The 111,143-nt window shown below is 31.7% G+C and overlaps 16 protein-coding genes, 1 long non-coding RNA gene and 1 other non-coding gene across 25 annotated transcripts; 6 read left to right on the top strand and 12 right to left on the bottom strand.

Annotated features, from left to right (window-relative positions):
- Positions 1-253: 253 nt before the first annotated feature.
- On the bottom strand, positions 254-2,345 carry LOC128667420 (cytochrome P450 6k1-like). Its single transcript, XM_053737164.1, has 3 exons — positions 1,401-2,345; positions 1,106-1,327; positions 254-1,023 (listed from the first exon to the last, which is right to left on the bottom strand). Exons 1-3 carry the CDS (start codon positions 2,260-2,262, stop codon positions 611-613), a joined length of 1,497 nt encoding a protein of 498 aa, XP_053593139.1. The 5' UTR covers positions 2,263-2,345; the 3' UTR covers positions 254-610.
- Positions 2,346-2,559: 214 nt separating this feature from the next.
- On the bottom strand, positions 2,560-4,825 carry LOC103576233 (probable cytochrome P450 6a13). The gene is made up of 3 exons (XM_008556377.3): positions 3,740-4,825; positions 3,443-3,664; positions 2,560-3,367 (listed from the first exon to the last, which is right to left on the bottom strand). Exons 1-3 carry the CDS (start codon positions 4,596-4,598, stop codon positions 2,955-2,957), a joined length of 1,494 nt encoding a protein of 497 aa, XP_008554599.3. The 5' UTR covers positions 4,599-4,825; the 3' UTR covers positions 2,560-2,954.
- Positions 4,826-4,917: 92 nt separating this feature from the next.
- On the bottom strand, positions 4,918-7,423 carry LOC103576232 (cytochrome P450 6a2). The gene is given in 4 exon segments (XM_053737165.1): positions 4,918-5,513; positions 5,601-5,822; positions 5,905-7,040; positions 7,410-7,423. Coding segments are annotated over 3 exon segments (1,497 nt in total). The 5' UTR covers positions 6,767-7,040; positions 7,410-7,423; the 3' UTR covers positions 4,918-5,100.
- A 47-nt stretch (positions 7,424-7,470) lies between these two features.
- LOC103576256 (uncharacterized) lies at positions 7,471-12,145 on the bottom strand. Its single transcript, XM_053737764.1, has 6 exons — positions 11,015-12,145; positions 10,728-10,949; positions 10,250-10,648; positions 8,465-9,349; positions 8,161-8,382; positions 7,471-8,023 (listed from the first exon to the last, which is right to left on the bottom strand). Exons 1-6 carry the CDS (start codon positions 11,871-11,873, stop codon positions 7,611-7,613), a joined length of 3,000 nt encoding a protein of 999 aa, XP_053593739.1. The 5' UTR covers positions 11,874-12,145; the 3' UTR covers positions 7,471-7,610.
- Positions 12,146-12,376: 231 nt separating this feature from the next.
- LOC103576235 (microsomal glutathione S-transferase 1) lies at positions 12,377-13,727 on the bottom strand. The gene is made up of 2 exons (XM_008556379.3): positions 13,431-13,727; positions 12,377-13,006 (listed from the first exon to the last, which is right to left on the bottom strand). Exons 1-2 carry the CDS (start codon positions 13,542-13,544, stop codon positions 12,686-12,688), a joined length of 435 nt encoding a protein of 144 aa, XP_008554601.1. The 5' UTR covers positions 13,545-13,727; the 3' UTR covers positions 12,377-12,685.
- A 125-nt stretch (positions 13,728-13,852) lies between these two features.
- Positions 13,853-17,270, top strand: LOC103576236 (Golgi to ER traffic protein 4 homolog). Of its 2 annotated transcripts, XM_008556381.3 has the most exons (7): positions 13,853-14,268; positions 14,737-14,815; positions 14,893-15,127; positions 15,190-15,328; positions 15,665-15,805; positions 15,886-16,172; positions 16,878-17,270. In XM_008556381.3, the coding sequence occupies exons 1-6, from the start codon at positions 14,156-14,158 to the stop codon at positions 16,151-16,153; spliced, it is 975 nt and encodes a 324-aa protein (XP_008554603.1). In that variant the 5' UTR covers positions 13,853-14,155; the 3' UTR covers positions 16,154-16,172; positions 16,878-17,270. The 2 variants fall into 2 exon arrangements, with proteins under 2 accessions (XP_008554603.1, XP_008554602.1); XM_008556380.2 differs by having other exon boundaries at positions 13,854-14,268; positions 15,886-17,270.
- A 147-nt stretch (positions 17,271-17,417) lies between these two features.
- On the bottom strand, positions 17,418-20,501 carry LOC103576237 (serine hydroxymethyltransferase). Of its 2 annotated transcripts, XM_008556382.3 has the most exons (6): positions 20,431-20,501; positions 20,162-20,333; positions 19,756-19,926; positions 19,274-19,467; positions 18,646-18,857; positions 17,418-18,586 (listed from the first exon to the last, which is right to left on the bottom strand). In XM_008556382.3, exons 3-6 carry the CDS (start codon positions 19,918-19,920, stop codon positions 17,595-17,597), a joined length of 1,563 nt encoding a protein of 520 aa, XP_008554604.1. In that variant the 5' UTR covers positions 19,921-19,926; positions 20,162-20,333; positions 20,431-20,501; the 3' UTR covers positions 17,418-17,594. The 2 variants fall into 2 exon arrangements, with proteins under 2 accessions (XP_008554604.1, XP_008554605.1); XM_008556383.3 differs by lacking the exons at positions 20,162-20,333; positions 20,431-20,501 and adding an exon at positions 19,996-20,067.
- Positions 20,502-21,408: 907 nt separating this feature from the next.
- Positions 21,409-31,957, bottom strand: LOC103576238 (ubiquitin carboxyl-terminal hydrolase 7). 3 transcript variants are annotated; one of them, XM_014444099.2, is made up of 16 exons: positions 31,497-31,682; positions 30,514-30,639; positions 30,106-30,381; positions 29,913-30,031; positions 29,612-29,746; positions 29,303-29,497; positions 29,042-29,213; positions 28,356-28,702; positions 28,073-28,267; positions 25,676-25,897; positions 25,251-25,545; positions 24,940-25,162; positions 24,169-24,841; positions 23,948-24,019; positions 23,789-23,882; positions 21,409-23,594 (listed from the first exon to the last, which is right to left on the bottom strand). In XM_014444099.2, the coding sequence occupies exons 1-16, from the start codon at positions 31,591-31,593 to the stop codon at positions 23,497-23,499; spliced, it is 3,339 nt and encodes a 1,112-aa protein (XP_014299585.1). In that variant the 5' UTR covers positions 31,594-31,682; the 3' UTR covers positions 21,409-23,496. The 3 variants fall into 3 exon arrangements, with proteins under 3 accessions (XP_014299585.1, XP_014299586.1, XP_008554607.1); XM_014444100.2 differs by having other exon boundaries at positions 21,410-23,594; positions 23,789-23,888; positions 31,497-31,957; XM_008556385.3 differs by lacking the exon at positions 31,497-31,682 and adding an exon at positions 31,252-31,308 and having other exon boundaries at positions 21,410-23,594; positions 23,789-23,888.
- A 1,568-nt stretch (positions 31,958-33,525) lies between these two features.
- LOC103576239 (uncharacterized) lies at positions 33,526-36,249 on the bottom strand. 3 transcript variants are annotated; one of them, XM_008556386.3, is made up of 11 exons: positions 36,179-36,249; positions 36,007-36,098; positions 35,648-35,923; positions 35,303-35,421; positions 35,194-35,233; positions 34,837-35,109; positions 34,641-34,759; positions 34,503-34,536; positions 34,151-34,426; positions 33,931-34,052; positions 33,526-33,856 (listed from the first exon to the last, which is right to left on the bottom strand). In XM_008556386.3, exons 2-11 carry the CDS (start codon positions 36,014-36,016, stop codon positions 33,806-33,808), a joined length of 1,320 nt encoding a protein of 439 aa, XP_008554608.1. In that variant the 5' UTR covers positions 36,017-36,098; positions 36,179-36,249; the 3' UTR covers positions 33,526-33,805. The 3 variants fall into 3 exon arrangements, with proteins under 3 accessions (XP_008554608.1, XP_008554609.1, XP_053593606.1); XM_008556387.3 differs by having other exon boundaries at positions 34,837-35,106; positions 36,007-36,236; XM_053737631.1 differs by having other exon boundaries at positions 36,007-36,236.
- A 568-nt stretch (positions 36,250-36,817) lies between these two features.
- LOC103576240 (uncharacterized) lies at positions 36,818-39,414 on the bottom strand. The gene is made up of 9 exons (XM_008556388.3): positions 39,146-39,414; positions 38,797-39,069; positions 38,540-38,701; positions 37,939-38,214; positions 37,743-37,861; positions 37,612-37,645; positions 37,280-37,546; positions 37,087-37,208; positions 36,818-36,990 (listed from the first exon to the last, which is right to left on the bottom strand). Exons 1-9 carry the CDS (start codon positions 39,153-39,155, stop codon positions 36,967-36,969), a joined length of 1,287 nt encoding a protein of 428 aa, XP_008554610.1. The 5' UTR covers positions 39,156-39,414; the 3' UTR covers positions 36,818-36,966.
- A 679-nt stretch (positions 39,415-40,093) lies between these two features.
- LOC103576241 (alkaline ceramidase) lies at positions 40,094-42,208 on the bottom strand. The gene is made up of 4 exons (XM_008556389.3): positions 41,808-42,208; positions 41,366-41,522; positions 40,840-41,077; positions 40,094-40,767 (listed from the first exon to the last, which is right to left on the bottom strand). The coding sequence occupies exons 1-4, from the start codon at positions 41,898-41,900 to the stop codon at positions 40,446-40,448; spliced, it is 810 nt and encodes a 269-aa protein (XP_008554611.1). The 5' UTR covers positions 41,901-42,208; the 3' UTR covers positions 40,094-40,445.
- A 561-nt stretch (positions 42,209-42,769) lies between these two features.
- LOC103576242 (WD repeat and HMG-box DNA-binding protein 1) lies at positions 42,770-52,866 on the top strand. Its single transcript, XM_008556390.2, has 10 exons — positions 42,770-42,993; positions 43,057-45,719; positions 49,466-49,755; positions 50,043-50,146; positions 50,354-50,508; positions 50,598-50,766; positions 51,027-51,370; positions 51,536-51,843; positions 51,928-52,067; positions 52,540-52,866. Exons 1-10 carry the CDS (start codon positions 42,917-42,919, stop codon positions 52,574-52,576), a joined length of 4,287 nt encoding a protein of 1,428 aa, XP_008554612.1. The 5' UTR covers positions 42,770-42,916; the 3' UTR covers positions 52,577-52,866.
- A 2,577-nt stretch (positions 52,867-55,443) lies between these two features.
- On the top strand, positions 55,444-56,635 carry LOC103576243 (uncharacterized). The gene is made up of 4 exons (XR_001345357.2): positions 55,444-55,491; positions 55,561-55,690; positions 56,273-56,410; positions 56,510-56,635. It is a non-coding gene; the product is annotated as an uncharacterized LOC103576243 (long non-coding RNA).
- A 123-nt stretch (positions 56,636-56,758) lies between these two features.
- On the top strand, positions 56,759-61,010 carry LOC103576245 (organic cation transporter protein). The gene is made up of 8 exons (XM_014444112.2): positions 56,759-57,003; positions 58,160-58,449; positions 58,919-59,022; positions 59,151-59,305; positions 59,389-59,901; positions 60,088-60,395; positions 60,485-60,624; positions 60,899-61,010. The coding sequence occupies exons 1-8, from the start codon at positions 56,982-56,984 to the stop codon at positions 60,924-60,926; spliced, it is 1,560 nt and encodes a 519-aa protein (XP_014299598.2). The 5' UTR covers positions 56,759-56,981; the 3' UTR covers positions 60,927-61,010.
- A 335-nt stretch (positions 61,011-61,345) lies between these two features.
- LOC103576246 (organic cation transporter protein) lies at positions 61,346-65,111 on the top strand. Its single transcript, XM_053737385.1, has 8 exons — positions 61,346-61,879; positions 62,440-62,729; positions 63,152-63,255; positions 63,464-63,618; positions 63,702-64,214; positions 64,374-64,681; positions 64,771-64,910; positions 65,012-65,111. The coding sequence occupies exons 1-8, from the start codon at positions 61,858-61,860 to the stop codon at positions 65,046-65,048; spliced, it is 1,569 nt and encodes a 522-aa protein (XP_053593360.1). The 5' UTR covers positions 61,346-61,857; the 3' UTR covers positions 65,049-65,111.
- Positions 65,112-65,198: 87 nt separating this feature from the next.
- On the bottom strand, positions 65,199-68,403 carry LOC103576247 (epoxide hydrolase 4). Of its 2 annotated transcripts, none has more exons than XM_008556394.2 (6): positions 67,826-68,403; positions 66,812-66,936; positions 66,200-66,472; positions 65,971-66,125; positions 65,640-65,885; positions 65,199-65,422 (listed from the first exon to the last, which is right to left on the bottom strand). In XM_008556394.2, exons 1-6 carry the CDS (start codon positions 68,033-68,035, stop codon positions 65,241-65,243), a joined length of 1,191 nt encoding a protein of 396 aa, XP_008554616.1. In that variant the 5' UTR covers positions 68,036-68,403; the 3' UTR covers positions 65,199-65,240. The 2 variants fall into 2 exon arrangements, with proteins under 2 accessions (XP_008554616.1, XP_008554615.1); XM_008556393.2 differs by having other exon boundaries at positions 65,640-65,888.
- Positions 68,404-69,481: 1,078 nt separating this feature from the next.
- Trnal-aag (transfer RNA leucine (anticodon AAG)) lies at positions 69,482-69,563 on the bottom strand. Its single transcript has one exon. It is a non-coding gene; the product is annotated as a tRNA-Leu (tRNA).
- A 2,303-nt stretch (positions 69,564-71,866) lies between these two features.
- On the top strand, positions 71,867-74,755 carry LOC128667485 (uncharacterized). The gene has a single exon (XM_053737766.1). It carries the CDS (start codon positions 71,867-71,869, stop codon positions 74,753-74,755), a length of 2,889 nt encoding a protein of 962 aa, XP_053593741.1.
- The last annotated feature ends 36,388 nt before the right edge of the window (positions 74,756-111,143 follow it).

Consider the following 111,143-nt stretch of genomic DNA (forward strand, 5'->3'; position numbering starts at 1 on the left):
AAATTAGTGTCATAGCTTTATTTAAATTTGTTACTTGAATGGCACTAGTGGTAAATTATCCGAGGTGAGACTAAAGGTAGAATTATGCACCATGCACCTTGCGCGAACGCGTCGCGAGGTCTGAAACATTCCCGCGCCTACGTTGAAGCTCAATGGTTTTCCGTCAACGTTGTCAGGGTAACTATGCATATATACCTTCGATTTAAACGCGCAGCCGCTTAAATAGTTATACTATAAACATAGTTGATGATGAGCCCACTAGTGGGTTCTAGTAGGGTTTGGGTACTGGGTTAATCCTGAAGGTAAATGATTGCTTGACCTGCTTGGAACTCTTGGTAGAATTTACCTGTGTATGCTTTGCATTTTAATTATTCATGTGACATGATTTACTTTTAATGACAACATTATGTACAATATTTGATATATTTAGTGAGTAAATACGGCGTAAAAATTTTGGAGTAAATGCGGATCAAAACCGGAGAGGATTTTTTATTCATTTAATTTTCTCTGGAGTGAAATTAACTCCAGGTCGGAGTAGATGTGGAACTTCTTTTTTTTTTTAAATAATTTTATAATAATACAGGGTTTGATAATTAATATTTGAATTTAATTAAATAAGAGGTTCAAATTTAAGATTTATTCCGCCGGCAGCTGATAAGATGATGGCGGTCTTGTCAATTTTGTATGGTACTTTTGTTGACTTTGAAGGGGTCACATTGAAGTTTCTTATAATTGTCACAAGTCCTAATTTTGACTGATAGGCAGCAAATCTTGCGCCGATGCAATTTTTGGGCCCGTCCCCGAATGGCAAATAAATTTGGGGAGGTTTCGTTTCGTTTTTATTAAATCTTTCTGGGTCAAAAACTGACGGTTTTGGATAGTACTGTTCATCGTAATGTAAACTGTACACTGGAATCTGTACTGATGTACCAGCAGGCAAAATTATGTTACTTCCAGGTAATTTGTAAGGCTGTACTGATTTTCTTCTCAACACAGAAACTGGTGGGTTTTTTCTCAGTGTCTCTAAAATTTAAATCATTATAAAATAATAATAATATGTAAGAGTAATTGGAAATATGACTAATTAATATTTGTGATAATGTACCTTGCACTACAATATGTAGATATTTCATCTCATTGATAACTTCGTATGATAACTGACCGTCATGTTGTTTTAGTGTTTCAATGATTTCAGTTCGCAATTTTTTTTGAATGTCAGGTGACGTTGCCAGCTCATACAGAGCAAAAGAAATTGTAGTTGAAGAAGTTTCGAAGCCAGCGAGAAAGAAAACAAAAGCTTGAGATGTCAAAAGTCCTTCGGTTACTTCTAAAAAATTATTAATTAATTAATTAGCATTAATTATTTGTGAGTATGATGACAAAGATAAATAATTTCTTGCCAAAATCGATTGAATGTTGATTTTTTTTTATGTCCATCAAGAGGTCAACTAAATCATGACGAACAATTTTTTCTTTTTCACGAAATTCCATCGTCTCCCGGATAGAATTTACGAAGAAATCAGTGTGATTTTTCCGTGACTTTATGAGGTTGAGAAGCTTCAATAGTCTAGGCGAGAAATCAAACAGCAATCGCCTAATCATATTATAAACAGACGATTCAAATATTTTTCTTCCTACTATTCTAAATGCACTGTCTTCATTTTCAAGTGCATTCATATTTATACCGAATGCGCAAGAGCCAATGACATCTGTAGTAAATTTAGCTGTTATCTCACGGCACTCGAGTACTTTACCTTTGCCAATCTGATTCTGAAGATACTTTTCAAAGTGATCCGCGCACTCGATCATCAAGTCAACCATAAGCTTCAGTTTACCCGTAGTAAATATTGGTGTTAATTTAGCCCTCATAACTTTCCACTTATGACCTTCCAGGCTGACCAAATGCTGTCCTAAAGGGTCGTCATCATTAACCTTGGTCCCGCGTCCAGGAAAAACGTTAAAGTCTTTTATCAAAACATGACGTACTAACTCAGGATCAGTGATCATGAGAACTGGCGATCGCGCATTGTAAATTCCAAAGAATTTTTCTTTTTTCCACTTTTCGTACAGTTCATTTATCAACTCATTTATAGATTTTTTACCAAAAAAAAACGGGCCCATGTTTCCGACCAGTGGCGCGGGTTTTGGTCCTGGAATTCCCAAGCGCTTCCAGTGACTGTAAGTTGAAGTTGACCAGTAATAAAAAACAAGTAGAGCTCCAGCAAAAATTATCAATATTTCTTGCAGACTACGGTCTTCCATTTTTTATTTTTTGAATTGCGATCACACTCTCACTACTCTCGATACTCAAGTAATGCGACGCGCAATAACGGAGATATCAATGTCACTGATATTAAATTGGTATCATCTGTGTCAAGCCCGAGCGCGCATGTAGACTTGATGACTAGCAAAAATAAAATTACAGATAAGATTACGTAATATATATAGTATAAATTATTGTAATTATTTTTCACTTTCCAAAACTCTTAAGTCAGTTTTTCAAACTGTTTATTTTTAATCCGGGATTAAATAATTATTGCTGGTATATCTATATATTGTTGATATATATGACAGCTTTTTATTTTATTTACAAATAAAATATAAATTTTCATGCCTAATAAATTAGTAAAATAATTACAAGTCATCACTTGATATTTGCAATTCAGTGATAACGATAATTTCTTACGAACATGACTATCAAGATTTAATTATTCATTTTTTCCCACCGACGTACGTAAGCGCGCGCAAAAAAATTAACATGCAATTAAATTATCCAGTTAAATTTATAAAATATTTACAAACCATTTTTATTATGACTGACATAATTATATGTTAATGAAGACATTATAAAACTCTTAAGTATAATTAGTAATTATAAAAATCAAGGTGGGAAAAAATTATCAAAACGACAGTAAATTTTTCTAGAGATAGTTTGTAATTTTTCAAAGTTGCTGTTAATTGAGAGGATCGAACTGAAGATGTGTTCCGCCATCAGCTGCAAGAACGATCGCTGTGATGTCAATTTTGTACGGAACTTGAGTAGATTTTGATGGTGAGACTTTGAAGTTTTTGAGAACTGAAATAAGACCTAATTTCGATTGATAAATTGCGAATCTTGCGCCAATGCAATTCTTTGGGCCATCGCCAAAAGGTAAATGTACCATTGGATGTCTTTTTTCATTTTCGTTGAATCTCTCTGGATCAAAAGTCTCAGGACTTGGATAATATCGGTCGTCGTGATGAAAACTATATATTGGAATCTGTACTATCGTACCTGCTGGCAAAGTTATATTGGTACCAGGTAATTTATACGATTGTATTGATTTTCTTCTCAATAAACCTGCAGGTGAATCTTTTCTCAACGTTTCTAAAAATGGTAAATAAAGCGCTTAGTAATCAGGAATTAGTAAAATATGATAATTATTGGTAAATTAATACAAACCTTGTATTACCATATGGAGATACTTCATTTCATTGACGATATCGTAAGACAATTGACCATTGTGTCGTTTAAGAGTCTCAAGAATTTCAGTTCTTAATTTTTCTTGAACCTCAGGAGCTATTGCGAGCTCATACAGAGCAAATGAAATAGTTGTTGAAGAAGTTTCAAATCCCGCAGCAAAAAATACCATCGCCTGGGCTGCCAGAAGATTCTCAGTTATCTCTTCAAATAAATTATTAAACAAATTTAGTTCATATTGTAAATAAAGAAATAATTTATTAACGAAAATCTTCTTACCAAAATCGATTTCCTGTTGATTTTTCTTTATATCCCTCAAGATATCAACTAGATCATGTCGAACAAAGTTTTTGCTCTCCCGAAATTCCATCGTCTCTCGAATGGTGTTTATAAAGAAGTCCGCGGAAGTTTTTGGCATTCCTGTGATCCCGATAAGTTTTGAAAATCTAGGTGCGAACTCGCGGATCAATCGCTTTAACATTTTGTAATAAGATGTCTCGAACATTTTCCTTCCTATTATCCTGAACTGACTATCTTCTCTGTCAAGAGCATTCATGTTGATACCAAATGCACAAGAGCCAATAACATCCGTAGTAAATTTAGCTGCTACTTCACGGCAGTCAACTACTCCACCAATGCCGACATGATTCTTAAGATATTTTTCAAAATGTTGGACACACTCGAGCATTAAATCAACCATGAGTTTTAATTTTCCTGTAGTAAATATCGGTGTCAATTTAGTTCGCAGTACTTTCCATTTGTGACCGTCAATGCTGACTAGATGTTCTGCAAGAGGATCTTCTTTATTGACGTGAATCCCACGACCAGGAAAGATATTGAAGTCTTTTATCAAAATATTTCGCACCAAGTCGGGGTCCGTGATCATCAAAGCGGGAGTCCGCGCATTGTAGATTCCAAAAAATGGTTCATGCTTCCACTTATTATATAATTCATCCAATAGTTCATTTACAGAAATTTTTCCAAAAAAAAACGGCCCCAAATTTCCAACTAAAGGTGTTGGTTTCGGTCCGGGAACTCCCAAACGTTTCCAGTGACTGTAAGTTGACGTCGACCAATAATAAAAAGCAAGTAATATTCCTGCGATAATTACTAAGATTTCTTGAGCTCCAAATTCCATTTTTTATTATAATTAATTTATTTGGTCACAGTCAACAGTTTACTGTCGGTAATAATTTAAGCGGTACGACTTATAAGAGCTGAGACGTGATAACAACTGATACAGAATTATCTACAATATTTATAGAGAAAAGTACACGATGTTTACTCGATGAATCACAAATAATTACGCAATGTAAGACCACGTGGTATGAATTCAATTACTGTATTAACAATTTTAATAACCTTTTTTATTATTCTTCAATGAGTTGGCGTAAATTATTAAGCTTATTAACTATTTTACTTATATATTTTTTACATACATTTTTATACTAGTATAGAATTTAATACAAAATTCATTATATTTTGTTTAGAACTTTAATACTGTTATGTTCAAATTTTGATTATGTTGATATAATTTAATAATCAAACTTTTTGTATACTAGCCCTGTATAATTATACAAACAATTTTTATGTTATACAATTAATAAATGAGAATATTCATAAAATAGATTCAATGTAAATTAATTAAGCGGTTCAAATTTGAGATTTACTCCACCGGCTGCTGCTAAAACTACAGTTGCTTTGTCAATCTTGTAAGGAACTTGAGTTGATTTTGATGGCGAGACTTTAAAGTTTTTGATAACTGAAATGAGTCCTAGTTTGGATTGATAGGCAGCGAATCTGAGGCCAATACAATTTTTAGGGCCGTCTCCGAATGGTAGATAAACCATGGGATGTCTTTTTTCGTTTTCATCGAATCTTTCAGGGTCGAAAACTTCGGGGTTTGGATAATATCGCTCGTCATGATGGATACTGTAGGCTGGAATCTGAACCAACGTACCTGCTGGCAACGTTACATTACTTCCGGGTATTTTGTACGGCTCAGCAGATTTTCTAACTAATGAAAACACCGGTGTATTTTTTCTCAATGTTTCTAAAAAATTCAATTGACATAAGTTTAAAAAAAATTAAATACAACTAAATATTTTATTTTAGTAAGAAGATATATAAATATACTAACCTTGCATGACCATGTTGAGGTACTTCATTTCATTGATAATTTCGTACGACAATTTACCATCGTGTTTTTTAAGTGTCTCAAGAATTTCAGCTCTCAATTTTTCTTGAGTCTCTGGAACAGTCGCCAGCTCGTACAACGCAAATGAAATTGTCGTCGATGAAGTTTCGAATCCGGCGATAAAGAAGACGAAGGCTTGAGATGCCAAGAGATTTTCAGTCACCTCTTAAATGCAATTATAAAAAATATAATTAGTATTTATGATAAAGAACAAACGTGTATCAGTTATTAATAAATTCATAATTACCGAAGTCAATATCATGCTGATTTTTTTTAATGTCTCTCAAGAGATCAACCAGATCATGACGGACAAAATTTTCTTTCTCCCGAAATTCCATCGTCTCTCGTAGAGAGTCAATGAAAAAATCAGTGTGCGCTTTAGGGACCAATGTAAGGCCTAGCAACTTAAAAACTCTGGGTGCAAAAATCCTCAGCATCCGCTAAATTGCATTAAATGCAGTCGGTTCAAACAATTTTCTACCTATGATCCTGAACTGACTGTCTTCTCTGTCAAGTGCATTCATGTTGATACCAAATGCACAAGACCCAATAACATCCGTAGTAAATTTAGCAGCTACTTCACGACACTCGATGACTTTACCTTTGCCAACTTGATTCTGAAGATACTTTTCAAAGTGATCTGCACACTCGATCATTAAGTCAACCATATGTTTTAGTTTTCCCGTAGTAAATACTGGAGTTAATTTAGCTCTCATTACCTTCCATTTGTGTCCGTCAATATTAAAAAGATGATGTACCAGAGGCTCATCATTCTTGAAGCTAAACCCACGACCAGGGAAGACATGGAAGTCTTTTATTAAGACATGACGGATAAAATCAGGATCCGTTACCATCAGAACTGGCATCCGTGCGTTGTAAAAACCAAAGTATGGTTCATCTCTACATGCTCTATACAAGTCATATACTGTTTCAGCCATTGACTTTTTTCGGAAAAAAAACGGACCGGTGTTTCCCACCAGTGGGGCTGGTTTTGGGCCCGGGACTCCCAAAGATTTCCAATGATTGTACGTAGAAGTAGACCAATAATAAATAGCAATCACTATAACTGCGATTATCACTAAAATTTCTTGCATTCCGTACTCCATCATCTTGCTCGATGGATCAAGTAAATTTCAGTCCATAAAACACACACTCGTTACAAAGATTATTTACGTTCTGCTTATCACTATGAGAGTATTAGAATGCATTGTCTTAAGTCATTTATCATATCAGTTAGAATCAAATCATACAGCGCGTATTTACTAAGTGACTTGCAGAACTTACTGCATATTCCACGAATATTAATTATCAATCATCAACGTGATAATATAAATTACATGACATCCCATTTTTTCTCGTAGTTATTTCGCGTATCAGCAACTGCTGCGATTAAAAAATACAACGTAATATTAGTATTATTATAGAAATATCTGTGAAAAATTTATTACCTCGCTACCATTCTTACATTATCGTTAAATCATGAGTGAGCTCCGTATTTTAATTTCATAATTAGAATTATTAATTTATATTAAATATTTATAAACAAACATTAACTGAATTCAGCCGTTAATTTGCGACTTAAAAGAGCGGAGGCGTCGACAAAACTGTTAGGAAATATATACATATATATTTCATGCATGAAATGCAAATGTTTACGTATTATATCAGCTTCTGACTGAGATTACGTCATCAAACTAAATATTACGTAAATACTAGTACCAGCTATTAAAACTTCTTTGTCCTTCAACTTACGTTGTGTATTTTTCTCATTATTGTCAATGTTGATATGAAATAATTTTTTTCTCAATTTGGATATTTACTTTACTTATATATTTTTAACATACAATATTTTTTAATCTACGAGTATAAAATTTAGTAATCAAACCTTTTGTATACTAGCTCTGTATATAAAATTAATAAATGAAAATATTTATAAAATAGTTTCAATATAAATTAATTAAGCGGTTCAAATTTAAGATTTATTCCGCCAGCTGCTGATAAAATTATAGCTGTTTTATCAATTTTGTAGGGAACTTGAGTTGATTTTGATGGCGAGACTTTGAAGTTTTTGAGAACTGAAATAAGACCTAATTTCGATTGATAGACGGCGAATCTGAGGCCAATACAATTTTTAGGGCCGTCTCCGAATGGTAGATGAACCATGGGATGTCTTTTTTCGTTTTCATCAAATCTTTCAGGGTCAAAAACTTCGGGGTTTGGATAATATCGCTCGTCATGATGAATACTGTAGACTGGAATCTGAACCAGCGTACCTGCTGGCAACGTTACATTACTTCCGGGTATTTTGTACGGCTCAACAGATTTTCTTCTTAACAAAAATGCCGGCGAATCTTTTCTCAATGTTTCTAAAAAGTTTAAATTAAAATAAGTTTAAAAACATAAATACAAATCAATATTCTATTTTAGTAGAAAGATATCGAGAATTCGAATTATTCAATTCGATTCACACACCCTTAATATGGATGTATATGAATATACTAACCTTGCATGACCATGTTAAGGTACTTCATTTCATTGATAATTTCGTACGACAATTTACCATTATGTTTTTTGAGTGTGTCAAGAATTTCAGCTCTTAATTTATCTTGAGTCTCTGGTACAGTGGCCAACTCGTACAGAGCAAATGAAATTGTCGTCGATGAAGTTTCAAATCCAGCGGCAAAGAAGACGAAGGCCTGAGATGCCAAGAGATTTTCAGTCACATCTTAAATGCAATTATAAAAAATATAATTAGTATTTATGATAAAGAACAAATGTTTATCAGTTATTAATAAATTCATAATTACCGAAGTCAATATCATGCTGATTTTTTTTAATGTCTCTCAAGAGATCAACCAGATCATGACGAACAAAATTTTCTTTCTCCCGAAACTCCATCGTCTCTCGTATAGAGTCAATGAAAAAATCAGTGTGTGCTTTAGGGACCAATGTAAGACCAAGCAGCTTAAAAACTTTCGGTGCCAAATCCCTCAGCAATCGCTTAATTATACTAAATACAGACGGTTCAAACATTTTCCTTCCTATTATCCTGAACTGACTGTCTTCTCTGTCAAGTGCATTCATGTTGATACCAAATGCACAAGAGCCAATAACATCCGTAGTAAATTTAGCAGCTACTTCACGACACTCGATGACTTGACCTTTGCCTACTTGATTCTGAAGATACTTTTCAAAGTGATCTGCACACTCGATCATCAAGTCAATCATGTGTTTTAGTTTTCCCGTAGTAAATACTGGAGTTAATTTAGCTCTCATTACCTTCCATTTGTGTCCGTCAATATTAAAAAGATGATGTACCAGAGGCTCGTCGTCCCGGATGTTAAACCCACGACCAGGAAAGACATGGAAGTCTTTTATTAAGATCTGACGGATAAAATCAGGATCTGTTACCATCAGAACTGGTACCCGCGCATTGTAAAAACCAAAATATGGCTCATCTCTGAATGTTCTATACATGTCTTCTTGTGTTTCGGCTATTGACTTTTTCCCGAAGAAAAACGGACCCATGTTTCCCACCAGTGGGGCTGGTTTTGGGCCCGGAACTCCTGAAGATTTCCAATGATTGTATGTAGAAGTAGACCAATAATAAATGGCAATCACTATAACTGCGATTATCACTAGAATTTCTTGCATTCCGTACTCCATCATCTTGCTCGATGGATCAAGTAAATTTCAGTCCACAAAACACACACTCGTTACAAATATTATTTGAGTCCTGCTTATCACCACTCAAGTATAAGAATGATTTGTCTGCAGTCATTTATCATATCAGTTAGAAGCAAAACATACAACGTATATTTACTAAGTGACTTGCAGAACTTACTGCATATTCCACGAATAATAATCATCAATCATCAACGTGATAATATAATTAACTTGTCCTTCTATTTTTTCTCGTAATTATTTCGCGTATCGGTAATTGCTACGATTAAAAAATACAACTTAATATATTGTATAAATTTATATTGATATCAATATATAAATTTTTCTAAGAAATTTCTTTTTTTTACCTTGATACCATTCTGGCATTATCGTTAGATTACGAACTTTTAATTCCTGTGTATATATAATTGTACTTAATAATTATTGAGTTTAATAACCTGGTGATGATAACGAGAATTATCGAAACTACTGATCACTAAAATTCAATCAATTGATCTTTATCAATTTATTGATTGGAAAATGGATCAGTTTTTTAAATTCTTACACAAAAATTTTTTGTGTTAAGAAATCATTTTTTTCTGTATACATTTAAAAAGATTATGATAATTGAACATGACACGCATTATGTACATGACTAAGCATTAAGATTACAATTAAATAGTCATTAATTTAACATATGAAAAAAATGTATACTTTGCTCATAAATTAAATCAATTATTTTGCTATTAAATATATCAAAATTTACATAAATTTGAAAAAATCAATTATTTAATATGGCAGGTATAAGATTCTCTTGTTTTATTTTTATAAAGTAATTAAATTTACATAGACATTGAAGTCAATGCATTGATAAAAAATTAGCCAATAGAATTTATCAAATAAACTAACGTGTAGTAATTAATTGAGAGGTTCGAACTTGAGATTTATCCCGCCATCGACTGATAAAATAATACCGACTTTGTCAATCTTGTAAGGAACTTGAGTCGACTCTGATGGCGAGACTTTGAAGTGTTTGAGAACAGAAATAAGTCCTAGTTTGGATTGATAAATAGCAAATCTTGCGCCAATACAATTTTTCGGTCCATCGCCAAATGGCAAGTGAACCATTGAATGTTTCCTTTCGTCTTCGAATCGTTCAGGATCAAATACTTCTGGGTTCGGATAATACTGCTCGTCATGATGAATACTGTATACTGGTATATATACTATTGTACCTGCTGGCAAAGTTGTATTACTTCCAGGTAATTTGTAAGGTTGCTCAGACTTTCTTTTTAGTAAAACCGCTGGTGGATTTTTTCTCAGTGTTTCTATAAATTAATAAAAACAATTAAATATAATTATCAGTAGTAAACTAAATTAATAATTTAAAAAATCATGTATACGGACCTTGCATGACCATATTAAGGTACTTCATTTCATTGATAACTTCGTAGGACAATTTACCATCGTGTTTTTTGAGTGTCTCAAGAATTTCAGCTCTCAATTTTTCTTGAGTCTCTGGAACAGTCGCCAACTCGTACAGAGCAAATGAAATTGTCGTCGATGAAGTTTCAAATCCGGCGGCAAAGAAGACGAAGGCCTGAGATGCAAGAAGTGCTTCAGTCAACTCTATACATATTTATTAATATTAAATACTAGTGAGCAAGTAGACTTGCAAATGAATAATTTTTTACCGAAATCAATGTCATGCTGATTTTTTTTAATATCCCTCAGTATATCAACAAGATCATGACGGATAACTTTTTCTCGTTCTCGAAATTCCATAGTCTCCTTGATGGAGTTGATAAAAAAATTAGAATGGGCCTCGGACATTATTTGCAAGCCCAGAATCTTAAATAATCTAGGCGACAAGACACTAAGCAGCTGCTTAATCATATTTGCAAGAGTCGGTTCAAATATTTTCCTTCCTATCACCCGGAACTCACTGTCCTCTTGGCCAATTGCATTCATATTGATACCGAATGCACACGAGCCGATAACGTCCGTCGTAAATTTAGCGGCCAGGTCACGACACTCGAGCACTTTGCCGCTGCCAATCTGGTCATGAAGATATTTTTCAAAGTGATCCGCACAATCGATCATCAAATCAATCATGAGTTTAAGTTTTCCTGTGGTGAATGCCGGTGTTAATTTAGACCGGAGTACCTTCCACTTGTGCCCGTCAATATTGAAAAGATGATGCGCCAATGGGTCATTGTCATTGATACTGATGCCACGGCCAGGGAAGACATGGAAGTCTTTTATCAAGACATGACGTATTAACTCTGGATCCGTTAGCATGAGAATCGGCAGTCGTGCATTGAAGGTCCCGAAAAATGGCTCTTGTTTCCACTCATTATACAATTCCTGATGTCTTTCAGCAAAAGATACGTTTCCAAAATAAAATCGACCCATGTTACCAACCAGCAGTGATGGTTCTGGTCCAGGGATTCCCAAACGTTTCCAATGACCATACCTTGAAGTTGCCCAATAATAGAACGCAAAAATAACTCCTGCGATTATTGTTAAGACTTCAATGGCACCGTACTCCATTTTGTACTTTTCTTTCGTAATAATAAATTTAAATATCGACTGTATAGACTAACAGTCAAAGTTATTGCGACGGACGTTTGAAGATGACTGATTTAAAATTGTTTATACTACAGCATTTCAATGACGAGCAAAATACATCATGCATGTGACGAATAATAATAATAACCAGTCAATTTATTCTTTTATAACCGCAAGCTAGTTATATCATTTTTTATATACTTAACATCTACCAGGTAATTTCATCTCGATAAAATAATTAAGAGTGTAAATTTTTTACAACTCTCGAACTTTGTACTCAACTATTAAAATATTATATTTTAATGAAGGACAGGTTTCTTGATATCCTTGAAATCAAATCAGTTTTTTTCTCAATAAACTTTTGTGAAAATAATATTTCAATTGTTTGAAAAAAAGTTTATTAGACTGATTATTAATTAATTGATAATAATAAACGAAAACAATATTTCTTTATCATTTTTATTTTATCGCAAGATATTATTAGATGTTTACATTACTAAGTATAAAAATTAATCAATATTTTTTAAGTGTATAAAAATATTGACTTTATCTAAAAATATAAATTTGATTGGAATTACGATTTAATATAACTTTAATATATTTTAATAATGAATCAACATTTATAAATTTGTAATCTATATATATATATATGTTCTCTTTGATTGAAAAAAAATAGCTGCTACCTTAAGCAAAAAAATAAGTTAATAGAATATTATTTTATTTAAGAATTAATATTATTGCTGATCACTAAAATTTATTTTTCTGCTCAATGTAGACCAATAAAATGTAAAAATTTAAAAGTAATAAATCATTGCGGAGATGGTTTGATAAATAGTGATGCCGTAGCCAACAAACCATGCAATCGCTCTGTATGGTTGGGCAGCAAAGATAGCGTAGGCTATGGTATGAATAATTCTGGAGATAGTGAAGGTTCTGATAAGAACCATGGCGAGGAAATGTGAGGGTCCAGTTGACAGCCAAACTAGTGTGATAACGAACCAAGGAAGAATATTCTCCAGGTCGTTCAAATGTGCCCGACGTACTCGTTCAACATCGGGATCAGCAGTAGATATTTTTGCTGATTTGTCTGGAAGATCTTCTGCATTAGCAAACGCCTGAAAGTTTAGGAAAATAAATAAATATATTATTTAAATATTATGGGCGATTAATCGGAAAAATGAATAGTTGTATAAATTAATCAATTAATTGTCTTTAATACCCGTGATAAACTTGGATATTTATATATTTTGGATCTTATCAAGATGAAAAATATCAATAAATGATCTTGAAGTTAGCAGACAATTAACAATTTTTTAATTTTTTTTTCAACGATTTAATTTAAAAAAAGAAAAACTAAAAATATGCACATTTATAAAATTCAAAAAGCTATAGCTGCAATTTATTTAAATATTTTTTTTTTATAATATATTGTTTCTAAAAAAAATTCAAAAATTATTATACGGTTACTTCTAATATCATATAAATATTCAAGGAAAATAATTTATATTTAATAATAATTATTATTATTACTTTCTGTACCTTTTTAGAAAATCGTTGACGTGCAGTAAGAACAGCCATCATCAGTATTTTTAAAACAAGAACCGCACTCCAGAATCCAAATTCTTTCAATAAATCATCGCGAATAACAGCCATTTTTTGAAAATTATTTTATATAAACTTGATTAATTAATTACCTAGTTAAATAATTAACAAACGATGACAACAAAAGCTACCGATAAATTGCGCACTCTCTTAGTGGCACAATAATTTATATAAATAAATAACCAGACTCAGTACCGGATACTCTGGAAACTGAACCTGGACTCTGACGATGACATGACGTATTCCTCATCAGCGATCAGCGCTGCATGTCACTTCCAATGTCGTATAAAAAAAAATAAGTAATAAATATAAAAAAAAAAAATATTGACACGCGCTGCCTGCCATTGAGTGATAATATTTCGAAATAAATATTTTGGTCATTATCAATTAAACATTGTAGATAAATCGCGCGTGGTAATAAAATTTTCGTGGTCATACAATACATGCATACGTATATATTATTATTATTATTATCATCAAAATTATTATTCCATTAGTATTTGTAAATGTAAAAAAATTAGTGTATGAAAATTGATGAAGCATAAGCACATCTTAAAAAGGAATAATCGGAGAACATTCAAGAAACGTTACCAAGGACATCAATCGTGACATAGAAAACTATCGCACGTATTAGATTTCATTTACAGATATTTTTCAAAAATATGGCCTCAAGATCTAATCAAGGAATCCAAAGGGTTTTAGGAAAATTAGAGGCTTCTGTTAACTCTGGTAATTATTATGAAGCCCATCAAATGTACAGAACACTTTATTTTAGGTAAGTAAATATGTTGATAATTTATCAAAACATCATACTTAAGTTAGCCGAGGTTTGATAATTTTTTGATTTTTTAGAAACGATAAATTCAAAAAAGTTGCAGCTACAAAATTTTAAATTTTCTACATGTCCATATTTTTAGTCTTTTTTTACAAGTGTGAATGTAGCAGACATCAGACAAATTTAAAAGTATAAATAAATAGAGTAAACACAATTTAAAAAAAATATTTATAAAAAATGCACTTATTAATTTTTAAATTTTTCAAATGCGCATTTTTTTTGAATTTTATTTTATTAATTATTTGCTCTATTTATTTAAAATTTTAAATTCGTCTGATGTCTGCTACATTTACACTCATATTTTTTGTAATTGATTTTTGTTGGTGAAAAGAAAATCCAATTGTTAATTGTCTTCTAATTAATTATGTCTGGATATTAATAAATAATCAATAGTAACCTTTTTTACAGGTATCTTGCTAAAAAAAAGTACACAGATCTATTGGAATTACTTTACAATGGTGCCATTCTTTTACTCCAACGTGATCAGGTATTTATTTAAATTATAATTGCATACATTAATTAATTAAACATTGATAATAATTATAAATATAATTTAATTATTAGCATGCAAGTGGTGCTGATTTGGGAATATTATTTGTTGACGTATTAAATAGATCAGAAACACCAGAGCCAGGAATATATTTTGAAAAAATAACAAATTTATTCAGTATTATGAAACCAGGTACACCTGAAAGAGAATCATTTCTTCATAATGCACTTAGATGGAGTTTAAAACACACTAATTGTAAGTGGGGACACCCTGACTTACATAAAATGATAGCTCAAGTTTTTTGGCAAGGTATTTATTATATTTATTACTGCACTTATCAGTTTGTAAATTATCATTTGTTTATTTGATAGAAAAAAATTATACAATGGCGAGACAGCACTTTGTATACAGTGATGATGGCGCAGGTTGTGCAGCGATGCTTGTAGAATTGCATCAGCAACGTGGTTACTCCAATGAAGTTGATCTTTTTATCGCTCAAGTTGTTCTGCAGTGAGTTATTTTATCCATACACTCTATTAGACAATATTAATTATTAATGCTTCGTCATCACTAAGTTTGAAATATTATTTTATTTTTATACTATCGGGTTTCATTTTAAACATGACTAATCTAATAATAGTAATAGTAGTGATGATAATAATCACCTGCTGAGTATAACATGATGGTTAAGGAAGAGCATAATTAACAGATATCAGTATCTCCTGTTTAAAATTAGTAAACTTTACCCTGGCCATCGTGTCAAATTTTTTCGTACTCATTGTTCGCGCTCTTGGAAGAATGAAACAGTCTTTTGTATTAATATGAATGTATATATATTTTTTTTAGATATCTATGTCTACACAATGCGGCAACAGCACAAGAGGCCTTTGATTCTTACACGTCGCAACACCCTAAAATAAATAGCGAGCCTCCATATCTGTTACCTCTATTAAACTTTTTATTTTTTCTTCTCAAAACCATTCAACTGTAAGAAATAATTACTATTATACTTGACAATTTATTGCTGTCAAATGAACACTCAGAGTAACAAGATTTATATTTTGTAGCTCATCACTCGCAGGATTTACGGTCTTGTGTGAACAATATCAGTTGAGTTTAAATAGAGATCCTAGTTACCGTACATACCTCGATAAAATAGCCCAGTTATTTTTCGACGTTCCTGCACCACGTCCACGACGACAGGGACTGTTTGGCAGCATTCTTCAGTCGCTTTTTAATGGGCTTGAGGATGATGAGTCAGATGCCGAGGAACAGACTTCAAGGCAAGCTAGCAATAATGCCTCGACATCACACGCCATACAAGAGCTTGACTGATTCTCCCATCAGCGACAGTGTAATATAGTTGATTAACAACTTAATCATAAACATAAATATCGTGTTACTAATTCCAAAAAGTCATATTTTTGTATGCCCTTTTGGCTTTAGGAAACTCTAAAGCCAAGGGCTTATTTTTTTTATCAATCGTTTTGTAGATTTATTTTAAAGCCAAAAATTTTGAAAGTTAAAAGGACGCATAATTTTTTCCACAAATCAATTTTTAAAAAAATGCACACTTAGAAAATTAAAAAAACTACACGTGCAATTTTTTCAAATATTTTTTTTTATTTATTTATTGTTTTAAAAAAAAATTCAAAAGTTATTAGACGTCGGCTAACTTCAGTATCATGTGTAATTTAAATTGAACGTCTTTTTGGTTTTCATTTTTTTGGCTTCAAAATAAATCTACAGAACGATTTATATATATATAAATATATGTCCTTGAGGAATTAGTAATGCGATATATTATACTTGGTTTGTATAAACAAAAATTTATAAACTCATATGAGTTATTTATGATAACGTGCACTTTGTTTTAATGCATAGACACAAAAAATAAAAATTTTAAAAGTAATAAAGGATTATATCCTGCTGGTCTGACCGAGAGTAAGATAATTCTCGGGTGCTATTGATAATTACTAATTTAATTAATTAATTCATTAATATTTTTTTTCTTATATTAAATTAATTAACTCTTTTTCCTCTTCTACGTTTGTTACAGACTGTTTTGATTTAAGCGTAAACTTTATTTATGAAAGTAAGAGTTGACTTGGATGTATTTTTTTTTTTTTTCTATTGGTAATTATTATTTAAAGACTTAGATCATGAGTCGTGGAGGATTAATGCAATGTACAAATAAATATGTGGATTTAGTAACTTGTAATTACATATATCAGTTAACGTAAATACTTATTAGTTAAAAAAAAAATCAACAGTGAAGATGATGATAAAAATTTTTTTTTTGTAATTTAGCCGCGAAAAAAATATTTGTTTAAATTTAGGGAAAATAAAATTTTTCTATCTATCACATATATTTAAAAAAAAAATATGTAAGTACACAAAAATAAAATAGGAGTATCAGATTTAATAAAATCTTCCTTATGTAAGAACGAGATATTTAATTAATTTTTTTCTTTATATATTATAAATGTATATAATATAACTGGTTATTATTTGATAATTTGTATTTAATTTTGAATGCAATAATTTTAAATTTTAACTTTTAAAAAAAATAAATGAGAATTTATTTTGTTTCCTGATATAAAAACCAAACTTTTTATTTAATTATTGAAAATTTATTATTTCTATGTACAAAAATAGAAACATTATCAAAATTATTTATGATATTTTTAAAAAATCGTATGTATATGAAAGCAACAAATGGGAATGATGAGCGAAATAAATTTAAAAATACAAATGTTTTTTAAAAGTAATTATTTTAGTACTCGTCCAATCCCGGCAGGGGAAATTTGCTCGCGTATTCCTCAACTTCGTGACGAAGAGCCGCAACCTTGGCCTTTATTTCCGAGTCATTATCCAATACTGATTTAAAATCAACGAGCTTGGGTCCTGATTTAGCTGTCACAGCTTTGGATAATTCCAGCCCACGATGAATAAATTCAGCGACGGCTTTGAAATTTTCTTGTTTGAATCCACGAGTGGTGAGTGCTGGTGTACCCAATCTTATTCCACTCGGATTCAAAGCACTCTTGTCACCAGGAACAGTGTTTTTATTGCAAGCAATGGATATGTCTTCTAAAATACGTTCAGCTTTAGATCCAGTTACTCCCGTGTTTCGTAGATCGACAAGCAGCAAATGGACATCAGTACCATCAGTACTTATTTTATATCCCAGAGATTTGAGACTTTTGCATAATTCCTGTGCATTAGCAACAACTTGCTTTTGATAGCTGATGAATTCTGGAGTCTGCGCCTGTTTCATAGCCGTCGCAATGGCAGCGATTGCATGATTATGCGGACCACCCTGCAATCCTGGGAACACGGCTTGATTTATTCTACTCTCAAAGTCATACATCGTCTTCTCGCCATTTTTACCGACGCTTCTTACACCCTTGCGGAAAAATATAACACCAGCACGTGGACCTCGGAGTGTCTTGTGGGTCGTCGTCGAGACGACGTCGCTGTACTCAAAAGGACTTGGTATCACTCCAGCTGCAACTAGACCAGAAATGTGAGCCATGTCGCTGAACAAATAGGCGCCGTTTTCATCAGCAATCTCGCGGAATTTTTTGTAATCTAAACAACGGCTGTAGCACGACACCCCGGCAATTATTATTTTAGGTTTAAAAAGCTTAGCTTCCTCCGCTAGCTTATCGTAGTTTATTAATCCTGTTGATGGATCCACTTTGTAAGGCATCGACTCGAAGAAGATTGACGTGGCGGATATTTTTTTAGTTGCAGTAAAAAATCCTGAAGGAATAAATTGTAAATAAAACTTGGAATGAAAAAATGAAAATTAAAATACTTACCGTGGGTAAGATGACCACCGTCTGGGAGATCAAGACCCATTATTCTGCCATGGGGTTCAATTAATCCGGTGTAAACAGCGAAATTAGCAGGACTACCAGAGTAAGGCTGAACATTGCAACCCCATTTCTCGGGGTCTAGATTAAATGCTTCGAGAGCGCGTTTTTGTGCCAGCAATTCAATTTGATCAATGAATTCATTGCCTCCATAATACCTAAATTCAAGTAATTAAATGTTTTAAATAAAATAAATAATTATTATAATATTAAGAGCAGATCTGAAAACTAGAAACTTGAAGCTACAATTTGCTTTTTTGCTTTTGTTGGCAAGTAAAAGACCCAGTTACCGATCAGGGAACTAGTACTCGATCACTCATATATTTGTATGCCTATATTTAATAAATATAGACATACAAGTACATGAAGTGGTCTTTTACTTTACGACCATTTTCCTTTAAGTTACAGTCTATAGAAAATCACTTAAAAATTTGAAATTTTTTAAATATCCCTCATATTTTATGACAAGTATTATTTAAAAATTTTAAACTGTCACAATTAAATTTCCCTCATAATTTCCGGTTTCCCGGCTTATAGCCAGCCTGTTGTTAAAATAAATAGATAAATAATTTACCGTTGACCAGGAAGTCCTTCACTATATTTGTTATGCAAACATGAGCTCAGACATTGGAGTACACTTAGTGATGTGAAATTTTCGCTGGCAATCAATTCCAACCCACGTTTCTGTCGCTGCTTTTCCTTTTTCATTATTTTGAATAACTCAGCATCGCACTCCCACAAATTTTGCTGCAGAACTCCGGCCATTTTCTATGTGAATATTTTGTAATAAATAAAAAATTAATAAATAGCTACTGGGTGGTGCTGAAGAATGATGAGTGGAAACTGAACAATGTAACCATGTGTTATAATATATATGTAGGATGTTTAAAACATAGATAAATATATGATGCGATGACCTTTGCGAAATATTAATCCAATATATTAAAGATAACAGACAATAAAATGTTAACATGTATGTAAATGTTTTCTATGACTTATGAAATAGTAATGACGTAAAATATTATTAAATAATATATAAAAAAAATATATACGTACATTGCTGTTAAAACACGTGCTCGATGAACCAATTGATCTACGAAAGAGCGTTGATTTTATCAAACGACCTTGGAGAGCTCGTTCGACCGGCTCTTGTTGATTCATTAAAAAATTTTCAACCAATCGAATGCCATAAAAATTCAAACACTTCCATCTGGCCACCATTTTTTCCTGTAAAAAAATACAAAAACCACCATAAATATGAGTAAAAAAAATTTTTCTTAATATTTTTTTTATTACCAAAATTTTATGTCCGAAAAATTTTAAACTTATAAAAAGTTTAAAAAAAAAATTATACTCTGATATTGTTATTATTGATACAATATTTATTTAAGATAACCTTAATTTAATTACCGCGAAAAAAAAAATATTTAAATTAAATATTGAATTAATATTTATGACTTACCTGATTTGAAATACTAATCGCTGTTCTGTAAATACATTGAAGAAATTAATACTTTATTTATTGGAAAAAACTAACCAGGAAAACATGAAGAACAACATTCTCTTTAATTTATCCCCTTGTGAGTTCTAAGTTGATCTAGTTCTAGAGTTCACCTTTCTCTTATTATTTTTACCTGTAATTTTTAAATCAATAACTAATATGACAAATAAATTAAAAAATACTAATTATTAATACTGTAAAATGTATGTAAGATATTCAAATTTATTTACATATATATAATACTGATAATTGATAAAGTTTTTCACTCCAATGTACTGAATATTGACATATTTTCAGAGTTGACTTTTCTCTTTATTTTGCCTGTAATTCTTAAATTAATAATTAATATGACAGGTAAATTAAAAAATACTAATTATCGACACTGTAAAAAGTATATAAGATATTCAAATTTATTTATATATATGTAATACTGATAATTGATAAATTTTTTTACTCAATTGTACTGAAAGTAACAGGTCATATTTTCAGTTCAAAATGTTTAAATACTTTAAGTAAACAATTAAATAAAATTAGTGTTGATAATTAGTACTCTGTTAATTAGTAGGTATTTTATCTTAATTTAAATAAAAAAATTAATAAATATAAACGATCATTTTTTTGTCACTTATAAGCAAAAAGAATTTTTGATTTAAAAAAAAAATCTGGTGCGTAATATTTAAATAATTATCAATCGGAATAAATAAAATATATGTATATAAGTATGTATATATATATGATGTAATAATAAAGTCATCATAAAATTACCCCCTATGATGATTTAAAAGTGGGATTAAAAGTTCAGAGATTATCTTCAATTTTATTTATATTAAAACTTGAATTTATTTCACTTGATGGAAATTCACAAATAAATTATAATTATAAATTTTATTTAATAAGAAATAATCATCAATTCATATATAATTGAGTTGATAAAAAATATGTAAAAATAAAATTAAAAAAAATTAAAGCAAATTTGATGCATGCAAATAAGAGAAAAAATTTAATGCGCATGCACGTATCGATCACATAAATTTTCAAAGTAACATACATGTAGAAATGTATGTTTTGTATTATATATATCTATATAAATATATATAATACAAGTAAAATAATAAAAAATCACTGAATGTTATCTATTTATTGTTAATATGATACAATAACTTAAACAATTTAAAAATGTTTATATTTATGCGATTTGTTTCGAAAAAAATACAATAATAATATATATTTAATAATTAAAATTTATTTAAATCAAAAACAAATTATATAAAATTTGTCTTCAATTAAATTAATTAATATTACTTATTAAACATCAATCACCCTTTTGTTTTATTACTTTTAATTAGTTTAACTTGTGAGTTAATTTAAAAAATTTCTTGTCACGATGGTCAAACGCAATATCGACAACAAAATATCTATTCAATATATAAATAACGTAACATGATTTATGAATACAATATATAATAATAAGTGACAGTATTCCTCACTCGTGAATGTAATAGAGTCTTTAAATATTTTAAATAAAATATTATTACTTCCTTCCATTATTTTTATTCCATTTTATTGTTTATTATTATTATTAATCATTAATTATTAATTATTATATCAAGACTCTAAAACCCCGAGTTACCTGTTATCCTTTTTTTTAAACGCTGACAGCGATATAAAAACGCGCCATTGAAATAAAAATTTTATTTATCTTAATTAATTATTGATTATTTATTAATTATTATTAATCCTCTCTTGATTTATTTATGTCCTATTGTCTAGTTTATTTTATAACAGAGTATATTGTATGTAATAATAAAAGAAAGAAAAAGAAATAATTAAAAAAAAATTTACGACAGTGCATTTGTTTAACATATACAAGGATTATATATATATACATATTTAAATGTTTGTTTTCTAATTATTATTTTTTTTCTTAATCTTCATATATATAAAATCCTTAGAATGCTTACGTTGTGATCATATTTTTTAATTATATAATAAAACATTGTCATGATCCTGAACGTAGACCTTTTGCTTATAGAAAATTCAAAACTATTGTGATATTGTTTTAAAAATAAAGATTTTTTATTGTATAAACAATTGATTCGTTAACGTGTCCGGCATTAATTAATTTATTAATTAATTGAATTATTTCATTTTAAATCCATTGGGTAGAATTCATTATTCGCTTTGAATTATCGGCTGACCGGAAATTGCGCAATGCCTAATGACTTCCCCTAATCAATCACTAGTTTATCGATCATTTTTTATCAACTACAGTAATTCGTTACATATTTTTTGTTTTAATTGCCGGATCAACGAAACGAGCCATCAAATTTGCAATATCATGCTTTTTATATTTATTTATATATATATTTATATTTGTTTTTTTTTTTTTTAATTATTTGTTTGGTTTTTTTTCACTCAGGCCAGTTTATCTATGGTTTAAAAATACTAGAATTATCTTATTTATTTAAATAAGTTTTTTCTTCATAATTTAGATTCAATTTAATGATTCAATTAATTCGTAACACGACAATACTTTCTCCAAAGCGACTTATTATTTTTTTTAAATAAAGTTTTTTAAGTTAAAAGCTTTACATACACGTGATGTCCTGTTTTTTTTTTTATTTTTTTTTTTGACGCTGTGTCGTGAAGCAAACGCTGAAAATTTTTTTTTTTTTATGAAAAATATATTGAAGACTTGATATTATGATGATGAAGATGATGATGATGATGATGATGATGGTAATGATTCTGCGGTGCATTTAATCTTGAGATTTATCGTGAGAGAAACTGGATTTTTTTTACAATCACGAAAAAAAAAAATAAAAAAATAATTAACAAAAATAGAAAAAGAAGGTTTGCATTAATCGCGTCGCTTTGATGTCGTGTAAAAAATTATATCGGCTATTTAATATTTATATTTATTAATTCATTATCTTTATTTAAATTTTTTTAATATTTTCATACCATTAATTAGTAGTTCGGAAAAATTGCGAATATTACTTTACTTATTAATCAAAAGCGACAGTAATTTAAAATAAACTTTAACTTTAACTTGTGTATTTAGACGAAAAATTTATTGTATAATTATCAATTTTAAATATATAATTCTCGCACGCTTTTTTATTCTCGCTCACTAGTCTCTCCCATGCTCTATTTTTATTATTTTTTGTTTTCTTTATTTTTAATATTTTTTTTTATCATTCACGACATCTATACCGCGCCCACTATACAATTAATCGTATAAATAACAAGGGTTAGCTGCCTGGACCAATCGTACGTTCATACAGGCAAGCTATTTAATTGTATATTTTAATGGCCTTTTCGAGGTAGTTGATTCGTGGACGCTTCGGTGCTTTGTTAACGTGGTCCAGACCGAGCCAAGGCCTCTGCAATGCTGTAACATTAAATTATTATTGTGTTATTAATCCAATTAATAGATCACGTCATTGATTCTAAAAGTACTTTTGGATTATGTACAAAGTTTAGACCAAAAGCGCGTATAATTTTTTTTTATGCTTATCATATCAATTAATTAATGTAACGAGACCGGATCCCACCTCCATTTTAAAAAATTAGTAAGTACTTTACCTTGACTGGAATTAGTTCGGAATTCGGCAAGATTGATGTAGTAATCCGCTTCCTCGGTGATGAATTGTGGTTTCCCCATCGACACGATCGCGAACTTAAACTTTAAAGTTTTTATGAACTCTCATAAAATATTATCATCAAACAAATGTTCACGCTTACCTTTTCGAATTCTTTTTCCTGTACACCTAGTTTTTTTAATAACCTGTCCTTGACTTTTGTAAAAGGTTCACCCTTAAAAAAATAATTTAACATAAAGTTATATGAAGATGCGTTTAGTTGGACATCGTAAAAAAATTGCAGAGTGAACTGGATTTAAATAAAATCCAGATCACTTCTGATTTTTGAGAGTGTAAATAATAAATAAATAATTAAAGTCTTACATGTTTTATTTTAAACATAAATGGAATACCAAATGGTGAAAACACATCCTTGTGAAAGTGAGCAACGGGCACGAGCATTTCGTCGTCAGCAAGAGTAACTTCATCTTTAGGTATTTCTTCTATCCTGTACGCTTTGGTACCGATTGTCGTAAGACTCTCCAGCGGTGTGTCTTCCTTTGGACCCGGTAGTAATCTGTTACAATTTATTTCTAATAGCCTCAGCTTTCCCGAGCCATTCTCCGATAGCTCAACTTGTTTTTTAGCCTCCTCCAGAAGCGTCGCAACAGTGCCATTTTTGTTTGGATAAAGTATTATTTCTTTTTCTTCCTTGAGTGAGGGTCCAACCCAAATGCATTTAAACTGTTTTTTATTTTCGAGTTCATTAACCCGAATACTCAGTTGTTGGTAAAATATTTTCTTGGTCTTGGGTTTGCAGTACGCGACTAAATCTTTCAGTGTACCCTCGAATGTACATTTTAAAGGATGTCCTGGTAGGTCTTTGTAATTTTGACATCTGAAAAATTGTAGTAGATACGGATCTGTGCCGACCCTCTGTGCTACTGCTTTAGCCATTTGATCGTACGTCATTCTCAGTGACAGCTCCATCGTGAAACCCGGGTCATTTGGAATAGATTTATCGCAAAAAGTTACTTCTACCCTATAGAATAAGTCCCTGTAATTAAAAAAAAATATTTACATATTAATTTCTCGTTCTCTTTACATACAAAAAAGGGAGGGAGGAGTATTTTAATTTAAAAAAATATTTCATACTTAAAATAATCTCGGCAAGTCGGTAATTCATACATCTCATTGTCTCTTTCTTCTTTTTGGAACACAATAATATCACCATCCATCAATTCCTCGAGTACTTTCTCTAAAGACTCCGTCATGTTCTCAATTTTCTCCACCATATTTGGTTTTATTTCTTCATAAAGTGCTAGCTCAGTGTCTGGTGGAAAACCAGCTCTCTCATTTAGAATGGGAATGAGTTCCTCTGCAAATACAAACAATAAAAAAAAAATGATCAACATTTACTTCATCAGCTGGCAAAATATAAAACACTAGTGTAAATGGACACTCACGAACTTTCGCGGTAACTGACATGTAGTGATGACCAGCGTAATGAATTTTTTTGTTCTTCGGGTCGTAGAGTTTGAAAAATAGCAAAACGTCGGTGTCTTTGTCAAAAGGAGGGAGAGCCGTGAGCCCGGAATCCGGGGAAACGAGCTCGACAAACACAGGCCAAGGGTTGGCGTTTTCAGCGCACATGGACATGCTCTTCTGAAGATCAGCCTCCGCTTCAATCAACGTTGGTCTGCATGTCTGATTGGTGCGGGAGCTAAATGGCCAGACTCTGATTTGCTCAATAGGATATTTCTGTGGTAAATTTAAACAAGTGTTAAAGTTTACGTACAAAGTATCAGAGTTTGTTAATTATCATGATCATCCCAAGTTTTTTTACTTACGGTAGTGATCGTGAGAGAAAATTGAAGTTTATAAAACTTACCAGACTGTCGCTGAGTAACTCTAGAAACTCATGGAGGGTCGCCTGTTTACGGATGCGGAATACGCGGTAAAGCGCGCGCTCCGGGTCGTAGAGATCGTTGCCTTGGTGACCGTCAAAGCTGTCCTCGAGGAGGACGTTCACGGTCATATATAAATGCGCATCGTTTCTCTCCTTTCTTCGGATATATTCCAGCCTCTTCTCCTCTTGTAGCCTCTCCACCAGCTAGATCAACAAAATTAAAATTATCCAAGTGTACATTATTTTCCCGTTATCGATTTTTAATCTTTTACTAAATTTTGATTTTATTTATTTTCTGGTCTTTAGTAATTCGAAAATTTTATTCATCTTTCATAAATTATTTCATTCTAATTAATTAATACACGTGATTTTGAAAAATAATAATCATTTTATAATAATTTTTTGGTCGCTTTGTCATTATCTTCAGTGCGTTTAAATAATTTTAATTTTGTTCATCTGCCGACAATACCGACACTGCTTTATTTTATTTATTTATTTATTTTAAATATAAATAGTATATATTTATTTGTATTATTTATATTAAATATCGATGTTTATATATTTATTAATATATGATATTAAATTACAACAAAATGTTAATTATTCAGCAAGCAAGAGAAGGCTGGATCTTATCCAAATGCGATGTGCGGTTTAAATATCTAGAGACAGCTGAATGAGACAAGAAGGCAGTGAATGAGAGAGAAGAAAAGACGACGTTCAAGCACGATGATGATGACAATAAGCTCGCATTATTTTCTGTTTATCTTTTTTTTTATTTATTAATTGTGTAATTTTAATTATTTTCTAAATATTAAATGAGAAAGTGGTAGAGAAAAAAAATTAAAGGGACCTCAACTTTTACAGTCATTATAAATTATTTATTCTGGCGACGATATTTTTTTTATTTTTGTAATTTGTTACTTATTATTATTATTATTTTTTTTTTCTATTTATTAATACGTAACAACAAATAAATAGATAAGCATCTGTTAATACTCGTAATCACTATCAACACTGATGAAATTTTATGTTCATGATTTATTATTATATAATGTTAATAATATCATTATTATTATTATTAAAATATAACGCTTTAACTCACACGAAGGCTTGCCCTCCGACAAGGACGGACACGGATAATTTATATCGTTAATTTTAATTTTTAAAAATAATTAAACCAAGTGAGTTTGGTTACTTTTGTTTTTGTTATCATTTTTATTTAAAATTTAATTTTTATTTCTTTAATCCGCGGAGCTTTCGAGTAAGTCGCGACGGTACAATGTCGTTGGCGCGTTAATTAATCAGAGATAAATAAGAAAAATACATTACAGAAGACATGAGGGAAGCTGGTAGTCGCTATTAAATTGTCAATTTTATTCTTCCGCTCTTTTTTAAAACTTTACTCTGTATTTATTTCCTTTCACTCGCGTATTATTACTACTATTTTTATTTAATATCATGATTAATTTTTTTAAATTAAATTATTGTTTAAAAGCAAACTAATTAGTGTCAGAAAAAAAATATACGAAAAAAGTTAAACGACCCGCTTCTAAAATCACGACGCGCTGCGCCCAAGTCTCAAATTCACATATATTACAATTATATTTGTTTTTATTTTTTAAATTATTTTTTTTCTTTGCGAATAATATAATACATTTATTAATCTCGGCTAGAATCCTAAAGATTTTATTTATTTTAATTACAGTCGATCTTCCGGACGAATTAAAAAAAAATTTTTTTTAATGTTTTAAAATATCGCGATAATTTAAAGCTTTTATCTGAAAGCCCGTCAACAAATTTAGAAAATTTATTTATAATTTCATTCATTAAAAAACAAAAAAAAGACAAAGTCCTTTTTTTATACTCGATAATTTCTAACAAATTTTTTTTAACGTCTAAAATTAATAACCCACACGAAATACTAAAATTTTAAATACACTCGCGATCACAAAATGCTTAATAAATTCATTCGAAAACGTATACCTAACGTATTATTGCGAAAGAAAATACATTCTGCTAAAAACTCGAAAAATGAGTGATAGCATTAACAAAATTTTTTTTTTGATTTTACAATGATTTTCTTTTTTTTTTTAAATATCGGAAACAAAAACATCTTTTATTAAAAATATGAATAATTTTCAGACTGACTCACTCCAGCAGCTTGCTCGCGTAAAAATTACCACGGATCTAAGATTAAATATTGATAAATTTCGATTAAAAATCATGAATATAAAGATTTGGATTTCGTGGATTTTGCGTGCACGGTCGTAAGGTAGCAATGTCTGCGTCGCGATTATCTCTGATACTATCGGTCGTATCTTTGTCACGCTTATGATCAAACATCTCCTGGGAATGTTCTCTTTGAAAGTCGTTTCTGACCTCTTGAGGTATGTCCTCTTCTTTAACCTCTTGAAGAACATTCTCCAGCTCTGAGTTCCGGATGTAGACCAACATGTAAGCATTGGTGCAGTGTTTCACGGCCATTGATATGTCCTCGTCTTGACCGCCGTAGTTGTGTTCAATTGCCTCCTGTTTTGTACACCGCGAGACCACATCGTCGTCAAATTTACACCACTGAATAAAAAAAACAACAAATAATAAAATAAATATAATAAATATTAATCAATGTATGATTAAAAAAATATGTAATAAGAAATCCTACTTTGCCATCACCAGCTGGGTTAATAAATACGACGTAGTGGCCTCCGTGATTGTCACCACTGTGTACCAGGACTGCGTGCAAAGTGTAATTTGCGTTTGTTGATTCTTCAGCTTGTAAATAGTCACCTAGTGATATTTTTTCATAAAATTCAAATCTGTCATTGAATTTTACAGAACAGTCGGTGACCGGATCATATTGAAATCTCATTAGATGCAGATGAAGTACCGGTGGAAATGATTGGAAAATTACACCTTTTTCAGCTTCCTGGAGACCGTGATCACCGGCGTCATATTTGTTATCGCCGTCAAGAATTTCCGTACTCACGTAATCTCTGAATGACTCGTAAACTGAAATAATAAATTACAATAACAATTAAATTTGAATAACGATAACGAATACATGAAAAAAGGAGTCAGAGTAGAAGTACTATTTGTGGTGACTTTTTTTTTCTACAAGTTTTGTTTGAAAATTTTTTTAAAGTTTTTTGTTTATGAAATATTTGCAAAAAATCTGTTACTGAGGGTATTTTTATTTTTTTTTTTCATCAACCGCAGAGTAATGAATTTTTTAGGGGATTGTTTGTAGGTGACATAGACCTTTAATTAAATTAGCACCAACTTTCGAGAATGTCTACTATTTCGGAGTTTCAACTGGACTACCCGATTATATTTCTAATTAATACTTACTGTTCTTTTTTCCTTTAATGTTTAACTGTATGTCATAAAATGTTTCAACTCTTGTTGATGTGTAATTGATATTCTTGCATTTAATAAAAGATGCCATTTTTCCCTCGAACAATTTTGGCACCGTTCCCTCGACGCACGTTCCTTTCATTTTACTTTCAAGTTTGTCCAGCAGCTAGAAATAAATAATAATAATATAAATTTTGAATCATGCAATTTATAAAATTACAATGTAAGTGTACATATTTTTATTATTAAACTCACCACACGTAAAAATTCCTGTACGTCATGCTGCATAAATGAGTCAAGCGTTTCCCAGCCAAAACTTTTAGTCAATTTTTTTGTACCAACTGGTTTGTCAGAAAATTGTAATTCATGAAATACTCGTTGCAATGCGAGGGCTACACTTTTACTTGAGTCGTCGCTTTCCGTTGGCATTTTGTAAACCGCTTTCCTCAGCTATTAATAAATTTAAAAAATAAAACTCGTGAGTTTAAATATTTAAACATTAATGAGAGCATGTTTTTAACCTTTATTAAGTTTACAAAAAAAATAATAATAATGTATACGTACTTGATTTGTAAAATAAAGTGTCTGAAGAAGAGAATTCATGTAACAAGTTGCACCCTGGTTTTTTAATCCAACGTAACCCGTGTGTTTTTTACTGTCCCAGCTCACTCCATGGGGTGCGTCTGCTACCACGTGGACCTAATGGCAAAAAAAAAAATACATTTATAATTAATTGCATTACAGCACACAACACTACTAAGAAGTATTGATTCCGAAGCCATACACCGAGTTATGAATAAGTCTACCACGTATTCATACCTATTGAGTATTTATATATAAAAAAAAAACTATTTGTTGTTCTTACCTCAAGTGTAATTGAGTCGTCTTTAATATAACCCTTGTCTGGATCCAACACATCTTGCCACAACATAAAGTGACTGAATCCCCAGTCATTTTCCTTAGTGTAAAATAGATGTTGAATTTCTGAAAAGAGATTAAAATTCATATCACCAAAAATATAAATGAAGAAAATAATTTCCGAGCAAGAAATAACTTACTTCTGCTAAAAGGTTCTTGGCCCTCTTTACATGAGAGCAGACGTAATTCAGCAACTGCATAGCAACTCCAAGTCGTTGACTCACTCTCGCCGTTGCACTGTAAGAAAAATCCCAATGACCGCTGGGGCTGTCGCTCTTGGGTTTGACTTGACCGCGGCATCACCATTATTTTCCATGGTAAATTTCGTACGATACATGGTGGTGATAATTGTGACTCTTTCATTTTAGACACATTTTCGACTGTGTACCGGAAGGTCGCTTCAGATCGAGCTTCGTCTGGAATAATTATTTTGAAATTTATGATAACAAACAAAGACATGAAGCCACGGAAATAATATAACATCATATTAATATGTTTATATTATTAGTTAAAAATAGTTTGTGTAAACAAACATATATTTAAAATACCTTCGTCCATTTCTTGATCCAAGCCAATGCAGCTAGACATTTCATCAACTCCTGCTAATTCGAACTCTAGTTCTCCATTGATTGGTCGTAGATCATTACCGTCCCCTCCCCCATCATTTGGCGTTTCTAAAAATTATATACAAATATTCATGTTTACATTTTTAATATTCATACCAAAATATCATATTTTTTATGCTTTCTTATTGTTATTTTTTTCTGTATTCCCTAGTATAGCTCGTAACTTCCAACGTACTAAAAATATTTCTTATTACTTATACTTATTTACATTTATCGGCCTAACGGAATGTTGATTTTTTTTACGCCACGAAATTTATTTTAAATAAAAATATTCAGTGGTTTGCTCCAATTTTTTGAGCTTTATATTTTTTATCCACTTTATTGGTTATATTTTTATAAAAAGAGTAACGCACATAAATACTTAGCAAATTTAATAATAAATTTAACTTTGATAATTGGAGCGAGGTTAAGATTCAAATATTTTAACGGATAATTTAACAAGAGATAACTTTTTTTTTATTAAAACTATCACTTGGTTAGAAATAAAATAAATTGAAGATCTATTACCACAACAAAAAAAACATATAAATGTATATATATATATATATATATATATTTAATATTTATTTATTAAGTAATAAACGATAACGTGTAAGTCAACTTCACATATTTTATAAGCAAAAAAAAAAAAAAAAAAAAAAAAAAAAAAAAAAAAATTACCGGACTCCATTCTAGACAAATGTTGAGCTTAAAATGTTCTAGATCACAAACGAGTTTGAGAGGATTGATAAAGCATGAATATAAAGACAATTTAAATCCTTGAGAACATTTTAATAATTGTCCAGCAATGAATCGACTCGTGCAGAGATAAATCATTGTGTGTCGAACAATAAAAGCGCAAATGCACGAGCTCGCAACAAAACGCGCAAAGAAAAAAGGAAATGTAGTAAAAAATAGCAACTCACCTTCTTGTGTGTCCATTAAGTCGTCAAAATTGTCAATAACTAGTGCACGTTTGAACTTTTGTTGCTTCGTATTGTCCTGATCATTAACGTGGTTCATCGCGACACCAATGTTGATGGTCGTCTTGTCGAAGCTCTGTACCTCGCGGACGACAGGCGCCGTCGAGGTGACTTCGGGGATGATATTATTTTCCGGTTGTGAAACCGCCGACTCGATAGTCGCCGAAGATTTCTCCTGAGACTGCTCGTCCTCAGTGACTTCTTGCTGGGGTTTTATCTGCTGAAAATTTTCCTGCGGATGCTGCTGGTAGTCGAGGACAACGACGTTTGTCTCGTCGATGGTGTCACTGGTGCTGCTACGACGACCCGTTGGCGACGTCGCTTTACCACACGACGACGTTTGGTACTTACTTGCGATTCGCCCAATTTCTGCGGCCGTAATATGCCCCCGCGGACTTCGGGGACGCCCACACCATATATTTTACCCTGGAGTTTGTGCTCCTCCACGGTCCTACGATACTGTTTCTGTTGTAGGGTGCGTATGTATCCTTTTTCCCCTTCTTCTGCTTGCAATTATACGGTTTTTCGGGGTCCTTATTGTTCCCGCGACTGACACCTTGACGATAAAATAAAATAATCGTTTAATTTATTATCATACACTGATGACGATGATGCTGATGATGATATGATAAATGGAGAACTAAATTTTAGCACACAGACACACGGCGTTTGTGCCTGTGCCAAGAGAAATGTCGCGCTTCAGATTTCCGCAGGCGCAACTTCACAACGCGCAGTAGCGACAACCCATGTACTAACACGCGCCTTACTATACTTTTGTTCACTCCCTCTGTCGCTATTCTCAAACAATCGCTCTTTTTCTCTCTACTTTCCTCGTCTCACACACTCACACATGCAAAAATACTTACACTCATACAGCCAGCTCGCTCTATCTTTTTCCCTCGTCTCTCCTTACTCCAGCACTAGCTTAACGGCAATTAGCCCGACGTCTTTGATAACGTCCAGGATATGTTGTATCCTGGTCTAGAATGGACCAAAGAAAATTTCAACTTCGCTACACCGGCGCCACGTTCTTCCTGCTACGCGTTTTTTTTATTTTCCGACCCTCCGCTCCGTCTTCGCGATCTCTATCTCTATCGGACTTTCTGGCGCATTCTCTCTCGCTCTAGTTGCGGCTTTAAAGTGAAAAAATAAAACGTTTAATACCTGATGAGAATCGTCGAGTTTTATGTTAATTTAAATTTAATTTTCTGCCACCGTACTGACACGTAATTACTTATTTTCTTTAAAAGTTGCGGTTACCGTATTGGGGTTATTTTTTTAGCAACAACCGACGCTGAAAAATTGTTGGCCACGACCTCACTAACACACGTCGTCGCTGTCCTAGTCAAGGAGGATATCGAGTGTATGTATTACTACTGCTGGTGATTGAACCGGCAAAATTCACCTTTAAGTATGTCGTCACGTAGTTTCACACAGATGTCATATAACTACGTCTTACACAGCTCACAAGAGTACTTTTAGTTATATTTATTCAACTATTTTATTCACGGGCTTTGGAATATCCCGTTTACTTTTACGTGAAAATAAACAAAATGGCGATGGTGATATTAATCGCCCCCTGTGTACTCTAAATTGTCTTTCACTCTTACACTTATTGTTCAAGCCCACTACCTTTCCTTGCTAAAAACGGCACTCATGTTATAATGTCATTTTCTGGGACCCTAGACAAATGAAAATATATATTCTTTTAAAGTCATCGATGGATGGTAACTTACCAATAATTATTTGCTAAAAATTTATTAGTCTGAATGTAGCAGTTATGAGATAATTTATAAATTTTAAAAAACGCGCGCACGGATTTTTCAAATATTTAGGGCCAGATTTTCAAACCGGGTTTAAATTATTATTGCTGGTATATTTGTATATTGTTAATGTGTAGATATACTAATAATAGTATTAAAGACATAAGACAAATTATAAATTTTAAATAACCACATTTTTGGCGCCGAGACATTTTTTTTCTCTGCGTACCGGCCTTCAATGTGAGCTAAAATTAAAAATATGGATTTATATTTATTTGATAACATCATTAAAATTTAACATACAATGATAATAGGATTTTAGACTGTCCATATTTTTCTTTAGTTATTAATAGTAATATATATCAATCTTATAACATATATATTTTTTTTATATACTATGTACTTGATCATTAATTAACGATCTCAATAAGTATTTTTGGTCTTGATTATTTAAATAAATATTATTTTATGGATTTTCATAATTTGGTGTCATGGTATAACGATAGTTTCAGAAGGTTCATCTAAGATTTTGACGCAAGCCTAATAAAAACATTTAAAAATATAAATTTTAGTAATTAAAATATAATAGGTAATTAAAATATAAAATTTCTTACTTCAAGAGTAATACAGTCGTTTTTAATATAACCCTTATCTGGATTCAACAAATCTTTCCACGGAATAAAACTATCGAATCCCCAATTATTATGTTGAGCATCGTAATGATGCGGTAGTAATTCTAAAATTCAAAAGTTTGAATATTAGATAATGAAGCAAACAAAAAATGATTAATATTATTAAATAAATGAAATGAAATATTTTTAGCTAAAGAGTTACTTCTAATGTAGGGCTTTTGATTATCTTTGCATGGAATTAGACGAATTTCTGCAATTGCATTACATTTCCAAGACTTGTTCGTCTTATATCCTTCACAACAATACAGATAACATCCCAATGAAGATACTAATAATCCTTCCTTAATTTTATTTGGTAAAATCTTTATTCTCCATGACAAATTTCTTATCATACAAGAAGTCGACAATCGAGGTACGGTTACTTTTGATACGTTTTCAAAACTATACCAAAATGTCGCTTGTTGGACATTCAAGTAGGCTAGATAAATTAAACAATTTTATTTAAATATTACAAATTTTTAATTAACGAATTTAAGCCTGTTAAATTAAATTACCTTGCGAATCAAATTTATCAGGAGTAACGTACGCCTGTAGTAAAAATTTATAAAATTAATATACACAGCAAAGAATTTTGTGAGGTATTAAATATATATTGTAACAAATTAAATTTTTTGAAACTTTATTGACTTTACCTCAACAGTAATTGAATCACTTTCGATAAAACCCTTATCTTTATTGACTAAATCTTTCCACAGAATTAAATCGTCAATTCCTGATGTGTTGTTTCTACCGGAAAATCGATGCTGTTGTACTACACAAAAATTTGAAATTAAATACAAGTAAATTATATCAAAATAAAATAATTATTAATAAAAAAAAAAAAATTACTTCGATATAATTTTGTTTGATTCTTTTTTTGAGGAAGTAGACGTAATTCTACAAGAGCGTTACACACCCAAGAATCTGAAAGAACTTCTTTGTTGCATTGCAAGTATAGCCCGAGACTATGGGGATTTTCTGGTAGCTTTCTTGATGGTGGCTTTACTATTATTTTCCAAGGTAAATTACAAGCTGTAAATGGCCCTAGCGTTAAAGATTCCTTGATACTTAACACATTTTTAAGTGTATGTCGAGAGACAACTTCAGTTATGGAAAAATCTGCTGTACATATTTATAAAAAAAATAAATAAAATAAAACATCAATTTGATTAAATAAATCTTTGGCTCAGTACTAAAAATTCTTACCTTTTTGACTATCTTTAGGCAGTTCTGGCATTATACAAACCTATTAAATATATTTATTTTTTATTTTATTATCTACATATCATGGTAAAGTTTTTGTAAATAAATTTACCTCGAAAGTTATCGAGCCATCCTTGAGGTACCCATTAGAATCTTCGATGACTTCTTGCCAAAGTAGAAAATTTTCGAACCCCTTCATGTTGTCTCCAGCACAAAAAATATGTGAAAATTCTATAAAAAATAATTACATACAAGCAGTCATTGATAATAAATGAATACATTTAATTGAGAGAGACCCAGTATCAGATCAGGGAACTAGTAATTGATCACTTCATATATTTATATGTCTATATTTAGTAAATATAGATATACAAATACATGAGTGATGGAATGCTAGTTCCCTAATCGGATACTGGGCCTCTTATTTTTTAGTAAAGAAATATGTAAAACAATTTACTTCGTGAAAATGGCTTTCGGTTCTTCTTAGAATGATACAAACAAAATTCAACGTCAGCTTGACAAGTCCAATCCTTGTCACCATTACCATCGCATGTAATAAAAAATCCAAGAGGTTGTTTACCGATTTGTAAATCGTAAATAGGTCTCACTAGAATATTCCAGGGCAAGCTCTGAACAATGACTGGTGACGATGCAACAGAGCTTCTCATTTTTGAAACATTATTTATTTTATACTGAAATGTAGATTCAGTTACGGTAGTAAGCAGACTTCCATCTTGAAATAAATTCATGTTAAGAAAAAATTAAAATCTCATGAATCACCGAGTATTTATTATAAATATTAACTAAAATCATTACCTGAATTCATTATATGATTTTTATCTCTGTTCCGTATTTAAAAAAACACTTTATCTGTAATCCGAAGTCTGAAAGCTTTTTTTTGTTTTAACCTAGGGTTACATAGACAATTATTATAATTATTTATTTTAAAAATAATAATATTCTGTCATCAAATAACTTTTGGTCATACAAATTGTCAAACAATTATCTAACATGTAGTTGTATTGATAAAAGAATGGGATTTTTACTTCCCGAGTTAACCTACGATTCTTTTACCCCCACCAACGATTTCAATTCCGTTCTTTCTTTGGGACTGTAAAATAAAAGACCCAATTTTTGACACTAGTTTGTTTAAATGTTTACTTCATTTATTTAAACATTTTCAGAGAGGGTAAAAGTACCACTTGCTACACTGTACCATTTTTTGGAGATTTGATTAATAAAAAAAAATTTTTAAAACTTGGATTGTAATAATGGGATAAAAGTATCTGAAGAAATTTTGAAAATTAATTATTACAAGATTTACTTTGATTAAATTATTTAGTTGATTTTTAGAACGAAATTTATTAATTAAAAATACATTGAACTTAGTTTTTATGTAATTAATCACATACATAAAAAAAATTAATTCATTTGCTTAATTATTTTTTTTTTACAGTAGAAACTTTAAATTTTATTAAAAAGTTCCTGAAACTGATGAAATGTTTTAACATTTTTTTTAATAACTTTTTAAAAAGTACATTATTTATCGAAAAGTGTTAATTGATGAGTGATAATTAATAATTATCAAAAAATAGAAGATAGTATTCATTGAAGTTTAACTTATTATCTAAGATAAGAAACAATACATATATAACTTAAGCTATTAAAATTTTTCTTCTGTTATTATTGTTATTTATATTATTAAATTAATATCATGAAGTATATTCTTCACTATTTTAATCATAAGAGTAATTGATGAAGCAGAATTCCACTGGTTTAATCCAATATCTTGATGTAGGCCTGGTTGAAACAATGAGCATTTATTTAAATATAAAGTTTTTAAATGTGATATTATAATATATGTATGCTAAGTATTAAAAATAAAAATTTCCTTACTTCAAACGTGACACAATCGTTTTTAATGAACCCCTTACTGGGATTTAATAGATCTTCCCATGCTATAAAGTATTTAGTTCCCCAGCTGTCTCGGCCCGCTGCGTAAAGTCTAGAGTACAATTCTGAAGAAAAATGTTTTGTTAATTTAAAAAACTAATTGCGAAAAAATTTTAAAGTTTAAGAAAAAACGCACTTCGGACGTAAGACTTCTTGTCATCCTCACAAGAGCGGATGCGTAATTCAGCATCTGCATTACAACTCCAATTAGATGAATTATTTGTCTCATTGCAATTTAAAAAGTAACCAAGGGACAGTTGTCCATCGCTGTTCTTAATTGGTGTTACCCTTATTCTCCAAGGTAAATTTCCGATTATATAAGCCGGTGATGACTGAGGGACAGTTACTTTTGATATATTTTCTACGGTATACCAAAATGTTCCTTCGCGTACGCTCAAGTATGCTGTAAAAATTCAGTTAATTATTTTATCTAACTACGATTTATTTTAAAAAATATTAAATGCTTACCACGCAAGTCAAACTCTGCCGGGGAAACATGAGCCTATTAAAAATTTTTCATTCAAATAATGTAACAATATCAATTATATAAATTTGAATCAATGCTCTCTTTATAAACATACAATTTAAAATTTATTTACCTGGACAGTGATGGTATCATTTTCTATGTAATCTTCGTTTTCATTCAATAAATCTTTCCACAAAACTAAATTCTTCCAACCTGAAGTGTTGCTGTTGCCCGAAAACTCATGTTCGATTGCTGCAAATAAGAATAATATAAATACTTCCAGTTTTAAATATAATTATATATATTTAAATTATAATAAGTAAATTTACATCGTAAAATCGCGCATTCGTCTTTTTGTTTTGTAGAACATATACCCAGTTCTGCTTTAGCATAACACTTCCATGTGTCTGAATAAACTTCACTGTTGCATTGCAGAAATAATCCAATAGCTTGGGGTTCTACTGGTAATATAACTGATGGGGGTTTTACTAATATTTTCCATGATAAATCACAGGCAGTAAATGGTCCTAGCAGAAAAGGTTCTTGCATATTTAAAATATTTTTATATGTGTGTCGAAATCTTACTTCTGTCAGGGACTTGTTCACTGAAATAATTTTATTTTAAATATTATAACTAGATAATTATATCGACGAGCAATAAAATAATTTTTCATGATACCAGTATCGAAATTTAAAGTTTCTGCTCACTGACGAGCATTTGCAATTTATACGTTTACTAATTAGTATATTACATACCAGGTAATCAAGAAAAATATTGTGTAACTAAGGATGAAAGACGAGTTCAGACTACGGGCGATGTCAGCCAACATTCTGGTCTAAAATACGTTTATTTCTTCCCTTGTCACACAAAATACTATATAATTCTGAAGATAATTTTATTATTTTCTATAAAGATCTTTGAGAACTTACATTCATCAGTAGCATTATCAACTACATTTGGTGTCACACAAACTTCAAAAATAATTGAATTGTTCGTGACGTAACTTTTTCTCGAATCAACTAAATCATGCCAAGTTATAAAATTTGTGAATCCTGCAGAACAATTGTCTCTAGTAAAAACTTGCTGGAGTTCTAAAAATAAACAAAAAAACAAAACAAAATCAAAAGAGAAAAAAAAAACACATGAATAAAATTATTATAACAAACAATTAATAATAAAAACTAACGTCGAGAGAATGGTTTTCGGTTCTTTTTACTGGAATACAAACTGAACTCAACATCAGCGAGACAAGACCATTTTTTTGCATTGTTCCCCTCGCAAATAATAGACAGACCCAGAGGCCGTCTTTCGGTCTTCGTTTCATACTCTGGCTTGACGATTATGTTCCAGGGCAAGTGCTGGATGAAACATGGGGGCGATGTTACGGTGTCTCTTAGTTTAGAAACATCCTCTATTGTGAACTGAAATTTACATTCAGTTACTGTGAGTTTAGCCCTCTCTGGAAATTAAAAAAAAATTAAACTTTTTATTCAGTTCTCGAAAGTAAATTCAATAAAATATAAATAAAAAATTACTTGGATTCATATTGCGAATTTTAACCGGATGAGTCTTTTGTTTTCGAAGACAACTTTGAAATTTTGTTTGTTTGAAGCTGGTTATGTAATGCGCTGTGTACTTAAGGTTAGCAAAAGTAAATAATCAGGGATTGTTTTTTCTGGTGATGATTAATGAATTTTAAAGATTTGAGAATTTTATATTTAATTTTTATTCATGGAAAAGCTTTATAGTTGTTTATAAATGTGATTAAATGCGAGTTTATAATTAATCGTACTTATTCATCACGTTTACATCACATGCAATTGTCACTAAATGGCTATTCCAAGGCAACTTTGTTTTCAGCTCAAGTTAATTAACGTCACTCTTTATTACGAATTAATTTTTTACCCACAGAGACTAAAAATACTCAGGGTTTCTCTCTTACCATCAAATGAAAGTCTCGGAAATAATCAGGAAGGCAAAATATAGCCTAAAAAAGGCGGGTTATTTAAAATAAAATAAATTGAAGTTTAAAAAATGAGTGTAAATGTAGCAGACATACGACAATTTTTTAATTGCATATAAAAAAATTAAGTAATTAAAGTAATTTTAAAAATTGTCAGATGTCTGCTAACTTTATTGTCTTTTTAAAAAAGGCCACTCGGTGTTCGAAATGGAAGTAGATTTTTTATTAATTGTTTAATTTGAAAGTTCAAAATAAAATAAAATTAAAAATAAATTTCTTTTGACATTTTAATGACTCGAGCTCTAAAACTGCGACCAATAAAATAATTTAAAAATTTGAATTGCCGCCTAACATAAATATTTTCAAAAATGCATAGTAGTAATGAGTTAAATTACAAATTTATTTAACATAAAATAACAACTTTTTTTCTTTAATTCTGTAAGAAATTTTATTTGTTTATTTATTGATATAATTAATTTAATCATTTTTTCGTCAGTACTTATAACTAATTTTTTTTCGCTTTACTTATTTAGTGTTAATTATTGCAATACATATATAATTACGTACAGTATGTTATTAATTAATAGCATTATCACAATTATGTAACAGACTTGATATTTTTATTTTTACCGCGAAATGATTATTATTTGAATAATAATAAAATGAATTATAAATTTATTAGTTTTAAAATTTTAATAAAAATATTTTTGAGCTGAATTTAAAAAATAAAATACTTTTGAATTATCACAGAGTAAAACTAAATTTTAAAGACGTACTAAAAGACTAAAAGTAATATTAAAAATTAAAAAGTATTATTATTTAGAATTTTTCATATATAATAATAATAATAATAAAATTATAGACTTATTTTTTTAGATATTGGTATTATCGTCAATTCTAGTGTAACATTTAATTGTAACATAAGGAATGCCAAGTTCAAAATCATTTCTCGGCCAGTATCTTAATACGGGAGATTGCTGAGGACGTTCGTCTTTCACTGAAAAATAAGCAAACAGTACAGTCGCCGTATAACTTGCAATAAAAATTAACAAATGCCACAGAGCATGCAGATACGGAAAATTTAAATTCATCCAAGTGTCACAAAATAGACGATCATTGAGCCAACAAACGACAGCAAGGATCCAAACTGCTCCACATCGTACACCTAATCTATACACCCGCATTGATTTAGTCCTGGATAACAAAATTTATTTATTAAAAAAATAAACTGACTACTTGTTAATCAAAATCGCTGTAATAAAATACCTTTTGAGTTCAACAATCATTAAACCAAATGCAGGAATAGCCAGACACATCAGAGCAAACGCATTTATTGCGGGATGGATTACTGATAAACCAGTGGCTATTAATGTTGGCAATATTATAAACAGTGAGAATAATTTTCTGTTATTGCGAAATATATTTGGCAAATGTCTGCGTGGAAAAAACATACAAAGTCCTGCCATATAAACCCATAATATCGCCAACTCATCCAATAGTTGTCCTAAAAAATAAATCACATGTATAAAATGATTCTTATCTTTTTCATTTGTCCGATAAAAAAAGAATAATAAGTTTTTTCAAGGCTATCCACTAATGGGTCAGTCGATTTGTAATGACAAAGAAATTCTTTAGGATATGAGTCATATTGCTGTCAATGTATTCAACACTTATTTAAATTTAAAAAAACTGCAGGCGCCAATTTTTTTGATAAATTTTATAATTTATCGTTTTAAAAAAAAATAAAAAAATTATTAGTACTCAGCTAACTTCAGTGTCATATTTTAATTACCTATTAATGACAATGTTGCATGAAAATACGCACTGCTGATACCAACAACCATTAATAAGAACCAGATGATATGTATTGCTGGATTGACAAATCTTCCATAATCTTTAAATAAATGCATTAAAATTGGCGGTAGTAACACAAATACGACATTGCTGAACTGAAAAATAAAATAAGACAATTAATTAGTAATAAAATTAGTGATACTGAAGTTAGCCGAGTTCTAATAATCTTTTGATTTTTTAAAAAATGATAATTTGTAAAAAAAAAAGTTATTTTTTAAAATTGCACATATAGTTATTTCAATTTTCTACATGTGCATTTTTTTCTTTGTAATTTATTTATTAAAAAACAAAAAACGAAAATTTTTAATTGCCTGTTAACTTAAGGATCTTCAGAATCTTAAATTAGTTTATAAAATGAATAATATTATAAATATACAAACCGTATTCATAAACTCAGCAATGCTTGGAGAAATTTTATAATTTCCCTCACACCAATCAACTGGTGAACTTCCTGGTTCAAAAGGTTCCCACATTTTGTCTAAGAGCTTTTAATCATTAAAATTATATTGTGACTGACGCGCACTGATAATTGCATAAAATACTGCACAAAGATTTTTTTTTTAAATAAATAATAATAATGAATGAATAATTCAATCTGATTGCTGGAGATTTAATCGCTATTGTGAAAATGTGTTGAAATATTGCTTAAAAAAATTTTTATGACACTTGTGCTTTGTTTACTTGATATGTCAAAACATGTTATGATGACAGACAGAATCTATAAATATAAGCACGTATATAAACTCTAGATGTTTTCATTGTCTATGGAAATTAGATCAAATCAGAAGATATATAAGTATATACATATATGTAAAAGAGAAAGGGATAATAAATCTGCACATGCGTATTTTTTAAATTGAGAACAAAGGTTTATGGTTTTAATGGATACTGAGAGATGACACTTGAATCATTTTCTTTTTCCCGCCAATTTTTAAATATTTATTTATTATATTTCAGCCTATATATATTACGCTTTCCGAAATTTACAATATTTTATAATAATCATTAACGTTATCAAAGCACAAATAACCAAAAAACATAACAGATGGTCCAAAAAATAAATAAATATATCAACAGTCATACAGTTTAATTACTGGACTAAGTTTTCACTTTATTTTCCATTTTTATAATTTCGATTTTTTATTTTCACAATAAAAAAACGTCAAAAATTCGCGAAACCTAAATTTAAATCAGGTAGTAAAATTCAAATTTATTTTTACCGCCTTTTTTTTAAATTAAAAATAAAACCAAACAGCAGTCGATAAGACAACAATCGAACTTAAAATTACCGTAAGAGAAGGCCGCCAAAAATTCCCGCCAAAATGAAAAACAATATGGCAGTTGTTATTAGGTCGCCATGTGTGCCGTGTACTCTCTTATCAATTAAGTTGTGTATATAATAGAATACCAATCGATTTTTTTTATTTATTTTAACTATTTAATAAACAATATAATTTAAAACGTATTAATTATTAATAAACAATCAAAAATGCCTTTGACAATAAAGCCAATGCGTTATGCTCATCCTGAAGGTCACACCGACGTTTGTTATTTCGATGGTGAAAAGTAAGTAATTAATTAATTTATTAATTTATCTATTTACATATTATTTATTTATTTAAATTACAGAAGTGGATTGATAACATGCGGAGGAGACGGGGACGTGAGATTTTGGATCGATCTGATGGATGACGATCCATCGGCAGTGTGCGTAGCCGAGCAGGCGACAGCATGTGTGTCAAAAAATAACAAAATATATGTGGGCAATGACAACAACACCGTCCAGGTGCTGACGCATCCAAACCTGGACCGCGAAGGGATCGTGACTCGTTTCTCAGCAACGGTATCAGCCCTAGCAACCGCACGCAAAAGTAATTTTATCGTTTCCGGTGCCTGTGACATGCGGATCCAAGTGACAAACATTGAGAGCACTGACAGCATCGAGCTAAATGGTCACGAAGCTCCGATCCTAGGTCTGACATTGGATCCACGTGAAGAATTCGTCGCCTCTTCGAGTGCTGACGGATCTATAAAAGTCTGGAGTGTCAAAGAAAAAAAGTCTGTCCACAGTTGGAGTAACGTCGTCCCTAAATGTAATTCATTTTTCACTGCCAAGGCTCACTGTGCGCCATCATTCAACGCCAAAGACGGCAGCTACCTCGCGTATCCTCATCAGAAAGACATCGTCCTGGTTGAAAGAAACTCATGGAAAGAAATAACCCGATTAAAATGTCCAGCACTCAAAGGCGAATTAAATATCTGCAAATCATCTGAGTGCGGTAGCAGGATAGCAGCATGTTCGATCGTTGGAGAAATTGTCGTGTGGAATGTAGAAAATTCGTCAGTCGTTGGTTACGTGGAGCATCACCAGTCTGCTAAAATAACTTCGATATCTTGGCACTTGAAGAAACCTACTGAGCTGGCGTTTTGCGACAGTCTAGGACAGCTCGGCTGCGTTGAAGTATCAGGAGACGATGACGATTCCGATTCAGTGGCTGCTAAGTACAGTCATGATCCAGACAATGACATTTACAATGATCTAGGTCTTGATAATAATGATGATGATGATGATGAGAATGTGATATCACTGAATAAAATAAAAGCTACGGTGGATGATGATCAGAAAAGTGTGTCGAGTGTGTCGTCAGCAAAACCATCAAAGGCAGTTGCAGAAGTAAATATGCAAGATCCATTCCAACCTGGATCAACACCGGTCCACCTTTTGTCTCGTTTCATGGTCTGGAATGACGTCGGTATCGTCAGATGCTACACCAGCGAAGACAATGAAGAATCTAGCATCGAAGTTGAGTTTCATGATACCTCTGTTCATCACAGCATGCATATGAGTAATTATTTCCGGCACACTATTGCTGCGTTGTCATGCGAAGCTCTGGCAATGAGTTGTCCTGCTGCTGATGGGAGTCCGAGCAAACTGGTGGTGATCGCGCTCCAAGGCTGGGGCTCTGGTAACAAAGAATGGACCGCTGATTTACCAGAAGGTGAAGAGTCTCTTTGTGTCGCCGCTGGAAGCACCTTCGTAGCGCTGGCCACCACGCGCGGAAATTTACGTCTGTTTATGGTAAGTGGAATTCAAAGAGAAGTTCTAGCATTGCCTGGACCCGTTGTCGCGATGAATGCCGTTGGTAATCATTTAGTTATTGCGTACCATAAATCTGCTGGGTTTAAAGATCAGTATATGTCACTACTGTGGATTCAAATATGCGGAGCGGATTTAAAGAGCCGGACACTAAATCTCCCGTTGGCGCCTGGGTCAGAACTCATGTGGCTCGGGCTGTCTGATGCTGCGTCTCCAGTTGTCATGGACGCTGATGGTGTCATTAAAATATTTAACCGTAGGTCTAATTTGTGGCGCGTCGCCGCTGATACTGACAAGTATCCCAAGGGCAAAATGGATCACTACTTTATTGTGGGCGTTAGCGAGCGTGAGAAATTAGTCAGATGTATTTTGTGCAAAGGCAGTCATTATCCAGCGACAACTCCAAGGCCCAATGTAGTCGAGGTTGACTTGAAGGTGCCGCTGTGCGATGTAGACTCGGAAAAAACTCGCAAAGAGGCAGCTGTTTGGCAAATCGGCAGGAGTCCGAGTGATGAAGCAACGGCTTTGTTTACGCTTATTGGTTTTGTTTGCATGGCAAATGCTGAGTTTCGTGTCGTTGATTTGTGTCAAAATATCGCTGATTTGGATATCATTGAATTGGCAATAAAGTATGCCAGTAAAACGGGTAAAATGGCGTTAGCTAATAAACTACAGGGGATTGCGGAGGAAAAAAATAGAAAAAAAATGGCTGCGGAAGCTGGGAAAATTGACGATGATGAAGAAGATATTTTTGCGGGTATGGATGATATGGGAGGGAGAGACACGCAAGATGACATCATTCTTACACCGATAGCTAAACCTACGCAGGAAATAGAAATCAGGCCGCTGACATTGAGTTTAAAGAAACGCAATCCGTTTTTGAAAAAGACAAACTCTCCGGGTGTTAAAGGGCTGGATGGATTAAATAGTCTGCCGGAAAAAATTACCAAGACACCTGTTACTGTGAAAACTCCGACTGGCAGAAAGGGTTTGGGTAAAAAAGAGGTCAATGGCGAAAAGAAGGAAACTTTTGTCAAGTGGTTTGAGAAAAATAAACCAGACTTGCAAGCCGAATTTCCTGAATTGAGTCTCTCTGATTTAACCAAAACTGCTCTGAAAAGGTACAAAGAGGATACTGATGACTCACAGAAAACCAATGGTAGTGACAGTGATAACAAAAAAAGAAAATTGTCGAGTCCCGATAGTGACAGTCAGTCTAAAAAGTCAACCGGTAGTTTGTCGGCTTTTTTACGTGATAAATAATTTAAAATTTTTTTATTAACCACTAGATTAATTTTTTAAAAACACAAGACTGTACGATAAATAAAATAATTTTATAAAATAATAAATTAAATTAATTTATTTATTTAAATAATTAAATAAATGTAATGAGTAAGATTGAGTGTAGAAAAAATCTATAAGGAGAAAGAGAAAATTTAATACGTGTTTTTTCACTAAGTGAAGCACTTGGTGACCTAGTTGTCGTTACCGGCAAGTGCTGAGTCTTGGTCTTGGTCTTAGTCTTAGTCTTGATACTTGATGAAGTCGATTGAATGTCTCGTTTATTTGTTGGGTGGAAGCAACAGTCTGCGTTAACGCTTTTACTTATAGTTCGTAGTCTATCTCTATCTCTACCTCTACCTTTACATCCACCTCTTTCTCTGTCTCTGACTCTGACTCTATCTCTGCCTCTAATTCAAACTTTATATCTACACACATTTTCTTGACATTTAGTTTACTCTCTCACAATCATTTGAGAGTATTGTACGGCAATAGAGCATGATAGCGGGATAAATGAGAGTAAGAACTCGAATAAAGATTCTCGAGGGACTCGCAAGTGGAAATCCTTTTATTTAGGGGAATATAAAGTAACTACATTGTAAATAATGCATTAAAAATAAAATAATATGAATAGAAGTAAAGCTTTCGGTTGATTGGATGCTTTCAAGCTGTTTGCTAAAGTGAAAAATCGATTTTCTTTTTTTATCTTACGAATTATAAAAGATTACAATAAATTGTATTAATTATACAGTAAACAATTATTCGTAGCTGTATAATGAAAAAAGTGTGTTAAATATTTAACACTTGTGTGTTATTTTGTCAGATAGTAACAAAAATACAAGTGTTAAATTAACACTTACAAGTGTTGCAGATAAAATTTGAATGTGTAAAAGTTTTAGAACCGGTAGTAGAGAATATTAACATTTTTTTATATATGAGTGTTAAAACGACATAAAAATTTGTGTTAACTCTTGTTTTAACACTCATTTTTGTGTTAATTTTTATACATCTTTTTTCTCTGTGTATTTAATTAATTAAAGCAGGAATTAATGAAATTTATTTATTTATTTTTAAATTTTTGTTAATTCCTTCTGAGATAAAATTTAACACAAGGTCACTAATGATAATTTTCATGTTGATTTTTTTCAGACTGATTAATTATTTTGTTTGTCACAGTAATTTTAAGCTGATAAAATTAACCACGAGAATTTTAATACTTAATATCAATATTCAAGCCTTTAAAAATATATATATATATATATATATATATATATATATATATATATCTATGATGATAAATTATAATAATTTAGTTTACCGATAAGAAAAGAAAGCTGATAGCTTATGATGTTGATGTCTATCAATTGTCGGTCTTAATTTGTATTGATAATTGACGGAATTACCACAATCGATAGTACTGCTCGTGAGTTATAATTTAATAGGTAGTTAAATAAAAAAGGGGAGTAATACGATAAATAATAATAACAATAATAGGACACAAGAATAAGATGGTGAATAATGCCGTAGATTTTTTAATATAAAAGCTTTGCATGTCGGACCATAGTCTGAAAAATTTCTATATTTTATCCCCCACAAACCGGCTCTGAGACTCGTCGCCTCATATATATTTCTCATATTTATTCTATCGGTCTTAGTTGTACGGGAAACACTCGACGCTCTATTGCTCTATATCATTTAGACGATATAATAAAAATTTTATTTTCTAATTACTAGTGTACTGTCACTATTTTTTCAATTAATTACTCAAATTGTTCTTCTTAAATTTATATTTAAATTCTAAGTTATTTCATTTTATCCTCATTAGTATCCTTAGAAATTTTTTAATACTCTGCTCTACTTATAATTGGAGCAATTGAAAGTCTATAAATTAAAATATTTTTAGTTAATTAAAATTTTTTTTAAATTTATAAATTTATGAAGAACTAGAAATTGAAATTTTATTCGCTACCTCTGTAAAGATTTTTGAAAATTATTTACAGTGTCAGTAAGCGAATAAAAATTGTATATATATCATATATATAAGTTAATTCAAGTGTGTGGGATTAGTAGAGTGCAGACCACAATTTAAACCCGGAAGGGTCGAAGGAGAGACGAAGGAAGAAAATAAGCGGTTTTGCGGCTGCATTCTTTTTATTTTTTATTTTTCCGTTAGTTCGCCGGTATCCGTTCTGCAGGTAACACTGATCGTCCATATACATTGTGTACAATACAAGTTGTATACAATAAAAAGACTGTTATTTTTTGAAGAAAAGTTCAATTATATTGAACTTCTACTATTTTTGAATAAACATTCGATTGTTCATTAAGAAAAAATGACAGACACTCCGAAAAGTGGTAAGTATTTATAAGTACACATCTATTTTTTAATTTAGTTTAATTTTATCATAGACGCGCTAATTTTAAAGCCACGCGTTCGGCTTCGGTTGCGTCAGTTATTCAGTCAACTCATGTGTAACATTTAAATGTACTCGCTAGTCATTCTCTATGAACTTTTTTTAAAATTATTGTTCTCGCGGTACAATGCCTGCAAATTATCTTTTTTAAAACGATATGTTATCACATCCTTTTTATTTGCAAACCATTGTTTGCAAAATAGTCATTATTGTCATATTCTTGATACTTTAGAAAGATAGTTTTTACTTCGCGATTTATGAGTTGATAAATTTATAGAGATAATTTTTTTTGTTCATTCAATTTTTTTTATTGTTTATGGAATCGAAAAATTGTTATTATTTTTATTTTATACACGTGGCTACACACGTGTAAATAATATGATATTATGTATACATATATATATATGTATATATATGCTGATTAAAAAAATTCTTTTGCATTTTTATCATAATATTTTTTTCTACTATCGAATTAAATGCGCACGCTATATATTATATATGTAGAAGATTATTATTGTTATTTGCTATTAAATAATTATCTTAATTTTATAATTTTAGTAATACATAAAAATAATTTATATGATAACAATAATAAATAACTGAAATTATAATTTTTTATAAATTTATTGCGATATAAAAAAAAATATCAGTGAATTTAAATAAAAACTTTTGATAATTTTATTTTAAAAAATTTAATTATAAAATAAATTATCAAAGCAACAAAAATTACTCAAAAAAAAAAAAAAAAAGATTTTTTGGGCCAAGAAATTTTTTTTTTTGTAGAAAGTTGAAGGGTGCAGATCGATTAATTGTGAGAGTTATTAATTCATTAACGAATAAAAAATATAAATTCGTTTGATAGAATTTAAAATTACTTTTTTTTATTTACTTTCTATAAATATTGATAATTTCTAGTAATAAAATTCTATTTTTATGATTAAAAAGTAGACGATGCAGATAATTATAATTTTTGATAAAAAAAATTATCTATGAAATTTTTAGAAACACGAAAATTATAAAAAAGTTACATCAGGTATTTTTAAATGTTAATTACTGTTTGAGATAAAGAATAATAGATTAGTAAGATAATTTTATTAATTAAATATAATATTTTAATTAAAAAATGAACAATTAAATTGAGTGAAAAAAATATTTAAATTTCGGAGTAAAATACTAATTTGAATTTGTAAGCAGATGTTTATTGTTTGTTAGAAAAAAAGTGTTGCTAATAATTATATTTTTCTAGATTATAAACCCTTGGATCCTATTCAAGATGCGATGGGAATCATGGGACCCTGGCAGATAATTATAACGATTGCGATTTCTCTAATAAACTTTCCCGCAGCCTGGCATCAGCTTTCGATAGCCGTTCTCGCACCTGGACAAAATTTCACGTGCATATCACCGGCGCCAATTAATCCCAATGATTCGATTATTAAAGCGTGTTTTATAAAAGTAAATCATAGTCTGCCAGAAGTAAAATGCACTGAATTTAGTTATGATCAGAGTGTTTTTAAATCTACCATCATAAGTGAGGTAATTTTAGTTTCAATTTATTTTTCTATAACTTACATACACTGGAAAAAATCGGGAGTAAGTTCGGAGTGATTACGGATTTTATTTAAATTTGAATTTTCTCCGCCACTCGGAGTCCTGGATTTTTAGAAAAAATTACTTCGCATACGGAGTAAATGGGGAGTTTTTTTCCAGCGCTCTGGATTCACTCTGGATTTAATCTGCAAATTTTTTTCAGTGTAAAATAAAATAAACAATATATGAATATTCATTGAGTTAATTAATTAAAATTTGAATAATTATTTCAGTGGGATTTAGTATGCGACCGTAAAGGTCTACTGAGTTTAGCACAACCATTAACACAGTTTGGTATTCTCGTTGGTAACATGGGCTTTGGTATAATTGCTGATAAGTAAGTATACTAATGATAATATAATATGTCATAAACGTATCTATATATAAAAAAAAGCTAAAGATAGCTCATAAAAGAATAAATTGAAAGCAACATATACTTGACCCCGAGATTGATCTCAGTTGATTTTTAAAATTTGTCTGATAAGTTTAATAATATTAATGAGCACACATTAATCCTAATATTGTAATTTATAATTAAATATAGGATCGGTCGGAAAATTCCTTTGATGATTGCGGTGGTTGTTCAAGCGGTAGCAGGAATTATCAGCGTGTTTATGCCGCTGTATGAATTATTTTTACTCCTTAAATTCATTTCCGCTGTTGCCACTGGCGGTACTATGCTAATTAGTTTTGTAGTTGGTGAGATTTTTAAAATTTAATAATTATTTTACTTGAAATATTCAATGCAACTATTTTACTAAATAAATAATAAATAAATTTGATTACAGTAATGGAAATAGTCGGGATTGAATGGCGCTCAAAAATATCAACGCTCTTTCATATTCCATTTTTACTTGGATTTCTAAGTATTCCATTGATTTCATATTTAACTGGTACATGGGATGGTTACTGGCTAACAATATCTATTCCACCATTTTTACTGCTATCCTATTACTGGTAATTTGTTAATTATTCTAATGATAATCGAGCGAAGAATTTAATTTATATTTTAAATTATAATTCGCATCACTAATTTTAAAAAGACTTAATAAGTCTACAATTTGATTAGGAATTAAAAAAAAAAATTGTACGCTCTTTTGGTTTTGAATTTAGTGACTAAAGCCAAAAAGGCGCGTAAAAATATAAGTATTTTTGGAATTAGTGACGCGAATTAATTGGTAAATTTAAAAATATTAAATTTAATGATGTCAATTTAGGTTGATACCCGAGTCACCACGATGGCTATTAGCTGTTGGTAAAGTTAAACAGGCACGCAAAGTTTTGATGGAAGCGGCTAGAAGAAATAAAATACCCGAAGATAAAGTAACCGCGGCAATTGAAGCTCATGAAAATTTAATAAATAAAGCTAACAATACTAACGTCGACGGCGATGGTGAACAAAAAACCTACAATATTATCGATTTAGTCCGTACACCGAACATGAGGGTAAAAACTCTGTGTATTGTTTTTAATTGGCTTGTCTGCGGTATGGGATTCTTCGGCATCGGACACTATCTTGGTCATGTAGGAGGCAACGTATTAAGTAATCTCGCTATTTCAGGTATCAATTTTTTACTACTTATAAATTTAATTTTAAAAGATGTTGTGTTTAATAATTAAGTTTTAGTTTATTAATTAGTTTGCGACCCGGCATCGATTAAAAGAAATTTTAATTTAATAATTAATTTATTTGCTGACATTGATATATATTTTTTTAAATTTTCAGCCGCATTCCAGCTGCCAGGTCTACTGCTAGTTTATATTTTAATTTCGCGCGTGTCCCGTTTGAAAATTTTAATAACTTCGAATGTAATATCAGGATTAAGTTTACTGTTAATTGTCGCATTTTATCACAATTACACTGTTAAGTTGATACTAGTAACGATCGGTATTACTGGCATGACCATAAGCTTCCCCACTATTTACTTATACACCGGCGAATTGTTTCCAACAGTTGTAAGGAACATTGGCTTCGGAGTTTGCAGTGTCGCTTCGAGATTCGGCAGTATTGTCGCACCATTTTTAATTGTTGCTGTACAGTATTCACTCATTTTTTTTTTTACGAATATCATTATTCAATTAATTAAAAATTTAAATTAATTAAATAATTATTTATAGATTGACGAATTAGCTGAGTGGATAGTGCCAGTTGTTTTTGGTGTTGGTCCTATTATTGGAGCTGGTCTCTGTTATTTCCTGCCAGAAACAATGGATTGTAAATTACCAGAAACTATTGAAGATGGGGAGAATTTCAAAAAGTAAATACTTTTTCAATACACCAGCATCGGAACTTTCAGTTTCTGTGTCTGTACGTCAGTGGAAACAACTTAATTTCAGTCCAATAGCGAAAATTAATATCAGCAAATGCGTAAATTGAGAATGTCTTCAGTTTGCGGGCAAAAATATTTTCTCTGCCCGCTGGCTGAAGACTTTTGCAATTTAAATTCTGATACTTGTCATTTATTTAACGATAATTTTAAATCATTAATTTGATTAACGCAAATGACAGATCTGACTGTGATTACGTTTTATAAGAATTATGTGAATAATAAATAGTATTTATAGTTTCTGCTTAATTATAAATTGCAAATGACAATTTATACTCACGCTGTCAATTGATCGCATCATTGCTCTTAAATAAACTTGTTTCTGACTGGCTGCTGACATTGAAACTTTAACTACTAACTTTATTACTAAAAAATTACAATTTATATTTTTATCTTATTGCAGGAAAAATAATAGTACCCCACTAGAGGCTGTAAGTTAAGTTGTTGAGACATAAATTAAATGTCTTTATTTTGATCATTTTCATTATAAAATTATCATTCATCATTATTATTTTTTACTATAAATTTCATTTATCGAAAATTATATTTAAATTAAATAATTTATATTTTCTTTTATAAGTTTTTATAATTACCCATTAATTATTTAAGTATGTTGTTCAATTAATAATTATTGTTATTAAAAATGTTTCCATGACCATATATAATTTAAAAATCGTTAAATTTCCTACCTCAGTGAATTTTTTTAAAATTTATATCTTTTAAATTGTCAATTTTTTTATTTTTATATTTTCTTATTTATGATACTAAGTATTTAAAAAAATGGCACTTAAAAGTATATGTATCCTGTTGTTAGTATGTCAAAATATACGCTTAGATCACAATAAAAGTTGTTCTTATTTTCCATGACTATAATCTATGACTATAATAATTAATATAAATAATTTTTAATAACTGACCAAATTGAATGGTCAATTAATTTATCGAGAGAAATTATAGATCTGGCTTTCTGTAATTTTGCGGACGGTTAAATCAGTGTCAGGCAGGAAATTCATGCGGGTGGATAATATTATGGATGTTTTAATATGTAAAATAATAGTAATAGGCAGTTAGTGTTCGTTTTGTTTAACTCGATAGTCTAATGTTACGCTGTATGACCTACATGGACTAGCCTAGATTAAATTATTCATTTGGTAAATCACTAAGACACCATTTTTTTTCTTTATTGAATCGAGTACTTGATTTCCATATTTTTCTGTCCTCTTTTTAATAAAAATCACAATGCAATGATTTTATTTTTTTGCTATTATTATTGCACATCTTAATTGCGAAGCAGAGATGTGGTCTGCTACCGGTTACTTGGTCCCAGCTGATTCATTCACGTAAAAAGATTTACACATTCAAATATTCTCAAGTTGAACAAAATTCGTACTATTTTAAAAATAATTTATTAATTAATAAAACGAACACTGATAATAAATTTCAAGTCGGATTTTTTTAATTGTTGAAAAAAAAAATTTTAAAAACCTGTGATGTTTGTCAATATGTACGGATGTTGGTTAATAGGATTTAAAAAATCTGAAAACTGTCTTAATGGGAAGTTAAAAAAAGTTTAAAAAACTAGATTTCAAAATGGATCTAATCACTCGTAATTTTCTTATCTCTTTAGATATGAATTTTTAAAGAGTAAATGTAGCAGACATTAGACAAATTTAAAATTGTAAATAAATTAATTAATTAATTAAAATAATGAAATTTTTAAAAATGCGCGTACTAATTTCTCATTGACGTAAATACGCATTTTAAAATTTTTATTCTACTTACATTTTATTTATTTACTCAAAAATTTAAAAAATTGCCACATGTCAGTTATGGTCACACTTTCAAAATTACTCATAACTTTCAGCAAATATTTTTGATAATGTTTTTTTTTTAGTAAACAGAATTTAAATGAATTCCGTTTTCAATTAAAATTTTCAATTAATAATCTGATCTGTCATATCAACTTCTTATATTTAATAATGAGAGAAAATTTAAATAGTTAACTCAATTGTATTTGAACAAAAATCATAAAAATTTCAAAAATTACTTACTTTGCCGTCATTTTACTGCTTTCTTGTCAGCGATGAGCACTTTCACAAATCGATAGAATTTAACTAAAAATTCATTAAATATATAAAATTTATGCAACTGATTGGTCAAAAAATTCAAACTTTCACTTAAAAATAATTAATATATTTAATTATTCTTAGACATTTAATTACTTTTATTCTTGCATTCAAATTTCAACAACGAACCCGGCGCGCACTGATGGGAAAATAAGCCAACACTGAATCTAAAAACTCACATTCACTGAGACACTTCATTGATTGTCTAAGAATAAGTTTGGTCACTAAATAAATACTCTACATTAATTAATTAGAAATATAAAAATTGAATATTATAAGAAATAAACTAATTATTTCAATGAGATTAAGTCGCGAACGACGACAGCATAAGCCCGGAGATTAACTGAGCTTAAGGCTCTGCGCATGTCTGTTCCAACCGTTGCCACCGCAGCGCCTTAAAGTTCCCGACGCGCTAATTTTAAACTTTAAAATTTTGAATGTCAGTGTCGTAGTTCCAGACGCCGCCGTTGGTGTTTAGCGCCAGTGCGAATTCAAAGTCAGGAGTCACGCATTGTTCTAAAAGTGTCATGGCTGCGACTGCTCAGTAAACATCTCTCATGTAAGCTCCGTTAATTTATTCTTTTAATTTAATTTATTTGTGGCATCCATAACTCAATTATATTTAAATAATTTCTTGCAAACGTAAAGAAGTATCAGAAGTAATAATTTCGAATAAATATTTATTTAGTCTTTGATAAAATATTAAATTAAAAAATGAACGATACTGAAGTTAGCTGACATTTAGTCATTTTTTAATTTTTTTAAAAACGATGAATTACAAAAAATGTCCGAATAGCTCCGGCTTGACAAATGACAGCTACAAATTTTTCAATCATCTTCTTGATTATTAATCAAGTAATTAATTATTATTGATGTTTTCAATAGTCTTCTGAGAAATAACTTTTATTATTTATCATCAATTTTTTTTTAATTTAATTTAAAAAATTAAAAAAAAAATATAATTTACTAGATATCGATCTTTGATTTTTAAAAATAATTATTTTGTTAAATTAATCGAAAAATTATAATTATTTTTCAGGTCTACGATATTTTTTTAAAAATCTAAACAGAGATTTTTTGTAACTGAGCTTCAATTGTTGGAAACAAAATGGCCACTCAGAAAATAATTCAAATTCTGAAACTAGACGTCAGCGCCATAGCTTATGAAAGCCGCCGTTAAAAAAACACCGCAAGCAGATGGAGGTTCAGAAGTTGACGACTTTGTTTTGGTAAAATTAATCATTTAATTATTTTTCCTAATTTATTTAAGTATATAGTAAATAATTTATGTCTTCCAGCTTTATAACTCATCAAGCTTGATACGAATGACTGGATATTTAATATCAAGAATATATTTTATATATTTTGGATATCTTAAGTATTTACCTGCTCGAATGATTGTTCATCATCATTTTCTTCACTGTTTCGGTAATTAATTTGAATTTTGTTTATTATCTCATTCTAGCAAATTAAAAAAAAATCATGTTCAATTATTCGAAACATTTTATGATATTCAAGGTAGCCAATGTCTTATAATTGTTAAAATTTTTTGAAACGCGATAAAATATGAAGGAAAAAATATAAAGAAAAAAATTTCTCAAAGTAAAATCATAGAAAAGACTGGAGAAAAAAAATTTTTAGAGACCTGGACCAGTCTCAGGTTCATGTGTCTGGCATATGTGTAGGCATCGGCTCTATCTGTCCATTTAATATTTTTTTCTCATTTTCTCTTCTGATTATTACCTGTCATCATTTCTGTAACTGTTTCAAGGTAAAAAAACAGAAAATACTGAAAAAAAAAATTCTAGAGACCTGGAACAGCTGAGACGCATGTGTATGGGCATGTGTTTGGCTTGTGTCTGGATTTCTGCTCTAAGTGTCTGTTAGATATTTTTTTCTGATATTTCCTTTCGATTTTCATTCGCTATCATTTTTGAGGCTTTCTCAAAGTAAGCAGGACTTAAAATTAATTATTTATTTCTTATTATTTATTTTTCTCGAAATTTTCAGTTGGTGCAAAAACGCTTCGAGAACAAAATTAACTTCAGCGAGAGATTAATTGAAGACAAATCAATTTATTGACTCCCATCATGATGAATTCTTTGTGCCGGTTCTACATGCTGGAAGAGCTGGAATACGACCGCCGAGGTTATTTTTTTTTTCAATTCAATGAAAGAAATCATCTAAAATTTTTATTTAATTAGAAGAATTTTCAATGTTAAATAGTTATTTTTTTGGTTGTTTCAGAAATTGAAAGAATTGTCTGCTGCTCTGGATATTTCTCGGTGTGGTGAGTGACTTTCTGCATGATATATTTTTTAGTTAATCATAAGTTTTATTTTATTTATCTTTTTACGAATATTTTCTCTTATTTATAAATTGATATAAATCAAAAAATAATCTTGTTTACTACAGCTTCAATACTTGTATTCATTTTGTACTGATACGAGTGAGTAAATATTAATAAATATAAGTTAGTTTACTCGTAAATAGTTAATATAATTTAATCGCTAACACGTTCAGAAACACTATTCATATTCAGCCTTCAGTTTATCGGTGTTCATTGGACAGGTATTATCATATCGCTACTTCAATTATTACATTCGGCAAGTTGCACTGACAACAATTGCACTACAAGTAGGAGTAATTAGGCAGTTTGAAAAAAAATATTTAATAATATTGTTGTATTTTTTATAAAATATTTAGTTATTTATTCGCAATGGCAGATAGCGAAAAAATCGGTGAGCGCAGGTTTACTAATTACATTTTTTTGAAATTTATAAATTTTATATAAAGTAGAAGTCCCATTATCCGATCAGGGAACTAGTACCCGATCACTCATGTATTTGCATATCTATATTTACTAAACATATGGTATGGAAATACATGGAGTGATCGAATACTAGTTCCCTGATCGGGTACTTCTGATCTAGGTCTTTTATTTCAGATCAAACAATTTTCAAATTGAATGTTAGTGTGTACACCCGAGCGACACAAAAAAATTATTGACTTTTTCTTAAATTTACGTCGACAATTTGTTACCTTGTAACCAATTGTTAATTTAAATAACGAAACATCAACAATTTTTTTGTATCACTCGGGATGCATCGAAACAAAGTTAGATAATTTATATAAAAAGACTTGAATTCGTTGGCTAACGACTAATTATATGATGTTTGTCGATCATTAGTTATTTATAATACATTACTGATACACTGTAAAAATCCGGAGTGAAATTAAATCCGAAGTCACTCCGCCACTGGGAGTTCCGGAGTTTTAAAAAAAATCACTCCGCATGCGAAGTGAACCGGGAGTTCTTCATTAGCAGAGTGATTGCGGAGCGATGCGGATTTTATTTCACTCCCAATTCACTCCGGTCCGGAGTTTTAACTTTAAAATGGATTTACATTAATTAAAATTGAACTGTTAAACAATGTATGAGTTTGTGTGCAGGCGCGTATGCGAATGTGCGCGGGTTTGCGCAAATGTGTGCGTGTGTGTATTCAGGTGTGTGCGAATGTTCGCGTGCGAATGTGCCCCTGAATATGAATGTGCGTATCAGCTGATCAGTAATGTAATTCGCGAGTTTTTACTTCGATTATATTTCGTGGAGTTATATTTTATTAATTATATTTTTAAAACTCCTCTCTGGAGTGAATAATTAAAAATTCCTTCACTCCGCATTCACTCCGGATTTAATCCGCATTTACTCCGCGAATTTTTTACAGTGTATATTTTTATCATCTGTCAAATCATAATTTCGTATTGGTTTGATTGATTAAAAAGCTCAAATAGACAAAGAAAAAGAAATTCTTGACGCAAGAAAAATTTTGTCTGTGTAAAATTTGCGTTTAACTTTGGAATCGTAAAATTTATTAAACTTTGTTTTTCTTCAAGAAAAGAAAAATTTAGACCCCATCCAGGACGCAATGGGAGTTATGGGACCGTGGCAAATAATTATTACTGTAGCGGTTTCATTAACGAATTTTCCCGCTGCGTGTAATCAACTCGCGATAGCTGTGATCGCGCCTGGACAAAATTTCACATGCATATCGCCAGCGCCAATCAATCCCAATGACTCAATGATCAAAGCGTGTTTTGTAAAAGTAAATCATAGTCTGCCTGAAGTAAAATGCACTGAATTTAGTTATGACCAAAGTGTTTTTAAGTCTACTATCATAAGTGAGGTAACTTCAGTTTATAATTAAATTTTTCTATTGAAAAGTATATATGAATATTTGATTTATCAAATATATAATTTTGAAAAAATCGTAGTTAACTTAAATGTAAGTTTTAGTCGAAACGTTTGAGACACGTGAAACTTTATTAATATGACCAATCATAGCTCCGCAAATACGCGTAGTAATAATAGTAAAATAATTAACTGTGGATTGGTGTCAATTAACGACGTATTAGATATAGAAATAATTATTGTTATAAAAACTCGAAGTAAAACTGCGTTGTCTACTTAAAATTATCGCTATAAAAGTGATTAAATTTTTGGAAAGATAATCGCTGTTTGTTTATAGTCGTCATTATAGTAAATATTATTAAAATTTTATTCATTTTTTTAAATTAAAGGTGTAAGAATTAAATTTTATAAAATTGAGTTTGAGAAGTGAATCATAAAAATATGAATTTATTTATTTATCGTAGTGGGATTTAGTGTGCGAACGTCAATATTTAGTGAGTTTCGTTCAAATTTTGACCCAACTGGGAATTCTCATTGGTAATCTGGTATTTGGTACAATTGCCGACACGTAAGTATATTTATAAAATTGAATAAAAAAAATAAGAAATAATACAGTATAGTAACTGCGTATAGATGTTTTAAATTGATAGAAAAAAAATTGTAGTAATTAAATTAAAATAATGCACTTGATCGTAGGATTGGACGGAAAAATCCATTGATGATTGCAGTGATAATTCAAGCTGTGACAGGAACCATAACTGCATTTATGCAGCTGTTTGAATTATTTTTGTTATTTAAATTCGTTTCTGCTATTGCCACTGGTGGTGTTATACTAATTAGTTTTGTCATTGGTAGGTTTTGTTTATTATTAATAGTTGATATAAGTAATTACAACTGGAATTAATGAAATATTTTAAAAAAAATTTTATTGCAGTTATGGAAATTATTGGAGTCGAAACGCGTGCAAAAACTTTGACACTTTTCCACATACCTTTTTTACTAGGATTTTTTAGCATTCCATTATTTTCGTATTTAACAAGAACATGGGATGGTTATTGGTTGACAATATCTATTCAAGCATTTATTTTATTGTCGTTTTACTGGCTGATACCCGAATCTCCACGCTGGCTATTAGCTGTCGGGAAAGTTGAACAGGCACGGGAAGTTTTGGTAAAAGCGGCTAAAAGGAATAAAATATCTGAAGATAAAGTCACTGCGGCAATTGTAGCTCATGAAAATTTATCAAAAAAAGACACCAACACCTTTAATGATGACAGTAGTAAATGTAAAACCTACAATGTAATTGATTTAGTGCGAACGCCAAACATGAGGATAAAAACTCTGTGTATTGTTTTCAATTGGTTCAGTTCCGGGATGGTTTTCTTTGGTATTGAACACTATCTCGGTCACTTAAGTGAAAATGTATTGAGTGATCTCGCTATTTCAGGTATCATTATTTTTTACAAGATAAAAATTCAATTTTGTAAGATGTCGATTAGAATAATGAGATTTGAACTTATTAATTAATTTACGACTTTGCTACTATTTACTGAGACTCTTTCTGAAAATAATTCAAAGTTAATAATTTATATATGTTTCCTAAAGTTAATGAATATTTGTGAATATTTTCTAGCTGCTTTCCAATTCCCGGGACTATTACTCGTTTATATTTTGATATCACGCGTGTCACGTTTGAAAATTTTTATAGTCGCAAATGTTTTGTCGGGAATTAGTTTGCTGTTGATTATTCCATTTTACGATAATTATCTCGCCAAACTGATACTAGTCACAATCGTTATTATTTGCATGACTTTGAGCTTCCCTACAATTTATCTGTATACCGGAGAACTATTTCCGACAGTCGTAAGAAATATCGGATTCGCAGTTTGCAGTCTTGCTTCGACATCAGGCAGCATGGTTGCACCATTTTTAATTGACAATGTATAGTATTCATTAACTTACTACTGATTATTATTCTAATGAATTATTGGTTTCTTAACTTTCTAAAATAAATTTTCTACCTGCTGTAGATTGATGATTTAGCTGTTTGGATAGTACCAGTCGTTTTCAGCCTTGTCTCTATCCTTGGTACCATTCTCTGCTACTGGTTACCAGAAACAATGGACTGTCGATTACCCGAGACTCTTGAAGACGGTGAAAATTTCAAAAAGTTAATATTTACATAAATATCATTTACTTACTTAAAAATATTTAATCTTCAATATAAATCACGCCAACACCAGTGATAACTAAAGTGATATTCTTTATCTAAGTCGTAGTTGTTACCTAAGAGTGTTTGAATTTTTCATTTCATTCATTGAAATAAATAATTCGAAAACTTAAAATATTCAACGCGTTCAATCCGTCAGCGGGAATGAAATATTTCATTACCACCATTAATCTTTACTCACATAATTAATATGAATATAATTTTTTGCTTACAGAAAAAATGAGAAAATTCCAGATAAATAATAATTCATTATTTTCATGGACTCATGGATTTGTTTATTTTTTATATCACTATTTTTTCCAACTAAATGTTAAATAATTACATAGATTTAGTATTTTTATCATTAATTTATTAATCTTCCGATAGTTTAATTTATTTGTTAAAATTTATAATAAAGTTTAGTAATTTATAAATTTTATTTACTCTATTTAATAACAACTCAAAAAATATTTTTGAAACACAATTTACCGAAATTGTTTAACGTTTTAATCCTGACTGATTTCGTCGCTTGTTGCTTACATCGAAAAATTATTGACCAATCATCTATTTATTTTTTTTTTAACAATTCACTAAAATGCGTTAACGTTTATGAAAATAATAAAATGTCATTATTTATAATAATTGACATTTACTCATTACTTTAAAAATACAAGATTGTCTCATTATCGTCGGCATTTTTCAAAAATCATAAAATTAAATGTTTGAATAAATAATATAACTACTAAATACTCAGACGATTATATCTTAGGAGTAATTATTATTATTATTCGGCGTCAGAAGTTGATAATTTAGGTATAAACACATAGTAATACGTGTACTGATATGAGCGAGTAATTTAAGTGATAATTAGTCTGCTACAAATAGTTTATTACCGTGTAGTGAGGATTTGTAGTACAGAGTAGCTTATACCTGTGACTGGGAAGCAGCCGGAAGAGATCGAGTAAATTTTAAGTACTGACACTTCCGGCTGCATTCTCAATAAATCTAGTGTTCGTTTGTATGGCTTATATCCAAACTTGAGCATTACCGTGATTTAGTACCACGTATCCTTTGATCAGGTGAGGTCTGGCACATTCGCCACCCACCAGTCAAACTTTATGTTACATAAATCTGGTTCACCAAAGTGGTAAAATAATTCATCATTACAGTCAGTGTCGTCAGTGATAGTTTATAATGGCAGATAATCTAAAAAGCAGTAAGTATTTTTTATTAAATATAAATTTGTGAATGAATATGAAAATTTTAAAATACATGACTTTTGTGAAGTAATTAATTGAATGTTCATGATGTAGCCTCTAAAAATATATATTTATTTTTTTAAAAACAAATTGTTTTTTTTTTTTGTACAAATATATGAAGAAGTGGCTGTCGATTGATAGTTCAAAATCTTTATAACAGAAAAACAAGTCAATTTTGATGTCAAAATATCAGTTATGGCTTCAAAAATCGATTGTTTATTTTTTTTTTTTACACAATGACTGTATAGTAATTTTTCATCGGTAAACAGGCAACAAAAATCTAATTCTGTATTTAATGTAAAAGTAAAAATTCATATTTATGTTAAAATTCTTTTAGATTTTTTTAATTTTTCGTCAACGAGATCAGAACAACTTTCAAGTCTTATAATTTTGAGTCTTATAATAATTAGCTCAGGGCTGCAATTTTTTGTTTTTTTTTTTTTTTGAAATTCAAATACCCAGGAGCGGGAAAACTATTTTATTGTTTATTAATAATAAAGTTTTTTTTTTTTTTAAGACTTAAAAACTATAGATCCTATTCAGGATGCGATGGGAATCATGGGACCCTGGCAAATAATGATAACCATAGCAATTTCTCTTATAAATTTTCCCGCTGCATGGAATCAACTCGCGATAGCTGTGATCGCGCCTGGACAAAATTTCACATGCATATCACCAGCGCCAATCAATCCCAATGACTCAATGATCAAAGCGTGTTTTGTAAAAGTAAATCATAGTCTGCCTGAAGTAAAATGCACTGAATTCACTTATGATCAAAGTGTTTTCAAATCTACTATTATAAGTGAGGTAAAATATGTAAATAAATTAATAATAAATTCTATATAATGGCAATAGAAAAATAAACGGCCATAGTAATTTTAAAATAATGTCAGATATTTAGTAATTTTCAAATAACGTTTTAGATGTATAATACATTTTTTATTTTAAATTTGTTATCAAGATATAGATAAGAAGGTCGTTTAGTACTAATTGTCATGATAAAAAAAAATGATGAAATTTATAAAAAAAAAAAGATAATGACTTATATTAATAGACAAGTAAAAATAGAAATATTTATTTACATAACAAAAAGAAATATTTGGCAAATCTCTTTTACAAGCTTCTTTTTTAACTTTATGATTAAAAATCGATTCCATTCATTATGAATATTGACAAATAATTTTGATGGAGCTAAATAAATTTTTTTAATTATGAATAATTATTTACAGTGGGATTTAGTATGTGACCGTAAAATACTATTGAGTTTAGTACAATCATTAACACAACTGGGAATTCTCATTGGTAATCTGGTATTTGGTATATATGCTGACAAGTAAGTTCATTAATAAAATTAATAATAATATAGTATACACTGAAAAAAATTGAAAGTGAATTCGGAGTGATTACGGATTTTATTTGAATTTGAATTAAATCGCGATCGCTCTGCAAATTTTTTACAGTATAGTAACTGCATATAGATGTTTTGAATTGATAGAAAAAAAATGTAGTAATAAACTGAAAAATAATTCAATTGATTGTAGGGTCGGACGGAAAACTCCATTGATGATTGCAGTGGTAATTCAAGCTGTGACAGGAATCATAACTGCGTTTATGCCGCTGTATGAATTGTTTTTGTTATTTAAATTCATTTCTGCCATTGCAACTGGTGGTACTATGCTAATTAGCTTTGTCATTGGTAGGTTTTGTTTATTATTAATAGTTGATACAAGTAATTACAACTGGGATTGATCAATTATTTTAAAAAAAATTTTATTGCAGTTATGGAAATAATTGGTGTCGAAACGCGTTCGAATATATTGACACTTTTTCACATTCCGTTTGTACTAGGATTTTTATGTGTACCATTATTTTCGTATTTAACGAGAACATGGGATGGTTATTGGTTGACAATATCTATTCCAGCATTTACGTTATTGTCGTTTTACTGGCTGATACCCGAATCTCCACGCTGGCTATTAGCTGTCGGGAAAGTTGAACAGGCACGGGAAGTTTTGGTAAAAGCGGCTAAAAGGAATAAAATATCTGAAGATAAAGTCACCGCGGCAATTATAGCTCATGAAAATTTATCAACAAAAGACACCAGCACCTTTAATAATGACGGTAGTGAATATAAAACCTACAATGTAATTGATTTAGTGCGAACGCCAAACATGAGGATAAAAACTCTGTGTATTGTATTCAATTGGTTCAAATGTGGGATGGTTTTCTTTGGTATTGAACACTATCTCGGTCACTTGAGTGAAAATGTGTTGAGTGATCTCGCTATTTCAGGTATCATTATTTTTTACATGATAAAAATTCAATTTTGAAAAATGTCGATTAGAATTATCAGATTTGAACTTATTAATCAATTTACGACTCTGCTATTAATTACTATAGCTCTTTCTGAAAATAATCAAAAGTTAATAAATGTTTTTAAATATTTTCCAGCTGCTTTCCAATTTCCAGGACTACTACTCGTTTATATTTTGATATCACGCGTGTCGCGTTTGAAAATTTTAATAGGCGCAAATGTTTTGTCGGGAATAAGTTTACTGTTGATTGTTGCATTTTATGACAGTGATACTATTAAACTGATATTAGTCACAATAGGTATTACCTGTATGACTGTGAGCTTCCCCACAATTTATTTGTATACCGGAGAACTATTTCCGACAGTCGTAAGAAATATCGGATTCGCAGTTTGCAGTGTCGCTTCGAAATTAGGCAGCATGGTTGCACCATTTTTAATTGACAATGTATAGTATTCATTAACTTACTACTGATTGTTATCCTAATGAATTATTGGCTTACTGACTCTCTGAAATAATTTTTCTACCTGCTGTAGATTGATGATTTAGCTTTTTGGATAGTACCAGTTGTTTTCGGCCTTGGCCCTATCCTCGGTGCCATTCTCTGCTACTGGTTACCAGAAACAATGGACTGTCGATTACCCGAGACTATTGAAGACGGTGAAAATTTCAAAAAGTTAATATTTACATTATAAATATTTTTTCATCACTTTATTTATTACAAAATATTTAATATTTCAAAACTATATTTAAAATTCATTATATTTTCTTTTACAGGCAAAAAAAGCGAACTTCAGTTAAGTGCCCAATTTAAATCATTAATGTAAAATATGTATATTTGTATATTTGTTTGTCGCAATAAAAGTTTTAATAGCGAGTTGAGTCATTTAGTGAAATAATTATTCTTTCATTTATTCGATCGGTTGTATTCACAATCGGCGTTAAATTTTCCGGAATCAGCAATAAATGAAAATTTTTTTCATTTCATTTCATTATGTTGTTTAATTTATAACGTTGTTGTATGACCTAGGTAGAGTACTTTATTTGGCAAGCCACTTATAACACCATTTGTTCTTTTATGAACTGCATCAAAGACTTGGTTTCCGTATTTCACTGTACTACTAAGTGAACCAAGCCATGTCGAAACTATACTTTTGCTATTATTTTTTTCATTCTGTACTGGAGGTCCTACACAAAATTATTTTCTTTAATTAAATTTTATCAAAAAAATATTATCATTTCATCTATTCAATAATCAAATAATTTTGGAGTTCAAATTTTTTTAAAAATGAATAATTTTTAAGAGGTTGTGCAGTCAATGAATTCAAGTCTATTAATATAAATATTCTTAGAGTGCAAAATTTATTTACTTCGACATTTTCGTATAAAATAATGAAATTCTTACCTATGAAAAAATTTAAAATAACTTGATTGACCATATCTGGATTTTCCTGATGTGGAAAATGTTGCGCGCCCGTGATAACTTTGATGTTGGATCTCAAAACGTATTCTGAACTTCGAACGATACTTTCCAGTGAAATCCAAGGATCTGAATTGCCGACTATGAGTAATGTCTGATTGACAAGCGGTTCGTTTGAATTCACACGAACGAACGGCAAATTGCGGTAATAATTTATCGGCCCAGTCCAATCTTCTGTCGTATAATTTTTAAAAAATTATTAATTACTTTAATTTGAGAAATTAATAATCATTTTTTTAAAAATTCAAATTATTACCTCTCCTACTAAATGCATATTTATAAGCTTCAACATAATTTTTCTCACTTTTCTGATTTGCCTGCAGATGTTGAAACGTGTTATTGATAATAGATAAATCCTCTTTCAGTGCATCTATTTCCGGTAAGAAAGGTAGCCTACTAAAATGCATCCATCTAAAAATTATGTTAATAATAATAATAAACATAACAATAATAATGATCATTATTATGATAACTGATGCTCATACTTATGAAAAGATTTATTTTTCGATAACTCAGCCCAATAAAGATTCGGGTGTGGACTAGATATTGCAACAAATTTATCAATTATTTCACTATGAAGCATTGTCATAAACCAGCCCAATAAACCGCCAAGATCGTGGCCAATTATACTGCAGTTATCAACTCCCAGTGTTGAAATAAATTGACGCAATTCATTTATCAAAACTTCCATTCTGTATGATCTTCTTCTCGTCGGTTTATCACTATCGCCAAACCCTTTCAAATCTAAAGCAATTACCCTACGGTACCAATTGAATGCTTATTAATTCAATTTATCTATTTATTAGGAACATTATTTTCATAAACTGTAAAAAATCGGGAATGGATTCGGACTTTATTTTTTTAATTTGAATTTACTCCGTCACTCAAAGTTCCGGAGTTTTTTTTTTCAAATCCGAGTCAATTTTAATTTGGAGTTTTTATGGTGAAATAAACTTTCTTTCAAAGTGAATTTCATTTCGAGGGAATTAAAAAAATAAAATCATCAGCTCCGATTCCACACCGGGTTTAATATGCGGTCACTCCGAAATTTTTTACAGTAGAAATTAATTAATTTACAATTAACAAAAAAAAATTACCTATAGTGTTCTGATAAAACTGGTAATTGTTCTCTCCAAGACAGCCAGCAGTCAGGAAAACCATGTAATAATAATAATAACGGTTTATATTTTTCTCCTGTTTCCACATAATGAAATTTTATACCCTGTAATTATTAATTTTTTTTCAATAAAATCAAATTATTTTTTTTTAGAAAGGTATCAATCTTCGACTAATTATTTTATTATTCAGTAAACGTTACTACCATTATGCTTTAATTGCCTCTTAAATTAAATCTTTCACTTTTAACTGAGATCGATATTTACTTACTGAATTGATAGCTTACTATTCATATATTTTTTTTATCTACTTAAATTAATTACATACGCGTAGCTACGTCTGTAAAAAAATTTTCATTCCATAGTCTAGGTTCTCTATTAATTTACCTCGGTGTAAGCGGTTGATTTTTTTTTTTCAGATAATTTCAAAAGATTTTTATTCAGAAAAAATATATAATAATTAATTTTAACTAATTTATATTATTACATAGAATATTAAATTACATATTTTCTAAAATATATTTAACAAATAAAATTTTTTTCCAAGCAATTGAACATAAGATATTTTATAAAAAAAAAAAAAATTAAAATAAAGTAAGAGGAAGATAATTTACTATAAAATTTCTAAGACAAGGAAAAAATAAATACCGAAAAAATTGCAAACGATTGATACCTTTCCATACATTAAATTAATTTATGAAGTTTTTTTATAATATTACAAACAAAAAAAAATATTTAGTATTGATTCAAGTGATTGGAGTATTTTCGGAATGAATGTATTTATTTTTTTTATCAATGACGATTCGAAACGTCACGATCATACGAGTTTTAACAGTGAATTGCTAATGATTTATAGCAATTACAATTTTTTATCGCGAGGTCAAAGTGTTTAAGAAAAAAATTAACTAAATTATTATTGTTGTCTTTTAATTTTTTGATTACTCATTTTTTTTTGTTTGTATGTCACACTGATTTAATAATTGAGTGCAAATGTACCTTCAATTTAACGTAAGAATGTTTACCGAGACTGTCATCGACGAGACAAGGCGGCGGTTTATCTCGTTGGTGCATTCGGAAAAAATTTTTACGGTCCCATGTCCACTTGAAAAAACACTTTGCTATTACATATAATCCGTATATGAAACAAAGTAAATGTAATTTCGTTTGTTCCCATAGCGTTATCTGGACTATTTCAACCTTCGTCATTATTCTTATTCTCTCACTACCACGGAATTATTTTTTACTGTAAAAATTATTTTTCCACTTCACAGTGCCGCATTTATGAATTTTTTAAACAGGGTCAATTAATCAAAATTGAATGATTTTTATTGCTGATTAAAAAGTTCAAACACATTGTAATCGTAGTGATAAATTTGTTAACTTATTTTTTTTAAACACCGATCAACTTTTGATAAATTTTATAAAAAAGTTAGATTGGTAGAGGTTGTGACCACTCATTTTATTAAATAAATGAAAAAAAATTTTATTGGTTGAAAAAGATTTAAGTGACAGAATTGGAAAATAATTTGTCACATTACTGAAGGCTGGATCGGCTTGGACTGTGACCACACAACATTTAGTACTGAAGCACATGAATAACGTTATCAGGATTTTTGACCCGATCAATAGATATCAATATTAAAGAAAAAAAAATTTAGATAAAAAAAACAATCATTGATTTTTTATTTACATACAAATATTTACGACACAGAAAAAAATTATTTCTTGGCCTAAGTAATATTTCGCATTATGAATAGACGCCTACAATTTTCTTAGGACTGGAAAAAATTTCTTGGGTCAAGTAAACATTTTTTTTGGAGCGAGTAAAGATTTTTTGCTAAATTTGGAAAAAATTTATTTTTGCAAAATCAAATTATACTTTTACTTTGTTTTTGGAGTTGATGTTTCAGAACTGACTCAATAATAAAAAATATGAGTTTAAATATAACAAAACATAAAAATATCATATCATCTTTTTTAAACGAGAATAAAATATGAAATAAATATTATAAAAGAATGAGTATGCCATTCGTTATTAAATTTTAGTTTCATATACATCAGAATATTTGATTACAATTCCATTTGGTTGGTTTCATAACACTGTAGAGATATATATAGCATTACTCTGAACTTCTCTGCTCAATATACTCGGATATTTTTTCCTCGACTGACTCTCTCGTTTGTCAGTCGCAACTTTCATTCGTAACTATAAAACCAGGATAACGCCCGCGGGTCCACGTGCTACATAAACTTCTTTGTACTTGGTCCCTTCTATTTCATTTTATCCCCCATTTAACTCTTTTACAATCTCTATTTCCAATGTTACATTCAATGAAAAAATTACATTACGTTTAATCTAAATAACTGACGTTTCAAAGAATGATAGAGATCCATTTTATATCTGAAATGCTTTTTTTTAATTATAAATCCATTTTCATTACTTTATATATTTCATGCATGTTTTGCTAAATTTCCTTGGGTATGTGATGCATTTAATTTGTCTGTGATAGATGCCAACATTTTTCAGATAAATTGGCTTATAAATGTATACATATACATTTTTGGAGTTAATATTTCTATAAAATAAATAGCTGCAAACAAAAATACTTAATTTTGATAAAAAGAGATTTATTTTTTAAATTTCAAAAAATTTGGCAGCGGTGGGATTCGAACCCACGCCTCCGAAGAGACTGGTGCCTTAAACCAGCGCCTTAGACCGCTCGGCCACGCTACCGCGAAATTTTTCGGAGTTCCGTCTGAGATATAAGCGTGTGCACATCGTACCTTCTTATACCTCAGCGAAATAGTTAAAATTTCTCCACAAAATTGCGAATAAAATACAAAATTTTAATATAATACTGTTGGTGATACTTTTTGTGCCTAATAAACAACCAGAAATAATTAAAAGGATCGTGGTTTATTAATTATTAGTTAGTGTGGGCTGGGAGAAATCCTAAGCACATTGCTAACCTAAAATACCGAGAGATAAAATGAACAATAAAAAAAGAAGATTCGAAAGTAAGTCATCTGAGGACTTAACTCAGCTACTAAATTCTAAAAAATTAAAAGAACTTGAAGGGTTAGTAGTGACAAAAAATTTCGAAAAATTTTTCGAAAAAAATAAGAAAAAGGTTAACGTAGCACCAAACCTCAAAGCCGCACGGTCTCGATCGAGTTCGGCAGAGAGACATGAAGAGGGCAACACTGAAGATATTCCCGATACCAATGAGACGGATAAGTTCAAAACCCCGCGAAAATACATTCGAAAACGGACTGTGTCTAGCCAGCCGCCAGATGGCGAAGCCGCGGGCACTTCGAATAGTTTTGACCCACTCGCGAATGAAATGATTTGTGACGATCCTGTTACAACGGCGCAGGAGAATCAAAATCAAGGAAACAACATTAAATCAAATGACAGACCCAAGCAAAGTCAGCCCCAAAAGCAAAATAGCTCCAACTTGAACCGAAATGCCAGCGGTGCATTCAAGCCAAAAGCAAGACCACCACCCATCCATGTCTATACCATAAACATGAAGGCATTAATAAAAATAATCACAGATGGAAAAATCCCAGAAGGCGAGTTCTGGGTTAGACACACAGACAAGGACTATATAACAGTCAATACCCTGAAATCAGAAATTCATAAAAAAATTAAAGAAATCTTACAAAATAATAGTGCACAATTTTACTCTTACACTCTAAAAGAAGATAAAAAAATATCCCTCGTTCTAAAGGGAATAAAACCTGAATATGATGAAGTAGATGTCACCAACAGCATCAACAACAAAAATCTACCAAATGTCAAGATCGAGCGAGTGACCAAACTACAATATGATAGTAAAGTTAAAGAAAAATTCTTCTTCATAGTGCAACTAACAAATGGGAGTAAACCTGCTGAGCTCACTAAGATCAAATATTTACTCCATCAAAATATTCGATGGGAAAGGCTCAAGAAAAAAACAGTGTTTCAATGCCGACGTTGCCAACGTGTTGGACACTCAAGCATCAACTGTAACCTGGAGTACAGATGTGTAAAATGTGGACAAAACCACGGACCAATAAAAGAGGGAGGTGTATGTACGGTAACCGCCACTACAGACAAAAGCTTACTGAAATGCATCAACTGTGGAGAGAATGGACATACGGCTTCCTATAAAGGTTGTCCATATTTATCAATGGCACAGGATGTCAAAAAACAAACTCTGGACTTGAGGAAAAGCATAAAAACTAACAAGATAAACAAAATCACAAGGACGGTTAATCCAAATTTAACATTTGCTAATATCATGAGTAATAATAGTTCATTCCCGCCACTCCCAAGCAGACACACCGTTAATGAAAGTTCTGACGAAGTTCCAAGACCACCACCAAGTAATAACCCAGCACAACATATAGGTAATAACTTAAATTCAATTGAGGAAACATTAACACATTTTAAAAATAGTATACTTAACATCTTAAAAGATCAATTCACAGAAATAAACAAAAAAATAACTGATAATTCAAGAAAAATTGAATTCCTATTATCTGCTTTTGATAATGAATAATACACCGTACCAAACACCATACAACTCAAGTGACGGGCAGGAAAACAGTGTTTTCACATCCAGCAACTTTAAAATAGCTGCAATTAACACCAACTCTATAGCAACAAACAAAAAAAGACATGATCTAGAGAACTTTATCAATACATATAAACTTGACATAGCTCTTATCTCTGAGACAAAACTCAACAATAAACATAAGCTAAGTTTTCAAAATTACTCTTTCATAAGAACTGATAGACCGGACTCCAGAAGAGGCGGTGGCACTGCTATCCTCATCAACAAGAAAATAAAGTTCGCATACATTTCATATCCAAATGCAACATCAAATAAAATAATCGAATACACAGTCATAAAAATTCAAGGTAATGCAAACAACATTTTATACATCTTCAGTATTTACGCAGTGTGCAACAACAAGAGATCTTTTATTACCGAACTCAACAAGATATACGACGATTTTAAATTAAGATCAGACAACATCTTTTTCATTATGGCTGGTGATTGGAATGCAAGGAACACCGACTGGGGGGACAAAAATATAAATGAAAGAGGCGTTCTCCTATACAACTGGGTGGAAGATGCTGGAATACTAAATAAAACAACATTGTACACCCCGAACAAGCCAACCTTCCCTAGTGCTGGTTCGTTTCTAGACCACTGTCTAGCTGACTCTAGAATCACACTCAGAGGACTAATAAATGGAAAATTGATCACTCTCCCATATGATAGTGATCACAATGCTATCAGTTTCAAAATAGATTGCAATAATTTTTTAAAAGGGATCTCAAGTATAACACCAACACCTGTAAGATATAATTACAAAAAAGCCAATTGGACTAGGTTTGCTGATCACTTAGAAAATAATATTACCGAACACCTACCTCATGACAGAAATTTAACAATAAACGAAATAGACACCAATATACTAAAACTGGAAAATTACATACAAGATGCGATCTCTACAACAATTCCCATAGTTAAAGACAATACCAAAAAGGGCTGCCAGAAGTACGTCAATCACAAAATCATTAAGCTACATAGGTATAAATCAGCGCTGGTAGCTGAATTGTTCAAAAATAAGGATAATAAAGAACAAGTTAAAACAGTAATAAAAATGGTTAACAAACAGCTGATTACCGAATTTAGAAACGCTGAAACAGCACTCTGGGAAAGTTTGGCCAAAAATATCAACTATAGAGACTCATCTAAGTTCTTTCCAAACATCAATAGACATTTTAGATACAAAGAGCCGCCACGTATCGATACATTAAAAATCAACAAAAATAGTCCATTAATCTCAGAACTCACGCTGAATAACACCAGTCTAGCAGTAGATAATAATAATAATTACATCATTGATCAGCCAACCACAAAACTGAACATCATAGGTAATTATTTTGAAACCATCAACTCACCACGATATACAAACATTGGCACACCGACTAAACACCTGGCTGATTTAGCAGCTGAAGACATAAAAACAAGAATAGATAGTCTCAGAAGATTCAATAACACACACACCAATTTTTCAAAAACAAATCCAGCTCATTATCCAACACTGAACCAGGACACATCAAATTACTTACATACATATATACAAGTAGCCCTCACTCTGAAGACAGCTAAAAATAAAACCTCATCCGGCATAGATAATATCCCGATGATAGTTCTGAAACATCTACCAACCTCAGTTGTTAAAGATTACACCATAATCCTTAACAACTGTTTCAACCATTCCTACTATCCTACCCGATGGAAGAAAGCTAAGGTCATACCAATAAAGAAAAAAGATAAAGATCACTCCAAACCAGCGAGCTATAGGCCAATTAGTCTTACTGTTAACATTAGTAAAATCTTCGAGAAATTAATCAAGACCCAGCTCATGACTCACGTTAATAATAACAACATTCTTCCAGATCAGCAATATGGATTCAGAGCAAGACACTCCACTGTCCATGCAATAAATAAATTCGCATCTGACATAAATAGACATCTGTTAAACGGTAAACTAGTTGGCACTGCACTTATAGATCTGGAAAAGGCATTCGATTCTGTCTGGCTGAATGGCCTTATTTACGTGCTAATTCAAATGAATTTTCCCGTGTCTCTAATTCTGCTGATCTACGATATGATCCACGGTAAATCTTTCATCGTTTGGGATGGTACCAACATATCAACACTCACATTTAATATACTAGAGGGTCTTCAGCAAGGAACCGTAACCTCGCCAATACTTTTCATCATATACACTAGTAAAATTCTTAATAAATTTGGTCTAAATTCAAATAATAACACTCATAGTGGAGCCTATGCAGATGATGAAGTAGTATACGTGGCGGACAATAAGATAACAACAATTCAGGATAAACTAACAAAAATAGTTAATGATAAATATCACTGTTATAAATTATGGAACCTGAAAATGAACCCAGATAAGAGCGAGACAATTTTATTCAGAAAGACTGTGAATGAGATATCGCCTCTCACAGTCCCACTAATCAAGACATTCCAGATCACTATTACGGACAAAGACTCAGGCGAAATATTCAACATACCAAATAAAGACACGGTCAAATATCTGGGAATCCATTTTGACTACCTGATACGAATGAACAAACATCACGCTATCCAGCTGAAAAAAGCTAAAAACGCATTCAGAGCAAATTCCCGGATATTCTACAACAGAAACATACAAACTAAAGCTAAGTTGATATGCTATCAACTTCTAGTCAGGCCTATCTTCAGTTATGCGGCCCCAATTTGGTGGAATGTTGGCCCATCGGTCATGGAGAAGTATCGCAGATTCGAGAGATCCTGCCTAAAAACCTGCTTAGGTAAATACAGGTCAGCCGAATCCAATTACATCAAGCGACTCAGCAACAGTGAAATATATGATCAAGCAGACATCACCAGGTTCGATTGCTTCTGCCTTACTCTCACAAGAAACTACTTTAGTACCATATACGAAATCGGTAACGACGCAATCAACAAGCTGAAGGTGGAGAACCCCGAGCTGGCGAGAAGGATGGCTGGTAGTAATTATAGTCCACCAGAGCTATTCACCAATCTTGACCGTATGGGATGCATACAAAACGAATATAATGTGCCTATTATTTATCACATAAGAAGGCACTGTGCAAGGAAAGCTATATACACAGATATGGACCACATACCACCAGAGTCCATAGTATATTCAACAGCACTTCCGACTAGAGACCGCGATAGCCTTGACAGGCTAAGCGAAAAATACTGGTGGCTTCAGGGCGAAGCTAAACAGCTAGATGAATTAAGAAGAAGAGCCAGACTCAAGAAGCAGCAAAACGAACAACAACAAAGAGCACGACCGCGCTTAAATAGCCAAAGATTAAATAGGCAGTAAAACATCCTGCAACAGCAGAAACATGTAAATAATGTATATTATATATGTATATAGTGTAAATATTTATCCCCTACATCTATACATACCTATTACCACCTCCTGATCCTATCCCCACCCCTTCACTTAGCCTCGAGAAGGCAAACTAATGTTGCAATGGTTGTTTTATATTTTTAATTTTTCCATAGCATTAAACATTTAAATTATATCTTTAATCTTAATATCTTATTAGTCTAAAAGAAAATTAACAATTTACAGAGAATATATATATTTTCAGTTACCGTTTATTGATAAGAACATCATTGGTGTCAAGTCAAAACTAAAATCTAAATTAATGTATAAGTTTTTAGTTAAGGATATTATTACTTATTTATGTATTAACGAAATTATTGAAAAATAAAATCCTTTTTAAAACCAAAACCAAAACCGCGAAATTTTTCCTCGAGAAGGCAAACTAATGTTGCAATGGTTGTTTTATATTTTTAATTTTTCCATAGCATTAAACATTTAAATTATATCTTTAATCTTAATATCTTATTAGTCTAAAAGAAAATTAACAATTTACAGAGAATATATATATTTTCAGTTACCGTTTATTGATAAGAACATCATTGGTGTCAAGTCAAAACTAAAATCTAAATTAATGTATAAGTTTTTAGTTAAGGATATTATTACTTATTTATGTATTAACGAAATTATTGAAAAATAAAATCCTTTTTAAAACCAAAAAAACCAAAACCGCGAAATTTTTTCTCGAGAGGCTCTATTTGAACTTAGCCATCATTTTCTGATTGAAAATCACGATTTTCTGGTCTAATGCCAATTAAATTGTTTAAAAAAAAATATCAATGCATAAATTTTTCCTATTGGAGCAAAAAAAAAAATTTTGGAGTAAAATTTTTAAATATATTTTTTATTACGTAATATTGAAAACACAGCTTATGTATTTCAATATCATTATGTAATATGTAAAAAAAAGACAGAGAAAGTTCATATTTCCAGAGAAGTTGATAAAAATTTTGGAGCAGGAAATTTTTTTCTGAAAAATAAAAATTTTCTATTACAAATCCAAGTGCATTTGTGTCGTCAAGTACTAAAGTGAAACATACTCGACACCTTGGTACTCTCGGGTCTCTATTCTCGGGCGGAGCTTTGGATCCGAGAGCTCAGCATCCCTGTCTATCAATATATATACAATTCTACACCATATCTACGAGTTCTCGACGCGTGCGCTCTTATCCCCATACATATTTATCCACCCGATCCACCGCGTACTCATGCCACCGTTATAACTTTACCTCCCCATGAATTCCACACTGGCGAATATATTTCGATCCGTGTCACGTAATCGGAGAACGTGCGCCAGCCCTGCAAAAAGAGACAGAATCAATCCCTCGATATTTTTCCAACCCTCTTTACTTGTACTCTATTTCTATTACTGTTTGTTATTATTATTATTTTTCTTCTCTTACTTTTTTCATTTCTTCATCACTCGATCCCTTATCGGACATCCGGCAGCCATTTTGTTGCAACTTAATATTCTTCGCAAATATTTTTTTAATTCCCACAGCTTCAAATTCTCAATTATTCGTAATTTCAATTGATATTTACTTATATTCAAATCTATTCCTTAATTTTTTTGTACTTCTTCTAATGAATGAGAAAATTTCCATTACTATTGATATTTTTTCTGTATTAGTAAAAAAAAAAATCATTACCAAAATTTTGATTGACATCCACTACGAAATCGCTCTCTAACAATAGCGAATATATTGGAACAATTTTCATTGATAAATTTCGTATTCCCATCGCGTTTGTGACCAAACCCACTCTGGAAGGACTCAGTACCAAATACATAACTTCATATATATACTGGAATACATGTAGATATAACGTTTCTGATGGTCTCTCCATGTATATACATATATATGTATTATGGTTATACAGCTGGTTCACTGGGTGGTCTTTATGTCCATTAATATATATAGTCATTGAGAGTACGTGCCAAATGCCAATCGTGTCATTTAGCCTCATTACAATCATATATAACCACTTTGTAGCTATATTTATATTCATATGCATTGACAATGCCCGAGTAATTGAAGATCACATGCATTAATCATGAGAGCACGCTATAGTGTTGCTGTTAATAATATGAGTGCTGATGTTGTCAAGTATTTTATTTATATAAAGCGACATTGGGTGGCTGTTTGAGTCGGATTAGTCATCGATCAGGCCGTTATGACACGATAGTCGACTTTGTAGGTTTTATGTTCACTTGTTTTATGTATAGAGTACGATACACTTGCTGATAATCTTATTTGGTTAATGCAATTTATTTGTATTTTCTCAGACAGTTTTCCTAAAGCCAATAACCATTTTGCGCAGTAGAGGTTCGGTCAGTTTCAATCATTTACACTAATCTTATACAGCACTTGAATAAAACGGATTAATAGCGAGAAGAATAGTATCTATAAGTGTTTTTATTTAGACTATTATTAAAAAAGAAATTAATTTTAAAAAAATTTTACTTAGACGTCCGTTGGTCTGTACATGAGTGAGCACGATATCTCTTGAAAAAATCAATGAATCATTCTGATGTTTTTTATTAGCTTTAGACTTTAATCTAGTGGAATCCTTTAGAATATCAATACTGTAATTTGTCACGTTCATTAGTAATTAAATAATAGTCACAAGCTGACGATTCCAACTTATAATAAATCCGCCATTTTTTCTCCATATAGTTTTTAGTGCATCTTGACTCTGCGTCTCATAAGCCCTTTTTTTTTACTGGGACTTGATCATTTTCAATGTGACACCTGGTGGTGCAGACTGAAAGCGGTTATTTTTTTCACGGAAAAAATTTTTTAAATTGTGACAAAGACTATGGGCGACATCTAGCAGAGCATTTAAATTACATTAAAAATTAAATGAGTAAAATTTACTCCGAAAGTGGATATTTACTCCGATTGGAATAAAATTCAGATCACTCCGAAATCACGCTGAAAAAACAAACTCTCTATTTACTCCGTTTTATCTCAAGTGATTTTTTTTTCAACTCCGGAACTCCGAGTGGCAGAGTGAATACGTATTAAAATAAAATCCATAATCACTCTGAATTCACTCTCAGTTTTTTACAGTGTCAAAATGTACTAATTATTCAATATCAAAATATCAATCTACTAAACTAATTTCGCATCGTGGGATAATACTCCCCTACTTGGTTGATATAATAATGGACGAACAAAGCATCTTGTCAATTAACGCCTTGCACTTATTGACGTTCCAAGGCGCATATATGGACTAATTGAATTAGCATAGGAAATAATAAAACTCATCAGCGAAGTATCTTCGCATGCGTGCATGTATAAATAATATTGCAGTAACCTCGGTGTATCTTGGTGGTAAGCCACATTGGATATGTTGTTTTACGTGCACATTAACATGTATGGAACTAGAAGAGTAACTATAAGTATACGGAGCGAGGATGATGCCTCTGCTCGTGGTAAATTAATCATTTCAACGGCTGCTGTCGCATTAGCAAAGGCGGATAAGACAAATGAACGTCGTGGAGCTTGTTAAAAGACGTAATCCGAGAGATGTGTCTGCCACCTTCCGTCTCCTCTCTCATCTCCAGTCTCTCCGCTCCATCTTCATCATCCTGGTCGGCTCTCGTCATTTTCCCGTGGCTCTATACCTTCTGTCCTTAGTTTCATCATCGCACTGTAGCTCGTCTTGCTTATCCTTACCCCTCATCCAATATCTCTTGGTGTCTTTTATCTTACACTATATACACATCTTTGCCATCACACTCAACTCATAGCCGCATTCGCAGCTTATTCGAGGACGCCTTCGTCTCATCTTCATCTAACCAAACTCAATATCAACCAAGATCTCAACGGATCTGCTCATCGTTTCTAAGTTGCCTTCATTTTGTCTTGAATTATATTCCACAGTCGCCATTTTTTTGTCTTCTGTAAAAAAAAAAAAAAAATTATCTTTATTTGAATGATAAACAGAATATAAATTATTGGGTAATTTTGAGATGTTGATTTTATTTTTTTCACCTGAAAGTTGAGGGACGAGGCGAAGGAAAAGGTTTCTAGTATTGCATAAAGCTTTTAAGAAGATGAAAAAATGAAAATAAATAAAAATAAGGGATGAAAGAGAGAATAAAATAGTGGGTTGGAAAAGGATAAAAGGGAGAAAGAGAAAGAGAGAAAGTTGTCTCCATTTTGTCAGACCCTTGCAGGATCTCAGTGTTGTTACTATGGAAACCGTGCTTTTGGATAAGGGGCATGTGTGTATGTGTGTATAGGGGTAGTAAAAAGTTATACGTGAGCGATGTATATATACATATTTGTATGTACGTATTGTAGTTGCAGACAGCAGCCATTGTTATCAAACGTAACTTTAGCATTCATATACTGTATATATTAGTGATTGTTGTTGTATACATTGGGAAAATTTCAAATAGCAATTTTTTTTTTTTTATTTACATTACAAGTTTTGATTGATTAGTTTTATTTTAAAGTTGACTAATTTTTGACACTTAATGAAGTTATGAACTTCAAAATTATGAAAAAGTGTTTTTTTAATACTCAATCTATTAATTTTTGCTTCAGGCAGCCCCTGTTTTTTATTGCACAGAAAAAAAGGATTTCTTGGGGCGAAAATTTTTTACTGCAGTATTATTTTTGTTTATTTCAATGTTGGCGCCAATTTACTTTAAAATAAATTTTTTATTAAACAATCGTGTAAATTGAATATCACGAAAAGCTGCATCCAAATTTTTAGCTGCAATAATAAAAAAAAAAAAAAATACATATTAATGTAAGATTTTATTTATAGTGAGGATAATAATAATAGTATATATAATAGTAGGTCGACAATAATTCAAATGAAATGACATCCTCGAAACTGTCAGTCGACGATGAAAATACTTGAGAGTGAAACTCTTGGCATTGAATTGCCAATAAAGACTCGACGATTAATAATGAGGTCCTTCAACAAGGATCGTGTGATTACCTGTCATTAGGATAACGGGAAATAATCGAGAGTGTCTATCGACCGCGAGGAGGCGTCAAAATTTCCCCACCAAAAAACCTCCTCAATAGCCAATATTTTATTTTTTAATCATTTACAAAAAAAAAAAAACAAAAGGTTTTCAAAATCTATTTTTTGACCCAATTAATTCGACAAACGTAAAAATAGTCAAAGAACGTATCCCATTAGTATATTGCTGTTGCAAAAGAAATGAGAGCCGGCCGACAGTTTTGGAGCATGTCACGAACGCAATTAGTGAATGATTCGTCGAGCACTGGAGCTCTTGACTCGCTGTAGTAGTCGAGAACTTCTCCAAGGCTTCAAGAGTACTCTCATCACTTCAATGGAGCTGGCTGCATTTTGATTCGCGACTCAATATGCTTCTTCGAGTTGCAGAAACCTTCGATTTTACAATCAACACTTGCTTTTAACGAATATTCCTTATACCTTTTATTTTTTTTTTTATACTCTTTTTCAACTTTTTTCGCTCTTTGTTGTGTCAAGTGCTCAGTTGCACTTTTTAAGCATCCAGTTCTTTAAAACCTCTTTGAAAATTATTTATCTCCAAGTAATTAAAAAAAGAATTCATTTAATAATTTTTTTTATCCCGATCAAGTTGAATCTATCCAGAGAAAAATTGGCGCAAGAAATATTTTGCGTTATGAATCGAAGAAAAAAATTTTATCAGGACTAGAAAAAATTTATTGCCGCAGGAAAATTTTAATTTTTAATTTACAAAACAAAATATTTTTTCAGACAAGTAGAAATTTTTTTCGCCTGAAAAATCATTTTTTTTCTGTGCAAAATAAAATTTTTTTCCGTCGGCCACCCGAGATATTTTATTTTAAAATTTAAAAACGTGTTTGATACTCTGGTGTTAATTATTTTATACGGTTACAATTCAACTAAATTGATACATAAAAAATATGTCAAGATATATTAGTAACATGTGTATAAATGGACGTAATATATGTTATCGGTAAATAATGGAGCCGTAAAAAAATTCATGTATGTATAAATGCAACTGGATACCTATTAAAGCAACACGCTTTGTATCGTTTAATACCATTGTCACGTATCCATTATGGCGTTACCGTGTGGGCATTGTAATAATGAATATTGTGTTAATCCCACAGTGTATACTATTCTTTAGTCTAGGCAATGTGACACCTGGTAGGTGTACCGTTGCCGCCATTTTCCATTATGCGGATAATTTGATACATATCGTAGAAAAGGACTTTTGTGGCAAATATCCCATCGCGGTTTAATATACCCGCAGTAGGTTTCGTTTCTTTATTTTTCATTTATATTCTCTCACTCTTACCTTGAGAACCCCCTGAATAACATTATCTTGAAAACTATATAGTCTCACAACTAAAACTTGTGGACAGGAAAACTTTTCATAGTGAAAACTCTTCAAGAGTTATATTTCCATCAGATGGAATATCTGAGTTTTACGGCTCGAATTTCATTCAAACTGTATCCATGTCCATGAAAGTTATCCTCGATCCACAATCTTGATCTGAAAAATTTTCAAGTTCTGTAAAGATTTATAAGTGTAAATACTTGTAACTACTTAAATTATGCACTAAATTTACAGACCAGCATTTACATAATTTTTTTTATTTTAATCTTTTTTGTAGCCCATGTAATTTTCTGCAAAATTTCTCCAAGTTATTACATAAAAAATGTCAAAATTTGAGGCATGTGAGTGATTTTTTTAAAATTTTCATCAAAAAATTGATTTCTTTTTTGTAACCACGAATCTGAAGGCCAAAAAGGCTTTAAGATTTCATGATTTTTAAAATTTGAAAATAAGGTACTGCATTTTTGGTACTGAAACACTGAAAAATTTCGAAGGAAGAGAGGAAAAAAAATGTTAATTGCGTCTAAAAAGCTGGACAACGAATAAGCTGAGGAAAGTCACCCGAAAATCCAATATGAATTGAGTGGACATCACATATATGTCGGTCTTGGTTCGTAACACACCCCATGTTTCAAGAGTCTATAGAACTAAACTCAATATGGCGGAGTCAATTGAAACTCTCGTCCTACACTTCAGAATCTATTTTATGTCACTTTCGGTTATTTTATTTAATTCACTATTTTTATTACAAAAATAAAAATTATAATACAAATAACGAACAACGTCAAAAAAGTGATTGAAAACAACGACCTAGATTGAAGGCTAAAAATAAACAATGGAAATTAATTTGAGAATGGCAATCAATCAGAACAAATCATCATACAAATGCATTTTTTTCCTGATGAGTTAATCTGTAAGCACTATTTTCTGTTTTCATAAACGCTAGACAAGAATTGACAATAAAAAAAAAGTATTAAAACGAACGGAATGACGACAAAAGCCGGTGTTCGAACGAGATCTCCACTCGAGATTCCCATCAATTTTTTTTACTTATTTTTAAATTTTCATTCTGTGCATTACAAACTTCTATAGTTATCTTCATTTTCAAAAGCTCTCTTATTTTCAGAGCTTGTAAATATTTTATAAATAACGTCACCCGGTTATTCAGCTGTCACCATTATTTTTAATACATCAAGAATTCTTTTTCATTTAAATAAAAAGACGAGTATTAAAAAAATAATTAAAATTTTCATAAATACAAACTGAGAAAAAAAAAACTTTTAGAACTATTGTTTTCTTCTTACTAGAAATTGGTCTATTGGAAATTTTCCATCTAACATGTTTTAGGTGTAAAAATTTGAAGGTGTCATTCAAAAGCATTTTCTTTTGAAATAAATTTCGATTTTCTTCTGCCAAGAAAATTATTCTTGGGTATAAATTGATAATCAGTAATGTCTATGGATTTTCTCAAGAGAATATTATTTTACAAAAGTTATTTTTTTTCAGTGTATATATATGAAGCATCATAAGTAGATTGTAGCCTCAAATTAGATTAATTTTCAAAACACAAAATATAAATATACGAAGCTCATAAATAACTTTCTATATCATAAAAAACCGTCAATTTAATGAATTCTAATCCTAATATAACTAAAAGACCTTGTCTTATTATATACATATATATAAATATATAGTTGTCGAGTATCAGAGAGTTTGTGTAAACGAAATGAATCTCGTTAACAAGCATGACTTTACGGCTTTTACGTCAATATTTTACCATATATATATATATATATATATATATATATATATATATATATATATATATATATATATATATATATATATATATACTCATGTTAATTTTAATAATAATACACGTAATAACCGGAACATATATTCTTTTTGGACGGTAGCAAAATGTCGGCTACTTGTGGCGCCAAAAAAAAAGATAATTATCTACTAAAATTCCAAATTTTTTTTTGGTCACATCATTTATTCTCTTTTATTTATTATTATTGTTATAATTATAATTATTCGAAAAATATATTGCGTTTTGACTACCCTACTATATTATCGTTATATTGAAGCCATGTTAGTCTCTACACCAAGTAATTAAATTTGATTGATCTAATGAGAAGAAAAAATTTTTTTCTCAACACTGAGCCCTGAGTCTAGATTTTCTATAGAATTTCTTAGACGACGTTCCTGATCAAAATTAAGGTGTCCGTTGGATGTTTAGAGGTCTCGGGGGTATCGACGTCTTTTGAAAAAACGCTAGTGTATAGGTGTATATTTAAAAGAGAAATATTTGCTGTCAGTAATTGGTACATTAAAAGTCAATCTGTACCTACTGACAGGGCATTGAAAACTTAAATTAACCTGCTCGGTGTGAAAACCCAAGTCCAAACTGCCCGTTTAAGCCTCAACTCTGGTCATAATTTTTACCGCGACATATAATATTAATAAACGTGTAAACAAGTATATCAAGTAAACTGGTAACTCATGGCTTCGATAATTCAAAAAAATGTTTAGTGTCTAGAAGCCATTAATTTAGAAAAAGTATATTTATATACATATAATAAAGTATAAGCTTTTGGTGTGTATATGGTCTATTCTATGCAGAATTATATAAGTGCTCTGTTAACACATTTCTCGTTAACAATGTAACGGGTGATACTCAATATATATAAAGTATCGGGGTGTTCATACATATATATATATGTATAAATATATATTGGGGATCGTAGAGAAAGCGAGTACCCCATATAGCGTAGAAGTTTCGACGGCGACGAGGGAAGAGCCCAAGCCCATTGACTTTGTTCATTGATTTTACGTCAATCTGTAACGCTTTTGTGGGGTCTCATGATGCGTTTATCATAAGCGATAAGGGGGTTGTAGGGAGATATTGGTTGTAGAGTATGTTGGGGTGAAAAGGCGTCACAACTCTAATACTCAACTGCTGGTGTACATAATAGTGTACGTGGAGTACCGAGTACCAGTAGAGTGTAACCCGCAGAGTGTTGGGTTGTATCGAGTCGTAGTCGTAGTCGTCGTCGTATAGTTGTAGTCGTAGTGTAGCAAGTGAGACCTAGATGAGAGTGAGAATTCATGACGGAAAGAGTAGGGGATGAGTGAGAGCAGGAAATAGAATAGAAATGACCCCCTGTGGGAGTTGCATTAGCAACACATGGCCAGACGACAAAGCCCCGGCAATGTGAGTCGTCCCTTCAACCAACCGGATCTTAGTCATGTATACGATTATGTAATACACGTTACTAACACCCCATGCTACCTAACTTAGATCCATGGTGTTGGAGCCGAGTAGAGAACCCCGATGTCAGTAGGGGTTGGCTGACGCGAGATTCAAGAGGGTCACGAGAAATCCAACCCTCAGGATACCTAACAACTCGCCATTTTGTGGGGCTTTTTTCATTTTCAGATGGAAAATTATTTTATAATGTCTTTTCAGTAGAGTTACTTTTTTTTCATTATTTTAAAAGCTTTTTTTTCTCTGAAAATAAACGAAAATTAAAATGATGAAAAAAAGTTAATAATAGGTTTGTTTGGGTATTTTAATGCTGTTTCTTTTAGTTTATGATAAATATACTGATAAAAATCTGAGCCTCGAGAAAAAACTGACAGAAAAGTATTTTTTAGATGAAAAGAGATAGATATCAAAAATATATGTTGCAAATGGTTTTAAGATGTTGAGGTTTTGATGTCGATGGTGGTGTGTAATAGTTAAGAGGATTCCTGGCTCATGATTATCAATATAAAAAGTCAGAACTAAAGTAAATAATTTTTTGAAGCATGTATTTGACGTGTGGTAACACCTGTTGTGTCACCTTTTGACATACAGTCAGTCATTTTTCGAGGTATTAGTTTCGCATTAGTTCCGATAAGTGAATTTTCGTGTAAACCTAGATAAACTAGCCACAATATATAACACAGTGTTGATGTGTGGAGATGAATAGTTACTATGCTGTGATATATATTTGGACGAACGAAAGACAAAGGTTAATTTACCACGGTTTGTAATCCCGGTCCCGTCGGATGACAGTTCCGGCTTGACGCGATATATGAATGACAGGTAGCTTGGATTAGTCCCTTGTTCTCTGCTGGATTATATCGAGCGCGAAATATTAATCGACATTTTCATTTATCTCATGTTCATAACGTATTATCTATAGTATATATATATATATATATATATATAGACACCCAAATAAGCTATCACGATTGATATTTTTTTATTGATTTACCCGATCGGAGACCAATCAATGCATGCTTGTATTGTAGTATTCAATAAAATTCATTTAAAAATATTTGAAATTATTCTGGTTTTAATGCTGGAGTGTCATGGTAGAGCTGGACAAGGTTGGCCATCTGACGGAAATTGAGCTAAAAATTACTGTGGCCATAGTAATTTTTGCCACGTGTTTATTCAATTTCTGTGAGGTAGCGAACATGGTCCAGCTTTACCATGACACCATAGCTTTTGAAACAAGAATAATTTCTCCGTGTGAAAACATATTTCAATCGCGAAAGAGGAAAGTGAACCCTGATTAAAAATACTGATTGAAAAGAATTGAGAAGCAGTCACTCCATGCAAACTGTATATCTATACATACAAACACAATAATTTAAATTATTTAAAAGAATTCGAATTTTATCACACTTAATTCTGTTCAATCAATATTTTTAAACAGGGAAAGACATTAAAAATATAAAATTATTCAAAAAAATTACAATTGGAAATAATATAGGGATAAATATCTTCAAAAAATTAGGATTTAAATATAAAAAAAAGTTTACTTGAATTGAGGTAAAATGGGAATTTTCTACTTCCAAAAAACTTTTATCTATATTTTTATTAAAGTTAACACGCTATTTCATGAAAGTTATACATTATTTATATCCCTATTTTAAATGATTGGATAAATCATCAAAATTTGTATTCTTTGTGATATTTTAGTCAATTATTTTTTTAAATGTCCATTTTACCTCGGATTACCCTATATCTTTGTATAGATACACACGCACACACACACACACATATATGTATATATATATATATATATACCGTTATAAAGAGATATTGTACATATACATAGTAATGTATAAGACCGGAAAGTGGAATGGTGGTGCCTGGAACTCTCTCTCATCTCGTTGTTAATAATGGGAAAATGGTGAAACGGTACTGTTGTCACGTAGAGGTAATTCGGCACGCGTTTCCTCGTCTATCAAATTGATTTTCACACCCTAGCTATTCCAACCAAACGGTCTCTTCATCATCATCCTAGTCGTGTCAGAGAGGAAGATAAAGAGAATAACCATCGCGCTAAATATAAAAGAGAGACGGATAAAGTCCATTTGAATTCACATACGTAACTACCGACGCACAAGTGTGTCATCAAAATCACCATACCTTTTTATTACGGACAAAAAATCCATAATCACCAGCGATTATAACTCTCTCTGTCAATTTACATATCTCTCACTGTGGCGCCAATGGGTGTGCATTCTGATCAGGGTACACAGTAATAATAATTGATAACATATGATTAATTAATATATAAACCATACTAAATTAATAATCCGACTGTGTAATTAACAAAAAAAATCATTTTTTGCTTGATCTCTTACCACAAAAATTTAAAAAAATATTCCCGTAATACGTACACTCTAAGAGCACGGGTCAGATCTTGATCATAAGTACTTAAGTATACACTTGAAAAATAATTTTTTTCTCATTCCAAGTCCTCAAAATACCGTAACGAACGCAAACGGTAGCCGTAGGGAAGCAGGACGTGACGAGACACTTTTAGAAATGTCTTTTTAAAAAGTCTAAGACTATTGAGATACTGAGAAGAGCTAGATGTTGATGATGATGATGATGATGATGATGATGATTATGAAGAGCCATATATAGACATAACACTAAAAACAAATCAGATGAGCAATATATTACTCCAGCAATTCAATTCGTCACTTGGCTCTTATTGACCATAACTTCTAAAAGTCAGGTTTTGTAATAGACTCGCTCGCGCGTCAGCAGTCAATTATACGAGAAACAAATTATACCTCTGTTCTAAACCTTCATCGTTAATATTTAAGTTTGGAGCCTGAAGAATATACCTGATGAGCAGTCTCGAGCTTCTCTCATCGGTAACACAAACAAACAATTTTAAAAATCACTTTCTAAGTGGAAACAAATGTTTCAGAAAATTTAAATAATTATGAGCCCCTTGAAATTGGGTTTTATTTTAAATTAACCCGCTGGGTTTTAAATTCCTTTTTCAGTCACAGTAAGAGGCTTTGAGAAAACCCAGGGGAAAAAATTAAATCCGCAATTGACATCATAATAATAACCGTCCAAAACGGTTTAATAATAGTCTATTTCAGTATCTCTCATTTCCTCATTTCAATATATGACAATTATTATTATTATTATTATTATTATTATTAATATACGTAGTTAGATAAGAGTAGATGTATGTACTCATATAATTTGCATCCCTCTCACCAATAAAATCCCGAGGCCAACGCGTGACAAAACGTTTTTCTCTCACTCTTGTCGTCGTTGTCAATTGTATTATTGTATATAGCCAGTATGGATGCGAACAACTAAAAATAGTTGACACATTCATGCATCGTACATAACATACACTCGAGAGAGCTGCGATGGTAGATTAAAGCTCGTTATCGGTGGCATCCATCGTCGCTACGTGACACGAGAGCCATCAGGGTTTGAAAGAAAAACTCTTGACAATATACAATATAATAAAAATAACATACAATATACAATAAAAACTCTCCTAACCACAAAGAAATATTATAATTATCATTTATAATAAATTTTAGGTTAATCTGATGAACTAGCGTCAATGGCCGCCAGTGTAGAGGTCGCAGTCGGTATGATTTGCCGCGGGAAAAATATGAATAAGCCGAAACGATAATACTGCTAACCTATGGTGCGAGATTTAAATTCAGCATATTACCCAGGATATGAAAATAACTAAAACGAAAAATTTAGTGTGGTAAAAGATCTACTTAACATTCGGTGTCACGTAGTGCCTACGGTTTAATACATCAAAAACTCGTTGACGATCTTCCTTCTCTACATTCCCCTTCTGCTTTTAATCCCATGTTCACTCCACACTCTACACTCTAGACTTTACTCAACACCCTACCCACCGAGCCATCTCCCCTTGTTCTGTTCCACGTTTTTTTTCGTACTTTTTTCTTTAGTGAAATCCTCGCCGCCCATTCCACCAGGACCGATGTCGATGTGGTCCACGTTACTCTCTTTCTCTTTAAACTTTTCTGTGACACCCTACCAAGCTGGTGAAACCGGGCTGGAGAAAGGGAGCCAAGGGGAAAGAGGCAAAGATATATATTTTGTGATAGTATGTATTCATTTGTTCACAGAGGGTGCTCTAGCAACCCTCTCAAGTACACAGTGCGTGTCTTTTGTTTCGTGAACACTGAATCTGATTGGAGCGTTCGGGGATCGACGCCGGCCATGTCAGTCTTTTCCTCAGCTAGGAATATCGGGCCAATAGCCTACTCGAGGGCGTTTCTGGGGCGGGCATTTCGTCATCCTCTTCTCTGTATTCTCATGGCTTTCGTTATTATTATGCTTTTGTGTTATTGTTATGAGTGTAGAATGAATAGAATCGAGTGTTAGGTCGATCGAGACCCTTAAAAGTTGTTCTCCCAATAAAAACTCACAGCTGATAAAGTAAACGCGCCTTTAACCGACTGGAGTACAAAGTAGTTACGGCTCTTGCTGCCAGATGTCAGTGACAGGTCGATTCTGCGAACTTCTCTAGATCCATTTGCGGAATCTCAAGAATGTCGTTTCGACTCAGTACTCAGTGTCCCAGACCTTCTCGCGTCGCTGGTGGTAAAGGGTCAGAGGTTTTAATATCCTGTAGTCTCAGCGCTCACTTAGCAGCGATAATTCGCATTAATAAGCATAAATTGTCGGTCCTTGGATACGCAACGATCATACATGGTCGGAGATCGAATCTTATTTCTTTTAGGTCATCAGAGCTTTCATTCCCAATTCGCTCTCCATTGGTGGGAACTATTTCGGTATCTGTTTGTCATTATATTTTAGGCCTTCTTAATCTACTGACCACGGCCGCGGCTCACTGTTTGATTCCCAAAGAGATTATTGTTCTTTATGATGCTCAATGGATAATCATTTACCGAAATGGTAAACGCTAAATGCGCGCTAATGAAAATTAAATGAATATATGGTGGCTTATTTTTTATTTATTTAGACAACATTTATATATTAGTCTTCATATATAATATGTATGATGTGAAATATGTATGCAATTGTCATTTGTCGTGCATGGTGTATTCTGCGCAAATAAGAGGCTTCAGTGCATACACACACAGGCGGTACTTGGCAAATGGTGGTCATTTGTACTTGATTAGGATCTTTTAGCAAAAAATGATAAAATAAATTGATGTATACATGAAAGTGTGTACATGTGTTGTAGAAAATACTAGGATGGAAAGAACTAAAGCCTAACGACCGTGATGTGGTTGTATGATATCTGGTTGTCACAGATCCGTCAGTGATATTGCAGTAAAATTTAATGATAAACTTTAGTATATAAATTAAAAATACATTATATACGCAAGGTGTCATTTGATCTTGTAATAATTTCCTTGATAGGTTATATATATGCTTTAACGTCTAAATATAATATACTCTTAATTTGGTATTACGTAGATGTTATATATGTCGGTACATAAATATAGCTTTCTTATTATTACTTTTGCTTTTTTTTTCAGTTCTGTTTATGTGGGCATTTAGTGGGTGAGGAGAAACTTGTCGATTTTGCATCAGTGAGGTTTTCATACCATGGGTAAAATAAAAATAAGATGATGATGATGATGAAACCGAATGGAAGATCTCTTGACGCAGAGGCTAAACTACAGTACTATACTTCTGAAAAGTGTCAGCCGGCAAATTGGTGAGCGGTCGGGAGCGAAAGGTAAAAAGAAGTAAAATAATAATATATACGAATAGTGAGGAAAGGAAGAAAAGAGAGAGAGAGAAGAGGGAATGGAAACGGAATATAAAAAAAGAAAAAAGTAACGGGCAGCAGCGCCGCGACGTCGAATAAACATGCCAACTGAGCAATTTAGAATATTAGAAGTTGGGAGCGCGTAGGAGCGTCTGTATCTGTCATGGATGTATGAGCTACGATGATGACGTTCGACCGCAAAACAGGACTCTGAGGCTTATTATATTACCATTGCACTTAAAGTGCCGATGCCATCAACGAGGCTGTGTGTTGTCAAACCGCAGATAGCTGATGAACATTCTGCAATAAAAGACCATGTATATATATTATTATTATGATCATTGTTATTGTATTCTATATCTATATATACAATATACATTAGAAGTAATAGTTGCTGCTACGTTTTTAACCGCAAATAATATCTAATCGAATCTCTTACTTTTAATTTAAAACTTTTTTTTTATTTTAAATTATCGAGAAAGTTTTTATAGCTTCTGTGATTTACATTTTTTTGTTAATAAACAAAACGTAATAAAAGCCATGTTAAATTCTGAGAGTAAAAAAAAGTTACTGTATAATTTAAAAAGGAGTAATTATGAAAAACAATTAAATTCGAGGCAATTAAAAAGTTTCGATTTATTATTTTTAAAAATGAAATGGTTTCTTAAGAGAAAGTTTCGGTCAATAAACATTGCAGTCACGTATACAAATAATGACATCTTAGAATTAAAAGTTTAAAAATCGAAATTTTCAATCCCACGAAAAGTAGCATTTACGTAAATGATTCTCCGAATATATACATTAAGGGTGTGGGTGTCCCCAATTTAAATAATCTTTGCGACTTTAGAGAACCCAAGGGTGTGCAGCCTGTAATCTCGGACACGTGTTAGGGTGACATCGTTATCGGGGTCGTGACTTAGACTTACAAAATCCCAAGCTAAATATGAAAATAAGAAAAATTTAAGTAAATCTGACTCGAAAGCACACTTGTAAGACTATTGACTTCATGCATAGCAAAGTAATCTCGTGTATCAGACTCGTGTTTAGAAAATGTGTAATCACATGAATGACTGGATAAATTGACGAAAAAATGTAGTTAGCATCCATATTTTGTCGGTTCATGATGTCTAAATCAGCGGCGGGAAACCCGCGACAGCTCGCCTATATATCTGTCTCGGTGTGTATGACGCACCAAGTTCGTGTCAGATCGATCATGCTCCAAAGATGATATCCCGCTGGGATACAGCATATACTTACACAAGCGGCAATCTCTTCGGCATGTAGATGTGGATATTTTTAATACACATCCATACGTGCATATCAATAATGCAGAGTTGTATCAAGTTTAGTCAACTTTTTGACTTTTTGGTTTCAGGATGATGCTTATACATAATATTCCAAGCATCACTTCCCATTCTACATCAAGCTGTACAATTCACTCCCTTTCTTTCTCCCTTCCTCCCTCACTCTCACTCTCTTTATATTCGGTCCATCAACTTATTGCTTCTCGTCTACTGCTCGTGTAAATCTTATTCGAAGCATATTTGATTTGATATTACAATATAATACATTATCTGCCGTGCCCATCCTGTATAATGTCAAGGATCGATGTGATGACTCTATCGGATGGCCACAGTATGATATACAGATCAACGACAGCGAAACATTAACTCTGCGTCAGGTTTAATCACTCTTGGAACATAAAAACCCTGTACCCAGTGATTACTATCAAAATATCATGCCACAGGATTCGTTGACTATTGACCCTCGGCTATCAGAATTCAAATTTGGCCTTCGAGCCACCAAAAAAAGCTTCAAAAGTGTATCAAACAGCGGTTGGTTTCAGCAAAAATCGAAATGACGAAATTAGGTCTGTTTCTGGGTCTTTGATGTTCATGCAGTCGACTATTGAGTACAATATTGCGTGTTTCAATTACAAGACCCTAGTATTACTTGAGTGTTTGGCCGTAAGCCTTAAGCGCAAGCAGCAAAGAAAGAGGGTGACAAAGAGAAACAAAGAAGAAAATAAAAATAAATAACCAGCGCGTTCATTCCCATCGCAAGGGTTTTGTTTGGTATATAGTAGGTGCGCGAAGAATCGCTTCATCATAATCGGTCATTCGGGCTTTCTATATTCCCGCCGACGTTTACTGATGATACCCCGCTGAGACAAGTGCGGTAAGGGACGTCCCAGTTTCATGTTCATATACATATATATCTTTGCATCAAAATACCTCGTTGACAGCTCAAGAATTTGATAACACGATCTTGTTAGCTATCAGGCATACCTTTTGTGTTAAACGCTTCACACGATCATTTGTTCTCATGCATGTACAAGGTGATCTTATTAAAGTCTAAGAATTTTAAAGTCTTCCCACATAAATTTTATCAAGTAGTTTTGTAATGCTCAACTTTTATTCAATCCTATTCAAATACGTAACATTTGGATAAATATACATACCCATATATACATATATATACAGAGGAATGATGTCTATAAGCCCACAATTGAAATTGGGCAAGTCTAGGTCTAGGACATTAAGGTATATTATTCGCAAATTGATCTCGTCGCGCGTGTTTTGGTAACCGGTGGTTATGTTATATGACAAAATGATAAGCCCGAGACATCAGTTGAGAATATTATTGAGTGTAGAGTGAAATATTCTTGGGGCGATCAATCTCCATACACATTTCGCATCCTACAGCAAAATTGATCCTTTTGCCGGGAGCGGATCGCGGGTGTATCCTTTGGAACTCGATTGAATCGTCAATTTGTCAAGCATTATATCCACGAATAAGAAGAAGACGACTAGATCCACAGGACAGAGACATGTAAGAATGAGAGTTGGGAAGCCAGGGATGAGGCCGATGAATAAGGAACAACCCAACGGGATCTCAATAAAGATACACAAGGACGCGGTTATAGGGGAATAGAGTGGAAGATGGAATGAAGAGCGCAACGGGCTAAGGAGGATAAGGGATAAAGGATAAAGTAACGCAGACACATTCTCCAAAGGATTCCGTGTATTTAGGATAACAAGCTGTGCATCGTACCATACATCTGAGTTCCAACCCCCGTAGCTACCCTTTCTTATTCACCAACTGTATCTTGTTCTTCTCTATCATCCGCCACGTATTTTGTGTACTCCCCTTCCCTTTTACCTTTAAGCTCAGCACATACACCAATCGAGTTTTCCACCGCCCATCTTACACGCTCGTACGTCGCGGGCAAATAGACCGGTATTATATTGGTATGCACATCAGAGCCATAACTCCAGAGCAAAGCAACTCCTTTATATTGACATATCGCAGTACGTGATCCAAATACGTGGGACATTATACCGAATTTGGTGAACAAAGCTGGACTTTGGGTACGTCAAATCGACCGGAAAGCCAAAGACAAATTGTTTGGAAAACAAACGAGCTAGTCGTGCATATAAAAACAAATGCGGTAACAATTGCGGTGGATGTATACAGAGATCAAAACTTTGTTCAGCTTCCTCGGTTTTTTTTTGTTTTTTCAAAAGTTGTTTGCTAGTGAAAATTGTAGCAACAAATGTATCATAATTGATTTACATACATTTGACATATATTTATTAACAGCTTTATTGTAAATAACATTTGGCTGATAATTTATCTCATGATGTTGATTTCTTAATATTTGGTGAAATATCTAAGACTTTGAATATTAAATATAATAATTTGTAGTAGGGTGCTGTCAGTAATTGGGTCATTAACCTCATGTTGAATATTTGAACAAGTATCGAAAAAAAAATAATGAAAATGAAATAAAATTTGTAAAAGAAAATAAATGATGTTCCGGGAGTTGTCGGTAGTAGTTTACCTCCGTCAATTTATCACTACGTCTTTGAAGCTCTTATGTTATTATATAATATATAAGTAAATAACTTGCAGCCCTCATCTGCTTGGATTCTGCGACTACACCAGTCATTCAATAAAAAAATGGCAGGAGCAATAGCAGCCGAAAAGTAAAATAAACGGTGTGACAAAGAAAGAGTATATATACATATACGGTTTGAGAAACGCGAGGGTCACGAGCAATCTAATTTTTAACGGCGATCATTTCACCGCGACGGCAGTAAGCAAGAGAAGGATAAGAATAAAAAATACACAACGACGGTGTATAAGTATGAAAATGAGAGAAAGAGCACACAGAAGAAAGCTCAACCCGGATGAGATATAAAACAAGTGAATTGTGAAAGGTAAATCGCGGAGGCTGTGAAAAAGGCATTTCTTTTATTATTTTATTTCATTTTCTCGTCTTGTTTTTTTGTTACTTTTTTCATCTTGTATTTTTTATCTCGCCCCTTGCCCTTCTTCGTCTGTGTCTTCTCCTTCAGCAGCCGGGAGGACCTCTGACAACGGGGCTGCTGAGGTAGATGGAGATGGAGTCGGAGACGGAGATGTAGATGTAGGTGTGGGTGTGGGTGGAAAATAAAAAAAGGAAAAAAAGGCGGTTGTGGATGGAGGACAGAGCAAAGTAAGATTGGAGACAGGAAAAAGGAAGCCCGGGCTTTATTTTCCTTCTTTTTACGTCGTCCGCTCTACTCAGTGCGCTCTACCTTCTCGTCGTATTGCCTTTTCCTTTTCCTTTTTATACTTTATACTTCTCTTTATACTCTACTACATCAACGGCTTTACTCCTTCATGCGGCACACATACAAACTCTTCTCCTCTTTTTCACTCCTCATCATTTCACCTCACACTTTTTATTACACTTTCATATTTGCCTGCCTACCTACCCACTACTACTACTTCTGCTACTACTGACTTATCGTTTCATTTCTTTTTCGTCCCCCTACATCCCGGCTTTACTTCGTCATACCGACGTCTACGACAACGACGAGTTGTCACAGCTCTCTCTGCAGTCACTATGAAATATTTGCTTTGGTAATGAGGCCATGGTTCAACGTCGACTCTGATGCGAGAGACTACTCAGATATAGAAATTTATGTATACATACACACATATATATATATTTAATATATATGTATATAAATTTGAAAAGAAGCGACGATTTTAAACGTAAATAGACAGTATCGGAGTCTTCTTTTTTTTTTCGCGCCATCTTAATTTGTCTCTTTTAAAAAAATTTCTATCGTTATTGATACGGCGAAATTATTTTTAATGACATTTAAATACTTTTTAATTTTTTTCGTCTATTTAAATTATTTATAAAAAAAAATTTCTTTCGAAAATCGGCAGCTATATTTTGAAACTAAAAATTTTTTTTATATTTCATATTAATTAATTTCGTAAAAATTTTGTGTAAAATTAAATGAATTTTAAAAATAATTATTGGCTGGGAATTTAGATTCAGCCTATGCTATATATATTTATAATGAACAATAAGGGATGATAAATTAAAATAAAAAATATAACGATATAGCTTCCGGCAAAATGTAGCCGAGGTATGCAAGATAGATATCCGTTTCACGTACAATATTAACGCCCTTTTCGCGCGGGCTGTTTAAATTGATGCGTTTAGGAACCCTTTTGATGGGCGGACATTTATGACCAGCGTAAATATCACCAGTCGATAATAAAAATAATATATATAACTTTAGCACTGACCACATGTTTTGTCGTAAAGCTTTTACGTTCTTCAACAACCACTTCTTCTCTATTCAGATATTTTATTACAATATATAACATACATATATATGTGAGTATTATAACCTCAACTCATTAGAAAGGTATTGTTTAAAAATTAAAGGAGTGTTATGTTTGATTCGATGTAGTTTTAAAAGACAAAATATTTAGTCATTGTTATATATTATGTTTTACAATTTGTAACACCCGTACCGTGAACATATAATAACCCCTTCTGACATATTTACGTATCCAGTTATGACAGGCACTTCCGTTTCCGTTGTCATCATCGTCATCGTCATCGTCATCGCCAACTCCGTGAATGCTCTTTATACTTATGTCTACGTATATATATATATATATATATATATATATATATATATATATATATATACTCTCTTTCACTATATACGGCTTTTCAATTAGAATTAGATATTATGACGGCTGTTTATATGACGCTGTCACTAGAGCGCGCGTCCTAACTCGAAATCACTTCTTTTAATTTTATTTGTTGTGATTTTATATTTATTATTTTTATAAGTAATTTGAGATATATTTTATTGAAAAATTGTTGCAGTCTATATAATTATTGGTTACAAAAAATAATTAATATCAAGTGAAGAATATTATTGAAGTATGTGAATTGATGATTTTTTTTTCTTTAGATGCCATTGTTTTGTTTTGCTGTAAGGGAAAAAAAAATACAAATGGTTATATAATAGATCATTTTTCAAAATAGAATACGTTCAAGGTAAAACTATTAGTCAAGTTAATAGTTTTGTGATCATCATTTTCAATGTGTCAAAGCAAATAATTTTTATTCTTTACAATTTGTATTCATCTGCATATATATATATATATATATATATATATATATATATATATATATATATATATATATAGAGGCGCGTGGCGTCATAATTGTTTCACGCACGAAACGTCTGAGTTTAAAAAAAAGTCATCAAGTGTATAATATTCGGAAGCTCTATAGGGCGGACAAGAGGACAAGAGGGCGGGATGAGTACCATCTGTTTTTTTCATAATTTCAAAAAGTACAGATGCTTCATTGATTGATGAGAAGAGGTTGTGTGGTAAAATCCACTAATTGATTTTCTTTTTTAAATAATTTATTATTGTGATTTACAGACAGTTGATTAATAGGGAGTTATTACCAAGCCAAACATTTTCCCTAGATGATGAATTACTTTCTTAATGATTTTTTAAGATAAGAATTTAATATATCAGCTTTTGCGAAATATATTAATTGTCAGTTAAATAGTTTAAAAAATCTCTTCATTGAACTAATGGCCGCACAGAGTGATTTTATTTTGCCCCAGAGGCACAACAGAAATTCGTTTTAAACATATTCATTATCTTAAAAATCATTAATTCATATCTATATATATAAGTATAAAATCGTTATCAAGAACAAGAAATCGCTATAAGGAAGCAAAAAAAAAACATTAATCCCTAATGGCATATTGCATAGCAATCGTAACTTTTTCATATCATTTGTTCATTCTTATCATCCGTCTACATCGTAGTGTATATATTATACATATATAAATGGATATCCAAATGCGAGACACTACAAATCAAACCGACACGATCAGCAGCAATTACAGCTCTCGTGTAATAACCAAGCAGGGAGCTACACTTGTAATATATCCCGCTTGCCACCCTACATAAAGAGCCACGCGGACATGCATCTCCCTCTGTTGACTGATAGTGGACTTGCGCCCTGATATTATTGGTCCTCAAAGACCGCGTCGCGACTACGACGCCGTCTCTCATCATGCGCAGAGGCTACAAACGACTCCTGTCTCTCACCCCTCAGCTCTCTGCCGATGCTATCAGAGTTCCAGAGACAGAGTTCGAACCAGCGAGTAGTCCTCCGACCAACCAACACATATCAGTCTGATGCATTCTCTTCCTCTTGACTCGCAATTCACCCTCTCTGCACCCCTCTCACGCGACCTACCGGCATTATTTACGATCGATAATTAGCGGTATCTATCGCTGCCGGCACTAACTTCGCGCCGTCGCGCCCGCCCACTCGGACAATGATATACATACCACTGACTCTGCATATCATTTTTCCTCTGCCTCTACTTTTACCTTCACCCGTTACTTTTTTTTATTGCCCAATAATAACAATAAATTAATAATAAATCTCTCGAATTAAAAAAAAAATATTCCCATATACTAAATACTTTACTCAATAAAAAATAAAAAAAAAAAAAAAAAATATTACAACTGTTATTTTTTTTAATTTACTAGACAGTTGATATCTGATACAGCGGATTATTATCGTGTCATGAAAAGAGTTGAATGGCAAGCGAGAAAGTGAAACATAAAATCCTATATATGTATAATTCACATACATATATATACACCTACATGTACATATATATGTGTATGTAAGGTAGGCGAGTACGACAAGCGAATGAGAGTCATCAAGCCTTGTGATTACGTTCTGCAGTTGCAGAGCTCATAGCCTCTCATTAGAGCCTCGCATGGCGCAAGCAAAATAAGGGTGTATCGCACAGCCCGTGGAAATTGTAAGTGTCGTGAGATCAAAGGATCCTACGGTAACGTGATATCGCCTACGCTTATTTTCACTGCAGAACAAGCTATCCCGTGTGATGTGCTACCGAACCCAGCGAGAAATTACGAGTTTAGTTTTAGCATATATATATATATACATATATATACATATATATATAGGTGGCAGTGTATTAGTAAAATGTATTAGAAGTAGTTTTGTGTAGTTATGTTATAATGGGACGGGATTCCCGTAAACGCTTTCCACCAGCCTGTGGTGTGAGCTAAACTTAGACTGATGTCTTGAGTAAAGACCCCCAGCGCCCTCTCGAGGATGCTGTGGTTATTACAAAGACTTCCCTACACCCTACACCTACGCTACTCGTACTCTGGCTGTTGAGTGTTATAACGGGTAAGGTGTCATTTCCAGACGTTTTCCTACAAACTAGGTGTTACGTTTCGAGCTTTGTTATGTGTTATGACTATAGTTGGCAAAATTATTCTCAGGGTTTGCTGTAAAAGTATAATTACTATGGTAAAAATAATTACTGATGAACTATTTTTGAATTGATGTCAATTTATGAAATATTTCATATTTCGTAATTAAGTTATGACTAAGATGGGCAAGGGTTGATAGATATAATATATATAAGCTGTCAAATATAAAATCCGACCGGCTCGAAGGCCAATCGATATTTATTTCCACCCCGAAAATAATCCACCGTGCAAATAAAATAACCCTTTATTTGTTTCCTCTGCGAAACAGCTCGCGGGCTGTGCGAGAATCATGATTCAACAATTCACGCGTATGGGTAAATACCACCATTATGACGTTATATTTCGCCTCTTCATTGCTTTCGGGTTCAGAAAACTTATATGGAGTAAAAACCATCCGATTTATAACTCGATAGAGTATTAAGTACTGAGCCCAAGGCAGTTTCCCGAGATTACCGACTGGCTCAAGATTTAGCTTCACAAAATCTACAAGAACTTCGCATCCAAAACTTCCCGTTAGTACAGAGAAGTGAAAAAAAAAATTTTTTCTCAACGACAACCCGAAGTCTAGATTTTCTATAGGATTTCTTAGACAGCGATCCTGATCAAAATTAAGGCATCCAATGGCTGTTTAGAGACTTCGGGGGTATCAGGCTTCGCGCATGAAAAAATATTTCTTCTCTTCGAGCTCGAAAAACTGTTGGGCAGATTTGCAGGAAAATTTTTGGTGTCTATTTATAATGCGAAAAATTCGAGCAAGTAAAAAATTTTTCCGTCAGAAAATAATTTTTTTCTGAACAAAGGTTCTCATATTTATTTAAAATCAAAACTCTATAAAATATTTAAAATTCGTCAACAAAATCCTACTTTTACATAACAAATTAAATAATTACCGTACCATATATAATATTAAACAGCCTGATAATAATTAAAACTTAGACTTGCATTAAGGCTTGAGACTTTGCGGGAATTAAAAGATTACGGAAGGAAAAATTTTAAAAATTTAGTAGCTGGTAAGAAGCAAAATGAAGTTTCAACAGAAGATAACGATCTGAGAATAGAATAAAAGGCATTGGATGCAATTAAGTCAGTGTCGGAGTGTTTCCTGTGCAAGGTGCGAGAAATATAAATAAAAATAAATATGAGCTTACGCTGGCCACCTGACTCCTGTGTGTCATTGCAGCAATATTACATTTAAATAGGTATAGTCATATAATTTAATTTTTATTAGCAATTCGACACGTTTAATACAGACATTTATATTTATTTATTTATGTACTTGATATTAATATACAATATAAAAAATTTAATAAGGCGTATCATTGAAAGTTTATTTTTTAATTGTAATTAGAATGGAAGAATTTTGATGGCTTTAAACTCAGGATGATGAATAGTCAGGTTATAATAAGGATCGATGCAATGTTTAAATATATATATATATATATATATACATATAGATTTGAAACCCCGTCGAGGCGCCATCAAGTTAGTTATCCTTGAGCTCATAAAACCAGATAATCGAATCGAAATGTTATGCGTCATGCCTCGGATAAATCGGAATTAATTGAGAGGTTTTCAGTCAGACTTTTGTTTGCTTCTTTAATCTTCATCAGCATCACCTACTCCTTTACTTGTCATTATTTTTTACTTACCCTTTTTAACTATACCAACCTCTCCAGCCCTTTTGCCTCCACACACTTTCTTTCATTTCCTCCATCTACTTACATACGTCCCTTTATTACTGTTATGATTATCATAAACTTTTCAAGTTCGATTTCCAACGCCTCTTTTTTCGACCTTGCTGCAGTTAAAACTAGATTCAGTAGCCGATGATGAGGTAATTATGGGGTTTTTATACCCGGTTTAAAAAATAAAAGTGTCAAGGGTTGTGATGAAACGGGTATTTAACTTCTTTTAAATCCTTTAAAATTTTTTTTTTTCGGTTATTTATTTTTATTTTTAATTTAGATAATTAATAAAATTTTTACACTAGTTATAATTAAGCTTCTTTATACTATGTATGAAACTATCAGCTGTCAATTTCCATTAAATTTTCAGTAATTATTTTTTTTCTCAAGAAAATCATGACTTGGTCCGGAAAATGTTTTCCTTCCTTTTAACTCAAGATAAATTTTCTTTTTTGTGTACGACCCAACGTCAAAATCTGTTAGAAATTCGATTTTCGAAAATTAGACAGAAACCAATAAACTCTTTTTTAAAAAATTTTAAATTTTTTTAGCGGGAAGTTTGAAATCACAGCTATTGTATTTGACTGTCTACTGCTGGAATCTCTTGAATTAAAATCCTAAAGTTATCTAAAAATGAATGAGTGTAAATAGCAACAAATAGAAGAGAATTTGCATCGAATATAAATATTATAAACTTTTGTGTAGAGAAAATCAGGAAGAAATTCACAGGTAAGTAAAGGTCTTCAGTAATCCCTGTCTCTTAACAAATAAAAAGTGAGCTTACTCTGCAATAAGCTGAAAAAATAAAATAATAACAGTAGAATATTTATCTAATATCAGTATATTAGTATTAAAAAAAAAAAGTCGCCGGACAATTGTTTAAAACAGGTCTATCAAGTCATTATTATTCCTACAACTTGGCTTCCTTAGCGTCCATCACCGCCGAAACGTAAGGGGTTCTGTTATTATATCCGTCTATCATATTATTTATATTATTTTTTCTTTCCAGGCCATTTAGCGGTGGGATGTTTAACTGAAGCACGATCGGAGAAACGAGTAGTTCGGATATCAGGCATCAGAGGCTTCCAATATGCTGGTTCGGTTATTGTAGTATGAAGAAGGACACATAACTGGTTATTTATTCGTCGGAATGTTTATTTGCACAGGGTGTTCTTTTGTCAGGGGATGATGAGCATCATCAAGTGTTTTGATGACCTGTTCGCAAGAGGGCTTTTTATAGTCCGCATATGTCGTGTTAGTTATTGCCAACTAACGCACTTTTATCAACGAAACCCCAACAATGACAGCCACCATTGTATAATTTTTATTTCGACAGTTAATCCGGAATAACTTTTTAGTTTGGCTTAAATATTAAATGTCAAAGGAAAAGTTATTATTCTGTGTATTATTCATCAGCACTCGTCGCATTAATTGGCCAGGGTCTGAGTCTGAGTTTGAGCCTGAGAAACGCGGTGAAAAAATAGCTTGGCTTTGAGTCACGTTAAATGTACATCTGAAAGGCGCACTAACGATACGAGACACGAGGAGGATTTAACAGTCACGAGTGGTTATATCCTTTGGTGGATATCGAGGATAATGCAAAGTGTTAAGTCACGGCTGCTGTTGGTACGCGTCGGTAGTCAGGTATCGCTGGTGCTTCTTATTTATATAAATGACCAGCGGATAACGAACATTAAGATGTTGCGAGGCTAACAATCTATACTGTGGATATGATGGCTGTGCTGGATACAACTCATCGATCTTTGTCACGTCACGTTTTTATAAACTGGAGCTATTTTTTGTCCCCGTTACCACTTGCCCCATCACACTTTTTATTATTACTTTTATTTATGTTTATTTTCATTGTATCTTATTAACCACTATCACATTCCGCATAAATTAACTACCATGGGGCAAAATAGTCACTATTTTTTTTTACTGTCATAAAAAAAAAATTTCTCAGAAAGCAGAAAAATGAAAAAAATCTACAGAAATTAATTAAATATGAGTAGTTTGGGGTTCGCCGCTAGATGGCGAGTTCTTTTCACATACAGACATTTTTAATACGAGTATAAAACTCGAGCTCGCTGTGAAAAAATTTTCTTCTTTATTATTAATTTTTCAAAGATTTAATTCTGGTGAATTTTTATCTCTAATTGAATTTACTTTTACATGCAGATATTTTTTCTGAATTAAAAAAAAAAAAAAAAAAAAAAAATTTGTACAAGTGGCATTTGAATTGAATTCCTGAGTATTTAACTTGATCTCCAAGCTCTCATCAGAGCCCACAAAAAGGCAACTTTCATAATTATCATCAAACGACTAAATAAAATAATCTCAAGGTCGAGGTCGATTGACGTTTGAGTAGTTCCTCGTTCTTATATAGACAGAGCGCAGATAGATCAGAGTAGCGCAGAATATAGCCGAGGATCAAACGGGGATTCTGTTAATATAAGCACATAACCAGTAGTGGAAATCATTGACGGTCTCTGCTACTACGCTCCGTAGCAGTACCACTGGCATATTCGTGAACACCGTGGGACTGATGAATATTAACTAGCAAACAGTAGCCCAGTATTCCATCCATCTGCGTATACATTCTCGCAGTAGGAAAGCGAGACAGCCATACCGTAGATGAGTGTCGAAAAAGAGACAACCGTTATATTGAGGTATCTAGTTTAGTGTGGTGTAGTATAGACAGTAACACATTTCTGCGGCAGCATCATCGGCACGACGATAGAGTGGAGCTAGTATAGGTGGTTAGAAGCCGAGAGTAATCCAGAGAGTAGGAGGGTACATATTCATGACGTTAACGAGCCTCCGTCGAACGTTTAATTCCGCTAACCGCCTGAGTTGGGTTAGGGTAACTCGCTCGGCAAACACGAGCCTTAACTAACCGTGCATCCCTAGGTCCTCTCTCGTTCATCTACATCATCTAATATATATATGTATATAAAGGTTTACTGTAGCTTCTGTCCTCGACGATGTCCCAAATGTCTACTTGTTTATCTTTCAACTTTTATTTTTATTCTATGGCAGCCGGAAAATAGTCAAAAAAAAAAAATCATTAAATTAATTAATATTTTTTGTTGGATGATTAATATTTTAATTTTATGGATGTAAATGCGAGTGTAAAAAAAATAAAAGGGCCTTGTATGAGACTGGAAATGAGTATGACTTGCAAGTTGTTAATTTAAACTGCTTAGAGCTCAGAGCTCGGTGTGTCTGTGATTCCTTGTTGAGTATTCATATGTTCATACTTATTTGAGATGGGAGTTTGAATCGTGATCCGAAGAATGTGGAGACACGAGAGAGTTTTGTGCAGAGAAACGTGAATTGTCGAATATAAAGGAAAAGGTAAAGGGGGGCAAGGGGGTGTGGATAAGATGATGGAGAGAGATAGAGTAGACTCTTGAGAAGATGCTGTCTTTCTCTTAATACTTATACTTATCTCTCGTCATTGGGTATGTTTGCTTACAAACAATCCTATTCAACGTAAGCTCAGATACACCTCTTCGCTTTTATTCTCGAGGTTTTTTACTTCCTCTTCAGCTACTGCTGAGTTATTTTTGTTTTCATTTTATATGAGATACTGTACAGTATTTTTTTTTAATTATCACTTTGGCTTTAATTTATCATTACAATTAATAATAAATTTACTTTTTTTTTTTAACACATATATTTATTTTAAATGTATAAATAGTATGCATTTTTAACTTATTCCTCGAATATATTTTTCCCAGGTTCGATTAAATTGATTTGGCATTCGAAGAAATCGGAGAGTAGATAAGTAATAAGGGGAACATTTAAATTTTTTCAATCCCTACACCATCGGAAAACAGTCCGTAGATTAATTATAAAATAATTTTATTTTCTGTTGCTAAATCAGGCCAGAGTAACTGATGTCTGTATTAAAAATCGTCATCACAATTCATGAAAAAAATTAATAATTGGATGTGGGAATTTGTAATTTTTTCATGCAATTATTGAAAATAAAAAAAATACATTGACTTTAATTTTTCAGATTCAGCCTCCTTACTGAGAATAAAAAATCAAAATACCAAGAGACTAAAGGTCGATGAGCAGCATTTATGCATCTATCCATCTGTAGCACTATCCCAGAGTTTGAGATGATGAGGATGAGAATAAAATGCGCTCGCGAGTGAAAGAAAAGAGAAAATACTATAGAGTGTAGAGACGTGTGGTGTTTATGGCGCCAGAGATAATCCCCATGATAGTTTCCCCTCTTTTTTTTCCTCACGTCAATCAGGATTGGATTCGGTTTAGATATATCTCTATAGTTATAACCACCAGAGATTCTCGTATATATATACACAATAAGAGGAAATCTTGAACCAAGAAATAAAATGTCTTCGAAAATTGTTTCTTGAACTAAGCTAAATTTTTTACTGTGACCAAGTAAAAAATTATTTACTTCACGGAAGACATCAATCCTTTAGTATCAAACAGTAATTTTTTAAACTGAGAAAAAACTTTCTTGAGCGAATTTATTTTTTTCTTGAATCGAGAACTTTCGTTTTTGTCCAAAGATTGTTACTCTATTGAGTCAAGAATAAATGTCTTGAGTCAAGTTTTCTTTTCTGTATAGGGGAAGGGCAATAAGTACATTTGAGCCATCAAAAGTCTTCAAATGGTCTGAACTTGTCTGAAAAGTAACTAAAAATGAACTATTTTTAAGTTTTTTTTATCAATAGGTACATTTGAGCCATCAAAAGTCTATAAATGGTCTGAATTTGTCTGAACTTGTCTGAAAAGTAACTAAAAATGAACTATTTTTAACTTTTTTTCATCAATAGGTACATTTGAGCCATCAAAAGTCTATAATTGGTCTAAATTTGTCTGAATTTGTCTGAAAAGTAACTAAAAATGAACTATTTTTAACTTTTTTTTATCAATAGGTACATTTGAGCCATCGAAAGTCTATAATTGGTCTAAATTTTTAAATTGAATCTGTCTAAATTTGTCTAAGTCTGTCTAAATTTGTCTGAATCTGTCTAAATTTGTCTGAATCTGTCTAAATTTGTCTAAATCTGTCTAAATCTGTCTAAATTTGTCTGAATCTGTCTAAATCTGTCTAAACCTGTCTAAATCTGTCTAAATTTGTCTAAATCTGTCTATAATTGGTCTAAATTTGTCTGAATTTGTCTGAAAAGTAACTAAAAATGAACTAGATTTATCTATTTTTTTTTTCAGAATTTTCGGCTGGTCCATTTTGCCCAGGTGTTATGCGTAGAGGTAAAAGTGCGCAAATATATCGAATTTATAGGAATTAAATGAAAAAAAAAAAAAAAATTTTCTTTATAAAATTTTGGGGGTACCCCGTTTTGCTTAATTTACCTCCTGTTACCCACCCCTATATTTATTTTTCTTAAAAAAAAAAGAAAAAAAAAAAACATTGCGAAAACATAAATTATAACTTGTAAGTACGATCATTGAGTAAAGTTAGATTTAAGTGCAACTCTATAAAGAAGTTTATTGAATGCATAATTTTATCTGAGCTTTTTTTTCGTAATATTACTTATACAAAAGCAGCCGCGTAAGACCTAGTCCGCGTGATGTGCTGCATTTAAGAATACATTTGCTTAAGTTTAAAAAAGTAGCTTGCGGTAATTCCTAATTTAATCCGACTTTGCGTTATTTTTTCAGTAATCCGTAAAAAAACTTTTACATTTTATTCCTGGACAGGTTTTTTTTAAAAAAAAGGGACTACACGAAATGACGTAACGTAAAATAAAAATAAAAAATTAATCTTTTGAATTTAAATTTCATGAGCTTAAGAAAAAAGCTTAGAATCTTTGATGTACAGAAAATTATTTTATTTCAATTTTTAAATTTAAAATTACCGCGGGAAATTTATTGATATTTTAAAAAAAAATTTTTTTTGGCGGTAAAAATTATTTTTAAAAAATTTTTCAAACCTTCAGTTGGTTATATTTAAATAAAAGTTGAGTGAGATATTGCCGTGACAAAAAATCTGTAATTGTAAAAATGAAAAGAATAAGAAACGTCAGTGGTCTTTGGTTTGGAGGAGCGAAAGTAGAATAATAATTCAGCTATTGAATTCTTTATATAAAATACACATCTATGATCTATATAGATATATTGTATATTATATATCTGGGAATATCTGTCGCGAAAACCTCCACGGAATCTGTGTACCGAGACACTTGCGAGTTTACGTCACATTCTGTATGCTGCTCTCACATAACGATAACGCCTTCTGTTCGAACGTGAGAACAATACTCGTGCAAAAGCATCTATCCGAGTAAGAAAAATTCCAGAGAATAAAAAATAAACCGACAAATAAAAATCCGCAGATAACAGAAATCACATCGCGACATTGAGTATTCGCAAAAGGGCTGAATGAGAAATGTAAAAGCCAAAACCGTCAGCTTTAACATTCACGTCACTGAGAATTATTAAAAATTTTTCATATAAATATATATTTAAAGTCACAAATATAAATTTATAAAGCAAAAGTCGTGAGTGTAAGACCAGATTATTTTAAAGAAATTTTAAAAATAATTTCACTCAGGATTTTAGTTTTTTAGTAAAAAAAAAAAAAAAAAAAAATATTACTGGCAGATAATGACACTCATGGTGGTTAAAAAAACTTGTATAAAATTCCGTGTCGCATTTGAAAATTAAAATTAATCCTGTAAAAAATTGGAAAATGAATTCGGAGTGATTACGGATTTTGATTGAATTAAAATTCACTTTGTCACTCGTTTTAATAAAAATCACTTTGCATAGGGAGTAAATATGAAGTTTTTTCAGCGGAGTAATTTCTGAGTTAGATTTCATTCAAATCCGCGTTCACTCCGACCCAAAATTTCAATATTAAAATTAAACTCTTCTTGGGAGTGAATTTCACTCTGAGGAAATTAGATAAACACAGAAAAAAATAATTTTTCATCACAAAAAATTTTACTCTGAGAAGCGACAAAAAATTTTCTTGAACTTTTTTTTAGAGCTAAAAAAAATTTTTTTTCTTCATTTCGTAATGCAAAATCTTTTCTGCGGCAAATAATTTTTTTCTGAGTGAATAAAAAATTATTCGCTTCGGTAATTTTTTTACAGTGTATGAGAATTTCTGTGGAATATATACGACTACTCTGATTGAGTATCAACTCACATTTAACATATTTTATTTAACTTTCTTGAACAATCTGATCGCGAGTGAGCCCAAACAAAAAATGCCATACAAAGCAATGTCTTCATCAAGGTGTACAATATCGGAGTGTTGGTGCGTGGTTGACTTGATAAATGCCCTCGATATCTCAAAAGTGTGAGCTGAAAGGAATATAATACAACACAACGGATGAAAAATAAAAATACATATATATATGTATATTATATATATGTGTGTATAATAAAGAGAAAAGGATACGAGTTTATCATTATATGTCCGTCTCAGTCAAACTTTTCAAGAGCAAAAAGTCCCATCAGTAATGACGTCAGCGTCAGAGACCAGCTGCCTCGGTTATTAATTAAAAGCATGTCCGGACGACGTTCGTCAGCTGAAATTCGCCCACGGGAACCCGAAGAAATTAATCGACAACTCGAATACACAACTATTCTCGGCCTCAGTTGGTTGATGATAGCCATATATATATATATATATATACATACCTTTTTCATTCTTGTTTTTTTAAAATGCACTTCAATATACATCAGAGAAAGAGATCATCCTGATGAGACATGGACACCTTTAGGCTAGATATCTACTGAGGTTAGCCTTAATTATCGCACGTGTTATCGCTCAATAAAAATTATTATCCCAGTAAAAATAAAATTTATCAGTAAAATAAAAAAAAAATCATGACGGTAAGTAAAAAAAAATATATTTAGTGAATACAAATTCTAATGACTAAAAGATTGAAACTAAAAAGCAAATTAATTTTTTTTACAATAGGAGCAATTCTTCTACTGAATTATAAGTTAAAAAAAAAAAAAAAAGAAATTATCGCCAAAGGAAGAAGAAATTCAAAATATTCCACATCAACAATGAATGATAGTTTCACGGCAAATCAAAGCCTGAATTGTTTAGAGCGACGTACACACGTCCAAGATGAGAGGATTGATCGTAAAGTGACAGCCGTGTCGACAATTCAAAAGTTCAATTCAACAAACAGTTGTTGCACATCTGAAAGGTAATAACGCGTTGATGGCGATTGCCCAGTAAATGTCTTAACTTACATTACTCAGAGCGAGCTAAAGTCCACTCGGAGATAATGATATTATTACGTGCATCTTTATTTTATTTTTAAACTATCATCATACGTCAAGTCGCCGCGCTAAATAAATCCGTCCACTACTTATATAATGTATACATACCAATACAAATTGTATCCATACATTTAGTTATATACACCTGGAATTATATTCTTCACACATCAACAAGCTAATTCCGTTGATGCCTTTTTTTACTCTCATCCCTTTATTTACCTCCTCCACATTACTCTTATCCTCCTCATCATCCTCATTCTCATTCTCATCCTCATGCTTCACTTTATTCATATTTTTTTTTATTGCCCACCTTCATATAAAGTCGTCATGCACTTTAGAGTCTGCACAAGCCCTTACACATTTTTTTATTTTTTTTTTTTTTACCATGCAACTATAACAAAGTATGATGATCCAGCGGTGCTTGATGAAATCATCTCGGCACCTGATTGTCAGCTCCAACTGTGCTGAGTTATCCAGATCAACTATGGAATTGCTGTTGGTTGTTAACTTGCTACTTTCGACATCATAAAAAAAAAAATTACATATATATATCACACCATACATATAGACATAGAATCAAGAATATTCAATTCGTTTTGCTTCGTAACTTTATCTTATTCTTGACATGACAAAGTACGTGATTTTCTACACTATTTTTTTTATTTAAAAAAAAAAACTTCACATAGAAAAAAAAATCAGTCAAGAAAACATTTAGGAAGACAAACATTTTTGGGAACTGTCATTATTTTTTTTAACCCGATTGGCCACTGGAAATTTTTACTTTGAGAAAATTGAAGTTTTAAAAAAATTTTTTGAATCAAGAATATTTACCGCCAGTGGAGATTTTTTTTATCAAACAGTAGACTCAAATGTATAATAGAAAAAAAAAAGAGACAAGGGAATTAAAGATGAGCGGGTTCATGTTGCTGGCCGCGGTGACTTGACCCCATTGCCATTGGAATCGGGACAAGTAAAGACCGAGAACAAGCAGAGAAGCTTAGACAATTATAGACAATCTTGGAAGAGGAACAATGAGAAAGATAGCGTCTATATATATATATAGCCATCGGGAGAATTGAGGGATATGATGGCTGATGGTAGATCAGGTTACTCGGCATCCTCATCTGATGAATTACTCTCTCCATCTCAGTGGCTCTCAACAATCAATTTTATTAAAAATTATTAAAAGAAAAAAAATTCAATTCGTCGCTGAATTTGTAAAAAAAAAACAATTCGTGTGGTTTATTTCCAAATGATCCTGATTAAAAATGATAAACTACTTGATAAGTAAATTAATAATTTTGATAATGGATCTGGGTGTCTATCAGACACAAACTGATGCAATAATATATAATACAATGGATTAGTTTAGCATTGCCGAGAGGAACTTACCGATTAACTCTCATCTATCATGCATTGTTATACTCAATGGGAGGATATACAAGGGGTGGTAGTGTATTGTATCGCCTTGTTCCACTTTATTCATTTATTTTATTACTCATCTCATCGGATATAATCATTCACCAATCGGCAATCTCCAATCAAAACCCCCCGATATCCACAAGGCTACATATTGTTTATACTTTTATCTATTTTCTTCTACACTAACTCCGGAGTGGATGACTGGATATTTATTCAAACCTCTTGGAGTAAAATTTACTCCGAAGGGGAGCTTATTTAAATTGAAACTCCGAATTCAGAGAGAAATAAAATCCATAATTACTCCGAATCAACTCCAACTTTCTTACAGTCTATGGAGTATTTATTTTAAAAAATTGACCTCTAAAAGATGTGGCGATAAGTGTAGGTGTAGGTACAGAATGTGGATATTAACTGCAATGAATATGAGGATGAGAGGACAGAGTAGTCTGAGTAGTCTAGTGTAAGTGTGCGCGGAGTATCAGATGTACAGGTTCACTCGCGGAATATATAGGCGGTTGGTATCGACCGTAGTTCCAAGTTGGCAGCCAATCCTCGACAGCGAGCTAAAACCACGCCCTTTATTTCGCGCCTGCATCACCCACATTTCGCGGTGTCGATCGACCCGCCGGAAGTGTCGAGGTTTTATCTCTTTTTTATTTAACCTTTTTCGTTACTCATTCTCGAAAAATTAAACTCCTGCTTGCTCATTCTTCTCACTTACACCTCTTTGCTCTGCCTCATTGCTCTTTCCTCCAGCCACTTTTTTATTTTTGTCTTTGATACTTTTTATTTTATATTTTTATCGGAAACCCAGACACTTGATTTGTAAACTTCACGACCGATAAAATCCACAGAATTATAAAAAACTTTACACACATATTTACATACATATATATATATAAATATATCCAGCC

This window comes from Microplitis demolitor, chromosome 3 (assembly GCF_026212275.2).
Source record: "Microplitis demolitor isolate Queensland-Clemson2020A chromosome 3, iyMicDemo2.1a, whole genome shotgun sequence".
Classification (NCBI taxonomy): Eukaryota; Metazoa; Arthropoda; class Insecta; order Hymenoptera; family Braconidae; genus Microplitis; species Microplitis demolitor.

Coding starts and splice junctions, on each gene's coding strand:
- LOC103576238 (XM_014444100.2), bottom strand. CDS start 31,593: ATGAACCACGTTAATGATCAGGACAATACGAAGCAACAAAAGTTCAAA. Junction 29,498..29,611: donor CACTTTATTTTACAAATCAA/GTACGTATACAT, acceptor ATTTATTAATAG/CTGAGGAAAGCGGTTTACAA. Junction 28,703..29,041: donor CATTAAAGGAAAAAAGAACA/GTAAGTATTAAT, acceptor TTATTATTTCAG/TTTACGAGTCATTCAGAGAT.
- LOC128667420 (XM_053737164.1), bottom strand. CDS start 2,262: ATGGAAGACCGTAGTCTGCAAGAAATATTGATAATTTTTGCTGGAGCT. Junction 1,328..1,400: donor TCAACATTCAATCGATTTTG/GCAAGAAATTAT, acceptor ATAATTTTTTAG/AAGTAACCGAAGGACTTTTG. Junction 1,024..1,105: donor TCTACATATTGTAGTGCAAG/GTACATTATCAC, acceptor TTTAAATTTTAG/AGACACTGAGAAAAAACCCA.
- LOC103576236 (XM_008556381.3), top strand. CDS start 14,156: ATGGCCTCAAGATCTAATCAAGGAATCCAAAGGGTTTTAGGAAAATTA. Junction 15,329..15,664: donor ATCGCTCAAGTTGTTCTGCA/GTGAGTTATTTT, acceptor TATTTTTTTTAG/ATATCTATGTCTACACAATG. Junction 15,806..15,885: donor CTTCTCAAAACCATTCAACT/GTAAGAAATAAT, acceptor TATATTTTGTAG/CTCATCACTCGCAGGATTTA.
- LOC103576237 (XM_008556382.3), bottom strand. CDS start 19,920: ATGGTGGCCAGATGGAAGTGTTTGAATTTTTATGGCATTCGATTGGTT. Junction 18,858..19,273: donor GAAGGACTTCCTGGTCAACG/GTAAATTATTTA, acceptor ACTTGAATTTAG/GTATTATGGAGGCAATGAAT. Junction 18,587..18,645: donor CGGTGGTCATCTTACCCACG/GTAAGTATTTTA, acceptor TTATTCCTTCAG/GATTTTTTACTGCAACTAAA.
- LOC103576246 (XM_053737385.1), top strand. CDS start 61,858: ATGGCAGATAATCTAAAAAGCA. Junction 61,880..62,439: donor GGCAGATAATCTAAAAAGCA/GTAAGTATTTTT, acceptor TTTTTTTTTAAG/ACTTAAAAACTATAGATCCT. Junction 63,619..63,701: donor GCTAATTAGCTTTGTCATTG/GTAGGTTTTGTT, acceptor ATTTTATTGCAG/TTATGGAAATAATTGGTGTC.
- LOC103576240 (XM_008556388.3), bottom strand. Junction 38,702..38,796: donor CCGAAAACCATTCTCTCGAC/GTTAGTTTTTAT, acceptor GTTTATTTTTAG/AACTCCAGCAAGTTTTTACT. Junction 37,209..37,279: donor CAAGAAGTCTTACGTCCGAA/GTGCGTTTTTTC, acceptor ATTTTTCTTCAG/AATTGTACTCTAGACTTTAC.
- LOC103576233 (XM_008556377.3), bottom strand. CDS start 4,598: ATGGAATTTGGAGCTCAAGAAATCTTAGTAATTATCGCAGGAATATTA. Junction 3,665..3,739: donor TCAACAGGAAATCGATTTTG/GTAAGAAGATTT, acceptor ATTTATTTGAAG/AGATAACTGAGAATCTTCTG. Junction 3,368..3,442: donor TCTCCATATGGTAATACAAG/GTTTGTATTAAT, acceptor TACCATTTTTAG/AAACGTTGAGAAAAGATTCA.
- LOC103576256 (XM_053737764.1), bottom strand. CDS start 11,873: ATGGAGTACGGTGCCATTGAAGTCTTAACAATAATCGCAGGAGTTATT. Junction 9,350..10,249: donor GATAAATCTCAAGTTCGAAC/CTCTCAATTAAT, acceptor TTGTGGACTGAA/ATTTACTTGATCCATCGAGC. Junction 8,024..8,160: donor CCTTAACATGGTCATGCAAG/GTTAGTATATTC, acceptor TAAACTTTTTAG/AAACATTGAGAAAAGATTCG.
- LOC103576235 (XM_008556379.3), bottom strand. CDS start 13,544: ATGGCTGTTATTCGCGATGATTTATTGAAAGAATTTGGATTCTGGAGT. Junction 13,007..13,430: donor GTCAACGATTTTCTAAAAAG/GTACAGAAAGTA, acceptor CTAAACTTTCAG/GCGTTTGCTAATGCAGAAGA.
- LOC103576242 (XM_008556390.2), top strand. CDS start 42,917: ATGCCTTTGACAATAAAGCCAATGCGTTATGCTCATCCTGAAGGTCAC. Junction 50,509..50,597: donor GCTAATTAGTTTTGTAGTTG/GTGAGATTTTTA, acceptor ATTTGATTACAG/TAATGGAAATAGTCGGGATT. Junction 50,767..51,026: donor TTACTGCTATCCTATTACTG/GTAATTTGTTAA, acceptor ATGTCAATTTAG/GTTGATACCCGAGTCACCAC.
- LOC103576239 (XM_008556386.3), bottom strand. Junction 35,234..35,302: donor ATGGCTCGATAACTTTCGAG/GTAAATTTATTT, acceptor TATATTTAATAG/GTTTGTATAATGCCAGAACT. Junction 34,537..34,640: donor GTGATTCAATTACTGTTGAG/GTAAAGTCAATA, acceptor TTTTTACTACAG/GCGTACGTTACTCCTGATAA.
- LOC128667485 (XM_053737766.1), top strand. CDS start 71,867: ATGGCTGGTGATTGGAATGCAAGGAACACCGACTGGGGGGACAAAAAT.
- LOC103576245 (XM_014444112.2), top strand. CDS start 56,982: ATGGCAGATAGCGAAAAAATCG. Junction 58,450..58,918: donor AGTCTACTATCATAAGTGAG/GTAACTTCAGTT, acceptor TATTTATCGTAG/TGGGATTTAGTGTGCGAACG. Junction 59,023..59,150: donor TTTGGTACAATTGCCGACAC/GTAAGTATATTT, acceptor ACTTGATCGTAG/GATTGGACGGAAAAATCCAT.
- LOC103576241 (XM_008556389.3), bottom strand. CDS start 41,900: ATGTGGGAACCTTTTGAACCAGGAAGTTCACCAGTTGATTGGTGTGAG. Junction 41,523..41,807: donor TTGCTGAGTTTATGAATACG/GTTTGTATATTT, acceptor TTTATTTTTCAG/TTCAGCAATGTCGTATTTGT. Junction 40,768..40,839: donor ATGATTGTTGAACTCAAAAG/GTATTTTATTAC, acceptor TTTGTTATCCAG/GACTAAATCAATGCGGGTGT.
- LOC103576247 (XM_008556393.2), bottom strand. CDS start 68,035: ATGACGAAGGTTGAAATAGTCCAGATAACGCTATGGGAACAAACGAAA. Junction 66,473..66,811: donor GTTTTATCAGAACACTATAG/GTAATTTTTTTT, acceptor TTGGTACCGTAG/GGTAATTGCTTTAGATTTGA. Junction 65,889..65,970: donor ATATGCATTTAGTAGGAGAG/GTAATAATTTGA, acceptor ATTATACGACAG/AAGATTGGACTGGGCCGATA.